Source organism: Acipenser ruthenus, chromosome 1 (genome assembly GCF_902713425.1).
Source record: "Acipenser ruthenus chromosome 1, fAciRut3.2 maternal haplotype, whole genome shotgun sequence".
NCBI classification, from domain to species: domain Eukaryota; kingdom Metazoa; phylum Chordata; class Actinopteri; order Acipenseriformes; family Acipenseridae; genus Acipenser; species Acipenser ruthenus.
In genome coordinates this window covers 59,585,218-59,703,452 of record NC_081189.1, presented here as the reverse complement: position 1 = coordinate 59,703,452, position 118,235 = coordinate 59,585,218, and the positions used below count along the sequence as shown (strand labels likewise).

Sequence of the window (118,235 nt, the reverse complement as noted above, 5' to 3'; positions counted from 1 at the left end):
CGTGCGTTTAAAACTTGAGGTGTAAAAGTGAAAGAGATGAAATAACACATGGGTAAAAATAGATACATTTTTAAGAACCTACTGACCTTATCTTTAATACCACCAACTTTGATTATTGTGTCGTTTGAAATTCAAGAAAAACGGGGGGGAAAACGCAGCAGTGTGGAGTAGTGGTTAGGGCTCTGGACTCTTGACCGGAAGGTCGTGGATTCAATCCCAGGTGGGGTACACTGCTGCTGTACCCTTGAGCAAGGTACTTTACCTAGATCGCTCCAGTAAAAACCCAACTGTATAAATGGGTAATTGTATGTAAAAAAAGGATAAAAGTGATATCTGTATAATGTGAAATAGTGTATAATGTGGTATCTTGTAACAATTGTAAGTCGCCCTGGATAAGGACGTCTGCTAAGAAATAAATAATAATGAATGTGAAACCACATTCCTGGGTCACAGCGACCCACGTCAGGATGTGGGTTGACACACTTGACCCGGGTTGAGTGAGACAAAATGCATTACGGCCGTTCATAAGATGACAAAATAATTAACAGCCACACGTGTGAAGGTTTCAAAAAATGTTATCAAGGCAAGTAATACACACATGCAAGATTTACTTTACTGTCATATATTATCAGCTGAGAAAAGTTTATAAAAGAAAGTTAGGTTTAGCATAATACGGCATACCTACAAAAATGTTACCCATGATAAAGCACAGTGAATTCATAATATAAGTATGGGAAACAGCAAACTTATTTTCTGGGCAGCAGTATCCAGGTTTATTATCCCTCACTGTAGTTCATATTTCACACTTTAGTTTCACTTAAAGAGAAACAAAGTCTTTACATATATCATAACACTTACTCAATTGTAATGAAACTTGGTCTGTATGTGCATACAGTGGATATAGGTGATGGTCTCTCCAGAAACAGCTGAATTACTCTCATGTTCTAATCACAAACTCAAAAATGGTTTTATTTCTATCTGGTGTACATATGTTCTGTGAAAAAAAGTGTGGGATGACTCAGTGATAAAAGCCAACACGTACATTTTGTAATCTTTCCCTGATTGCACAGATGCTTTCTTGCACGTTTAATGTTTCAGCACAAACCATTACTTTAATCCTAACCTTAAAGTCACTATTAGACGATTTAAATAATACTCTGTTGAACAGATGCTATTCAAAGTGTGGATGCTTCTGGAGGATTAAGTACTAGACAGAGAAATCTAGAGAATCATACATCTATTTCATTAAATAAAAAAATAAATTAACAATTGAACACAATTATTGGAGTTCGATAAGGGATATTAGCCCTGTATAAAAACCCAGTCTTAAATGCAATTTCACTCCTACATACCTATCCAACTTCAGAAACCAGAGTTGAGTTACAGCAAACCAACAATTTCACAAGGGTCAGTTGCCTCAGTAAAGTCTGCAATCCCGATGCAATGCATTCTAAGACATTATATAAATACTTATATTGCTCAGATTACAATCAATAGTTTATAACCTAGTAATTGTACACTGCAGGAGGGCTCTGGATCACAGCTAAATTCTATTTTGTACAAGATTACCTTGATTATTATCCCCCCCACCATAGGAGCAGTTAAATGTTGCCCTTGTTGAGAATCAAATTCCTGGAATTGTTTACACACTTCATGTCACTGGCACATTCCCATATAATGAGATCTCATTATTACCCCAAGGCACTTTAGAGCTTTAGTTCAATGTTTGGAGACATGAAGAGGTTTGGGACAGAATGCAGAATGCAGTTGTTCTTACAATACTATCCTTATGTTGCTTATGTTAAAGTTGGCCCCCAGAGTGGTCTTTAGCTCTTGTTTCAAATGTAACTACCAATAAGATTCTTGAGACTAAGTGCACATCTGTGACATAGGCTATTATGACATCATTGCTGTTTATTTTCATATGTAATCTGGATTTATATATAAACACTTCATCACCAAGAGACAGTCGCACAGAATTTATTGTATTGATATTTTTATTTATTGTTAAATTATTTATATTTTGTTGACCAGACCATTCTCATCAGAAGAAATGCAGGTAAATACATTTGTAATATATGATGTGTATTCTAGGAATTTCTGCAACCAGTTTTAACAACTGTTAACTCAATTTAAAGGAAAAGGTGTGTATTTTCAAAATTAACATAGATTATGTTGAATCTCACTGCTATTTGCTTTCACTGGGATTCCAAATCCAGCTGCAAAAACTGATACGGTCTAATTTATTATACTTTTCTTGGTAATACTATATAACATGGGGGCAAACATTCTTAATCTACAAGGATAAATGACAGGAGTAATTGTCAAATAATCTCCTGATAGCGCTTAAACTTAAAAATTTAAACTGTATACAGAAACAAAACATTTACTGAGAAAATGTTCAGCATATGATGGTATTTTTTTATTATGATTTTTATTTAATAAATAACTTAAGTAGATTTTTTCCCCTTCTGTTTCTTTATCAACCTTCATTGGAGAAAGAAAGAAATAGGTCTTCCATTTGAAAAAAAGCTTTTGGCTTTGCTGGGGGTGATCTATTCACACATCCAAAGTGGATATAGAGGCTGTTGAGGTTCTTGCTAACTAGTTGTTATTTCACATGTTTAAACATTAAAATAACTTGAAACAACAGCCTGAGGCAAGACAAAGCATAACACATAAGATTAAAGATAATTCATGCACAAGTAATTTTGTCATAAATCACTTCATGTTCTTAAAACAATACATATCTGCAAAACAAGCGAAGTTAAACATGAAAAAAAAAATCTATATTCAACAGACACAGAAAGACATTTATTTAAGATAATTTAATGTATTGTAAATAGACATGTCCAGCAAAGATTACGGGAAGTCCATTTTGGTAGTCACCCTGATATACATGGATATATTGCTGACAAAATTGATCTTTGTAGGTGCTATCATTAGAACCAAATGAGAAACAAAATGCATGCTCTTTCCATATGCACAATATTAGAATAGATAGAAAGAGTTCTGTTTATTAAGGTTAAAGCTTTATTCGGCAGGATTTCCAAATCATATCAATACACTTTTCTTATTGTATTGTACTCTTCCTTTATATTGTTTCTTTCAGTTTCTATACAACACTTTCTTTCAAGTTGAAAGCTAAACCTTCCTCTGACAGCTTTGTCATTAATTCACCCCTAGTTCAGTACTATTACTTTGTGTAATTCACTAGTCTGTTTTCAATACAGGTATTTATTATTATTATTATTATTATTATTATTATTATTATTATTATTATTATTTATTTATTTATTTATTTTATCCTGTGCTGCTGGTGCATGAAGCCCATTGAATATGATTAATATGTGTTATTAATTTACATTGTGTAACCTATTTGCAGTACAATTTAAGCAATATCTGACAGTCACTACAAAGTGTACAATAATAAAGAAATTCCAAAAGGCTGAAAAAAAACCTTTCTTTTTGTTTATTAACTGTTAATAACTTGCTTACTATCATGTTAATAAGGTATAAGGTATAAGTCAAGCAGACAAAGCTGCATGCCGTCATTACTGCAAGGATCAAGCACTAGCTGAAACTCACTTGAACCTCTGTCTAAGATAGTCATCACAGAATATTCTTGGAGATTTACAAGACATTAACACCAGGAAACATGCCCACTGTCCATGTGTGAAGTGTTTCCTTGAATTTGGCGACACATTTTGCAGAAATATCCTTAAGTTACTTTAATCAAGATGTTTCTACATCGGCAAAGGTACTGTGCTGTTATCTGGTAACAACCCCCTTGGTTAGGGTTTAATGAGAGCTACTGTACTGTAGTAATCTGCCAAGGCACCTGCAGAGCACATTCCTATTCCTGACACTTGACATTTTAACACTTCACAGGACCCAAACGAAGACACTGAGTGGAATGATGCTTTGCGCAGGTTTGGGATCCTTCCAGCTAAAGAAGAGCCCGTAGATAAAACTGAAGAACTGGTTTTGAGGCTGCAAAAAGAACAAGAAGGTACGTCTGTAATACTTTCCTCAATGAACACTGTCATTTGCATAGTCATTGTCCTGTTTTGGAATGATTCACAAAATCAGTTGAAAACAAATACTTTATTGCCTTTTAGTGATGAAAGACAAGGGCCTGGATTAAGTCAAACATATGACCGTGTTGAAGCTTTTGCAAGCTATAACAATGGCAGCACCCTAAACTTTTATTTACTTCATGCCACATTTTTTTTTTTTGCCAGTTTATACCATATGATCTGTTATGAATGATGAATACACTCTGACATCATACATTAAAAAAAAAAATACAGCACTCGTCCAGCCATATGTAATATATGTGTTTTAAATCTGAAACAAAACACATTGGAAATGTGAGAAAAAAAACGGCAAGTTATCAAAAGTGCCCAGCCATTTAAAGTGGAGATATCAAAAACGTATCCTGTACGATAAATGATGTGCATAAATGCAATGGAAATACTTTCTGAACACATTTTATGAGATAGCGCATACTATATTATTTGTTATTTTCCATTTGCACCCGACCACTTAATTTAAGCATAACTGTGCAATATTACTGAACACTGCAGTACTATGCTTTATCAATGGTAAAATAATAAATTAAAATATTTAAATTACAGTCAAACCGTATGAAAATATGAACCTTGATGAACTGAAGGAAGCTGAAGATGATTTTGATGAAGAAGATGAAAGAGCTATAGAAACTCACAGGTCAGTTTCCATGTGACATTGTGATATACATTTTGTTTTTTATAAAATGAAAGAAATGTGATTTCCTTTTAAAACAGGGGTCTCCAATCATAAAGCATTAGCAGAATGCAAATACGATTAAGACTCATTGGGTGGCGCACTCAATGGCAAAATCAAACTTAATGTCTCCCTCCAGTGGATAGTGGGAAGGTTTAAGGATTTTTTTTTTTACCTTCAGTAAGAAGAATCAGGGAGTTTATTATTCTAACAAATTCCTCTCAGAAATGTACAAATTAAACTGGAAACAAAAATGTTGCCACGTTGTAACTGACATATTTCATATATCCAGTTCTCAAATATAATTTTTCAAATACAATAATTTTATAAACAGTCTATCCCTTGACAATCCTCAAAAATGAACAGCAATAAAATATCTTTAATTCATAACAGCAATAACATATCTTTCCAAATGCAATAAGTAAGCAAGAAAGCAACAACGCCAGAAATGCAGACATTTTTATAATTGTATTTTGTATGTATTTAGTTAGTTAGTTAGTTATTTAGTTAGTTATTTATAGTGATAGTGATATATTCCAGACTTTTGAAACACCCTGTATAATATGCTGTATAAACCTACCGGTTAAAATCCAGGGTAAGTGTCCGAGTAATCTTTGGTAGGTGCCAACGTCTTGCAGAATGGAAGGCAAAACAAAGAAACATAGGATTTGGAGAGTTGACCGAGATTTCCGGTGACCAGTATGTGAAGGAAGTAACAGAGACTGGAGAACATGTGTGGGTTGTCCTTCATCTCTATAGGCCAGGGTAAGCAGCTGAGGCAGAGGGTATGTGTTTAAACACTTTTAGAGACACAGCAATACACACACTTTGAAGACTGCCCTGTAAAACCAAACAAATTAAACATAAATCAGCAATAGATTTTAATCACCTCTTATTGTTTATTGTAATTGTTGAGAATATATAGTTTATTTGACACTGGTACTGTACTGCAATGGATTATCATCAATAATCTCTTCAGAGATGTGGAATATCAAAATATGAACATGTTAGAATTTAAGAATTGGCTCCGTTCTACATATGACCCATAGCATTGCTACCATTGCCCATCTGTATAGAAACATTACATTGCCATTGTATTGTCAATGCATTGACATTGCAGATCATTTGTTAAGAGTTTTTAGTCACAATTCTAATCATGATACAGAGCTTTTTTGTGGTCTTTTATTAATGAATTAGTACTCTGTGTATTATAATAACATATAACAACACTCTTATGTATTGTATCTTTTATTTCTTCAAAACCGCAGTTCAGTTGTAGCATAATCAATATGTGGAATCTTGATGCATAGTGCCATCTTGAGGATATTATGTAAACTGTGTTATGGATTGATGAAAATTACTGTGAATGATATTTTAACATTTATTGTTTAAATGCAGGTCTGATGTGCTACCATCTTATATTTGATGTTAAAATGTCATATGCAACCAGTTTTAAAGTATATAGAGACCCCCCCCCCGGAAAACGTTAAGTAATTAAGAGCTGATTTGGAATGAAAACCTGTGTCACCTGTTTGACAATGTGGGCATAAGTGGGCATCACTGATAGTGTGGGCATCACTATCAGTGCACTAGAGCGGACATTTTGAAAAGAGCTTTGAAACAGGCTTTAAAGTTAAAAGTGTAAAAAGTTGTCAGGATGTTAACAATGAAAAGAAAAATTACAGGTACATTATTTAAACAGTTGTAGCAACACCTGGGGACGTGTAACACTGTATTTTTCAGAACCTTGCTACTTACTCTTTAAGGGCTTACAAGTGCATTTTTTTTTGCTTGCTTTAAAAAATAAAAAGAAAATGCACATTTGTAAAAGTGGACTATTTGTGTCAGTTCCCTCTGACTGCATAGCTAGCGCCTGGCATTACATCAGGCCCTAGGTTTCCAATGCACAACCTTTAAAAATCTAGACAGTCTAGACAGTTAACAATAATAAGCTGCCTTTCCTTTCAGAATACCAATGTGCACTCTCCTCAATCACCTCTTGAGCCTCTTATCCCAGAAATTCCCAGAAACTAAGTTCCTGAAAGCCATTGCCAACAGTTGCATTCCAAATTACCCTGACAGACACTTGCCAACCATCTTTGTGTACAAGAACGCTCAGATTCATGGGAACTTCATTGGTGAAGCCCAGTGTGGAGGGAAGAATTTAAAGAAGGAAGGTAATTTGTTTAGGATATTCACAAGTAAAGAGCACACAACTTATAGTTTATTAGGTATACTATTTATCATTAACTTTTTATACTTTTAAAAATGAGACTGTTCATGTCCTTTCTGTAAAACATACAGTGGAACACAATATGCTGCATGAAGAGAATCTTATACCACATACAAGTTTGTATCATTGGTACTAAATATTATTATTATTTATTTCTTAGCAGACGCCCCTATCCAGGGCGACTTACAATTGTTACAAGATATCACGTTATACATTATTTCACATTATACAGATATCACATTATTTTTACATACAATTACTCATTTATACAGTTGGGTTTTTACTGGAGCAGTCTAGGTAAAGGACCTTGCTCAAGGGTACAACAGCAGTGTCCCCCACTGGGGATTGAACCCACGACCCTCCGGTCAAAAGTCCAGAGCCCTAACCACTACTCCACACTGCTGCCCTTACTTATATAAGGCATTACAATTGGATTTTTATTTTCCTGTACACACATTTAAAAGTGTGAATGTTTGTTACCTCATAAAAATGTCTGGATCATGATGATGATGAAGATGATGATGATGATGATTTAATATTATAATAATAATAATAATAATAATAATAATAATAATAATAATAATAATAATAATAATTTCTCCATAATTCCAAGATTAATTTGATGTCAGCACATGACATGCCTTTGTTGAAAAGTGAAATCCCACTCATATGCCTGATTAACTTCCAATGGTTCAATACAACAAAACCTACCCTGCCCCTTTCATGTAGTACAAAAGACTAAATGAATACTAGCCCTCTACTAATACATGTCTCCTAATTCCTTCTCTGTCTTGTTTTCATAAATTATAGATAAACGACAGGCCTATGCTCTTGTTGTTGAGTTTATGCTTGTTTTTCTGCCTTTTATACTGTGCCATCTGGTTTCAACAGTAATGTTAGGTGTGATAGTGGGTTCAAGACAATGGTTTGAGTTGAAAGGTTTCTTTTTTCTTTTAATGACTAAAAGCTAGTTACCAAACTAGAAATAAACCACTCAGATATTTAGGTTCCTGGCTCCAGTTGTTTCTTAATATTGTACTTTTAGATTTGTAAGTGGTGGTAAAAGAGATTTGAAAGAAAAATGTCCACTTTAATTTTCTCTTGGATTACATCAACAATTTAATGGGCAGCGCTTGAAAGGCATTTCAGCAAAGATTGTAATAGCCTGCACACCATCATTCTATTCAAAAGGTTAAATGTTTCTGAAAGGATGCATGTAATTTGTGGAACCCAATCCATCTGATCCAGTGTGTGTTTGAGGGGGGTGTAAGGGGTGTGTTTGAGGGGGGTGTAAGGGGTGGTATATAATTAACCTTTAAACACTTACAACTAGTTTCACAGACCCTGATAAACAATGGTCTTGAACTTACCTAATCAGGGTCTGCGAAACCAGCTATTTGCAGAAGAAAAAATCTTCTCAATGACAGAAACAGCATCCACTAGGTGGCAGTCCTGATCTTCATTGAGTGAGACAAATACACAGTTTTCATTTAATTTCATTTACATGACTTCATTGGCTGTATCTACTGTGTTTACCCTGGAAATGGAAGTTTTCGGATCACCTCAATTATTACTTTTGCATTATTTTGCAAAGTGAGCCATGTTAACAAAGCTTTACACCATAAGTTATTTAAAGATTAAAACATTCTTTAAATAACTCAGTCAAAAGCTTTGTGCAGTCTTCAGTACAAAAAAATGATATTCTGAAAATGACCAGTAACTTCTATGTAATTTGGGCACAATGACAGTTTTGCAAGTTCATTTTAGTAGTCAGTGATAACAAAATTATAACTTTAGAAGGTCTATTATGTTAACGTTTCCAATATTTACTACTGGGCAGCAGTGTGGAGCAGTGGTTAGGGCTCTGGACTCTTGACCGGAGGGTTGTGGGTGACACTGCTGCTGTACCCTTGAGCAAGGTACTTTACCTAGATTGCTTCAGTAAAAACCCAACTGTATGAATGGGTAAATGTATGTAAAAATAATGTGTAAAAAATACTGTAATTGTATGTAAAAATAATGTGATATCTTGTAACAAATGTAAGTTGCCCTGGATAAGGGCGTCTGCTAATAAATAAATAATAATAATAATATATGAGCCAATCAGAGTGCTCTTTTTAGCCATGACATTGTTTCAATACAGTTTTCATTTTTAAATAATCAGAAATAGATTTTGTTTTTCATTTGTAGTGCATTGGAAATGATGAATTCCTTCCTTCCTTTCATCCATGTTATATTTAAGACAAAAACATCTCCAAATAATGTATTAACAATTAAAATACTTAAGTGCAGTCATTATTATATATTTTTCTCTTTTCTGTCTTCCACAGCGTGTTTCTTATTAATTCTTATTTACTGTTTTAGAACTGGAGTGGATGCTTGCCAGTGTTGGGGCTGTCAATACTGACCTTGAAGAAAACCCAAGAAAAGCTACAGTAGACATGATGACATCATTAATAAGAAACTGCTGCATTCAGTATCCAGATTGCAGTGACAGTGACACTTCCAAAAGCGACAATGATGGTGATTGAAGAAAGAAGCCCGCTAGAAACTGTATAGCTCATCATAATCAAGAAAGGTTTCGCAATATTAAAAGAAGAGCCATGATGTTGCTAAAGCATTTTAGAAATGGTCTTTTTCTTTTATTTCCTCATTCCAAAAACGTCCACTTTTAAAAGCTGATCATGTCTATCCATCTGTCTGTCACATTGCACCAGCGCTTCCCAACCCTGGTCCTGGGGATCCCAATGTGTCTTCTGGTTTTCATTCCAACTGAGCTCTCAATTACTGCACTGGACCCTTAATTGAAATAATAATTTGTTTAATTAGACCTTTTTAATTTTTCTCAGGTCCTAAAAAGTTGCAGAGTTCAAGTTACTTATAAAATGTTATAGCCAACTTGAAATCTTTAACTATTTAAGATCTTAAAACAAGTAAAAAGGTCTAATTAAGCAAATTATTAGTTCAATTAAGGGTTCAGTTAAGTAACTGAGAGCTCAGCTGGAATGAAACCCAGAAGACACAGGGGTCCCCAGGACCAGGGTTGGGAAGCGCTGGTCTACATGGTGAGCATGATAACTGTCTTGATTTTGCACCACTCTTCAACAAACCTTTCTGAAACACTCCTAACTTTCTATGGAAGTTTCAGATTGCACTGGCTATCATCTGATAAACTTCCAATTTTATACGTGTAGCTTTCAGACACAAAATCGCTTTCAGACACTGCGATTATGAGGACCCTCTGAATGTGCCTGCTCTGGTTTTAAACCCACCTCCAAATGTATTGGTCCTAACTATGTTTTCTTTGCATTAATGTCTAAAGATCTGTTTGCGCAGAGACTCATTGAAATCATCACTGTAGGCTGGTTTTGAGTCACAACTTAACACTTCCTTGCTTAGTTAAGCATGTGGTGAGGTGATACTGAGCATGTTTAATAACTGGTAAGGTAAGATATAAAGTCCAGTGGGAGAAAATCTTTTTAAAGAGGTTTGAAAGAGCATAATTTGTGGCAAATAAAAAAATAGTTACAAAAAATTAAATACATGCCATATATGGCAAAAACATGTATGTGAAATTATATACAGTTCAAAAGTTTACATACCCCAATGGAAATTTATAATTTCTAGAAATTTCTCGAAAACAAAGAATTTTAGGAAAAATCTTTTGTAGCAAAAGTTTTGCTTTTGTGGATGAGGAGAAAAAAGTTACAAGAAATAGATGTCTACAAATATTTATTTCAACATTTATTTTTGCAAAACTCCAAAAATGCTAATTCAAGATGCTAGAAATTTCAATTTGATAATGCAGAACCTAATTCAAGAAAAGTCTAGAATATGCTGGATTGTAGGTGAACATTCTTATCGAGCATAAAAGGGTTAGGCATAGGATGATTGCTGTCATTACCAATAAGTCAATATGGAAAAAAAGTAAAGAGCAATCTGAAAATTATTTATTGTCATAAAGCTGGAGAAGGATACAAGAAGATTTTCAAGCATTTGAATATCCCAATTTCAACTATTGTTTCTATTATCAAGAAGTACAAGACCCATGGTACTGTCACAACGCTCCCTCAGTCTGAAAGAAAGAAGGTTCTTTCACCAAGAACAAGTAGAAGAATTGTAAGGAATGTTAATAACAATCCGAGATTGACTGCCAAAGATATTCAAAGTGAATTGGCTGCAGGTCTCAATGGTCATGGGTCAAGGAAAAAGCCACTCTTAGGAAAACGTCACAAGGACAGTCACTTAAAGTTTGTAAAGCGGCATTTGAATGATAGATATGAGTTCTGGTGAAAGGTTTTGTGGAGTGATGAAACAAAAATCGAGCTATTTGGTCACGCTGATAGTCGTTATGTTTGGAGAAAATCTGGTGAGGCGTACAAAGAAAAGAACACCATACCTACTGTCAAGCATGGAGGTGGTAATATCCATCTATGGGGCTGTTTTTCCTCTAATGGCACAGGAAATGTAGTTCCAATACATGGTAAAATGGATTCCATAGCATACCAGATGATATTGGCCAATCATCTGAAACCCTCCGCTACATAACTTGGTTTAAAGCGCAACTGGACGTTCCAACATAACAACGATCCAAAGCACACATCAAAATCTACTTCAGAATGGTTAAAGAAGAATAAAATCAAGGTTCTGGAATGGCCTAGTCAAAGTCCTGATCTAAATGTGATTGAGAATCTTTGGTATGAGTTGAAGAAGGCTGTGCACAAGAGAAGTCCTCTGAATTTGAATGAACTGGAACAATTTTGCGTTGAAGAATGGTCAAAAATCACGAAAGAATCATGCAAAAAGCTCATTGACAAATATCGTAATCGTTAAAGGTTATTATTGCTAAAGGTGCCTCAACTAGCTATTCATTTAATTTTCCGTGTCAGGGTATAAATACATTTGAATTTGCATTTTTTGAGTTTTGCAAAAAAATTACTGAAATAAATAATTGTAGACATCTATTTCATATTTTTTTTTTCTCATCCACAAAAGCAAAACTTTTGCACCAAAAGATTTTTCCTAAAATTCTTTGTTATCAAGAAATTTCTAGAAATTATACATTTCCATTGGAGTATTATTATTAGTTTATTTAGCAGACACCTTTATCCAAGGCGACTTACAGAGACTAGGGTGTGTGAACTATGCATCAGTTGCAGAGTCACTTACAACTACGTCTCACCCTTTAAAGTTCTGACTACAACTGTATACTGTATGTAATATATACTGTATAAAGGCTGCATCCCCCTATATCAGGTAAGTTTCAGTCACTGTGGACAAGGTACAGGTAGTACTGTAGCTCTAAAAGCGATGCTAGCAGGTGTCCTGGTTTTAACAGCGTCTGTATGCTAGACAGCATTTAATAATCCCCTAGAATGGACCAGTTGAACAATGTTTTTCAAGTCTAAGTGAGTGTTGCAGATTGAACACCCTGAGTATATAAATCAAATAAAAAACTTGAGCTTATTGCTTTTGAATGCAAATTAGATTGGAGCTTAACCCCAACCCTTAAGCGTTGCTCGAAAAGCCCTGAGTTATTAACTACTACAGCTTGTGTACTTGATAGTATTTTGAAAAATGTTTTTTTTTTTTTAAAGCAGAATTTGAATGAAAAAAGTATACTACAGAGAAAAAACAGCTAGCTGAGGTTTGTTTAGCATAAAAAACAGTTTAGTTAGGTTGTAGTTTCACATAATATAATGCTGAGTACCCCAACAAATGGTTTGCATCCCATGTATGTATCTCATTAATATTTAACATAAATTTAAAAAATAAATAAAACCAACAACCATGTGGTTAACATTTTTTATACAGTCTTGATATATTATAAACCTCCTATCCACAGTCACTTATTTAGCGATTTTCAAGGAGCTCAATATCAGATGCAGTAAACTGTATACAGTAATGTGTGCAATTATTTAGCAATTAAATGTAGACCACAAAATGTGCATTTGTTTCATTTCATTACATCGTTTTATGACATACTAGCTAATTCAGAAGACTTGGTTTTGTTCTTTTATACAATACAGACACATCTTTGCCACAGTATTTCACATTCTAGTCACCCCACTTGCGTCCAAGTTTCACTCATTCCAGTGTTCCCAGCGTACCTGAGAAGGTGATGATTGTATTCTTCCACTGGCAAGCCAAACTTTCTGAAACGGTCCAGTTAATTGGGGTGAATAAATGATTACATTCATGAGACAGAAGTCCTTACCTTCTGGGAAGGCTAGATACCTACTGCTGAAAAAGGGGATAGTGGTATCATTGCAATACAGTAGTGTTGTGTGGTCCAGTGGTTAAAGAAAAGGGCTTGTAACCAGGAGGTCCCCAGTTCAAATCCCACCTCAGCCACTGACTCATTGTGTGACCCTGAGCAAGTCACTTAACCTCCTTGTGCTCCGTCTTTCGGGTGAGACGTAATTGTAAGTGACTCTGCAGCTGATGCATAGTTCACACACCCTAGTCTCTGAAAGTCGCCTTGGATAAAGGCATCTGCTAAATAATGTAATAATGTAGTAATTACAGCAATGTCTAGCTCTTGTTGTTAAGCTGTTTTCACCTGTTTAAGACATACTTTCAGTTATGAGGAAGTAATTAAAAAAAGGAAAAACCAAAATCAACCACATTGATTTCAAATACCATAAAATGCATATCCTTATTTATTTATTTATTTATTTATTTATTTAACAAACAGTAAAAATATATAAAATGCAATTAATATTGTAGGCTGAGGGGCCTTTGTGATTTTTCAACTTTTCATGGTGCTTTTACAGGGAAATCACAATGCACAAAAGAAAAAAAAATACAACTACAAATTGTTCAAATACGCTAAAGAAATGTAAACAAACTGGCCCATCAAAATGGCTACAGAATGCAGAGTAGGCACCAAGAAGTTGTATTTTAAAAACATTTGGAAAAAGTTCTTTCTTACGTTTTGATTTGCATCAACATATATAAAATAAAATAAGAAAACTAGAACTTAAGTCTAATTTCTATTTAGCTTGAATATGTATGCGCCGTATATGTAACCCCCTGAAGCATATACGTTTTAAATTAAATTGTAGGGTCACGACAAAATAAATAAATAAATAAACAAACAACAAACAACTCCTTTGTGTGAATCAAAGTAAACTGTGCAGCCTTCTGGAATGATGCTAAAATTCAGTTAGATTTAGTGTAAAACTGAACATGCTTGTGGGGCACTGCAGCTTTAAACTTGCGTCCATTTTAGTTTATTGCAGAAATTCGGTTACATTTATGGTCAATTTATACAATGTGCCTATCTTATTCAAGAGTACATGAACAAACCGTTACCATCATTAAATAGTATGTTATCATAAGGGAGAAAATGACAAGAATCAGGTGTACAACCTTTTAACAACCTTCATAATTATGTGGTACGAAGTAAATGACCAAGGATTGATGTACTGCAGTTCTTTCTGTGTCAGAGGGTTGAACTCTGTATTGAATACAAAAGTACAGTAGGTGAACGCCTGATAAACTGATAGGACGAAGCTGCTTTCAATCAGATATTGTGCTAAGCACAGACAGCGCTATCTATGTAAGTACATCAATTCATGTTTGATTGCAGCGCGCATTTGACCTGATTGGCTCTGTGCCAGCCGAGTGAGTGACAGATACGGGCCAAAAGTGGGAACGCTTGTGTAACAACGTGCATTTCAAAGAACATACACTACCGAAATAAACCTTAAAACACAACAGGGAAAATAGTTTGCAAATCACTATGCTGTGTAAAAGGTAGGTTTAGTATTTATATTTTTGTAATTCATAATGATATAATCGTATTATATGTAAGCAGTTGTTTTAATTATTGTTATTATATTTTTGCGTTCCGAATGAATTTTGGTACATAATATTTTCGTCACTCGAGTTTTTAAAGTAAACCCCAGTATGGGTTGGATTCGGTTGGGTCCCCATATTATAGGTTTTTTGCCTAAAGGTAAAGTTGAGACTTGGAAACATAAAGATTGGTCTAGCGTTCATATACTGTAAGTATACATAAATCATACTGTGATATTTCAAAATGTTACTGGTAACCTTAATTATTATTGTCATGGGTCCTGGCTGTTTGCTGTTAACACGTTGATGACAAAATCGCTGGTAATGGCTATACTTTTGGGGGGCTGTTATGTACTCTATTTTAATACCATATATTTTAAATTAATAATATGGGATTTTGAAGATACACATACGGTGTTTTAGTGTTCCGGATTCATACTACTATCTAATGTACTAATTCCTTCCTACCTACGCAGAAATATTGAGTTGTATTTATTTATACTCGTTAAGAATATTACTATATTATCTCAGTTAACCTGTTGCATGTCAATAGATAAAAAACCTATCTGCCTCGCTGGATCTTCATCACAGCTAGACTGTATTGCCAGTGTGTGATTGTTATTCCATTGCGCATGCCTAGTGCTTGCGGAGCCCAAGGTAGGACTGCTGTTTTTGTAACTCCAGTTAACTCAACGCAGCCATCTACACCAAAACAATAATGACGAAAAGCCGGAGAATGGGGGATTCTGCAAGGTAATTGTTTACTTTGGCATCCACGGGGGTTGTCCAAATACCTCTGAGTGTGGTGTATGTGTATGCGCACAGGGCATAGACAGTGCGAAGCGATGAAGGGGGTGTTTTCAGTGTTGGGGGAGTCTTAGGCCTTGTGACCCACATTACCTTCGAGAAGGAGGGGAGTGTTTACTACTGTGTACGAGTGCATTGCAAGGTTGGTGATCATTGGTATTCTGTATGGGTTCAGCGGAAAGGTCTTATTCTTGTGACTTTTTTCAGTAATATTCTCGGTAATGTACCTTAGTTAATAAAAATAACAGCAACTTCAACAAGCATATGTTTAGTTTCGTTTACGGTTGTATCTTTACAACAAACTTGATTTATTGAATTACCTTGCACTTGTACGTGTTTTTTTGGCGGGGGGCGGTTCAAAATATGTGTCTTAAAGTTTGATCACTTATATGTGTAGAGAGGAACGGTTAACATTTATTAACATTTTGAATGTGTTTTTGGTGTGGATCAGCATGTGAAACCCTGACATTGTTCTGTCATTCTCGATTAATCTAAGTTTTCTATTCGCCTTTGTTGGGTGTGAGTGTCGTGTTTGTGGGCTGCTGTTGCAGCTCGGTGTTAAACAAAAGAGAGGTTCAAGAGCTGCTAGCAGGATACTAGTTTGCAAGTGCCTCGCGGTCTCTATAAATATCATCATCAAACGGTCAGCTGGTTTTATGAATTGCATCTGACTGCTTTGCATTAAAAAAAATCTCGCGGCCAATCATAAGGCACAGATTATTTGTTAAACTAGTATTTAAAAAAAAAAAAAAACTTTATAGAATATTTTTCACATTTTAATATAATGTGAAATGTGCATATAATGTAATGTTAGGGAAATAAAATGACCATTTATATTGGACATTGTTTCCATTTTTACAGATTCCCTTGACATTTGATTTAGTTAATGAGAATATATGAATCTGGGGATGTCAATTCAATTCAACTCAAAGTGCTTTATTGGCATGACTTATTTTCCACAGTGTTGCCAAAGCAAATGTCTTTAAAAAAGGAATTTGCCAGTTTCTAGACTGTGTGGTACAGTTTTTGTGAATGAGGTGGTTGTAAGTCATGATACTGCTCGCTCAAATTTTTGCATTTACTGCAGTTATGGGGTGTTTGTCTGTTACTGTACTTGTTTACACATGTCCAGAAAAACAAACCTCATCAGATTGCCATGTCACCCTAGTACCCTCATATCACCGTAGAGTAAATATGTTAACTTTGAGATGCGCCTTTCTTATTATTAAAAATGCCTAATTTGTACATAAAAATAATTAAAAGGTATAAAAAAACATATTCATTCTTTCAAGATGACACAAGCATCAAAATGGTTGTTCTTGTAATGGCTTTCTGCAGTTTTCCAGTTTCCAGCCCATGGCGGTCAGGACTGAGCAAAATGACATGAAATGTCTCCGAGACACAAATCCAGTAAAACTGCAGAGTGATCTTGCTGGTGAGTCAGCAGTTGGCCAATTGGAATATTTTCACTTACTATTATTTCTTGAATTTACACATATCTCTGGCACACGCAACCTTTGCTGTCTGTTTGTTTCTGAGGTTTCAATATACATTAACTCTTTATGTGCTTCATCCTAATTAATTCGTCTTTTACCGGCTGCTGTGAAATTTACATATCTATTTCTCATTGTCGTTAATGAATGATAATTAAGCATCCCTGCAGTGGAACTTGTATCAGTTTGCAAAACCACCACTGCACCTACTGCTGTTCATATAAGTGCAATATTTGTTTATCCTTTGACCATATTATTGATGCATTACCACTTGCTTTCAGATAGTCTTTACAAGCTGTATTCTGTGATTATCAAATAAGTCACATCGCAGGTGGTTTCCAGTAGAAATTAACCTTTTCACTGCCATATTGTTTTTAACGTCTGGACACTTAAACGATACATTCTTTTTCTAATTTATATTTTACTTAAGGTTTACAAACTATTGAAAATATGAATAACTAGGATTGGGGCAATACAAGAACTCTAATTATCAGAGCAAATATTGTGATAATTATTATAGTATATTTTCTATATTGGATATTGAAAAATACATTTTTAAATTTTGGGTTTTAATCTTGACATTTTCTGTTGATTGATTTATCATCCAATCTATTAATTGATTTATCACACCTGTTTACAGGTAACACAAAGTATTAACATAATGCTATTGTAGCCAGCCGATCTGAAAGAATACCACTTCCAGACAGATGTTTGTGAGTCCAGGTAAGGTTTATTCTTGTGTCTTCCGGATGTACAGCAACTTAAATACCTTTTATGATTATGTAAACAGCAATATGAACATATTCTTGCAAGATTGAAGCTGCCAAAGTAACACACTGACTACACGCTTGTACTACAACAAGGACTTCCCCATAACTCCCCCACTGTCCCTGCAAGCACTATGGCACACACCACTCTCTTAAAGCTACAGCAGCTCAATTATTAATCAGTAATACAACTATAACACAAACTGTATTTTGTTGACTGCATTTTGAATTTAGCCTTTAGATTATATGTAACTTAAACTATTTACTGCAAATGTTTCGTAATGCAAACCAGCGTTCCAGATAAGGTTTTGTGTCATTGAATAATTTACTCTCCAATTTAGACACTAGGGCCCTGAATGTAAAAAAGTGCTGTTTTCCGACAGGTGGAATGGGTGCAATTTACATAAGTGGCGGAAAACTATTCAGTATTTAAATCAGAAACCTATATGTTAATGATCAGGATTTCAGGACAGGTGGGATTGAAAGGTAGTAAAGGCGGAGAAAAACAAAACAGGCGTGTGTTTCAGGAGAGATGGAGAAAGAAGAGAATATACAGTTAATAAAACACAATAATAAAGCAGTACATCAGAACAAACAGAAAAAATGTAGTTAGAGAGCTCCTATTTTAATGTAGCCAAATGTTTTAAATGTATACTGTATTCAATTATAGTTTCGGTTATGGAGGATATTTTATGCAAACATGAAATACATTAATAAATTAATGAATGCATAAATATAGAAATAAATAAATGTTGAAAAATAAATAGACATTTATGAAAAATATACAAATACGTAAATGACTAAATAAGTAAATGTATAAATATATTTATTTAGTCATTTTATGTATTCGTTTATTTACTTATTTTTCATTTTGGCATAGCAGCTACATTAGCCCTTTCATCTAAAATTGCAGCAATCTCTAGCAGCACATCGGGCTCCATTGCCAAAGTAGTCAGAGTCACTGCACCCAAGTTCACATCTCCATTAGGACTTTTTGAAACAGGCAGAACCACTTTAGATGGGAAAATAACAATTCCCACCACATCAAACCTTTTCATTTTTGCAAGGGGGGTATGTTAATTAGGTACCCACTTAATTTGCATAACATTCCTCATACTGTCGGAATTGGGGTTTTGTGACTGTTTTCATCCTTCCTTTGATTTTTGCTTGAAACATGAAAAACAATCAAAATTAAAACCTGCCACAAAAGCCCTCACCGGCGGTTGGAAAAGCTTTGATATTCAGGGCAAATGTAAGTACAATATATTTTGGGTGAGTAAAATACAGAATTAACTTAGTCATGACTTAGACAGGACTTTTTGGCCATGTTTTTCTGGCAGTTCCCAGGCAGGCTACAATTAGCTGCCCCTGCATTTCGATGAGCCATTATTTAGCTACCACATTCACAATTGACCATTGAGAGGCCGGGAACCAACGAAGTACAAGAAGCTTGATAACATGCAAACTCAAGCTATACAGCAAAATTACTAGTGTATTCTTTACGCATTACATTTAAATACATATGTAATTCATATTTTTTCAATACTTAAAACACCCAGTACGCAGCGTATCTGGTGCCAACCAATGTTTAACATACATATATTTACATACATGTGATTTGACAGTTTGACAATATTTTTTTAGTTTTCCTCTACAAGAGATGTCTTCAGCTTCAGAAAATGTTGCGTGTTACTTCTGTGCAAGTGATTCAGAATTTTCTGCACTGTACAAGGCCAAAAAAAGACATTACTGTTAAGAAAAATCATTGACTCATTGAGACTGAGTCATGCAGCACTTGTTTTCTTTATGTAAGCTGTAGCATATGCTTACCTTAAAGAGGAGACAGACTCTAAAAAAGAGGAGACGGACTCTAAAAATCTTGATATTGTGGAGGGAGAATTTCACATTTTTTGTAGAATCTTGGCAGTGTAAAATAAAGAATAGGCTTACATTGTATTTAGTAGTTTAATAGATAGACCAGACCGAGCATAGCTGGAAGTATGAAGTTGTCTCATTTTAAATTAGCAGACCAGATTATGTCAAATGTATTTCTGCTTAGCTCATTGTGTATTTTAAGATTTGTTTTATTTAACTTCTGATGCATCTCAACTAACATTGTGTACGGTAGCACAAAGAAAAAGGGGGAACAGAAAAGAAGTATATAGTCTACGGGAGTGCAAATTACTGAGGGTTCTTTCTCAAGTTTTGTGCCTTTTTCCAGGCTGCACTACAGGTTGTTGCCTCCTGATGTGGTTCCTCGCATACAAGTCTTAGCAATACTTTGCTTCTGTAATGTAAAGGTTCAAAACCTTACTGTAAGTAAAGGTCAAGCAAAGTTCAGTTGAGAGGTTGCCAGAACATGCAAATCTTTTCAGGACACCAGTCCTTGACAGTATACTGTAGCAGTCATTTGTAATAGTGGATTATTAGACTCTCCCATATGTCTGTAAATAGGACAGCAGTGTAACACTGGCATCGCTCGCATAATTATGAGCTACAGTTTTAATTTCTCGACTTTGCTATTTTATATGGTTTGTTGAACATTTATTATTATTATTATTATTATTATTATTATTATTATTATTATTATTATTATTATTTATTTTTTAGCAGACGCCCTTATCCAGGGCGACTTACAATTGTTTCAAGATATCACATTATTTTTACATATAATTACTCATTTATACAGTTGGGTTTTTACTGGAGCAATCTAGGTAAAGTACCATGCTCAAGGGTACAGCAGCAGTGTCCTCCAACTGGGATTGAACCCACAACCCTCTGGTCAAGAGTCCAAAGCCCTAACCACTACTCCACACTGCTGCCCAATTTAGTGCTGAAACAGTTAATTCTATAATTGCACATTTTAGTTTCATTTATTTTGAAAGAAAAAAAATGTAAACCCATCTCAGGAATAGCAACAAACTGGGAAAAAAAATAAAACTAAAAAAAATAATAATGAAAAGCCTGCCTTAGAGGTTCTATGTTAAGTATCCAGATAACCAATTTTAATAAGAGCAATGAACGTACACACATCTTTGGATTAACATAAAGACAGTATTTAGCCTTTAACCTCAATAACACACTGTGAATACAGTATATATTTAGTTTTGCCTTTTACAGTGCATGATTTCATAAAAACAAACATTGGAAAATATGTTAACTGGGAATTTCTGTTGTAATGGGATCTCAGCAAACTGACAACCTGTGTGCATTTTGTAACTGGATGTAGTTCAAGCTACACTGCAGATATCTCTAGCATTGTAAATTACTTGGTAATAAAATTGGTCAATATCTTTAGATATTATACTGTGATAAGAATGCTGTGATATTTTTTGTTAATTACTGTAGCAGATCAGCATAGGCTAGCACCTGATTCACTGCTGCTGGTTAGAGCAACAAGCAGCTCAGACTCTTACTGTACAAGTTGCTTGAAAAGTTTCAATTCAGTGAGAATGCCCAGATAAACTAAAAGCAGATATGACAAGTAAAAAGCAACTTTTAAAATAGTTTGTTTTCTAATAGTGACAATGCAGTCTCGATAAAGGCTCTACTGTCAGGTACTGCAGTTCACCTTGCTCTGGATGCATAACACTAGACAGTCGAGCCTTCATATGTGGGAATGCTTAATTTAAAGTAGCTATACTTTTTGTTCTGAAAAGTATAAGATTCACAGTGGTTTTAAATGTTTAATATATTACAAATAAATTGCATTATTAAAGTGTTTTGAATTTGAAGAGTTTAAAAAGCAATTCTCACAATTTGGATTTGCTCTTCTATCACATAGGGTCAGTCATTTCCTAAATGCTGTGCTATTGGTGCCTAATGAGACTCTATGCTTTTATGTTGAGTAAGAGAATGAATAGCATCAAAACCAACCTGGCTGAGTTTTGAGTTGTACTGTAGCACATTGACATTGGTCTGCTCCTGTACAGTACATGATGTGTCTCTGTTATTAACCTAGGTTCCTACAGTAGATAGAAGCAAGGAAGTGCCATAGTACCTGCCCAAACAGGAGAAAATAATTATTGCAGAGAGGAGTGTGAAAGAAGGTACAGTATTGAGGATACCACAGACTATTCAGAAACCACAAGAGGATGTACATAATGAAACCACAGCTTAGCCTATATGGGTGAATGCACATAGGGTTTCCTCTCATGTCTTACTGAGGTATTGAGAGTAATTTATTAAAAAGATGTATTATATTTGACTAGTTGTTTCATATGTGTCTGTGTATAGTCCTGTCCATTTGAGGATGTGAGGTTTCTTGGATGCTGCAGGGCCTCCTAACCTGCTCTTTTCTGAGCCTTCATATGACTTGGCATTACTCCAGATTACAGAAATCTGATGGATAAGAGGCATGAGAAGTGGGGGATGTGCCTGACATGTGACAAGCAAAATGGCAACTTGACAACTGTTCATCTGTGTTAATAAAGATATGCAATACTGCATAATAGAAAACACATACAGACTTAAATTGCTCCACATCACTGGAAAAGCTTTTTGCAAAAGCAAAAAATATTTCTGCTTGATAAATGTCAACGCTTTAGTGCAATTTATTGATGCGTAAACAAACATACTGTAAGGGGTTGTGATCATCAGTAAATTCTAACAGGAGGTAAATGACCAGTCAGGATTTCAAGACCAACTCATTACCCAACTCATTACCCACTCATTGTTTTAGCATTTAAAAGCCCTCGTAAATGAGCTGAGAGAGAGGGTTTGTGAGAGAGAGGCCCTGCTGTATTTGGAGTTTAATACATGCCTGATTTTAATTTTCTGGGAATCACTTTAGCAACCAATCTGTGAAACCACATCTCTTCATTCATGTAAAAGGCAACTTGAGAACAGAAGGCAAGCTTATCGAATGTACTTTACTGAAGCCTCTTGAAAACACTGTCTATACTTCCATCATGACCACAGGGGAACAAGAGTTTACAATTTGTGAACTTCTATCTTTAGATCATGCAGTAGTCTGGGTGAGCTGAATATAATGGGTACCGGTCATACTTGTCTATATTTTTGTTAATATTTATTTGGCCTATATTAACAGAAATGTAGTTAATAAGGGGTAGGTGTAGTAAGGTGGGCCAGTCGCAGCGCAAACATACCACAATTTGCATTTTTGTTTTCGTGACACTTAAAGTGAAAATTGTCATATGTACTAAGAGAAAATATGTTAATGAAGACAGACACAATATAGCCTACTAAGACACAATATAGCCTACTAATATTTATTGCATCTGCTTAGCGAGATTTCTGTACATTGTGAGAGTTGTGCGACATTCTTCAAATAATTAGCGGGAGATGAGTTGTGATTTGCTGCAGCAGAGGGTGCCTGAAGGATAACATCTATACACCAGGGGTAGAAAATTCCCCAAAGCTCTACATTTTACATGCCCAACAGAACATTTTACACGCCCAAGTGTGAAACCGAAAAACAGTTTTCTGCTGCTGGTGATTCCACGCCGATAGAGGACTTCTGGACTGCATGCCCTGCTGTGTGTCAGCAGTGGGGGGGGGGGGGCAAAATAGTTTAACAATGATGTACTCAATGACACAAAATACAATTATTTAAAAATAAACTTTAAAGAATGCTCCAAATTTGCTGAATCTGATTTAAACGCTTTTTGTTATTTCCCTCCAGTTTCAGTAATCCATTGCAAATACAATTCGTTATCACTCCGACACCAGAATAGCTTAACCAATAGCAGCTCAAAACACTCGGGCATCACATGTTCTGCTGTTCGCGCAGGTGCACAGGGACGCAATACTAGAACACATGAGATGCTGGCTGGAAGTGATGTAGGTAAAAAAAAGAAAAAGTGATGTGGGAGCAAGTATGGAAGTTTAAAGTCCATATGTCACCTATTTCACATTACAATCTGATTATATTTTATTAAACTACACTATAATAGTGTTGTAAAATATATATATCATTTATACTTTTGCGCTGTTTTGAGAGCTTCTGACAAAAAGCCCTGATTTCGAATCTTGATTTTTTATTTTTCTTAAAAGTATTTCCCAACATAAAACCAATGTCACCTTACAATAATTGATTTTGAGTTTGTGTTTTAAAATAAAATATCAAACAGAACGAAATTTCAATGTACAATTTGTAATTGTAATTGAAGTCTGAATACTTTTGCAAGGCACTGAGATATATATATATATATATATATATATATATATATATATATATATATATATATATTATAAATGCATTAATGCTGTGTACCAAAATGATCAAAAAGAAAAAAGAGAAAAGGATATTTCAGGTACTTCAAAAGGTAGAATAATTGATTCCAAATCAATTATCAGGATGTTTTGGACTTCATCGTCTGAATACAAAAAAACAGTGCTTTCAGAAGTTGATAAAAAACAAACAAGTAGTTTTTTAAACAAAATTCCAGAATGTTGATGATGTTGATGATGATGATGAAGAAGATGATGATGATGATGACCTCAGAGTAGAATGTTCATTCCAAATGGCTCCAAAGTGCCAAATTTGAAAATAAGTTCAATGTCATACAGAAGAGACAAAAATCTAAGAGAGCATCTGGTAACAGTAACCATGGGCAGTAACATTCAGCCCAATCTGGACAGTCTTAAGGATACGTTTCCATGCAATAGGTCACGCTGTGTTACTTGTAAATACATTCACAGCAACGCAGTAGTTAAGGGAGCAAAATACTCATTTACTATCCATGATACTTTTACTTGCATTAGTAAAGGAATAGTATATTGCATTGGCTGCATCAAATGTAACAAGCTATATATTGGTGAAACAAAACGACGCTTGGCTGATCGCTTCATGGAACATCTGAGAAGTGTACGAATTAACACCTCTACCTTTCCTGTCACCAGACATTTTAACAGAAATGACCACACTATAGAAGACATCACAATTTGTGGGATGGTTCAATGCTATGGAATGCTGTCAGGAAACAAAAGGAATGTGAACTTATTTTCAGACTAGGCACTTTGGAGCCATTTGGAATGAACATTCTATTCTGAGGTCATCATCATCATCATTCTGGAATTTTGTTTAAAAGACTACTTGTTTGTTTTTTATCAACTTCTTAAAGCACAGTTTTTTTGTATTCAGCCGATGAAGGACTTGTAGTCCGAAACATCCTGATAATTGATTTGTAATCAATTATTCTACCTTTTTAAGTACCTGAAATATCCTTTTCTCTTTATATATATATATATATATATATATATATATATATATATATATCGATTGATAATCCAACACACATACAGACGTGCTCAAATTTGTTGGTACCCCTCCACAAAAAACTAAGAATGCACAATTTTCTCTGAGACTGACAAAAGTAATTGGCATCCACCATTGTTTATTCCATATAGAAATCAGACTTTGCTTTTGATTTTTTATTCAACATAATATTGTAAATAATAAAACAAATGAAAATGGCATGGACAAAAATGATGGGACCGCTAACCTAATATTTTGTTGCACAACCTTTAGAGGCAATCACTGCAATCAAACGTTTTCTGTAGCTCTCAATGAGACTTCTGCACCTGTTAACAGGTAGTTTGGCCCACTCTTCCTGAGCAAACTGCTCCAGCTGTCTCAGGTTTGATGGGTGCCATCTCCAGACTGCAAGTTTCAGCTCTTTCCATAGATGTTCGATAGGATTCAGATCAGGACTCATAGAAGGCCACTACAGAATAGTCCAATGTTTTGTTCTTATCCATTCTTGGGTGCTTTTAGCTGTGTGTTTTGGGTCATTATCCTGTTGGAGGACCCATGACCCGCGACTGAGACAGAGCTTTCTGACACTGGGCAGTACGTTTCGCTCCAGAATGCCTTGATAGTCTTGAGATTTCATTGTGCCCTGCATAGATTCAAGGCACCCTGTGCCAGGCGCAGCAAAGCAGCCCCAAAACATAACCGAGCCTCCTCCATGTTTCACTGTAGGTATGGTGTTCTTTTCTTTGAAAGCTTCATTTTTTCGTCTGTGAACATAGAGCTGATGTGACTTGCCAAAAAGCTCCAGTTTTGACTCATCTGTCCAAAGGACATTCTCCCAGAAGGATTGTGGCTTGTCAATATGCATTTTAGCAAATTCCAGTCTGGCTTTTTTATGTTTTTCTTTCAAAAGTGGAGTCCTCCTGGGTCTTCTTCCATGGAGCCCACTTTCGCTCAAAAAGCGACGGATGGTGCGATCAGAAACTGACGTACCTTCACCTTGGAGTTCGGCTTGTATCTCCATTGGCAGTTATCCTTGGTTCTTTTTCTACCATTCGCACTATCCTTCTGTTCAATCTGGGGTCGATTTTCCTCTTGCGGCCGCGCCCAGGGAGGTTGGCTACAGTTCCATGGACCTTAAACTTCTTAATAATATTTGCAACTGTTGTCACAGGAACATCAAGCTGCTTGGAGATGGTCTTGTAGCCTTTACCTTTACCATGCTTGTCTATTATTTTCTTTCTGATCTCCTCAGACAACTCTCTCCTTTGCTTTCTCTGGTCCATGTTCAGTGTGGTGCACACAATGATACCAAACAGCACAGTGACTACTTTTCTCCATTTAAATAGGCTGAGTGACTGATTACAAGATTGGAGACGTGTGATACTAATTAAAGAAACTAATTAGTTTGAAATATCACTATATTCCAATTATTTATTATCTTTTCTAAGGGGTACCAACAAATGTGTCCAGGCCATTTTAGAATATCTTTGTAGAATAAGCAATAATTCATCTCTTTTCACAGCTTCTTTGCTTTATTCTATGACATACCAAAGGCATGCAAGTATACATGATAAAATAGCTTTTAATTTCATCACTTTTCAGGAGGAATTAAACATTATTTCAATGAGCTGTAAGGGTACCAACAAATTTGAGCACGTCTGTAATAGCTGAAATAGCAGAAAAAACAACTTAGGTTGCACGTTGAGAAATTACCAAGCTATGTTAAGGATACAACACAATTTTTAAAAAGACTTGAATCACTAAAACACAACCTTCCAGAGAATACAATTTTATTTTGCATGGATGTAAAATCCTTGTACCCAAGTGTCCCTCGTAAAGAAACTTTAGAAGCTTGTCAAAAAGCACTAGATAATAGACTAGTTAAAACAATACCAACAGTAGAGGTGCTGAACATGATCAATGTCGTTTTAGAAGTTATTTTACATTTGTTAATAAGAATTACAAACAAAACGATGGTACAGCAATAGGATCTAAATTAGGAATGCATTTTGCCAGTACATACATGGGGAAATGGGAAGAACAATTACTTAGAAAATCGGAAAGAGAACCTTAGAATTTTTAGATACCATAGTAAAACTTGAAGGTGGTTCAATTGAGACTGACCTCTTCTGTAAACCTACTGACATGCACCAGTATTTGCACATGTCCTCTGCACATCCAATACACACTAAAAGGGCAATCCCAAAGGGTCTAGGAAGAATATGCTCAAAAGAAAGTGACTATGTAAAACAAAGAAATGTATTAAAAACAAATCTTAGAGGATACAAAGAAAGAATTATAGAGACAGAGTTAAGAAAGGTGGATAAACTAAAAATAGATGATCTTAGATTATAAAAATAGAGATAAAAAGGTCAAGAGAGTCCCATTAGTAATGACTTACTCTAAACCTTTGCCCAATATTTCTAAGATAGTTTGGAAACACTTGCGGATTCTACATAATTCAGTATTTCTTAAGGCCCCAGTTGTAGCATTCAAAAGAGAAGCTAATTTAGGTGATATTTTAGTTCATAGTAAACATAATAGAATAATTGACAAAATAGGTTATACGAATACGTGCACTAGTACATGTAAAGTGTGTAAATACATGGACAAAAGTAAAAATATAATTAAACATAAGAACACCACATATCCACTAAAAACTAATACCTACTGTAAAAATAGCAATGTTGTTTATGGAATAGCCTGTGAAAAATGTGATGAAATCAAATATGTTGGAGAGACTGGAACAACTTTATATAAAAGAATACAGAACCACCTTTCACTAATTAGAAATAAAAAAAATGAATGAACCAACAGTACAGCACTTCACCAGTCAAGGACATGACATAAATGATGTAAAGTTTGTAGTATTAGAACAGGTCAAATTAGACAATGCAACATATAGAAGAATAAAAGAAAGTAAATGGATAAATAGACTGAACACGATTATGCCAGCGGGACTCAACAGAAAAGAATGAACTAATTAACTTCAATAAATATATCACATTTAAATAAATAAACAAAATTCATTCAAAAGTTGTGCATACTGATGCGCTGGGGAGGCCAAATCAAGACTGATCCTCAGAGCCAGCATTGCATAATATAATAAAAATATAAGTTTATATAAAGTAGTGTTAATTAGAATTAATACAGATTCAAAGATAGAAGTAAAAATGATGTCACAATATATAGAACACCATTACATCATGTAAGAATAAATCATGGATTTGAATATAAACAATAAAAGTAGTTGTCATGCCGTCAAACACCTATAAACACCTCCAATGTTTTGATTCAAACACAGGCTCCCTTGAGAAAGATATGTACAACATATCGAAACGTTGGGCAGCTGGCTCTTTGAGCTAATATATATATATATATATTATATATATATATATATATATATATATATATATTTCTATCACAACCAGTTGTAGTCAAAAGTTTACATACCCCAATGGAAATGTATAATTTCTAGATATTTCTCAAAAACAAATTTTAGGAAAAATCTTTTGTAGCAGAAGTTTTGTTTTTGTGGATGAGGAAGAAAAGTTACAAGAAATTTATGTCTACCATTATTTTTTTTGAAAAATAATAAAATTTTAACTGGGGAAGACCTGTCTGTCCAGCTCAAAATGAAGTACAAAAAAAAGAGTATTGTCCAAATATAATACCCAGATCCGAAGTAGGTTTTAAGGTCAAGTATCCGTTACAGTACGAATAGGTCACCTGGATATACAGTGCCTTGCATAAGTATTCACCCCCCTTGGACTTTTCCACATGTTGTAGTGTTACAACCTGGAATTAAAATGGATTTAATTGGGATTTTTACCATTTGATTTACACAACATACTTAACACTTTGAAGGTGCAAAATATTTTTTATTGTGACACAAAAGTTAGTTAAACAAAAAAAAAGACATTTGTTGGTTACATACGTATTCACCCCCCTGAGTCAATACTTGGTAGAAGCACCTTTGGCAGCAATTACAGCTGTGAGTCTTTTTGGGTAAGTCTCTACCAGCTTTGCACATCTGGATCCTGCCATTATTGCCCATTCTTGGCAAAATTGCTCAAGCTCTGTCAAGTTGGATGGGGACCGTTGGTGAACAGCAATTTTTAAGTCTTGCCACAGATTCTCAGTCGGATTGAGGTCTGGGCTTTGACTGGGCCATTCTAAGACATTCAGGTTCTTGTTTTTAAACCACTCCAGTGTAGCTTTGGCTGTGTGTTTAGGGTCATTATCCTGCCGGAAGGTGAACCTCTGCCCCAGTCCCAGGTCTCTTGCAGACTGAAACAGGTTTTCCTCTAGAATTTCCCTGTATTTGGCTCCATCCATCTTGCCCTCAATCCTGACCAGTTTCCCAGTCCCTGCCGATGAAAAGCATCCCCATAACATGATGCTGCCACCACCATGCTTCACCGTGGGGATGGTGTTCTCAGGGTGATGAGCAGTGTTGGCTTTGCGCCACACATAGCGTTTTGCGCTAAGGCCAGAAAGTTCAATTTTGGTCTCATCAGACCAGAGAACCTTTTCCCACATGTTTGCTGTGTCTCCCACATGCCTTTTGGCAAAATCCAAACGGGATTTGATATGGGTGTTTTTCAGCAATGGCTTTCTTCTCGCCACTCTTCCATAAAGCCGAGCTTTGTGGAGCGTCCGGGTTATAGTTGTCCCATGGACGGTTTCTCCCATCTCAGCTGTGGATCTCTCCAGCTCCTTCAGAGTTACCATTGGCCTCTTGGTTGCTTCTCTGACTAATGCCCTCCTTACCTGAGATTTGGTGGACGGCCTTCTCTAGGCAGAGTCGCGGTTGTGCCATATTCTTTCCATTTTTTAATAACAGATTTAACGGTGCTCCGGGGGATGTTCAAAGTTTGGGATATTTTTTTATAACCCAACCCTGATTGGTGCTTCTCCAGAACTTTATCCCTGACTTGTTTTGATAGCTCCTTGGTCTTCATGATGCTGTTTGTTTAGATATGCTCTCTAACAAACTCTGGGGCCTTCCAGAAACAGGTGTATTTAGTCTGAGATCATGTGACACTTTAATTGCACACAGGTGGACTCCATTCAACTAATTATGTGACTTCTGAAGGCAATTGGTTGCACCAGAGCTTATTTAGGGGTGTCACAGCAAAGGGGGTGAATACTTATATGCAATCAAGACACTTCCGTTTTTTATTTGTAAATAATGTTGAAAAATATGTAGATTTTTTTCCCCACGTCGACATTATGGACTATTTTGTGTAGATCAGTGACAAAAAATCCTAATTAATTCCATTTTAATTCCAGGTTGTAACACTACAAAATGTGGAAAAGTCCAAGGGGGGTGAATACTTATGCAAGGCACTATGATTCAGTTTTCACATATTTTCCTGTGCTGTGCTTAGATTTCATGAACATGTAGGTGGTCATTATATAATTGATTAAAACATCGGGGAGGGACCTATTTTATTGATTTAATTGTACTGTTTTGTATTTTTATTGCTGTTTTTATATAATAGTAAATATGGACTGGAGAGGAGTCTAATAGTGGGAAACTATGGCCCCCGAGGGAAGAACTATTGTTATCAACAGGGGACTATAATGCCCCATAGAGGTAATTATAGTTCTTCCCTAGAGGCCTTTAGTTTCCAACTATGAGCCGAGGTCATATTTATTTTATGAAGTGGTCAAGAAAGTAATGTTTTTGAAGTCCATAGTGCAGTTATTAAAGTTTTTTTTTTTGGCATAGAACTGTCCGTCCTCACTTTCTCACGATGGCATACAATTCTCAGAGGAGTCTGAGTTTGTGAACGTTGTATTTATTTACATCGTCGAGTTGGATTTGTTTGAATTTTAGGAAGTCAGAAAACACTGAAAGCAATGTTTTTATGAAGATTTTAGTGTTTGCACAATCTTTCTTTTTTGTCTGCCGTTTTGCTTTGTTGTGTGACGAGAGGACACTCGGCGTGATGATGTAATTTGAGGGAATTAAAAAAAATAAAAATAACAAAAATTATTGACCATAAGCAGCATAATTATTTGTGGTCATGTGATGAGGTTTTAACCAATCACATGCCAGAATTTCTAAGGACATACAAATACTGTACACTTTGCAATCAAGTGATCTGTGGTAAATGCTGTATGTACACATCATGTGGAGACATTTTGAAGGTATCAAAAGCCTCCTAAAAGAAAACAGATGGACGAAGACCAATTATCTAAAATCAGAGAAAAATTAAAAGGGTTTGCAAGTTAAACGAAAAGTGGAGAATTGATCAGGAATGGCTCATTTTCGACAATACCAACCAGAACATGTACTGCTCGGAATGCCGGTTGTAGCAGGAACAAGTAACTGGAAGTTGGAGAGTGTCAAAGTGCCATAAACATTGCATGGGGATTTCTGCAGCGCAGGCAGCACCCATAGTCTCAACACAAGCAGAGAAGGCTTTAGCTTCACTGAAAGCAGCTCATTTTGAAAAGCTGGAAATAATGTTTGGGACTGTCCTTGCAGTTAGAAAGAATGGGTGGTCTGCATGTGTGAGTAAGTATGTACAATGCGTTTTTAATACATAATTTGATACAGTAAACACCCTTATACTATGCTTATCAACACTGAGTTTGTCCCACTAAAAATTAAAAATAAAATAGCATCCCTTCTACAAAAAAATAAATATGGAATTCTGTGTTGGAAAGGGGGATTCGGTATTTTACTTCCTATTGTCATTTTATTCTAACTTTGGATCCAAAGAATAAGTCACATCTTTAAAGCTAAGCTGACCTACATTTAGGGGAAAAAGTCAATAGATGCCCCTCTCTTGGGTGTTACTAACAGCATACTGATAGCATATACTGTTGCATTCATTCTCTGCAGTACAAATATAATATTGCATGATTTCCCATTCTTTTTCTGTTGTATTATATGCTGCCACAAGGTATACCAAGGCTGCTAACAATGATTAGTAAGCAGTGTAATTTTGCTGGTTTATTATTTGGTTGAATTTACACTTTGGTAGTAACGCTTTTTTTTGGTGTTATTTAAAAACAATATTGCAATGTTTTAACAATTGTTTGTAATTTGTTGTAATTGATTGATTTAACTTTAGAAAACCAGAGGCAAAGCATACATTATGTCTGTATAATGTGAACTTTGTTGGGAATCTTCATCAATCTGATTTTAAAACAGCTAATTGTGAAGAAAACGCGCTAAACTGTGCAGGGTGAATGGTGAGTCTCTTTAGAATTGGATCTGATATATGGTCCTTTCCTTGACATTTCTCGATTATTCTGGTAACCATAAAGAGAGGAGTCAATCAATGAAACAAAAAGAGTTCATCTCATATGAAAATGTAATAAACTGAGTGACCATTTTACAAAGACAAGCTTTTTGGTGACCGAGTTTTAGTATTAGCATTAATGTAGTACTATATTGTGTAATAATATGGATAATTATTTGAAAAAGCCTGCTTCAAAGATGGCAAGTGAAGAATGTGAGCATGGAAGTCATGTTTCAAAAGCAAAAAGTCAGAAATAATGATGAAAAATATATTGAGCTGGGGTTTACATATGTTGGATCCATGACTAACCTGCAACCGCAGTGTGTTCTTTGTGGTGAAATACTTGCTCATGATAGTATGAAGCCTTCGAAAATGCGCCGTCATTTAAAAACCAAGCACCTTTCCCTGAAGGACAAACCAATTGATTTTTTCCAGAGGAAGTCAGCGAATCTGAAAAAAAAAACAGGATGTCATTTTTCAAGCAAGTTGTGTAAATACTAAAGCTCCAAGTCCTACATGGTGGCTTTAAAGATAGAAAAAAGCAGTAAGCCCCACACCATTGCTGAATCACTATAGCACCATGTGCTGCTGGCATGGCAGTCATTATGCTGGGTCCTGATTCCAAAAGTGAATTAAAAGGAATACCTTTTCAAATGATTTGGTTGCACGGCACATTCATGAAGTGGCTTCTGACATTTATAAACAGCTTTACAGAGAGTGAAAAACAGTGACTTCATTGCTATGCAACTCAATGAATCGACTGATGTGTCGGGGGGGCTGCACAGATCTTAGCTTTTGGAAGATACATTTGTGACAGATCCATGCAGGAGGGTGTATTGTTTTGTTGTCCACTTTCAGGTCAAGTTACTGTGGAAAGCATTCATGACTCTTTTTCTGAGGCAGTTAAAGATGCTGGGCTGGACTGGGAGCGGTGTATTGGTGTATGTACAGATGGTGACTTGAATTCAGCATCTTAAATGCAATGCTACTTGGACTAAGAAACCCATTTGAAGAAGATGCTGTTAAAAATGCAGCCTTGCCCCCAGCAGTACAGAACAAGCTTGTGGATTTAGCTTGCGCTAATACCCTGAAGCTCACTTTTCTTAAACAGTTACTTTGTGATTTTTGGTTATCTCTGTACATGGAATGCTGCACATGGAATACTATATGCGAAGCCATGAAAGTGCTTGTGCCTTTTGCATCGACATACTTTTGTGAGTCAGCATTTTCGAATCTGGTTGCAATCAAAAGCAAATACCTTAACCGTCTCAATGTTGAAGATGATCTGTGAATGTGTATTACCAGCATAGAGCCTTGTCTGAAAAGCAGGTGCATCCATCACTTTAAAAATGTAGGATATATTGTGTTTTTGCATTTTAATGTTTTTTGCTTTTTTGAAGTTGAAAATGTGTAGGTTACTAAATTAGTCTTTGACTGCCAATGCACATTTTAAAGTGTGTGATTTAAATGTTTTGAAATCATAAATTTGTTTAAAAATATTACATTAAATTTTACTTGCATGGAACTTGGGGGTCATGAGTTGTTCACGCTACGGTATTTCATTTCAAGATGGCATTGTTGACAGAAATACATGGCGTTGGGCCACTATGGTATCCCACTTTGTGGAGTTCTCGGCGGCCCGTTTTTGATGAAACTGGCTGCTCGTGCTCCAGGTTGAAATTTGCAGCCAATTGATCTGCAGTTGCTCGCCTGTTTTGCCTTGCACTTTGAATTAATGCACGGATATCACGATCCTGGAGTATGCGCTTCCGCCCAATGTTACCCTTTGCTGATGATGTCTTTCCCTCGGAGTTCCATGCCGACATCACCTTAGACACCGTTGCTCGTGAAACATCAGCAAGTTGAGCTGTCTTGGTCACTGAAGCTCCTGCCAAACATGCCCCAACAATCACCCCTCTTTCAAAGTCACTGAGGTCTCCTCTTGCAGCCATGCTCGCCATAATTATAGGCAACCAGGCCTGTCCAGCATTTTTATACATGACCCTAAGCATGCTGGGATGTTATTTGCTTAATTAACGCATGAGCCACACCTGTGTGGAAGCCCTTGCTTTCAATATACTTGGTGTCCCTCATTTACCCAGGTATTTCCATTTTTTTGTTCACTACCTGTAGGTGTACTTAGTATTTATTTTTAAAATAATGTTCAGTTCTAAACCATGTTGTGTTTTTTTTTTTTTTTTTTTTTTTTTTTTTTTTTTTATAACAAAAGGCTCAACATTCATAAAATCAGCTTGTATTTTGCCCATATTTCACAATTTTTCAACAAAACTTTCGGGAAGTGTTGTTTTTGTACCTGTAGCTCTTTGAAAACCCCAAATAATTTGTTTTTAAAAACATACGTTTAGAAGAATATCTTTTTTTTTTTTTTTTTGTAAATTATATATAGTTTTCTGAAGTGTTGTATAATATTCTCTAGAGCAGGGTTTCCCAATCCTGGTCCTGTGTCTGCTGGTTTTCATTCCAGCTGAGCCCTCAATTACTTAATTTGCTTTAATTAGACATTTTTAATTGTTTTCAGCTCTTAAACAGTTGCAGAGTTCAAGTTACTTATAAAATGATATAGCTAACTTAAAAACTGCAACTGTTTAAGAGCTGTTTAAGGATAAGTAAAAATATCTAATTAAGCAAATTATCAGTTTAATTAAGAAATTAATTAAGTAATTGAGAACTCAGTGAAAATCAGCAGACACAGTTGGTCCCATGGACCAGGATTGGGATACCCTGCTATAGAGTGTGCTGAACCAAAACATTTTAATGTCAAGTCTCTACTACTAAAAATAGATTTTTTTGATGAATTTCAAAGATAGAAAGGCAACGTCAGGTAAAGATGTGTAAAAAAAAAAAAATAATAATAATAAAGAAATAAAAATGTATTTTTATGGAGCTGTCTAAATAGCAAAGTGTGAGGGTGGTGTTTAAAAGTAAAACAAATTTGATGATGATGATAGGGCAGCAGTGTGGAGTAGTGGTTAGGGCTCTGGACTCTTGACCGGAGGATCGTGGGTTCAATCCTAGGTGAGGGACACTTGTTGTACCCTTGAGTAAGGTACTTTACCTAGATTGCTCCAGTAAAAACCCAACTTTATAATGGGTATGTAAAAAATAATGTGATATCTTGTAACAATTGTAAGTCGTCCTGGATAAGGGCGCCTGCTAAGAAATTAATAATAATAATACAAACCCTCATTGGAGTAGCTGCTTCCAAGTATTGCATTTTTTAGATCCAGACAAGACAAGTCATTTAGGGTATAATGATTAAATAAGTGGGATTTAAATCTGATCACATGGCAAAAGGCTGGTTATATAAAATGTAGATTTTGTTAAATCTAGGGAAGCTGTATTTTGTTTTTAAACCATAGCTTACATGTTTCAGCTGTTTACAAAAATAAAATTCACATTGTACAGCATACCAGAAATATTAGCCTACAGTAATAGTTTGACTAGTGGCACTTTTCTTGTGCCAGCTGAGCAGAAAGCTACAGTGTTAGCCACAGCCAGCTATTTAAATGTTGCAATACTTTTGCAGTGCAACGACTCAAATTTTTCAGCTTTGCAATCCTGTTTTTTCGGACTAAGTTAAATCAGCTGCACTTCATTAGTCCTGCCACCAGGTGGAAAATTGGAGCAGAAAATGCATTAAACAAACAAGCCTTGCAAACCAGCAGGAGGTGCAGAGGCCAAGAACGCACATGGTTTGGAGTTCTGCTGCTAGTCAATTGATTGTTCACGCTCGTTCAGTTTGGAGGAGGTATCGTTTATTGAACTAAAATCTAAGTGTTCAGGAGATGATCAATCCAGCAAGAATCTCAAATGATCTGCAGTGTCTTTATTATAATGCGTACAAAGGGATGTGGGATATGGTGAGCTCGGGAGAAGATTTTCTATTAACAGTCAATGGAGTGGTGTCGGATTGAGCTGCATTTGAGCTTATTATATCGATGTTTAAAAATATAAAACACTTGTGAAGTCTGTTTTCCTCTTGCCCAGGGTGTCTTGATGAAAAACACCTGTGGTAATGATGACATACCGTAATCTATACGAAAAATGCACTTTTCTGAAGGCAGTACCAGTGATGGCGCATGCGCAGAAAACAGTTGAGTGTTTCACACAGTACAGTAGACGGGTGCAATTATATAACTTGGATTTATTAGTGTTAGCTGTCAGTTTTTATATGTTTTTACTACTGTAACTTCTGTAAAGATACAAAAACAAAACATTTATTAAACAAGTGTGACGGAAGTCATTAAACCCCCTTGAAATTTGTGGTGGGACTTGAAAGTTTTTCACAGAATTTGGAAGACTGGTTCCTAAGGGTCTTACAGCAATACTTTTAGGACCCACAACCCCTACAGGGTAAAGGGTTAGGCTGAAGTTCAAATACAACTCGTCAGTTACCACTCGTCTTGCAATTTGCCAGAAGTGAGTAGGGTGTTCCTAGTATTTTTTTTCTGAAAAGCCCTATTCAATACGAGTAGAACGAGGTGCTACACATGAATGGTAGTGTCTAAATTGCAACCAGGGTGATTTTTCTGGTCAAGGTCCCTTTCTCACTTTAGTTTATATTTAAAAAAATAAAATCATTTCTGAACTCGGCGTATCTGAAAACCCCCAGGTGAATATTTCTAGGAAAGGAGACGGACGGGTAACGGCACTGGTTGAGTTGGCATGGAATGACCCAAATATTTTTTTATAGTAGTATGAGACCATAGACATTGGAAATGGAAACCAGTTCTTTATTACGGGTGTCGGGTTGCGCTGGATCAGTTGATTTCCACTGGGTCCTAGTGATGTCTGTACTGACTAGTGATTATACGAATACATTATTTAGAAGTAACAATTTTAGTACTGCTGCAGTGTCATTGAAAAAGTGAGGGGACGTGTCCCCTGAGCATTTTGCATTTTTGCTAAGTCTTATTCCCCTGTATTGAAAATGACTATTTCTATAAGTTTACTGTTTACCCACAACCCTGCAATCTACTAAAAATAACTATTTTAAACAACTGACCGAAGAAATCTAAAGAAAGCACATTTCTCCAAAATATAGATAATTTTTTTTTTTTTTTTTGATGGCCTCGCTGCTGTAAATATGGGCTTAAAGCAACATTAATTTAAATATGTAAAAAAATATTTTGATAAACCACATAGGGCTGTATAAGTTAATGGAAAATATATACTGTGTGTTTGATTGTCAGGGTTGTATTTCATTGAAAATAAACTGCTTATTTCACGGCATCTCACGATCTAAAAACAGATATTTAAATTTATTAAAGTACAAAAAATAACATTGTCACATTAAACATTTTTCTTTTTTCTAGTTATTACACAACAAATGTTCCTACATATTTAAATGCTTACCTGCAAAACAGTAAATTCTAATTTGTAGACTATTTAGTTTTTTATGCCCAACTTTTAAAGGTTCAACATCAGTGAATTACCAAACATAAAAACATAAATAAATGTAGAAATAACAACACACGAAATGTCTCCTTGTACCAGATATTTCTGACCTGGTTTCTTTTTCATTGAAGACATTTTAAAAGATATTGTGCCTCTATTGATTTCTTTTTAATAATAATAATAATAATAATAATAATAATAATAATAATAATAATAATAATAATAATAATAATAATAAAACACAGGGCAGTACCTTCTCTTTTATTTAACACAATAGATAGGAAAAGATTAAACCACCTTCACATGCTTGCCATGAAACAGTCTATTGTATATTGTATTATATTTCCTGAAACAATTTAGATGAGGAAACCTGCAGTCTATGTGCTGATTCAGTACCCTACAAAAATAATTCTAGGTACAGTACATTTTATAATTTTTTAATAGGGGGATGGGGATGCTAGTTTTGTGTAACCATCTAAACGAATTTCATACCATAGTTTAAACAAGATAAACAAAATACATAACATATATAATGAATTACTGCTGTACATTGTCGACTTTTGTCACCCTTGGGAAATGCTTTGTTGACAACTGCATCTCCCAGAATACAGTGTCTTCAGTTACTAGGAAACTGTACACAAGAAAAAACAACCCAATAAGCATTATCCTATTTCTGGTTAGCCTTGATGTCTTTGCAGCCAATCACAGTAAGAATAAGAACATTTCGAAGCTGCACAGGTGAAGGGTAAACACCCCAGTCCAGCTACAAATCCAACTGGAACCATCGTCCGAGGCAACCGCTAAAAAAAATGGTGCCTATAATATTAAACAAACCTGTTTTATAACTTATTAATGCCTTTCGTTGTTTTATTTATCTGTATGGATTTATATTGAAGTTTTAACATGTTCACTGAGTTTAAGAATGTAATGTTAAAATATAAGTAATGTAATTAATTTGCAGTCAGTGTGATACTTCGAAAAAAAATGTTCTGAGCCGATAAAGAATCAGTAGTTCATGGTAACATTGCAGTTCAAATGTGATTTTCTTTTAATGCCTACCCCTACAATATATATCAAGATTACTCAGGACTTCAAGGTAATGTTGCATTTTACCCCCTGAAAATAAATGTTACTCTCTGTGTTAAAATTAGAGGGTATGTTATTCCCAGACCCAAAACCTTATCTGGAGCGCTGCATATAGGCAATCTTTGACTTTTGTTACTGTTTAGTTACTGATCGGATTGTCCACCATAGGAATCCCTAGTTTGATGTTAACAAGGTGAGGTTCAGTTTTACAGACACTTTTAATAGTGCAGGAAGAAAATGTGTCCAAATCTGTTCCCTGCTGTTTGATTGTCACTCTTTTCTACAGTAATAAGACTTTGTTGTCTGTTCACTATAGCGTTTCAGCAGAAATGATCACAAAATGCTTGACTGCTGTTCGTGAGCCGATGCAATAACAAACAGCCACACCTGCGTGAAGGTTTCATTTCCGCAAGGAACAGTTCTGTTTAGCAATATTTTTGTTGAGATGCGCCATGAGGCAGATTGCAGCAGGGATGATGAAACGTTTGCTCTAATCAACATTTGGGCCGACGGTTCAATCTAGAGAAGCTTGGATGGAAGCGTCTGTAACAAGCTGCTTCCGGGGCATTGATACGCATATTGTTTACTTGCGTCTGTCACCCAGGTCAACCCTGCTTTATCAAAAGCAGTGTGAAATCGCGTACCCAACCCGCATGACACCGGGTCCATGCCCGGGTAGGTTCTGACCTGGGTAGATCATGCCAGTGTGAAAGGGGCTTAACATTGTCAGTTTTTATAAGACAAGTTTGTGGTACAATAAAAGTACTGCCGCTGGTTCTGCATGTAGTTCCATGTCTATTCAGATTAGTTTTAAGTCCACTGATTTTTGCAACAGTTTAAAATATTTTTGTAGGTCTAGACATGTATAAAGCTTGATGGGCTTTTATTTCTTGTCCAATTTGATGATTGCTAAAAAAAAAATGAAGAATTTCAATGCAGCAGAAATACACCTTTTTAAATGGTGATATAAGTGTTAGGCTGTGGGGAAAGTAGGTCAATGGACCAGCAGGTTACTGGGACAGGGAATACTGCTGATGACTTCATGGTTATACAACCACTGCCTGCTGTCTAGGGAACACAATGAGGTTTCATTGTTTCCGTTCTACACTTCTCTTGTTTTTGTGATTTAGGTCAGTGGGCTGCTTTAAGAATAGGAACACTGAGACCCAAATGAAAGCTTGCTTGAGTCAGGGAGTGAAAAATAAATGTTTATGTTGTTGATATTCTAGAATTAGAATAGAAATCTATTTTTTAAAATGTCTGCTTGATCAGCCATTTAATTGCAGGCACAGATAAAGGTTTCTATTCTTTTTTTTTTGGTGAATAAATGCAAGTTAAAGTAATGGCTGTGTTTTTAAGTGGTCATTTTCTGAGAGGAATTAAACCATTTAAAATGTATTCTTACAGTAGTTGCCCCCTTACATTTGTTGTACTGTACATTGTACAAAGTTTACATTTCTTTTACTTTCCATATGTCTCAAATACAGGTGTTTTCTATGTTTTTTCATTACCAGTATTGTCTAGTAAAAATAAATAGTCAATAGTCATATTGTTTTAACCATCTACTGACCATATCAGTGATAAATATCTTTTATATATCCATTTTACTTTGTTTACAAGCCATTCTAGCAGCCAATGAAGCATATATCCTGGGAATACAAATCCGACAAAGCTTTGGACATTTGTTTAAGTGCTTGGATTCTGTTGAATTTCCTGAACATTTTAAGATTAAATATTTAAACTTCAACATATTTGGAATGTGGTAACCACTGAAATAACGGATTACAAGAAGCACTTTAATAGAGTTTAACTGCACGTGTACTATACCGTCTAGTGTTGCTGCACCTTTTAAATGAAATAAATAACATTACACTGTATTTCATAAGCATCTTTCTGATAATGTTTAGACAAAATTATAAATGTTTAATGTATCGAAAATGTTTAAACTCTGTACTAGATTAAAAAGAAAAAAGAATCTAGGGCTATACAGCGATCAATAATATGGCAACCATAACCATATAAAATAGAAAGCAAACATACACAAGTAGTACACAAAATATTAAGGTAACAGTATAGTTTTCCGAAATAGGTTATAACCCTAGATACACCACCCTGAAAACAAATGTAGTTGCCTTTGTGTGTGTAAAAGTCATTTTACCAAAAATTACTGGTACTGATAAAATTAATTTAGTGAGTCACAATCCGCTCGTTAAATAAACTGGACAGCAGTAACAGTAAGCAGTATACAGAGGAACCTCCTTAAAAACATAACTTATTGCTGTTAAATGTAATTCAGAAAATAATACCTGAAAATCAGTTCTTCCCGATGTTTGTTTCATGCAAAAGTATTTTTCATCCAATCAGTGACTACTGCCTACTGTCTTCTAATACATAAATCAAAAATGGTCCCTTCCTTTAAATTTTTTGCTTCTTGCATTAGGTTGTTGGACAGGGAATATATAAATAAAGAATGGGGAGCCTTTAAGACTGTTGCACCTTGACATGCACTGGTAAGATCTGCATTAATTATCAAAGTTCAGAAATACTTTTGTGTGAAACACACTTGAATGTATTGAGCTTTAATTACTTTAACTGGGAATATGTAGGCTATACTTATGAATATAATTAATTCACCCTGGCTGTCACCTGAGCTCTATAATCATACTGAAAATTACTGCATTTTTTAAACTACCCTATACAGTAAGCCTGATGTCTTATTTCCGCTGCAGTGTTTATCCACATGAACAGTTGCTCTGTCCTAGCAATGTGTCTGTTGTTCTTAAAAGGATGCACGAAAGAAGTTTAGTTATGTAGAAGTGCTGCACAAAGTTGATGTTTGATGCAATAGCTTTTATTTACGTGTTTATTTTACTGATGATTATAGTTCCCTTTGGGAAAGTGCCTAATGAGTACAAGAGTGTATAACTGCAGGCCAGAGTCCTGTACTGTCAGCAGCTGTTCTGTGAGCGGCTGTTCTGTGGGAGGTCGTGCGCACGCAGCTTTAAAATAGATCATCACTGAAGGCGTTACACCCCTATCACGTGACAATATAGTACCACCCTGCTGCAAATGATTATTTATTTATTAATGCCTTTTGTAGGGCTGTAACGTTAAGTGCTTACCATGCTTTTTATTCTTAATTTTTTTTTATTATTGAAAAGCACTTTGTGATTCATTTGAAAGGCGCTCTATATGTTTAATACAATATTATTATTAAAACAGATTTTTTTCATTTTTCATTTACAATTAGAAAATTGAAATGTTTACATTTTGGTGAAAATAACCATAACATACCTTGATTTTCAATGTATACCCTGAAAAATAGAAAACTAAACAATTGTGTAACTTAAATACATGCTATTTGTGTAATGAAAGGGTCATAATCAGCCTGCACCACAATGACTGGGGAGAATACTGCAAACCTGTGACACAGAGGAAACGAATAAAATAAATCTATATAAAAAACATTATTATTATTATTATTATTATTATTATTATTATTATTATTATTATTATTATTATTAATAGTAATAATAATAATTTATTAACCACAATCCCTGCCATCAGAATATTGAATCCTAGATACGGGCAGTTGCTTCAGCGTTAAATAAAATACATTTTAAAGAACTGCAAGCAGCTGACTGTATTCAGGATTGAACATTCATGCCCCAGGGATTGTTGTACAGCAATGTTTAGCTGATCATGAAGAATGTGCAGTGGAATAACAGGTATGAGCTGCTAGATACAGGCTGCAGGAAAGAAATGTAAGAAGGGCTTTATCAGACACCACACCTTTACACAGTGTCGAAGAGAGAGCACTGCAAAGAGAACACGTTATTATTATTATTTTTTACCATACTTGCAGAACATACCGGGCATATACTTCACATGGACCAAAATGAAAAACTGATTGATTTTGGAGTCACAGAGATCGTGGCATCAGATGGATGCAGTAAAAAGCTCTGGTTTTCAATAATTTAGACAAAAAATAACCTCACTATTTAGGCTTTATCCAGGAGCCCTTATCATACCTTCCACCATAAACAGGACCACTTACTGCAATTGCCCTGGGCCAGTAAGGGCTAAAGTAAGTCATATGCTGAATCAACACAAAACAGGGCACAAAACTAGAGCGCTTTTTATAATTAAAATGCTCCATAAGCAAGAAAAAAACTTGCCAAAGGGGACACAAGTAGACCCCAAATTGCCATTGGCATGTGGTGCTGAAAGAACAGCTTTCCCTAATATCCACAGCTGTGGTCAAATAGAATGGTCTACCAGAATTCTGAACTGTTCTGAAGCAGAGGAAGTACTTTGCAATCATTCTGAACTCGCATGCAAAACAAATACTAAATCTACATGCAGTGTTCTCTACTGGCAGTACTGCTGCATCAACAGGACATTCCTTTCAGCTTCTAGTCCTACCTTAACTATGTGTGTACTGTGTGAATCTAAATTGGAGTTAACTGCAGGGTAAATTTGAAATGGTGTACTTGCTTTGTTTCTGCGGTTTCTGCGGCAGACCTGAAACAATGTATCGGTTGGATTGCCTGAGAACGCTAGTTTGAAACATTGTAACAAATTTGAAATACAGCACTAAACTTAATAGATTGCAGAACGAGCTAAAGAAAAGTACTTGCCCTTGTTTCTGAAACCAATTATTATTTTAAAACTGTAATGCCCCCAAAAAAGCAATGAGGGAAGCTACTTTATATAACTATATTCTGTGCCTTGAACAAATTAATTGTTTCCTAATCGTTTCAATTATTTAAAAAGTATGGTCCATGAATGCATAACGTCTGGGTTGCTTGAATAAGACCTTCCAATTAGTTTCAAGACATTGCAATTTATTTTAACAATATTAATCAGTTTGTTCAAAATACATTCGTATTTTAAAGCTGCGCGCGCACGCCCTCTCACAGAACAGCCACTGATGGTACAGGACTCCGGCCTGCAGTTATACCTGACTCATGAGTTCTGGCGCGCTAAATATCTTCTCTTTTATTTGCACAAATATCACAGGTTCAAGGTTATACAATGTTTTACTGACCTAATTAATATTAAAATGAAGGCGGGTATATTTAAATTTGGCCTTCTGCGACAACTGATACGATGCAGCTTTCTTAAACTTGGTTTCCACAGTCTTTAGCTTGTGTTGAAGAAGCGCTAGTGCAACCTGCCTCATTTGGCCACCAAAAAAATATCATAAAAAAGCAAGGGAAACAAAACAAAATCCCAGACATTAGCGTTAAACAAATACAAAAATCTTTCCATAAGAAAGTGTGGTGTACTATTCATGTGTTATTTGCTAAACATTTTTATATATATATTTATTATAAACCTATTATACATGTACATATATAATATATACAACTTTTCCTACAGAACCTCAGCTTCAGCAATTCTGATCCTTTTAGTTCGTTATGAACTGAGCTAAAATCCAGCACTTTACAGTAGGTTAATATAAAGATTATCCAGTCCAAATGCAAGGCTCTTGCCAGTAGATGTGGTTATATTTGGTTACAGAATGTCTCCAGACAACTTTTACAAGAATTGAATAAAAAAAATGCACAAGTAAAGACATTGATACAGTAGATTTGAATGTTGAAATTTGTGCACTAGTGAATGTAGTATGTCATTGCTAATGTGCCTTTGTCTTGGTGGGATTGCTTACTGGTAAAAGTAGTATATACTGTAGGTTATGCAATACAGAAATACTTTGTTTCATTACTGTATCTCAAATCTGTCAAATATTCCTAACTTTCTGAAACAATACTGTAAGTGGAACGGTGTCGTACTTAGAAATCTACTAAGCATGAAGTGTGATTTTATGATTTATTGTTATTTTTTTCTTATTTTTTTTAATTTATTTATTATTTTTTTATTGTGAGTTAGTGGTGGATTACTTATGTCAGTTGTTTACTGTATACAAATACATTGAAGTGGTCAAAAGGACCTTTACAATACACTTATAAAATATATTATGGAAACAAATGTATTAAAAAAATGATAATAATAAACTGGGGAAACCGTTAAAAACAAAACAAAACAAAAAAACCTGATACCTATAATTCAATCAAATGGAGCAGCTGGCAATACTTGGTTCTGGCTCTGTACATGATATCGAGTCACCGATGTCTACACTAATGTGACTGGACTTTAGATCTTATAAATAGCTAATGTAATTTTCCTTACCTACTAGGTAATGCACAGTGAAGTAAAATTACAGAACCTCGACAAACTACTGTAGATGGAGCCTACATCTGTACCATAAAAGTGACAGTTTTAGAGTTGCATATAAAACTAAACAAGTACAACACAAATTGAAAACCCTGCATGGTAAAACTATATACAACTGCTTTTCATATGATCCAACTTTTTAGTCTTGATCTGTTAGATGTCTGTGGGCAGACTGTCCCTAAACTGAGTGATCCTGATTTTGGAACATTGTGGTGATGAATGTTATAACTTCTTCCATGACTGTGAAAACTAACAGATTGTTCTCTGTTTTCTAGATGTAAAATAAAATAACATTAAATCAGAAAACGAGGGCCAGAGTACAAAAAGACACTTTGCAGATTTGAAACACTGTTTTTGCCATTGTAAGTATGTTTTTATTACTCGAATATTAAGACGTGGGGTAGAAAACCCACTGTATATATGTGTTATATGTTAGTGTGATTCTGAATTTTAGCAAGAGTTGACATTAAACGGGATCCTTTCTGTAGCAAGGTTTTGAAAATCAAGCATCTAACTTTCCTTAGTTTTTAATTTTTTTTTGTTTTACTGTAAAACGCCAGGGAGGGTCCTGTGTTATTTATTTATACCTGCATTTTAGATCAAATTGTTGTTTGCTGTGGTTGGAGTAGGTGTATTCCATGCTGGCAGTTGATTAAAATACAGCATTAATTTAACCTTTGAGATAGCAGTCTGGAGCAAGCTGTCACTTGAAACTGACAGCTAATAGGAACACATGTATACAGTATAGTACTTAGCCAAAAAATAAATACAAAACACATAGATGGTGCCAGTGTTTTATAGTTATGTTTTTTTAAATACCAGGTACTTTTTTTCACATTTGCAAAGCTTCATATCATTAAAGGGAAACCTGTAATGCAAATGAATATATAACCATTTTAATAGAAAACATGTTAACTAAAGCTTTTGACGCATTTCTGCCTCTCCTTGAGCAGTATATCATATAAAAACAAATTAACATTGAATGTATTGGAGCTCTCTTCCGTTGTGCTTTGTGTGACGTCATGTCGTTGACTCGCTCGATAGTCACACATAGTATTTTGTTGACCGTATGTCCTGTTCCTATATTATGTAGCCATTGTTTTGTCCTGGCCGCTCTTTGTTGGTTTAAAGGCTTAGGCACACAAAGTTTTTCCTTTTGTTATTTTTGCACCCGAACGCTTTCCATTCCAACATAATTCACCCTACCGGCGTTCACTGGTGTGAGTGGCTGTCAACGATATGATGTAACAGCAGCGCCAGAAAGGTTCCAATATGGCGGCGGCCTGCCTTTCCAGCTGACCCAGAAAGCCAAACGCTTGACTTTTTAACAAATTGCCACAGCGAGATGCATTTGTTATGTATACAGAGCATTTAGGGCAGCAGTGTGGAGTAGTGGTTAGGGCTCTGGACTCTTGACCAGAGGGTTGTAGGTTCAATCCCAGGTGGGGGACACTGCTTCTGTACCCTTGAGCAAGGTACTGTATAAATGGGTAATTGTATGTAAAAAAAAAAAATAATAATAATGTGATGTCTTGTAACAATTGTAAGTCGCCCTGGATAAGGGTGTCTGCTAATAAATAAATAATAAAATTTAGAGAGCCTTGTTATTTTGAGTACAGTTCCCCTTTAAACACATTGTTAAACACTAAATAAAATGCGTTGCTGATGTTGCATTAGTGCACACAGAAAATGTTTTGTATACTGCATATCTTTTATACTGTTTTGGAATGTGTCCCGTAATGATGATGTCATTGCATCTATTAGAAACTGATCATCAGGGATCAGTAGACATGTATTTAGGTTTGCAAAATGTGATCTGGAACTGAAACCAGACAAAACACTGCCAAACATTACTTCACTTACTGTACAAGTACAGGCGAACAAAGTCAAATAGAATTTTCAGTATGACCTAAGTTAATGTTTTTTAGACGTTTCAGAGAATTTGATTTTAATGGGGTCTGTTTCTTTTCAGGTACAGCTACAAATGTCTACCTCACGATTAAAGTGTGATTTGCTATATTTACTACGGTGAACAAGGATATAAAATGAGCTCCAGCGTAGACAGGTATGTACTATAGCTACTCTAGTTCAAAAGCTGTATTATCTGTGGCATCCATTTAAGGCATTTTATAGGGACGATGACAAGAAATACATGTATATATCTGCTATGAAGAAAACATTGTTGGGGTAATAGGTTTTCATCTTTGTATTTATCCAAGTGTTCTGTTATTTGCCCTGTACTCACAGACAGTTGATTCAAAATAGTGTTACCATTTCAAAAAAGTGTTACCTTTGTGTTAATACAGTATAGTTTCACGAGACATGAAGTAAATTACAATAAAACATAAAATCAGCACAGAAAGGGTTAATAATAATTAAGAGTACAATAAAATGTGCACTTACATGAATGTTTACTGGTTTTGTTGCTTGTTTTTGAAAGTCAGTAAAAGGACAATTTGATTACTGGACAAGCGTATGACTTGCTATATATGTATATCCATTTCATTACTGACTTGTTTTGTTTTTTGTGTTTTTTTCTGTGTTTGTGTGTTTTTTTTTTTTTTTTTTTTTCATTTGTGCAAATTAAGTTAAGGTGATAAAGTGAAGAAAATCTTCAGTTATATTGTGTTTTGACTACAGTACTTGTAGCATATTTTAATGCACATTTGTTTAGCCTTGCAATCCCAGGTGTCTGTTTTTAATTGTACATATTCATATTTTGTATTTGTAAACTGAAATGTCTATTCTGCAGCCCAGCAGCTCGTGCAAAGCACATGCTACTGTTCTGCTAATGCTATGCGCACTATTTGTAGTCTCTTGTTTGCAAGATTATTATTATTATTATTATTATTATTATTATTATTATTATTTGTTTATTTAGCAGACGCCTTTATCCAAGGCGACTTACAGAGACTAGGTTGTGTGAACTATGTATCAGCTGCAGAGTCACTTACAACTACATTTCACCCGAAAGACGGAGCACAAGGAGGTGAAGTGACTTGCTCAGGGTCACACAATGAGTCAGTGGCTGAGGTGGGATTTGAACCGTAGACCTCCTGGTTACAAGCCCTTTTCTTTAACCACTGGACCACACAGCCTCCTTAAGATGGCCTGCATAGGTGTTTACTGCCAATTGTGCTGAATTGTGTAGCTCCCCACAGTAAACTTTAGCTTATGAGATTCTCAGAGGTTGGGAAGGTTTGAACTGTCTGCTTTTTAATAAGACAAGCAGATGAGCTGAATATAGAAAAGTACTTCTGTAGTTGTGGTATTGAAATACCAGCAGTCCAAAAGTCTAACTTTGTATTTATGTATACTATAACACTAGCACCATCTGTTGGATATTTTTTTGTATACAGGATGGTTAAATAAGTGAGAGTGTATGCTCCTACCCAAATTATATGGAACTCCTAGAAGATGCATTGATATGTTTTATTCTGGCTAATTACAGTAATTACAGTAATTGCAGTAAATCTGACTAAATCTGCACTGTTTTCAGTGACACTGTATGCTTCATGATTTCCATTACAAGAGAGTAGATGTTAAAACTTCATGCTGATTTGAACTCGGCTCTCACCAAGATATGCACCAACTAAGACGTAGCTTTACAGTAAACTAATGTGATCCATCTGTCTTTCCATCCATTTGCACTTCCTTCCATATGATGATGTAGATATCCTTCTGTCTGGTGTTGATGGCTAAACTGTAAGTGTAATGCTGGCTCCAGGGATCAGCTTATTGCCTCCCTAGCACATCAGCAGAATACTGTGTACAACTAAAATGGGGGGGGGGGGGGGGGAAGTTGCCATGGAAACAAAAAAATATATGTCCTTATTATAGTCTTCATGTATATACATGCAAAAATGTGCAAAAAATATATTCCTATAATATTCATGTGACTACCTCATGGCACTGCCTGGTTGGCAGCTTCATTTCAAAGCAAACCGATGCCATTATCACTCTCGCTACAGTACAACTGACAATAAATAATATATTCAGAATAAAGACATGGGACATTCAACCAAACAGTGACGAGAACTCAAACAGTACGGTTCAAACCAACAACAGAAAAATGTCAGGAGACATTGTTAAAAGAGCAAGAAAATGAAAACACAAGGAAAAACACTTGCTGATATAAACCTTACAAAGTATTTACATTGTGGAAGAAACAAAATAAAAACACAATGCAAAATACCCACTATACATGTTTATCTGAGAGTTTTAGTAGAACACCCCTCATCACTAATGTTCTGTATGATAATTTCACTCAGTATAGGTAATATCACACTGTGGCAGGATAGCGGCAGAGGGAAGACTCAGAGACAGAAAGTGCAGTGAAACCAAAATATTTTAATTAACAAAACACAAAATAAAAAGGCACGATGGCCAACCAAAAAGACAAACACAAAACAGGCTTTAAACAAACCCAAAAAAACCCACTCACTCTCTCTCTAACACACGTCTTCTCTCAGTTACAAACACTCTCCTCCTAACATACCCAACCACTCCCTTTTATACAGGTGCCTGGGCTAATTGGGCAATTCGCACCTCATTAGCCCAGGCACATTCCACACATTCCTCACACATAAATTCACTGAACCACACCCTAAACTCACTCACATCCACTCTAAACAATACAAAAAACACAAAATAGGCTGCACCCCATCACACACCTCCCCTCCTTGTGTGCAGCACAACATGGCCTAAATGGCCACCTCCCCCCTCAGTCTCAAAGTCCCGGAAGAGGGGGAAGCACAGTGTCCATGGGGGTGGCCATGGTGGGAGGTCCGGCACCCCCCAACTCTTCGTGGCCGGCAGCTCCCTCTTCCGGGGCTCCCGCCACACACTATCCTGCCGCAAACGTGCGGCTGGGGGAGCTGGTCTCCTGACCTCCCCCCCCCCCTTCTTCATGGCCGGCATTTCCCCTCCGTGGGGCTCCGACCACACGATCTCTGGCAGCGAAACTGCTGCGAGGGGAACTGGTCTCCTGATCTCCCCCCCTTTCTTCATGGCCGGCAGCTCCCCTCCGTGGGGCTCCGGCCACAGTGTAGCGACCCCAGGCGAAGCAGGACCCTCAACGACCCCAGGCGAAGCAGGATCCCTGGCGACCCCAGGCGAAGCAGGATCCCTGGCGACCCCAGGCGAAGCAGGATCCCTGGCGACCCCAGACGAAGCAGGATCCCTGGCGACCCCAGGCGACGGCAGCAGCAGCGGACCCTCGGGAGGCGACGGCAGCAGCAGCGGACCCTCGGGAGGCGACGGCAGCAGCAGCGGACCCTCGGGAGGCGACGGCAGCAGCAGCGGACCCTCGGGAGGCGACGGCAGCAGCAGCGGACCCTCGGGAGGCGACGGCAGCAGCAGCGGACCCTCGGGAGGCGACCGTGGAGGCAGAGGCAGCTCCTGCTCCTCTCCCTCAGGTGGTGGAGGCAGAGGCAGCTCCTGCTCCTCTCCCTCGGGTGGTGGTGGTGGAGGCAGAGGCAGCTCCTGCTCCTCTCCCTCGGGTGGTGGAGGCAGAGGCAGCTCGTCTCCCTCCGGTGGCGCTGCTGGCTCCTCCGACAGCGGGGTTAGAGCTGTTGGCGCTGCCGGCTCCTCCGACAGCGGGGGTAGGGCTGGTGGCGCTGCCGGCTCCTCCGACAGCGGGGGTAGGGCTGGTGGCGCTGCCGGCTCCTCCGACAGCGGGGGTAGGGCTGGTGGCGCTGCCGGCTCCTCCGACAGCGGGGGTAGGGCTGGTGGCGCTGCCGGCTCCTCCGACAGCGGGGGTAGAGCTGGTGGCGGGCGTCTCCGCTGGGCTCCCTTCAGCAGCAAAAACAGCGGCTGCTGTGGAGCCTGAGCTTCACGCCCTCGTCCCTCCCAAAAAAAAATAGGGGTTTGGGCCTTCAGCTCCTCCCCTCCGGACACAGGACGCACCGGCTCCTCCCCTCCGGACCTAGGACGCACCGGCTCCTCCCCTCCGGACCTAGGACGCACCGACTCCTCCCTCTCGGGCCGTGGACGCACCGACTCCTCCCTCTCGGGCCGTGGACGCACCGACTCCTCCCTCTCGGGCCGTGGACGCACCGACTCCTCCCTCTCGGGCCGTGGACGCACCGACTCCTCCCTCTCGGGCCGTGGACGCACCGACTCCTCCCTCTCGGGCCGTGGACGCACCGACTCCTCCCTCTCGGGCCGTGGATGTTCGGGCTCCTCCCACTCGGGCTGTGGACGTTCGGGCTCCTCCCACTCGGGCTGTGGACGTTCGGGCTCCTCCCACTCGGGCTGTGGACGTTCGGGCGCCTCCCACTTGGGCTGTTGCAGCGGCAGCTCCTCCTCCTCATACTGGGTGGGGCAGATGGCCACTGTGTGTCCATATGCCCCACAGCCGGGGCACAACTCTGCCGCGAGCCCTTTTAAAAATAGCTCCCAGCTGTCATCTGCCTCCTCCTGGGCCAGCTCCATTTTCCTCCACCTCATCCTCTCTTCCTTTTTTTTTTTTTTAAACAAAACAAAAAAACTGCACTTCCGCTCTGAGTCTCCAGGGGGCACTATCCCACTTCTGACACCAACCTGTGGCAGGATAGCGGCAGAGGGAAGACTCAGAGACAGAAAGTGCAGTGAAACCAAAATATTTTAATTAACAAAACACAAAATAAAAAGGCACAATGGCCAACCAAAAAGACAAACACAAAACAGGCTTTAAACAAACCCAAAAAAACCCACTCACTCTCTCTCTAACACACGTCTTCTCTCAGTTACAAACACTCTCCTCCTAACAAACACCTCCTAACATACCCAACCACTCCCTTTTATACAGGTGCCTGGGCTAATTGGGCAATTCGCACCCATTAGCCCAGGCACATTCCACACATTCCTCACACATAAATTCACTGAACCACACCCTAAACTCACTCACATCCACTCTAAACAATACAAAAAACACAGAACCACCACAAAATAGGCTACACCCCATCACACACACATATTGAAAATTTCAGCAGTTCATGAATAAAAACAATATAAATAAAACAATTTATTCTACAATCTAAGATTTGCAACAGGTGAAAAATTGACAAAATATAGTAATGTTTTATTCACTTGCTATGATTTAAGAAACAGAATATATAAAATAACGTATTGGTTCGAATATATTATTATCACACAATAATATGACTGGTGCATTACTGCCCAAAAACAACTGGAGACATATATTACAATGTGATAATATATTCTGACCCTTACATTATTCTATTTGAATTATAATATTAGGACCAAGTTGAGTCCATGGGACGCATGGACATATATGTGTTTGGCATTTTACTGATAAATGACTGATTTTTGTTCACATCTGCTCTGTTTCAGAGATGACAGCAGCATTTTTGATGGGTTGATGGAAGATGATGACAAGGACAAAGCTAAAAGGTATGCTTTAATTTTACATGATAAAAATATTGTATAGGTTATAAAACCTATTGAAAGAAAAAAAAAAGGCAAGATGTAATTGGGCCCTTTTTGAGTAACCTAAACCAGGGGTACAACTAGCTAAGTGACGCATTTCCATTTTTTATACTGCGTATATGTGGGCTTCTTTGGGGATTTGTTCACTAAATTTATTGTTTGTTTCCTTTCAGGGTTTCCAGAAACAAATCTGAGAAGAAACGCAGAGATCAGTTCAATGTCCTCATCAAAGAGCTTGGCTCCATGCTCCCGGGTAACACCCGGAAGATGGACAAATCAACAATATTACAGAAGAGCATTGACTTTCTACGCAAGCACAAAGGTACCTGTAGCAGTCTTATTTACTGATGAATTTGCAAGAAAGTGAATGTTCAGAGACATTATTTTAGTGTATTATTTGTTTTTTAGTTTAAACCTTCATGTGAATATATGCACTGTACTACATGTACCAAAATGTCTGGTTATATCGTAAATGTTCTAAAAAATAGTACATTTTATGCAACCATAACTGAATCTTTTTTTTTTTTGTTTGTATTTGTATTTTAATTTTTAGAAATTGCTGCACAGTCAGAATCAAGTGAAATACGAAAAGACTGGAAGCCTCCATTCCTTAGTAATGAGGAGTTTACACAGTTAATGCTGGAGGTGAGTGTATCACGGGGAAGCTATGAAGTCTACAAGAAGTGCTTTTAGCAGTGCCAAAAATACAAAGTGGTTTATACTTTAGGATTGAGCTCATCACAGCTTACAGTTGTTTTTTTTGTTTTTTTTTAATTTAGAGTGAATACACATTCATTGAATATATACAGAGTACAGCACTGTTATTGTGTGATATGCATGTAGAGGGAGGGGGATTGTGGTGCTGCGTGGTGAGGAGGAGAAGGAGGAGGAGTAGGAGGAGGAGGAGGGGGGGGGCATTGCAGAGCTTTGCATCTCTGCTTAGTGAAAAACTGAGATTTGCATTGCAACTGAAAATAAGTAAGCCACTGATGCTTAAATGCAGTGGTAGTCTTGACAGTAAAATACTGTACTGTAATGTCATTTTAATTCAAAGCCCTTTACACATAACGCCGCACGGCAGATAAACTAGGCACCCTCACGAGACGATCGCTTCTCAAGTATACTGTAGTAAAATAGGATTCTGCACCCTTGAGTAAACGTAATCGTGATCATATAACAAGTTGCTTACCCACGAAGACTTGTTTTGATGTATTGAGCACCATTCACATTACTGTATTTAAACTGATGATGCATGGAGGAGTTTTTGCTAATTGTAATATGACGTGGCCGAGGGCAGTGTAAATGATCAGGCTGGAGTCTTGATTTACAGTTTAAAACCAGTGTTGGTTTTATTTTTTATGCTGTGTGGAAACACTGCTAATAAAACAAAACAAACAGAATAAACCTAGCTCCCAGTTGGAGCCCTAACTAAACAATGCTTCATGTAGTCCCTGTCTGACGTCAGGACGGATGAGACGTTTGTTTGCCCAGCTACACAAATACAAATCAAACCAGTTCATACGTCCATCCGTCCACCCCCGAACTACACATATACTGTGACTGCTTTACTTATTTGCACAATATCGTACTGGAACATACAGATATCTTACTCGCTCTTTGGTTTTGGTTTCTTTCTCTTACTTCTGCAATGCACGCACGCTTCTACTTCCTTACTCCTCTATACCCCCAGCAAAAAGCTATCGGCTAAGTTCTTTTTATCGAGGTGTCATTAACTTTAATAAGCAGTTAACCAATTGACCATTATCCTTAATTCGTTTAGGAAACAACTGTGGGTTTTCCGGAGGCATGCATTCATGTGGGAACTCGTGACATGTAGTGGTCAACCTATTACACTGCAGGGAACAATATTATTCTCAAACTAGCATACTGATTCTGCAGCACTTCACCACAGTAATCATATCGGTCCACTTTTTAAGAATCAACCGCTTATAAGAATCAAATCATCTGGGACGGATGTGATTCTTATAAACAGAGTGCACTTATTAGATTAATGTCATCTAGGCCTACATGTATGATTAGTCATTATTTAGTGCCCAAAGCCCAGTGTGCAGGATAGTATAATGCGATATTCCTACCAAGCTTTGAGACACAAATGAATTAGAAACATACCTGCGTGACATGTAAAATCTTTCATTAACTACATGTTTGTTTGTTTTTTGCATTATCTGCAGGCACTTGATGGATTCTTTCTAGCAATAATGACGGATGGAAATATAATATATGTTTCAGAAAGTGTTACCTCCTTACTTGAACATTTACCTGTAAGTATGAAAATGACAAATTCTTATGTTCGGTCGTAATAATATGGATGGTTGCAAATTAGTTATCGTAAATTTACTGTGTTTAAAAATGACAAAACTAATTCAGTGTGAATTTATGATTTATATCACAGTTATATTTAAATTGGCACAGAACTATATATAATCTATTTTTATATTGGATCTTGAAAGTACAAACTATATAGTGGTTTCAATTGGCTTTTATTTTTTTCTAATCCATATGCTTAAAGCTGTTCCTGTTTCATCCTTGTTCCACACTTACGGGCATTGCCAGTGTGTTTGTGTAATAGCAAATCATGTAGCTCCTCTATGGATTTGCCTGTAGATCTCAAAGAGAGTTGTAGTCTCTGTAATAAATTGCATGCTTGATATAATTATGGAAAACAATAGGTTTTAATAATTAAATACTTGTATTGCAGTCCGATCTCTTGGATCAGAACCTGTTAAATTTTCTCCCAGTGGGGGAGCATTCAGAGATATATAAGGTTCTCTCTACTCAAATGCTGGAAGGGGAGACTCTGACTCCAGAATACTTAAAGAGTACGTACTTTTTAAATATGGGTTAATTATTATTATTATTATTAATAATAATAATAATAATAATAATAATAATAATAATAATAATAATAATAATAATAATAATAGTTTAATGAATTGCAATCTTTACTGATTTCTAATTACTGTATCCTACATCTTATTTTGGAATACAATGTTATTTTTGTTAATAGTAATTTACTGCCTTTGTTTTTCAGCAAAAAATCAGTTAGAATTTTGTTGCCATATGCTAAGAGGAACAATAGATCCTAAGGAAACTCCTGTATATGAATATGTTAAATTCATAGGATATTTCAAGTCTTTGAATAATGGTAAGTAAATATAGTCTGTTAAGCTATGTTTATATTTGTGGTTTATTTATATTTTAAATATTTAGAACACAAAGAGCCTGATTTCCATGAATGGGCAGAATGGTGGTGCTGACGCTGTTCACGCACTTTAGGACCATACACGGATGTTGGTTGTCCGTGGATCTCGTGTCGATGTTAAAATCTACATTTGTATTTAACAGTTGCAATAGTGCACGTTGCTTTAATCATTTTACCTCTTAATTAACTTTTTGAACAACATGCAGCTTAATTAATTTTGCAATTCACAGTTAGCTAAACAGTATGATATTGTTACATTAGGAAAACAAACATTATCCATTTCTAGAAACGCACAATCAAAAGCTTAAAAAAACAACAACCTTATAGCCATTTAAAAATATTGTATAGTAATAACACCATATCGATATACCCCACCTCGTTGTTGTGATGTATGAAAACAAAACATAGGATATCAGAACAGCTGAGGCTTTAGGAGAGCGGGAACACGTTGGATTGGGCTGCTGTCGATCGTAGTAATGTATCTGTATGTATGCATTTATTATTTATTATTATTATTATTATTATTATTATTATTATTATTATTATTATTATTATTATTATTAATAAATAATAAATATCAAACGTTAAATCTACAAAAAGCCAGTTTAAACAAATTTAAGACGACATTTAAAAATTCCCTAATTTCTTTGGGAAGGACATTCCACAACTTAGGGGCATAAGAACAGAAGGCCCGATCACCCACCGTTTCTAATCTGGTCGTGGGGACACAAGAGTCCAACATCAGTGGACCGCAAATTGCGTCTAGGGCAGTGGGTTAAGGTTATAGGGGACACCGATACCTGACTGGAAAATACTTTTTTCTGACTTCCAGCGATTGTAAAAGCTCTGCGGTAGATGGCAGACTCGGTGGGCCTCCAGGATGATTGACTCAGTCAACTACCCAGGCAGGGATCACGTTTAATCTGACCCAACCCCCTGTTAAATCTGACCAATCCCCATCCACAGAGCTTGTGTTGTTTCAGACCTATTGTAGCTCAGCGACTCTATTGCCCAGCCTTCCTTCATTTGAAAGTGCAGCGGCGGCAGGTTTTAATATCAAGTACATTTTGTTCACAAATAAAAAAAAATTAGATTTAGATACACCTGCAGTTTATAAATAGGAGGGGGAGTCTTTGCTTTTAGTTTAATTTACTGGTTTTACTGCGTGCAGAATGTAGGAAACGGACAAATGAGGGTGCAACATTTCATTAAATAAATCTTTTATGAAGTTATAATAGTTATAATAAAAAATTAAGCTGGACAAACATTACAATTACTATTCGTAATTGCATTCACATTAACAAAGACTAGTCACTTATTAAAATGTTTCACCCTCATTTTCTTGTTCTTTATTCCACTTTTAAATGTGAAAGTATGGACTTGGGGCATTTAAAAGCCTGTTTAGTTGTTTCACAGCAAAATACTGTATTACTATTATTATTGTAGTATTGTTAATACAGTATACCTTTTATTTCACAAACATAAACAAATTGAAATGCGTTTCTACTAGTAAAACCAGACCGTGATATAAATAAAAGGTATACTGTAATAATAATAATAGAACAATCAGTTTAATTTACGGGGTTTGGTTGTGAAACAATTAAATGGACTTTTAAATCCTCCATGTCCTTACTTTCTCATTTAAATGTGAAATGAAGACCGAGAATAAGTGACAATGTATTGATGTTAATACAATTACGAATAGTGATTATAATAAAGTGTATCCATCTTAAAAAACATATAATTATATTAATGATTAGTCGCTTTTTAAAATGTTGCATCTTTGCCGCTGTCCCAGCTGCACTGTATCCTGGTAGAACCTACAGCACACTCAACGCTACAATATTGTAACGACCCGGCGATTTCCATCGTTGCAGGACTTACTGACTGTCCCATTTGTTTGTCTTTTATATGTATTGCATAGTGTTTTGCTGTGCCACACCACTAGCTGGCGGGGGGGTGTTGGTTGCCAGTCTGTCTGGGTTCACCAATCCTGGACATGTATTTGAGCCCCCAGAATACTTGCGGGAGATTGGGGTCCAAATAGCACGCCCAGGATTGGTGATGGAGGGTGCGGTTTAATGCGAAGAGATAAATAGGAGTGTGTGCCAGAGCACAGTTCCTGTTGCTAATAAGTTCGAGCACGAAACTACTGCCTGTGTAGAGCCTGCTTTCGTTTTACACGTGACGTTACAATGTGTTATTTTAGGAAAGTCATATTTTTCTAAATATTGTACTGTTTACTAGAAGGGGGGGCAGCAAAAAGAAAAATCTTTGAAGGAGAGGAGCTTTTATCATGTAGAAACCATAGACAACTACATAGAAATGTCTACAACAATAATAAAACTACGACTAATAATAGATCTTATATTTATCGTGGTGTCAGTCTTGGATGTCACATCTTTGCCACTAGATGAATCCCTGATTTCACAAGCTGTAGAGATGAAATTGAATCTTACAAGCACCATGTCGCTGAAAGTGACAAAAATGTCAATATTGTTGATTTCTGGGTACGGTCTGAAATCAGATTCCCAGACATGGCAAAAATTGAACACTGCTTTTTGTCAATTCGGCCAAACTCCGTGGATGCAGAACGAGCAGTTTCCGCATATGGACAGGTTTTTACACCACAAAGACAAACCATGAGTGTTGAAATTGCAACAAGATGCACGATGCTGGCCTTCAACAAGTAACTAGTTTTCTGCTCACGGGCCAGATAAATATTTTATGTGTGTGTGTGTGTGTGTGTGTGTGTGTGTGTGTGTGTGTGTGTGTGTGTGTGTGTGTGTGTGCACAACACGCTAGATGGATAAAAAGTCACATACGATTTCTTCTTCTTGTTTTTCCTGTTCTTGTTCTTCAGATTATTTTGTATAGGTTGATTTGCTCAAGTAGCACGATGTTATGTGGTTGTAAAACGTCATATATAATTTAGTGTGTGTAAAGAAAAACACAAAGTTTCGGTTTTGTCACTTGCACTTAACCCTGTTTTTAGCATTTTGTTTTTCAAAGTCAGCATAACACTATATAACACAGTCCATTTAATTACTGTATGAACATAGCCTAAGTCTTAAACGTTTACAAAACTTGACAATGTTGCCGAATTTGTCATTCAAACTTGTTTAGTTTTAATCAGTTTTGTCTGCTTGTTACTTTTTTAAGCCAGCACATTTAAATGACCCTTGTTTGTTATATTTTAAAAGATTGTTTAAATGTTACAATGTAAATGTTGACTCAGTAGCTACCATTAAATGTTAAAATGTTTCAACCTTGGTGGTTTTCTTTGATGCGACTTTTGCACAGCAGTGTATGTGTGTGTATATATATCTATTCTTTTTTCATTTAGTGCCTACTTCCACACGAAATGGCTTTGAAGGAGTTATACAAAGATCCTTAAGGCCACAATATGAAGACAGAGTGTGTTTCATAGCAACCGTAAGATTAGCTAAACCCCAGTTTATTAAGGTAAGATACCAATTACAAAAAATGTTGCTTGTTCCTTATGTCAGCTCATTAGAATCCAAAACATATCCTAAATTCTTATCTGCCTACGCCTAAAGTTACTTCATGTGCATGAAGTCGCCTGGATCCAGTTAACGTGGCATTGGAATGCAGACCTACCCATGTTTGAGAGACTTTAACGCAGAGCTAGTCTCTCGCATACATTTTTGGAATATTGAGTCCTTCATTCACAGTAATAGCTTCCAGTTGGATTTATGCAACTTTGACATGAATATCTGGAATTTATCCTGGCAGCTATTCTAGCTGAACTTTGTTAGCCGATGGTAAAACTAATCTTTGCGAATGCATATTTCTTTAGAATAAATAGGATGCAGTAGTGCTATTTTGTTTTTTTTATTTCACATAGGAACTGTGCACTGTGGAAGAACTTAATGAAGAATTCACGTCACGACATAGCTTAGAGTGGAAGTTTTTATTTTTGGATCACAGGTACGTTTTGCACTATTACAGTACTCCTTGGATCTATTTGCAGCATGGCATTTAGCACAATTCCTCACAATGAAGGGCAGAGTACCTTGTACCACTCATACATGATGCCTCTGTTATTCAGTTTAACTGGTGTATGTTTAACTGTCAAATGTAAAATGCAGAGAGCAGAATTTAGTGTTACAAGGTACAGTTCATGTGAAATATTTATTAGCTATTCTACATTTGCAAATGTAGATGTACTGTTTTTTTCATTGTCAAAATCAAGTCACCTCATTTTAATTAATTTTTTTTTTTTTTTTTTTTTACTTATTTCTTGTATTTATCAAGGGCACCTCCATTAATTGGATATTTACCATTTGAAGTTCTTGGCACATCTGGCTACGATTACTACCATGTGGATGACCTGGAAACTTTGGCAAAATGCCACGAACACTGTAAGTTGACACATGGCACAGGCGTGGTGTTGTGTAAGTGATTTAAATATCAGATCACAATGAAGTGTGCCCTGATTTGAACTTGTCTGAAATCCAAAACATTTCTTTCACAGAGCATTACAATCTAAATATTTTTGCTACAGGTACAACAAATGAATAACGAGTCTTGGTGGATAACATCGTGATAGAGTCGAGGGTTTTATACTAGCCAGTGTTATCATATGTATTAGTATATTAGCTAGAGAATGCATCTAGTGTACTTGAAGTACTTTGGACTTCTTTCCTTTTTAAGTTTGTTATAAAAGTCAGTTAAGTGCTGCTTGTTCCAGGAGTCTGACAGCTGGGTCTGCCTTTGTGACGTGTGTCGCCACACTTTGTGTCGTGTTATCATAGGATAACAGGGTTTAGAATCCCAATGAAAGTGAATGACATTGTCAATTAGTCATATAATTCACATTATTTGCAACATCAACTACATTTGTATTTCCCAATAGAGCTAGATCCAAAACCCCACTATATTGGAACTATGAAAGAACACATCTTTCCAGAATTGTTGAAATTGCTTTAGAATTCCACAACATATGTTCAAATGAACCAGTTTCAGAAAGACACCTCCAACATTTGTCATGATCCATTTGTTTACATTTAAATAGTTTTGCCGGAGTGTAATGTTCTATGACTGATCTTGGTATGGCCAAAGCTTTTGCACCACCTAGAATTTTAGGATTGAGACAATTAAAAAAAATATATATATATTAATAATAATAATAATAATAATAATAATAATAATAATAATAATAATAATAATAATAATAACTATATAAACCTAATTTTAGATATTTTATTTAACAACATATAATCAAAGAAACTACAAAATGGTATTGCAAAAGTCTACCTGAAGCCATAATAGTACAGTGTTTTATGTTAGATTTTGAAATGTAACATTTTTCAAGTTTTCTCAGTTTTCCGTTAAGTATATGTAAAACACAAAGTGGTATGTACCGTATTCCTTAAAATTTAAGACGCCCTTGAATTTAAGATGCAGCCCAAATGTCCAACCCTCAATTTGAGGAAAAATGTAATATAAAATAAATCTACATTTACAAAGATACATTCTCAATTACGCATATGGAGGCAGTTTGCGGCCGTCTGCTATCACACAGAGCATTACAGTTATGTGCTGCTTCTCATTACTCACCCCTGTTTTTCTCCCAATTTGTGAACTGTGGTATTGCTCAGCATTTCGAACAATACAGGGGGTCTGATCAGCATTTCCGATCTGTCCAAGCTGCTACTGTTTGTTAGATATGCTGAAATTCTAAAAGTTCTTTGAAAATGGCTGCCTGTGTGTCATAGAAGATTCGAGATCGGGCAGTGACGGCTTAGTTCGTCTTTTCTCAGCAGTGTATTCGGGCAGTGACGTCTTTTGTTGCCGATTTTTAATATACACGTCACTATACTGTGCTCAAATTTAAGATGCAGGCTGTTTCTGAGAAGCAAAAAATGGTTCAAAAAGTGCATCTTAAATTCAAAGGAATATGATAATTAAATATGTTAGCATAACATTATTCAGCAGGTTACATTCGACTTTATGAAGCAAAATTAGTTAATTCTATAGGGCGATGCAAAACTTTGGCCATAGCTGTACATTTATCTGTGTCTAGCATTAAAGGTAGCTACTTTGATATTTCTATAAGTAGCCAATAGTCTTCTGATAATGAATTTCCCATTTATCTCTGTAATTTGTATGTTTGTGACCTTATCTCTAATAAATGAATAAAACATATTTTTGTTGATTCTTTACATTTACCTTTAGAAATATCTCTAGTGGTGACAATACTGGAGATTGTAGTCTGGGACCAGATTAATTGATAAGTGAGTTTATAATTTAAGTATACAATCTGGAATCGCCACTCTGCAATTTATTCTGTTCTATTAGATATAAATGACATCCAAATATTTCTCAAATCCGATTCCTTTATCTTTCCAATATTCATTGATAAAGGGTTTTTGTTTAAATTGTAGTTGCGGGTTTCCCCAAATCAAGTCTGATTCTTTTATTTCACCAAATTAATTGAGGAAACATTCTATTCATTTGCTTGGAGTCGTGAGGAGGAATTTTTAGGGTGGATCACAGAAAGAGGATATGCTATTATAGGACATCTTAGTAACTTCTATCCTACCCTAAAGGGGCATTTTTTAATTTAACCCAATTTTCAAGTTTGATTCCAAGTTTTTGCTAAAATTGATATTTAATATCACCTTTAGGCCAAATAATTATATTTACTGTAAACTTAAGCAAAACAATTGGCAGCCAATGAGAAAGCTTCTGATTTAACTCAGTTGATTCAGTAGCCCAAGTATTTACAATAACTCAATTATTTCATAACTTTTGGAAGGGATGTGGAAGGGTTTTTAATTGTGAGCATAATATCATCAGCATAGAATATAACTTTAAGATGTTGCTCCCTGACCAATTCCTTTGACATTTTCATCTGATCTAATTGTGTTTGCAAGTTTCAAAGCTAATATGAACAGGTGGTGATAGTGGACACCCTTGATAGACTCCCCTTTGTAGGACTATGGGCTTAGAAATAACTGTACCAGTTGCCATCATTGCAGTCAGTTCTAGATATAGTATTTATTCTCCATTCTAAAACTTCTGTCGGTACCATATTGTTTTAATATCTCTTACATATGCCATTCAATACAGTCAAATGCTTTTTTTGCATCAAGAGATAATGCCATAGCAGGATCACTTTACTGATCTACATGTTATCAGAATATGTAATAAGTGTTTTATATGGTCATGAGAAGATCTGCCTTTAATAAATCCAGTTTGCTTAGGATGAATTAGTTTATGTAAGACTCTGGTTGTGTTGCTAGAATTCTATCACCACATTGCATCAAAGAGGTAGGACGATAATTCTGCACATCTAATAGATCTTTTTTGTGTTTGGGGAGCAAAAGTACTTGTGCTTTATACATAGATTTAGCTATTATTTTTCTGTAATAAAGAAGCCTGTAATGTTTCTAATAATAAAGGTCCCAGAATGTCTTTTAAAGTGTTTAAAAAATGCAACTTGATTGATCCATCTCATCTAGCTTGGACATTTGATATCTTATAAAATACGCTGCCTCAGCAAAGTGGGACTTTATGGTAAAGGAATACTGCAGCTACCAGTCTCCGCTCTAACCGAGGAGTTTAAGTGCGTCAAGGTCAGACTGGAAATTACATTAGTAGAGACACGTGACAAATGCGTAAGGGAGGCAGCACCTCTGTTGAAAACTGGAAGAAAGTGCGCAGCAAAGAAAGCTGTGGAGAATGCAAAGGCTGCCTTTCGAATTGGTGATATCATGGGGCAAGGTCAGCATGGAAGAGGGGGTCTTGGTCTCAGTTCAGCTCCTCCTACATGACACAAGGCAGCCCCAGCTCAACGGAGGAAGCTGGTAGTCAACGAGGTGCAAAACCAGGAGGAGAGGATGAGGTGCATAAAGGCCATTTCCCAGGCCAAACAGGGAGAATGGATGAGATGGGAGAGTGTGGAACAACGCAAGATTGGCTGGCAAGACCTATGGTCAATGGAACAGAGCAGGATCAGTTTCCTCATCAGGTCAACATATGATGCTCTCCCATCACCACAGAACCTAAACCTCTGGGTAGGAGAGGATCCCTCATGTCCTTTGTGTTCATCACCTACAACATTAAGGCACATTTTGACAGGATGTAAGGTGGCTCTTAGCCAAGGACGGTTTACTTGGCGCCATGACCAGGTGCTGCGATGTTTGGCCTTAGCATTGGATGACAAGCGTAACATGACCAATAAGTTGCCACCTGTTCCATCAAAACATTACACACATAAGACAACATTCCTCCGCTCAGGAGAGCAACCACCAAGAAAAGGTGCTAAAATCAATCCTCGCCCAGGACAACTGGAAGCTGCTAGAGACTGGAAAATGCTGGCAGATGTTGGTCAACGGCTTATTTTTCCACCTGAGATTGCCACCACTAACCTTCGACCAGATATTGTCTTGTGGTCTGGATCAGCACGCCTTGTTCACCTGGTAGAGTTAACAGTGCCATGGGAGGATGCTGTAGATGAGGCGTATGAGAGGAAGAAACTGCGGTATGATCAACTAGCCACTGAAGCGGAACAGCGAGGATGGAGAGTCCGGGTTTACCCAGTGGAAGTGGGTTGTCGAGGATTTGTGGCACACTGTACAACCCGGTTTCTCAGAGACGTCGGATTCAGTGGCCAAGAGTTGCGTCGCACAGTGAAGAACTTATCTGAAGCAACAGAGAGGAGCAGCAACTGGCTGTGGTTGAGACGGAAAGATTCTGGCTGGGGATCTCAAGCACAATAGAAAGAAAGAAACGCTGATGTATGGGTAAGTAAGCTGGGCTGAGTTGAGGGGGATGGAGGGGGGTGATGCTGGGACGCCAGAATCGCCATCGAGCCCTCTTGAGGTGTCGTGGGCTAGTCGACGAAACACTGAGGATGGAAGGTGCCCACTTGAAGACCCCAGAGATGTACCCTACTTAGCTCAATCCAGACGGTTGTCATGCTAATGCGCAGGTGCTGTATTTCCAAGAGTGTGCTTTTTGTTTATTGTAAACTGTTTCATTTCATAGTTAAGGTCTAATAATCCAATTGGTTCAATTCAGGTACCTGTAGTAAAAATGGATAAAATAGACTGGTGAGAACAATAATAAAAAGTAAATTCCCTTGCAGATGGATGAAGGGTTCTCCAGCAATCCATGAGACCAATCTCTTCACACAATACATTAACAGGATTTATACTGCATCTAATGAAGTGGTTTTTGTACTAAGTACAAGTGGTCAATACGTGCATTAAAGGTAGTATTTAAATCCCCTGCTATGATTACAGGTGTTGTTCCCAGGTTATATATTTCTTTGCAAATAATTTATTATTTATGTTAGTTGCGTAACTATTAGTTAGAATTAAAGTTTTAATTGCTATTAATCACCCCTCTTTATCTTTGAACGTATCAACTAATGTAAATCTTAATATTTTATTAAGATAGCAACTCCCCTAGATTTAGAAATACGGCAAGATGATAATACATGGCCTACCCATCTGTTTTGAAATGTGTCTCTTGCAGAAAGGCAAGGTCAATATACAGAATATATACATATCAAGTTAACACTCCAATAACTAATTAGTGATAATTAAGGCTACGATTTTGTCACAGAGGTCCCAAAAATTGCACTTTTGATTAGGCGTTTCCTTTATTTCCTTTAAAAAAATGCAGTATGTCATGCACTGAAAATGCAAATCTGTGAGTGTCTGTAAATTGTTTGGCTCTGTATGCATGTAAATCGGTGACAGCTAAAATGCGAAAAAAATTGTGAGTGAGCTGTTTTCTGTAAAGATGGAACAATTGCATCGGAGAGCAGAAGTTTATCAACTTAGAGGCTTTCTTTACACATGCAGCCTGTGAAAAACTCTATTAAAGCCTGATTCATACAGTACTTCTGTTTCAGATTATTTATTTCTTAGCAGACGCCCTTATCCAGGGCGACTTACAATTGCTACAAGATATCACTTTATTTTTACATACAATTAAATTATTTTTTACACATTATTTTTACATACAAATACGCATTTATACAGTTGAGTTTTTTTGAAGCAATCTAGGTAAAGTACCTTGCTCAAGGGTACAGCAGCAGTGTCTCCCACCTGGGATTGAACCCACAACCCTCCGGTCAAGAGTCCAGAGTCTAGAGCCCTAACCACTACTCCACACTGCTGCAGATGAATGAGATGTGCCAGGCGCAGACAGCTAAAAGCTGTGCAGCTTCACTATTTGCTGTATGGGACGCATCGTTTCGCAGCCCTTTTGACTGCGCAAAGTGGTTGCAGCTGTTCATATTTTATATACGGACTGCAGTCGCAAAATTGGATACATTTACATTTAAGTAGATGTGCTGAGTTTGTATCTCTATCCAAGAGGATTAAAAAAAAATCAAAAGCGACGTCGTTGGTACACTCGTCCTCTCAACCAACAGAGAACCCGAAAGGTAGAATTTCAAACATTATTCAGAAATGCGGGTATGTGACAGTTAGAGATTTATTGTAGGTATATTGACAGATGAAAGGTTTGATGATCTGTTAAGGCTGTACGCTTTTCTAAAAAAGATGCACGTTGCATTATTATCGTAGATGACGTAATCCCGACTTTTCGCACAGGGTCGCAGACCCTCGACTCCGACCAGAAATGATGTCGAAGTATGTTTTGTATGTCTTTATATTAATGGTTTTTGTGAACTGTTTAAAATCTCTTGTGTATGTTGATGTAGCTAAAACTAAATTATTTTATGACCTTTCCGTGACTTCTTGGTTTTTTGCCGCACCTCTCCTGTGAAATGTACAAAAAATTATTGTGCCAAAATCATAGCCTTAGTTATAATTAGAATTAGTAACCTGTGCTAAGCATTACCATGTTTACATTATTCATCTTTCTTGAGATGAATAACCTTTCTGTCAGTCAACTCTTTCATCTCCACACTCTCTGACGTAAATGTGTCCCGAATAAACTTTTCAGCTTCCTGGACCGTTTTGAGGAGATAACCGTTACTGACACGGAGCCAAGCTGGGTAAATCATGCCGTATCTCACATTTTTGTCCTTTTTAGTATTTTCTTTCACCTGGTTAAACTCCATTCTTTTGCGCTGAACTTCAGCTGAAAAGTCTCCACAGAATGAAATTTGGCGCTCCTTGTATTTCAGTGTTGATGTTTGTTGAGCCAATCATAGTATTTTCTGTTTGTCCTTGTATCAAAGTAAAGTTGGCAGTTATTGGTCTTGGGGACTCAAAGCCTCCCTTCTTCCCTGTTCCAGTTCTGTGCACTCATTCCACTTTGAATGAAATTCCGTTAACGACTCTTTTCCAAAAATGTCAGTCAGGAGTTGTTAAATAAATTCTGTACAGATAGTACCTTCGCTTCCCTCAGCAAGACAACAAATTGTATATTATTTTTGTCTAGCTCTGTTCTGAAAATCTTCAAGTTTCTCTTTTGATTAATACTTGTTGGGTTAGGTTTATACCGACCTGAGTCCTGTTTCCTTATCACATCTTCTGCATAGGATATTCAAGATTCAGCTTCTTCTATTTGTGTAGACTTATTGTTGATTTTTATTTCCATATTATTAATTAAGTTCTCCAACATCGTTCAGAGGTTTTTCAGTTCATCAGATATTGCCTCATTGACTATTTTATTTCTTTTTTTTTCTCTCAGGGTTGTTTTCGCCCTGGCTTTGCTTAAGAGGTGATATCGGCAGCGATAGATCTGTATTTTGACACTTTTTGGCAGCACCTGGCTTTTCTGAGTCTTTATATTGAGACACTTTATTCCCACCACTTTTATCAATAGTTAGTAAATGTTTCTGATTGAAATTTGGTAAAATGTCCCGTAATAACATTTTAAAAACTACCTCATTACACAGAGCTCTCTATCCCTGCCTCTGTCCTCCTTTGAAGCATCATGCGATACCATCAATCTTTTTAATGTTTGTTATTTCTCTGTGACATACAATATTCTAAATTAATACCTGAATTATTGTGTATCTGCATGTTAATTACTTTAAAATATAATGATTGTTTTAATTTTCTTGTGACATCCATTGCCTTGGTATCCATTGTCATGTGTGACTGAGTATACTGTAGGACCTAGCAATGCCCATGGCATAAGAGATGTTGAGACACTCGTGTACAATAAGAATGATCTTTCAGGACAATTGGTTCCCAGCAATAATGTCTAGACAGTGTATCAGATTGACTGTGGTCATTCTTTTTGTTTTCTAGTAATGCAGTATGGGAAGGGAAAATCATGTTATTACAGATTCTTGACCAAAGGACAGCAGTGGATTTGGCTTCAGACCCACTACTATATCACTTACCACCAGTGGAACTCTAGACCTGAGTTCATTGTCTGTACACACACTGTAGTAAGGTAAAGTGAACCATATAATATAATTGTAATTGTACCTTGTACACTTTTTCAGAATTCAGAAATACCATTTAATACTTTTTTAATCATTCTTTGTCAATAGACAATGTGAGCATGGTTGAACTTCTCTATTTTTGTTGCCAATGTTTTAGAGAATATATACGTGATGAGTTACAATTTTATGTCCTGAAGTATTTTAAGCAAGTATTGCTTCCAACAGATTTTACGGCTGATTAAGGAACTGATGTGGGGAGGCATACTGTACTACCCCTGCACAGGATCCAGTCTCTGATGCTTGTCCTAAGTCCTTCAGTGGACAGCTAATACTTTCACCACCTCACTTCCTTGCAACCAGCCTTGAGGAATCTTTCCCAAATAATGATCTAAACCACATTTTATGTGTTGTACAGCTATGATGAGGTAAGAGCAGAACGAAGAAGAGAGCTTGGGGTTGAAGAGACTCCACAGGAGGTGGCTGCAGATAAGGTGACCCCATTTTAGACTGGCATTTTGACTTGCATTTCAATGCACTCTTCATCTCAGAACAGCAGTATGTGTTGTATTGCTCTGGTGAACTCCCTGTTACAACCACATAAGAGTAAAATGTCCTCATATAGAGAGATAGTTGAAGGAAATACAGAGACTGCGAGAAAAATTGTTTTTCTTAGTGAGTTGGTCTTCATTGACCTGGTCACAAGTACTTGCTGTAGTTATTCATAAATCTTACTGGTATAGCTCTTTATAACTATTACAGTTGTAGAATACTGTAAAGCTAAAGACCTAGTGTATGCAAAGGTAAAGACATTTCAGAGAGTACAATAATATTAATGTGCTAAGCAATACAGTACTAAATAACAGTACTGCAACTATTGTAAGTGATTTCTTGCTAGTTTTATACTGTTTTATTCTTCAAATAAAGCTCCTTCATTTACAGTTGCTTGAATATTTAAGACACAGACACTTCTAAAGCAATGATTGTATGTGTGCACAGAATCAAGACTCTGGGTCGGATTCCCAGCTGAACACTGTCAGTCTAAAGGAGACTCTGGAAAGATTTGATCGGACTCCTTCAGCCTCCTCGAGGAGTTCACGGAAGTCCTCATCCCACACTGCAGTGTCTGACCCGACTTGTAAGTATTGTAGACTTGCTGCATGAATGTTCATGAACGGTTCTGTTTTAATTTGATTTAATGGATATGTAAAAGTATACATGTAGGTTACTCTTAATAAAATAATGTGTTGTGTATAATTTTTCCGGCTTAATAACCTTCTTATCATAAGCATTTCATAATATACAGTTGTATTTTGCATTGACAAGAAAATATATATATATAAATATATATTTTATATATATATATTATATATATACTTTTCTTTATTTTTTTTATAAATAGCAACCCCCACAAAGCTACAAACAGAAACCAGCACACCCTCACGACAGTCTATGGCTTCAGCAATTGAAATGACTTCGCAGAGGAGATCATCAATAAGCAGCCAGGTGAGGATCAAAACTGTAAAACTTTGCATATCATCTTTATAAGAACATATAAGAAATGTTATATATAAATCTTAATAATAATGTGTATATTTCTTGAATTATTACTGCAGAATATAAGAAGTTAGTTTAGTATACATTTGCAAATGTAATACTTTCACAATACAGATATAGTGGGGTTTAAAGCATGCAATACATTCACACTACAGATGTGTTTAAAGAATGCTGATAAATCTGTAGCATATTTCCTTTTTTAATTACTGTATCTTCTAATATGGCTTTGTCATCAAAGAATATCACTAGGAAGACGAATATTTAAGTAGACAAGTCTACTTCTTTTGTCAAAATCTGTTCCTTTTTTTTCTTTGACTAGCAATCAATGAGTTCTCAAAACACTGGCCAAGCTGTGGCCACACCCATGATCACCCAGCAGCCTGCGACTCTGCAGATTCCATCCAGCATGTCGCAGGTGAGAACATGGCATGTGTTTATACACTGGTCAACACAATAGTGGGTTTCGTACAAATGGAGTTCACTAAAAAAGAAAGACTTTAATTTTATGTCACTGGCCTTCAAACTTGCAATAGAATATTTGTGTATTAATGGGGCGTTTGCCGGGGCTGTAAGGATAGAGCAGAGGAAGCAGAAACAAGCTGTTAGTAAGACAGTAGCGAGCGGAGAGAGCCTGGACTAACATAGAGGGAATTAGTAGCAGGCTTAGTGAGGCCCAGGCTTGAAATTAGGATAGGAAAGAGATCCTGATCGAGGAGCTGTCCTTTGCACGAGGACCGAGCTTGGTCGAAGGTCACGTTTGAGGATCTGAAAACATATAAAAGGGCTCTGCTCGGCAGAGGCGCCTCTCGGGGTGATAGGAATAGTCCAGTTGCATTAGGACCTGAAAGGAGAGATATTAAAGGGTTCCCTGACTGGTCTGGTGCTGCCCTCGAATGGGGTGAGGCACAGGCCTCCGAAGCCGGGAGCGGGAAAGTGTCCCGCAGGGAACCTGGGACAGAGAGATGGGTTAGTTTGGGAATCAGGCACTGAAAGCGTAGGGCAGGCCACGCACCGAGCGAAAGAAGAACAACACCTCACGAGGTGAGGTAAATAGGCACATGAGCTGTGCAAGGATATTGTGGCCGGAGGTCCCCTCTGACTCACTCGGGGAAAACCCTCCTAGTGCGAGGACGAGATAGCTTGGCTGACCTGAAGTCGGAGGATTGAATCCGCACTTAGCCCACCAAAGGATGGACCCCCGGCTCCCCGCAGAAACCCTCACCGTGAAGCAAACAATAGCGTCGCACCGGTGTATAACATAAAAACAAGACAGCTAGAAAGAAGACGGGAAAGGAAGGGACGAGAGGGAGGGTTAGGATAGAGTTAGTGTGGGATGTGATTACCTGCTGATCAGTGGAGAGGAAAAAATCCCTTTTCTATAGGGGAAAACATCTGGTTGCCATATGGCTAGCATGCCCCATTCCAGGCATGCTAGCCATTTTGTTGATGGGCTGCTGCTATGTCGGTAGGGGATGAACGGATGTATTGCTGCAGAGGTCCATCTTCCCATTTTCTTGATTAGCTGGAGATTGATGTTGGCTTTCGCTGCGGATGTAGCTGCCCCGATTCTAAATGAATGAGGGGTATAGAATTGGGGCAGAAGGCCAGTTCTGGAAAGGGTAGTGAGATGGGATTCAAACCAATAACGGGATATAATTGTGCTGGAGGAATCAATGAATAGTGGGTCTGAGGGAAGGTAAGGTTCTTTAAGGGAGAGGTACTTTGTCATGGAGGAGTAGTGGCATATTGGAGAATCCATTTTTGATAGTTGGATGAAATGACCTTGATAGAGTTTGTTGGTGTTGGGGGTCCGGAGCCAGATGAGCAGATGCGAGTCAGGGCATCAGCAGCATTATTATGGGTACCAGAAAGGTAGCGGGCTTGAAGTTGCAAGAGACTGAGATCCAAATTAGACGTTGAAGTAGTTTCATGATGAGGGGGGGAGGAAGAGCGTCCTTTGTTGATAATGTGGACTGTGGGTTTGTTGTCGTTATAAAAAATAATTGATTTTCTTGACCATTGGTGGGCGGCTGTAATGATGGGGTAGATTTCAAGGAGAGCTGTAGATTTAAGGTGGGTGGATAGACTCCGGATTTCGGGGGGGCCAATTGCTGGAGAACCAATGAAGCGTCTGTAAAGAGAGCGAGATCATGGGATGCTGAGATGTAGTTGTCCTAGAACAAGGAGAGGCCGTTCCATTCGGAGATTAATGTGGCCCATGTTTTTATGTCTTTCCTAGCCTTGGAGGATATACTGATATAGGAGTTTAGGTTCTTGTCTGTTGTGGAGAGAGACAAGAAATGAATGTTCTGCCCTGGGGGATAATGCATAAAGCGAAGTTGAAATGGCCAAGTAGAGATAGAAAGTCTTGTTTCTTGATGTAGAAGGAAAGCTGAAATTGATGAGGGAGCGAATGCGTTCTAGCTTGGCAGAAGGCTGGCTTCGAATTTTATTGTATCAAGCATTATCCCTAGGAATTCCAGAGAATGGAGCGGACTGATGGTTTTGTCTTCGGAAAGTGGAAAACCAAGTGAGGTGAACAGTGTTTTCAGTTGATTAATTGCTTGTGCTGGAGGATGTGATGGAGGAGAGATGAGGAGAAAGTCATCCATCAAATGGAGGAGGAATGGAACATGGCGGGAGTTGAGAAGGATCCAGTAAAGTGCTTCTGAGAGTGTCAAATATTTTGGGGCTGCTACGGCAGCCGAAAGTGAGCTGAGTGGAGAAATAATATTTATCGTTCCAGCAAATTCCGAACAGGTGGCCTAGGGAGGGGTGAATAGGCATCACCTTGAAAGCGTATAAAATATCTGCTTTGGCTAGCCATGAAACTTGGCCTTCTATTTTGATAAATTTGATAGCGTCTGATATCATAATACAATGCAAGGAGAACTGATCATGAGAAATGAGAGAGTTTATGCTGCTTGTAAGGCTTCCTCGAAGGGCTGATAGATTGATGATGATGCGCTTTTTGCCTGAGTATTTACAGGTAGCGATGCCTATGGAATTGATGTGATAAATGGGAAATGGAGGAGCAGAAAACGGTCCAACCATATAACCTTTGTCTATTTCTGCTTGAATGAGAGAGCTGACGATTTGAGGTTTGGTTAGAGAGGAGTGCAGATTTTTGCAGATGTAGGAAGATGATGGGATTTTGTAGAGGCCAGTGGAGAATCTATATGAGAGGCCATTGATGAGATAGGAGGTGATTTGTCTGAGTGGTAATGAAGCTCTTCTGATAAGGCTGGAATGTTGATAGGATTGGAAACCACTAACAGCTTTGATTGTCATTTCGGACGGGGTGGACAGATAGATTTGGAGTGGGCATCGCCACAGAAGCTGCAGATATGAAGGAATTTGCAGGAAGGAAGGTAAAAGACTGAGGAATTGAAGTTATTACAGATCTGTTTGGAATCAGAGAACTTAATATTGTGGTCGTATCTATCGCGGATTGAAGATCTGTCGGGTGGAGCTGATGCATGGATAGGGTTTGGAGCAGATAATCTTGAACTGAAGCATGGAGGGGTGGAGCGAAAACCTGTTTTGAATGATGTTGAAGCTGCTTTTGGACAGAGGTGGGTAGAGCGGACTGTGGAGGAGCAGACTCTGCAGGCATTGGCTCGCAGGCTGCTGAAAATGCGGTTGAAGAGATCCAAATCAGGAGAGGACCAGTCCGCGATATGATTGTCAGCTGATAAAATGGAAGCGTCTTTAGCTGAAAAAGCCTAGTGGTACAAGTGATACAAGTGATAAAACATAGTAGCCCCATAGCGAACAGAGAGCGCCACTATGTAAAATAAATATTGATCCAATTCTTGGTGGTGGTGAGGATAAACTGTGGAGAGAACGTCATGGTAGATTGAGAGTGCGATAAAAAAGTCTCCAAGGGTTAAATTTTTTAGAAGGCATGGGTCTTGGGATTTGAGGGTGACTGACAGGTTCCCACAGTCCAGAACGCGGTGGTCCAAAAAAATCAGATGTAGCGATAAGAATGGAGACTAAATTGATATCCTTACCTTCTATTATTTGCTTTAGAATATTTGGAGAGAGAGAGTGGCACCTGATGGTAGAAGCTGAATGAGAACCAGATGCAATTGTTGATGCTAAATTGTATTCAGGGATTCCAATGGTAGGGACTGGAGGTACCGGAGGAGGAAGCTGCTGCGGGATAGGAGATTGAAGACAGGGTGGGAATGGCTGCTGTTGCTGAAGGGGTGCCGCGGCTTTGGAGGTTGTCGAGTCGGGCATTAATAGTTGAAATGGAGTTGGCGATTGGCTGTATGAGGTCTTTCAAATCGTTAAAGATGGTTTGGTGAAGATGAGAAAGAGGATTTTGTATTGAAGCGCAGAGCTGAGCGGGCTCTGTGGGGGCGGATGCAGTGCGTGGAACGGTGGATGGGTGTCTGCTTGTGGTTGCTTGCAGGTGAGGAGCGAAGACAGGCTCGGCAGACCTTGTTTTGCAGTACTGATTGAAGAGAGAGAGCCGGTTGCCGCCAATGGGAATGTTGATTCCTTTGTTGAATAATGCTTTTAACCCTTTGCGGTCCATTTATTAATCGCGCGTCAGGCACGCCAGGTCTAATTAATTTTCACATGCGCAGTTAATTTTATACGCGCTGTTTAAAAGTATTTTTTTTCACAGTCAAACGGGTTTAAATGGCCCTGCATATCAACAAAGCACACACTAGGCATCTCCAGCCCCTCCCCAGCCTTTTGTTTGCTATAGCGTTCAGCTGTGTAAGAAATAAATAATAATAATAATAATAGTCGTACATACCGATCGATCATCTCCAGATCACTCGTTTTATCACCAAACTCTTCAATAATGCGATCCAAGTCATTATTTTATTACTATAACATCTGAAAAAAGCTCTGCAAATGTCCATGATAGTCTCAGTGCGCTGACGCACTTAGCCAGCTTGTTTATTATGGACGCCCATTATCTGATACCTGATACCATGTATGACTATTCATGAAATACGCCTTTTTTTTTTTTTTTTTTTTTTTTTCCGACTTGTCTCGGCTCCTGTCGCTACCACTCGGCAATTGAATGGTTTTCTCGGCTTTTTCCGGAGAAAAAACGACTAAACACCCGTTTATTGCGTTGCTATAATGATGTCGGACCCAGTCCGACAAAGGACCTGTGAGGAATAATTGCAATGTCGGACCCAGTCCGACAATGGACCGCAAAGGGTTAAAAGTTTGGCAATGGGCCAATCTTTGTAATGAAGCTGCAAAGGGAGCTGAGGCGTTTTGAGTGCTGCGGGCGCTGGGCTGAAGACCTGATATTCAGAGAGGCAACTGGTAATGGAGCCGCTGAAGCAAGCGAGAGAGAGGCTGCAGGATGGAGCAGGTAGGAAATCTTGTTTTGTGATCAGAGTCGTCCAAATCGGACGAGAGAACAAAGTGGTGTGGATTAGCCATGTTTCAAAGTGAAGCACAATTAAGGAGTTTACACATTCGCTAGAAAACAAAACACTAGTCAGAGAAGGAGCATGAGATCGGAGTTTAAATAGGAGATTAATAATGATAGACATTAATTAAGCAGCCCCTGCTTCCGCCCCCCCCCCAAATTTTGCACAATGGCTAACATTTCTTCCAAATTAAGTATTTAAAAAAAAAAATAATTTGGATTTTACAAAATGTTGGTTTTAAGATACAGATGCATTTCTGGTGTGTGTGTGTGTGTGTGTGTGTGTATATATATATATATATATATATATATATATATATACATACTTGTGTTTAGCCCATGTTGCAGTTCTCCGCCCAGCTTGGAGCAATGCAGCATCTCAAAGATCAACTGGAACAGAGGACACGGATGATCGAGGCAAACATCCAGAGACAGCAAGACGAGTTACGAAAGATTCAGGAGCAGCTCCAAATGGTTCAGGGACAAGGACTGCAGGTGTGCCACACTATATTGACTGTTGCCCAGTTTTGGTATAGTTTATAAAGTGATTGTCTCAGGTTTTCATTTAGTTGATATTCTAATTACTGGCTGCATTGATTCAAATGATATTTTCTGAGATTAAGGTCCTTTCTTTATTCTGTGCCTTTCTATTGGTGGTCCCAGAGATTTTACATGAGAAGGAGACTCAATTTTAAACGGGAACATTGATTTATTCCCATGTAAACATATAAAAATAATAAGTAACAAACTAAAGCCGAACACATTCATTGGAACCATGTTTAAAAAATCTCAATAGCTATCACAGTATCTGATGCACTGTAGAGTTGCCATGCATGTGGGGTAAAATAGTTCTTCAAATACTCTGATTGGTAAGCATTATATTGATCTGGATGACTTTACAAACTTCCTCACTTGTTGAACATGTAGCTTAGTTAAAAATGGTTTGACTTTTCTTTTAAGATGTTTCTGCAGCAGCCTGCTGGTGGACTAAACTTTGGTTCTGTGCAGCTTTCCAGTGGAAATCTACCTACAATGCAGCAGGCCACCTCAATCACAATGCAGGGACAAGTCATTCCATCAAGTCCAATCCAAGGAGGCATGAGCACGGGTCATATCAGCATACAACAGCAGCAGCAGCAGCTTTTACTGAGAGAGCAAAACACCACATTAACACAAGTGAGTTTCCAGGACCATGCTTAATGACCATCACTCAAATAAAACTTAATTAGGGCACTTGTGAAGTTTCTTGACAGTTGGTTTACAAGTTTAGTTTATTATATATATATATATATATATATATATATATATATATATATATATATATATATATATATATATATATATATATATATATATATATTCATTCCTTTCTCTTTGGCATTCCTGAAGGACATGTTAAAATATAACTATTCAAACCACAGTTGCTAAACATACTTTGATACATCCCCCAGCCAAGGCTGGGCTGGTGCCTTTTAAATAGGTGACCCAGACACAGAAACTGTCGTTTAGGGCTATATAAAAAATAAACAAAACAAAAGCCTAACTCCAATTGGGAGCACTAACTAAACTTGTGTTTCCCTAACTAAAGGGTTGGGACGGCTAAGCCACTCCTTTAATCTACCAGGCTGGGCAAAGCCTTCACTGGTTTTCTTTAACTAAACCGGACAGCTAAGCTGCTTACCAGTCACAAAACATATACTCTTTAAGTTTAAATACACAGTACTTTCCCTGGCAGTCCTCTCTCTTATAGAGCTTCAAGCTCCCTTTTTATATCCTGTGGTTGTTACCAATTAGCACCAGTTACCTAATTTGGGAACAGCCACATTCTCACATGTACCTGGCAGGGATAGTAATTAACCCCATCCCCGCCAACCACCACCAAAACACTTAACCCTAACACTTTATTTACAGGCAGGGCTCTCTCAATACATTTAAGGTGTTTATTTTTGACTGCCAAGCAGAGATAGCACTGCTTGTACTGCTTGTTTTCCTTTACATGTATAAACTTAAAATAATTTGGCAGCCCTACAAAAGATTCTCCATGATTTAGTATTTGAGGTTTCTGAACGCTTTCTTGTTTAGGGACTAAAAAGCTTTTTTCTTTTCTCTATATAGCAACAGTCTCATCAGTCTCTGCAAACAGCACATAGCCAGCAGACTTCCCTGCACAGCCAACCTCAAAACACATTCCCCCCCTCACTGTATAACACTATGATGATCTCTCAGCCGGGATCTGCAAACATGGTACAGATTGCATCCAGTTTACCCCAAAACACCAACCAAAGTGGGGCAGTGGCCACTTTCACTCAGGACAGACCGATACGGTAAGTAAGTGACACAAGATGCTGGATTTGAAGCAAATCAATTATTAATCATGTTGTCATGTAGTCCTGCAGTACCAATAATCGGAATTTAACTCCACTACTCACAGACAAAAGTATTGGCACCCAACAATTTAATATAAGATAATTAAAGTAAACATGTTAAATACAAGTACTTGGTGAACATTAGCCACTAACTAATGTAACAAAGACCAAAATGCACAATTTCTGGTAGTGTAACCAACAGTCTTTATAATATTTGTTCATGACAAAAGAATTGGCACCTTTACATTATAAGTCTGTAAAAATGTAATATAACTAATTTGACAATATATTAATTGATTTGATAATATATTGTCTAATTTCTGGTGCTTATGTATCTGTAAAAATGACACTGAAGGTAACTAGATGTTGATTGCATGTTGATTTCATTGTTCTCTTCCTTCACAGGTTTCCTCAAGGACAGCAGCTTGTTACCAAGTTGGTGACGGCCCCAATGGCCTGTGGGACAGTCATGGTACCCACTACCATGTTTATGAGTCAGGTGGTGACAGCATATCCTACCTTTGCATCTCAGCAGCAGCAGCCTCAGACAGTATCAATAACACAGCACCAACAAAGCCAGCAAGAACAGCAACAGCAACAAAGCACAGTTCAGCAAACATCCCAATCACAGCGGTTCTTGCAGGTAAGGGCTTTAAATCTTTTTTTGTAGCTTATTCCACAGCATGGTCTGTGCGATCCCTGATGCAACGTTGTAGATTGTTGGGGGGACGAGGGGACGACTGTAATGTATTTCACCTAACCACCACCATTCTGTTCAACTTCATGTGGATATAGTTAATTGTGACAAACTTATTCATGCTTCATAAGTGTTTTCATTTGTTTTTTATATTGATATTTATATTGCCTATATTGAGTTTTTTTTTTTTTTTTTTTAATAAATATACAGGGCCCTCGATTGCTTCATGGCAACCAGTCCACTCAGCTTATCCTGTCAGCTGCTTTTCCATTACAGCAACAGAGCACTTTTACAGAAGCACACCACCAGCAACAACAACAACAACAGCAACAGTCACAAATGCGACTTTCTCGGCATAGAACTGACAGCATGTCTGACTCTTCCAGTGTGCAGCCTCAGTGACCTGGGCAGAGTTCATAAAGACAAGCATTGGTGCTTTCCAATAAAGTAATTGCACTGAACAAAACAGTAGTGCAGGAAGCTGAAAAGGCAGTATTCTGTCTGTACTTTAGAAGTATTTTAAGTTAAAAGAAAAAAATAATATAACACATCACTACAAGGTGCATTGGGTTTCTAACACAAGACGCTCCAAGAGGCAACAAGACCCCAGTAAGGTAAGCTGTGTGTCCTGCCCCCTTCTCAGTGGAATGCTCTGCCAAGCATCTCAAGTTCAGATATACTAATTATGGCAACAGGAAAGCAGCACTAAGGTATTCCTTCTCCTCATTTGCAATTTCAAGCAGTAGTTTTAATTTATGCAGAGTGTTTAAGCAGAAGTGCTGCTGCCTTTTTTTATTTATTTTTTTGTTGCTGATAATGCTTTAGAAAAGTCCAAAGGACATTTTTGTTCATGTCAAATTATTATGGGTCAGGAAATATTTTTCTGAATGTCATGTGGATTCAAATGTACTATACAGACACCTGTAAAATAATATGTAAATATCTGGATAAAAGGAAAGATACAACATATTTTATATGATGCATGAAAGTGTAATCTGTTTGTAGGATTGAATATATATTTTTTCTAGTATTCTGACAAGATGCTAAAGCTAACATTTTCATCAACTTTCAATTAAGATATATTGCATATGCTTAACTTTAGCACCTTTGTTTGTGCTTCAAGTATGTGGTGTCATAGTTTAATAAGGTTTTTTTTTTATTAAGTATCCTGTTTTGTGAATTTGAGAGAAATTATTTTAAAGAAAGTATTTCTGTAAAATTGTGTTCCAAAGACGCACACTAAGACAAATTATATCTTACATTTTAAATTTAAGGTAATGTGACAAAGTCATATTCTAATATGTAAATAATGAGATTGTAAAGCTTTGCATGCAGTTTTAGAGTTTATTAATCAGTGCCAAGAAGTAAATATTGTCATTATACGTTTCATTAGTTTTATAAGAACTATCCAGAGGTTTTATGTAAGAAAGTCTTAATATTTTCAGAATTTATCCTGGTAACTGTAAAAAAGACATATAATATAGTATATTTTAATTAATTTTAAATTGTAAAAACCTGAAAGTACAAAAACAATATTATCCCTTATAGAGCTATCTTTCTGCACACAATTACACATTTGCGAACTACAATTATATTATAATATATATTTAATTATTGTCTGAAATGCAAATTACAGACCACCGTGGCTTATGAAAGTGACAGAGCTGTTGGGTACTTTAAGGCATATACTGTACTTACTGTAGATGAACATACCGGTTTTTACCCCCACCCCTGTAAAACAAGAACCTGGAAAGCACACAAACAATCTGCATGAATGTTACTTTTAAAACTCTTGGCAATGTTGCTCTGATTTTAATTGTGTTTATTTAATGTGATCTGTGTTTCAAATAACCCTAATAGGTGAAGCAAGATTAGATGATTGCTGATTAGATCGCCAGGTATCAGACGTGGATATGATTCATTCTCCTGACTAGCCCTACTCCTTGGTGTTTTGAGGCATGGAAAGTTGGTATTTATTGATACCGAGTACAGATCTCCCAAAAACATTTAGGAAAATTTAGCTGGTGTTGCTCTGATGCAGAGGGTGTACATTTTAATGAAGATTTTTTCCTTCAAAGGGGAATAGGAATTGTCAAGATGTGAATGTTGAAACAAAATACAATGACCTGACCCAATTCCACACACACTGTGATACCTGCTGCTATTTAGCTGGATTAGGCCTCAACTCCTAGAGCACATTCAACCTGTCCAGTTCCTCTAGATGTAAACTTTTTTTTTTTTCTGAAAGAAATGTTGAACTTTAACCTAACAGTGCATGGTTGATATGTTGTAAAAAAAATACTGTTTTCCTTAACCACTGCTGTGCGCTGTCCAAGTGTTTAAAACTCTAAAACAAACAAAAAAAAAAGGAAAATATGATAATTATAAAATACATCATGTATATAATAAATAAGGGTCTAAATAAAAAAAAAAAGTATTTATGCATCAACTCTGTGGAATGTATAGATTATTGTCTGAAATGCATGCGGTCCCACCCTCAGATTTGTTACCTGTGTGGCTGGATTTATATATAGATATCAGTATGCATACTTGTCAGAGTATTATTTAGTGTATACGTTAAATGCAGATGACATTATATTCCTAGTATTAGTGAAAGTTTATGATTTATGAAATCGTTTCTTACCTAGTCAGATTAACTCCACACACCGAGTGAACTCCCAGTCTCCATGTTGCTTGGGTCAGGAGAACAAATCTATCCCAGAGATCCTTAAAATAATCCTTGTTGGCACCAGAATATAGTCCCTCCTCCTTAAAACCCAGCCCCTGTTTAGTAACATTGTCCAATTTTCTCCTGCATAGCTTGGGTACAGTCTCATTGTATAGTTTCACTCTTGCGCTATTTTCATTAAATCCCTTTATTTTGTTGTTTTTGTCTAGAAGTGCAAGAAAAAAAAGGATACACTCTGATTTTCACTTTCTAACATTAGCTAGTTATTCACTTTTGTTTTTCGTGTTTATTGCACACATGGCCTCTTTCTGTTCTCAGTGTGGGTGACTCTGCCCCGTGGTATAAAAGACCCAGCAGTTCTAGACCCCGGAACGACAGCACGTCTCCTCCGAGAAAAAGGTCTAGCAAATCCTCTCATTCTTACGACAGTAGAGAGAAATAGGCACCAACCAAAACACCGGCAACCATTGCTCAAACTTCCACGGTGACCGCGCAGCCGACTCTTGCACAGGTGATGATGCCCTCTGTCATCAAGGATATTTTTGTCAATGGATGCAGGAATTCGAAAGGTCAAGACAGGCTATGAATCCACAGCGGGCCCCGGCCGAAGCGTCCAGTACTACAATACAAGAAGGTTTTTATCCTCCAGAAACACAGACTTTTGAAGACAATGACATCATTGGCGGAGTCTGATGATGACGTTCCAGTGGTTAGTAAAGGTATTGCACCAGTTTATACTAATGAAGGAATTCATCCTCTCAATGTAATTACCCAGACTTCTAAGGATGATGATTTCTTGAGCATCATCGATGCCAAGGATAATAAAGCCTTTGAAGGGTTCCCCTTCCATGAGGCAGTCTGCAGGCCCGTTGAGGCTTAATACTGCACCACGTCTCCTAAGGGCTGATCAATTTTACAGAGTTCCTTTTTTAAGCAGCCTAAATTGGATACCATCATGGCTGTTCCAGCTGCTGGTACATCCTCTAAAGTTTCTGTTCATGATCAGGCAGACAAAAAGATTTTTAAAGGACTATTCTGCCTACTTGCAGCATGCATATTAATATTTACCAAATATATGCATCAGAATACCAACACAAGCTGTGGAGCCAGGTGTCTGATTCCCTGCAGTCCCTTACACCTGAAAGTGTACAACTAGCCATGCAGATTGCAGAAGGTGGTAAGAATGCGGCAAAGATCCAGCTACAAGCATCATGTGACATCATTGACACTAATGCTAGGGCTGTGGCTAATGTCATTTCAGCAAGAAGGTGCCTACAGTTAACCCTTTGCGGTCCTATGTCGGACCAGGTCCGACATTACAATTTTCCCTTTCCGGTCCGATGTCGGACCCTGTCTGACATCATCAAAAAGACGTAAAACACAGGTCCCTAGTCGTTTTTGCTCCGGAAAAAAGCAGAGAAAACCAATGGCTGAGTGAGACCGATAGCAGCCGAGAGAAGCCGAAAAAAGGGGCGGATCTGAGCAATACACATAGCCCCGGCACCACAGAGATAACACAGACATAAACAAACAAGTTGGCTGCTTCTGCATCCAGCGCTCAAAGAATATCACGGACATTTGCAGGGCTTTTTGAGATGTTATAGTAATAAAATAATGACTTGGATCGCATTATTGAGGTTTGGTGATAAAACAAGTGATCAGGAGATGATTTATCAGTATGCACAACTATGAAGAGGTATGTGAAAAATACATCTAACAAGGGGTGGGGTGGGGCGGGGCTGGAGATGCAGTACTAAGTGTAATGCAGTGCCTTTTAAACCTGTTTTACTGTGGAAAAAAATACTTTAAAACAGCGCGTCTAAAATAAACTGTGTGTGTGAAAATAAATTGGACCTGACGCGCTGAATAAATGGACCGCAAAGGGTTAAGGGCATCACCTTTAACTCCTGATACAGACAAAAATAACAGAGTTACCCTTCCAGGGTGACTTGCTATTTGGCTCTGCTTTTTGGCTCTTTCACACATGAAAGAGGCAAGACAGGAAGAAGAGGTGCTTTCCCTGGTAGAGGTTACTTTAATAGACAGATGTTGGCCAGACGTCAGCCATTCCAGTCATCCTATGGAGGGCAGGGCCGTTTCTAACGAGGTCAAAGCTTCAAATCACATGGACTTTCCTGGTGTTAGAGGGGTAGAGGTAAACCACCTACTTCTTCTTGACTGTGTCTTCCCACTTCCTCACCTTTGCCAGTAGGGGAAGAGTCTTCCAATTTTTTAGAAAACTGGCAGCAGATAACATAAAATCCCTGGGTCCTAGGGGTAATACAACAGGGCTACAAATACCTTTCCGACATCTACCACCATCAACAAGTGTCGTTTGGACTTCACTGGACTGGTCAGGCCCACGGGGTCTTTCTACAGGAGGAGATAAAATCAAAGCTGATTCAAGATGGTGTCTCTGCCCAACGTCATCAAGGCAGTTCAACCAGGAGATTGGAGATTGGTGTCTATACAAAACAGAGAACAGTCACTTTCAGTGTGGTGTGTTTTTTTATTTACAGACTGCACTTATTATTATTATTATTATTATTTATTTTTATTTATTTATTTTAATTTGACTGTATCTTCAACAAGGGCATTAAGGACTAAACCTCAGATGAGCACAAGAGAATAATCTATTTCTTCACAGGCAGTGTGAGCACAGGGTTATTTGAATTCATGTTTTGAAGGTACTGTATTTTTGTTTAAGTCAAAAAGACCAGTCACATTGTAGCTTCCACAGGCCACACCCAACCACCTCCAATGAATGAATCAAACAGCCTTACAGAGACTATTTGGAATTGAAATAAAGCAACTACAAAGTGAGAGGCTTGACTTCTATTTTTCCTACAATTTTGAAGACCTTTCAGTGATCTGTAGACAAAGAATTGAAATTGCATTGGGATAGCTATAAGAATAATACTGACCAGTAAGCTAAAAGTGGTGATGTCATTCCCTTTAACATTTGCTTGGAGACTTTCAGAACCTTTTTATTTCACCCGTAATCCATCTGATATTAAACAAGAAGTTGCTTCTATCCATGTCTGGACCAACTAAATGTACAGGCTATAATGTGCTACATCATTTCTTCAAGGACAACATTACATGTAGTACACTGTTTTTAGGGTTTTGCATTGAGTTTAAGTGGTTCTGTTGCTCATGTTCCTCTAAATCTGTCTTTACCTGGCTTTGATCTTACTTCAAATTTGTCTGAAGAATCTCTAGTGCTAGCAGTGATAAATAAGACTTCTTTACATATTTATTTAATGTTCTTTAAAAAATTCAGTCCTGTCACTTAGAATTCTCCAGAGAAGCTCAGTCAAATTTAGAGAAACCGATATTCGAGAATGCATATACAGCTCTGGAAAAAATTAAGAGACCACTTCAAAATTATCAGCTTCTCTGGTTTTACTATTTATAGGTATGTGTTTGGGTAAAATGAACATTTTTGTTTTATTCTATAAACTACTGACAACATTTCTCCCAAATTCCAAATAAAAATATTGTCATTTAGAGCATTTATTTGCAGAAAATGACAACTGGTCAAAAGAACAAAAAAGATGCAGTGTTGTCAGACCTCGAATAATGCAAAGAAAATAAGTTCATATTCATTTTTAAACAACACAATACTAATGTTTTAACTTAGGAAGAGTTCAGAAATCAATATTTGGTGGAATAACCCTGATTTTCAAGCACAGCTTTCATGCGTCTTGGCATGCTCTCCACCAGTCTTTCACATTGATGTTGGGTGACTTTATGCCACTCCTAAATTTTTTCCAGAGCTGTATATATGTAGATGAGGCGTATGAGAGGAAGAAACTGTGGTATGCTCAACTAGCCACTGAAGCGGAACAGCGAGAATGGAAAGTCCGGGTTTACCCAGTGGAGGTGGGTTGTCGAGGATTTGTGGCACACTCTACAACCCAGTTTCTCAAAGACGTCGGATTCAGTGGCCAAGAGTTGCGTCGCACAGTGAAGAACTTATCTGAAGCAACAGAGAGGAGCAGCAACTGGCTGTGGTTGAGACGGAAAGATTCTGGCTGGGGATCTCAAGCACAATAGAAAGAAAGAAACGCTGATGTACAGGTAAGTAAGCTGGGCTGAGTTGAGTGGGGGGCGGAGGGGGTTGATTCTGGGACGCCAGAATCACCGTCGAGCCCTCTTGAGGTGTCGTGGGCTAGTCAACGAAACACTGAGGATGGAAGGTGCCCACTTGAAGACCCCAGAGCTGGGGAGACCGCACTGTGGTTTATCCCCGGCGCCAGCATCGCAGCCGTTGTGTGTGCTGATGCACTAGGGAGGCAAAATAAGCTGATCCCTGGAGCCAGCATTACACTTCAGCCATCAACACCAGACAGAAGGATATCTACATCATCATATGGAAGGAAGCGCAAATGGATGGAGACACATATGGATCACATTAGTTTACTGTAAAGCAGCGTCTTAGTTGGTGCTTATCTTGGAGAGAGCCGAGTTCAAATCAGCATGAAGTTTTAACATCTACTCTTGTGTAATGGAAATCATTTTATATATATATATATATATATATATATATATATATATATATATATATATATATATATATATATATATATATATATATATATATGCCATTTCTGGACTTTCAAGTCTCCTGAAGGGCATTGTCATTATTTTTTAATTGGCAGGAATAGAGGCCACTGCAACCTTGATTACCCTTATTTGCAGAATAAAATAAAATGCAGGCATATTCACATATATCTAGACTTAGAACGTTCTCTGTTCCAATGAAAACAGTACGAAGAGAGTTTATCGGGTCCTTTGAATGGTCCCTTACTAAATATTAAAATTGTTACGTGTACCCTGAGCAAAATGTAAATGCTTTATCTGTCTTAAGTATACACGTTCTGTATTGCTGTTATTATTATTATTATTATTATTATTATTTATCCAGAGCGACTTACAATTGTTACAAGATATCACATTACTTTTACATACAATTACATTATTTTAGTTGATTCACATATACTGTACCTAATTTACTTTGGAATCGACAAGGACAAAAGTCTGGTTTATTAAAAACATCTTTGGCTTGCCAGTAGTCTGACGTTAAAAAAAATAAAGAAATGTATATACTTTTTAATGGTACCTCAAGCATAATTTATTGCAAATGATTTAATTCAAGAATCACTGCTATTGCAGAGATGCCCTGAATATGAGCACCAAAACACCTCAACACTAACCCATCAGTACTTGACAGAAAGAATTGTGTTTCTACTTAACTTTTTCACCTTTAAAAGTACTGTGTACCCACCTTTCAGCATAAAAAAGAAAGTGAATATAGCTAGATATCAGTTGATCTCATCTAGGATGAAGTGAACAGAAATATAAATCAGTACATTCTGGACCAAGTCTGGAAGCATCTATAGAATGCTGTAAGGGTAACTACAGAGTAAATGTTGGGTATTACAGAATACTTTGTACCTTCCAGGTAGTGATCAATGACAAAGGAAAATACAAGTAGCCCCTGGAAGGTCCGGTATTTCCCAATACCGCCCACCCTGGAGGGTCTTATTGCGCTTAGAAATTGGGCAAGTGTTACGGAAAAAAAAAATAGAAACAAGTTTTGTGGTTTAAACAGAGAAGTTTTATTTATTTTTAATCCTGATGAGTAGGTGGCTCAAGGATATCTGTTACATTTTCTATTAAAAGTTAATGTACCCCCCACCAAGGGTACTAGCTGATGAGTGAGATGCCAGGAAATAAAAAGCCAATTTTCAAACTATATATATATTCCACCTACTCCCAAAATGCAAGTTTGCATTTATTTAAAAAAAAAAAATTACAAAACATGAGGTACTTTGATTAAAAAAAAAAAAAAAAAAAAAAATGCAAATTGGTGTTTCTTTGGTTGTTTTAAATTGTTGCTGATATTACAGTAAGTTAAAATGTTCTAATGTGAAACAAAAAAATAAATAGGGGTATAATTACAATAAAAATATATTGTTCTTTTGAAACTGTTTATTGGAGACCAGAGAAAATGAAATTGTTAGATCATATTATATGTTCTGTCGTTTTTTAATGTTAACAAAGCCCTGAATCTTTATTGGTGTTCTTTATGTGTCGTGTATTGTATACATACTGTTTATTGCACAACACTTTGTGCTTAGCTTATGAAATAACTGGGTTTTGCATGCATTAACAATTGGATTTATTCTCATTACATTTTAATGGTAAACTTTCAATTTGGGTCAAGATTCATGTATAAAGAATGAGCTCCTTCACAGTCAGTACATAACATATGTTTATAGTGCTTTAAATATGTGCAATGCAAAATAAAATAAAAAACATTTAATGAGCTACACAGTTCTCACATTAACATACTCAATGCATCCCTTCCTCCTCTTCAGTAAATAAACACATAATAAAATACAATATATAATAAAGTATTTTTTTAAAACATGTTGTCTCTAATGATAAATATTACTACTGATTATGATATTTCTGCTATTTTACTCCATCTGGTGTGCTGTGGTGGTTTTCACTTGCCACATGATGAGAGACTGTCCGGTATTTCTATGGAAACAGATTCAGAATTGTGAAAGGGCTAAGTATATTTGGCACTGCAAAAATTGCAAGAAATATTATGAAATGAGGTCCGCAAAGGAATAGGTTTATACATTTTAGAGCAGCACTTTTAGGATCCATCACTACTTAAAGCATAAAAATAGACCTGTCTCATGATGGTCTTATGGAGCTCTGGTAGAGGTAAAAATGTAGTAAACCAATTCTCTCCGTACTCGCAAACGGAGAATGTATTGTTTGTACAATGTACAACTTGAAGCTCACAAAGTTGGTTCATTACGGTAACTTTGCAGGTATTCAAGAGTATAGCATGTTCCGAGATAAAAAAACCTGCAGTGATGTAGTTTGTTTTCATTTTTGAAAAAGTCTCCTACTGTTCAATTTATATGGCTTGTACCACACTGGGTTGCATGTTGTATTTGCACATGTACAGATGTAGGAGCTGTACCGTATTCCTTTGAATTTAAGATGTAGCCCAAATTTTCCACCCTCAATTTGAGGAAAAAATAAATATGCATTTACAAATATACCTCAATTACGCATATGTAGGCAGTTGGCGACCGTGTGCCATCACATGAAGCATTACAGTTATGTGCTGCTTCTCATTTGAAGTTGTGATGAGACACACCTGTTTTTCTCCCAATTTGTGAACTGTAGTATTGCTTGGCATGTCGAAAACTACGGGGGTCTGATCAGCATTTCCGATCTGTCCAAGCTGGTACTGTTTGTTAGAAACGCTGAAATTGTAAAAGCTTCTCTTCGAATTCCTCAGGAAGCTAATGACGCTTCTTTGAAAATTGTTGCTTGTGTGTCATGGATGATTCGAGATTGGGCAGGAACGTTTTGGTTTGTCTTTAATTGGCGTTAAGTCACGTTGCTGTTTGTGTACTTGGGTAGTCACATCTTTTGTTGGCGATTTTAATACATGCATCACTATACTGTACTCAAATTTAAGATGCAGGATATTTTTGAGAAGAGCGTCTTAAATTCAGTAAGGAATACAGTAACACACTATGCATATTTAAAACAGCCTTGTAAATACCATAAATTCAAACACATCACCTTTATTGTGGCAGTTGGCTTTTAAACATTTTTTACATGTGTACAAGCAGATGTTTTCTGCAAGATTACAATAAGTCAATTTTTTCTTTTCAGTTTGCTGCAGTTTATCAAATATTGACAATGTAGTTACTGTACCTTGTAAGTTTTCAACCCAGCGATGTAAAAATTCCCTGACGTGTAATACTTAGTCTTAAAAAAAATCATAATATAAGTTGTTTAAAAAAAAGAAAAAAATCTCTTTACACTGGTTTGAATATTTTAAACAAATAAAAATACATTGATGGAAAACATCTGGAAGTTATATTGTATTCAGGGTTTAAGAATTCAAGTGTTGGTGGCTAATAATTTATTTTGCTACTTTTTTTCAGATGGCTGAAAATAGCACACTGATTCAGTGAGTGGGTTGCAAACTCACAAAAACACATTGGAACTGTAACCGTGCTATATACATTCAGACCTTTAACAGGATGTATAGCCTGCTGTTTCTAGAGTAGAACCATTCTACATATATGCAGGAGAAAATCTTCTGTTTTCACCCATGACCTTGGGGATGAAACTTCAAGATTAAAATCCAGCATCCGGTTTGATGAAAAGTGCAGAGAATGCAAATGCCAAGAACACAATGCCACCTATAATTGTAACTGAAAAAGAAAAGAAATAAACATTAAATTAGTTGCATACCCACTAAAGGTGAAGTTAGGGTGTTAAGCACATCAACCCATTAAGTACCAAATACATTTTTCTTTGAAAAAGCAGAACACAAGCTGTATTTATGTAACTTGATTAAACTAATTTCTTGGAAATACCAATAAAGGATAACATAGTAAGTTAAATGTAGACATTACATTTATACAAAGAAAATTGCACTAAATGTATACAAGTTTTGAATGTTCAGATTAACCATATATAAATATGCATTTGTAAATGATTTCCCCAATTGATAATTATGCCTAGTGGTTTATTCTAGATGAAAAGGTGTGGCCCCAGCCACCCAGGAAAAAATAAAAATTATATATATATTTTTTGTTTTTAAAACACCAGTAGCCCAATGACATTAAGTTTTCTGCGGTTTTGTTTTTGACTATTTTTTATCTCCTGGACTTTTCACTTGTTGGATTAATTTGGATCATTGACAGTTTACAATTTATTAGGGGGTTGTTTTAACACACACACACACACACATATATAAAATAATTGTTTCTGCCATTATCCTGCAGCGATTTGTTCTTTCCCTTTTGTCCTTCAGATTGTTTATGTTCATGTATCCCCACTCTGTCTCATTTTTCTTTCGTTTGTATAGTTTCACTGTTGTCAGTCAGTCACACGAAACACTTGGTAAGGCACATGTCACTCTTGATTTCCATGGGCGGTTCTGGTCATTCAACATCTTTCTCATGGCTGACCATCTGGCATTTCCTCTACTCTTAGGGTTAGACTTTCTGGAGAGAACCCAACCGAGATTTCAAGCAGAGGCGTTATGGAGTGAAACATCAAGAACAATATCACTTTCGTATTAATTTCCTATTTTCTATGATCCCCATTTCATTACCACAAAAGTACCTTGAACAAATAAATTCTATTATAACTGGTTTTATTTGGAAGGATAGGCGGCCAAGGATTCGGTTGACTACTTTGCAGCGCCCTAAAACATTGGGCGGCCTGGCAGTACCCAATTTTAAATATTACTACTGGGCTTTTCAGCTAAGGGTATTTAAAACGTGGCTAGATTCAGGGTCTACAGCTTCTTGGCGACCAATTGAGGAAGCCTCAATTAAGCCAATCAGACTCCAGGATCTTCTGTTTTCCACCCCTAAGGACAGGGCTATTTCTCTTCGAATGGGTCCAATCATTGCAAACTCATTAGATATTTGGAAGAAAGTTAACCGATTTCTTGGCAGCCCCCCCAAAACTTCATAAGCTTTCACCTATATGGAACAATCCCTTTTTACTGACAGGCTCTCAGCCTTTTACTTATCCACCCTGGTCCTCCAGACATATTCATATTCTTAGTGATATCTTTGATGATAATGGCCTTCGCACGTTCCAGGACCTTAAGGATAATCACTCGCTCCCTGGTTTTACCTATTACATGTACTTCAGATTCCGCTCAGCCCTTCGCACCTATGGAGTGTCATTGGACTCTATGTTACCTAGCCACCCTGTGACTAATATATTTGCTTCAACAGTCACTTCAAGAGGCTTAGTTTCTTCTTTATATCACTTTTTTCTTTCTTTTAAAAATAGCTCCCTTCCAGTTACCTTAATATGGGATAGAGAGCTTGAAAAACTGGGCGGTAGTCCTGACTGGGAAGCAGTATGGGACAATGTCTTTTCGTCCTCAAAAAATCTAGCACACCAACTAATTCACTTTAAACTAGCACATAGAATATATGCTACACCATACAGACGATTCCAGATGAAGATCGTTTCAGATCCTCTCTGCCATAAATGCACTCAGGGTGTGGCCGGAACGTATCTACATATGTTCTGGGAATGTCCTGAAATTGAATGCTTATGGAAATATGTGGCCACTGTGCTTTCTGACGTGATTGGTGTGAAAGTGCCACTGAGTCCCCGACTGCTCCTTCTCAGCGATGACTCCCAAATGAATATTAGCCTTCAGACACAACGGCTCTTGTTGGCTGGACTAACAGCAGCTAAAAAGTCAATCCTACGAGGTTGGGTGGAGACAGAGGTACCCTTAGATCGTGTCTGGTTGCACTCATTTGCAGATGTTGTGTTGGTGGAGAGAAGTACAGCTAGATTACATCATGCCAGTGCAAAAACTGTAACGGCATGGAAAGATGCCTTTTCTTATCTAAGAAGTTTATTTTAATTAGGCCCTAGGCCCTAACCCCTCCCTCCCCCTTTTTTTATTATTTATTTATTTATTTATTTATTTAGAGCTCCCAATTGTTAGTTTGTATTCATGTGTACTATGCCTAACTATTTTACTTTTTTGTTATGGAAAACAAATAAAAAACAATTGTTCAAAAAAAAAAAAAAAGAATAATATCACTTTTATCCCTTTGTAGAGAGAGCTGAGTGGGTCATCATGGTGTGTAGGAGATACCAGAGGTCATGGCGTGAATTTGTATTTTGCAATCCAATCCCAGCCCTGTGTGAAACCTGTACCACCAAAGAGGGGAAAAAACAATAACCAGAGAGGTCTCAGAAAGGTGGTCCTGAGTCACTGCCCTCACCTTCATCCCATCAGTCGGATGAGTTGAAAAAAAAATTATGAACCAGAGGCCCACTGTCTATAACACAGACCTTGGAGTGACCAGTGTCACCCGCCACTCCATCTATATCATCGACGAAGTACCAGAGGAGTCAGGCTACAGAGCGTCACCCCCTGAAGCGCACCATTATACAACATCTAGAGCAGATGATTAAAGATGGAGTGATTAAGCAGTCATTTTCAGCTCCTGTGGTCTTGGTGGAAAAGAAAGGAGGATTATATCGATTTTGTGTCGATTACCGATGACTCAATAGCAAGACACACTGATGCCTACCCAATGCCTCGGGTCCATGAGATCTTGGGAGTTCCTCCAGGGGGCGTCTGTGTTCAGCATTCTTGACTTAAGGTCAGGATATTGATATGTGGCTATGGAGCCATACAGCAATGAGAAGACCACTTTCATTACTCCCTTTGGTTTTTACCACTTTAAAGTGGATGCCTTTTAGGTTGAAGAATGCTACAGTGACCTTCCATCGCCTGATGGAGCAAGTGCTTGGTGACCTGAAGGGCCAGTGCTGTTTTGTCTACATTGACGATATCATCATCTACTCTCCCAATGAAGCCAAACATTAGACCTTCATCGTGTCTTCGACCATCTTCACCGTCAACTTCACTCTTAATCTGGACAAATGCCACTTCTTCAAAGTCTCTCCCTTAAGGAGGACCAGCGGTTTTTGGGTCTGGCAGGTTGATATTAGAAATTCATACCTAGCTTTGCTGATCTTTCTCTTCCCTTGAACAACCTTAAGAAGAAAGGTGTACTGTGGAAATGGACTGGTGTTTGCCCTAGCCACCCAGGTGTTTTAATTTTTTTAATTTTTTTTAAACACCAATAGCCAAATAATGATAATTTACATGCCTGGCCAGGCAACATACAAGGCAGCGCTGTATGAATTTTTAATTGGAGCTATACCTCTAAGAAACAGCAATCCCACAATCCCTTGCTATAAAGGCAGAAAGAGGGAACAAGGAAGGGGAATTCAAAACCACATTGTGTGAGTGTTTGTTGTGCGTACCAGGTGTAGAATAAGTGGATAAAGGACTACATCCCCTCAGGGTTGGAATTAGAGCTAGGATGGGAAACACCTGTCTCTAATAGAATGAGAGACACCTGCCTGTTGTTAAGCAGGCAGGTATATAAAAGCAGGTAAAAATGTTAGAGGGCTGTCTGTTTGAAGGCTAAGGCCTGTGAAGAGACCCGAGTGAAACTGTGTAACAAAGGTATTGTAAAGTGTGTACTGTGTGCAACTTGTATACTGTGTGTAAGCCACCTAGTTCAGTAATTCTAGTTAAGGACTGGGAAAAAGTTTAATTTGGACGCCCAACTTGGAGTTAGGCTTTTGGTTTGTTTGTGATCTGTGTGAATAAAAGTGCAAAACTACAGTTTGTGTGCCAACTATTTCAAAAGGCACAGACCAGCACCCTGCAGTTATGTTATTTCCCTTTTGTCCCTCAGATTGTTTATATTCATGTATTCACACCATGTCTAATTTTTCTTTTGATCATTTGTATATAGTTTCACTGGCGTGTGGTAATAAATTAGTTAAGGTTGAACCTGTATGTTTTTTTTTTATTATTTTATTTCGCTGTTGGCTGGTTCCCAAAGTGTGAATCTGTCCATTACAAAGGGAACTGTAAATATCACAGAAAATGGTTTCCCTTTTCCAGAACACTAAGGCTTTATCGAGGTAATGTAATGCTTTACTTATGCTCAACTACAGGTTTTAATGTATTCCCATTAAAATAATAATAGCCTACCAGTTCTGACAGATATTTTCTGTGCGATCATTCTTCCTCCAATTACTGCAAGTCCTGTACATAAGCAATGCCCAAGAGTTCCACCAACTGCTACTCCAAATGGATCCTAAAACAAATGCAATGTAAAGGTTTTAACAAAACATTTTATTTATAATATTAATCTGTTTTAGCTTTATAATAGCTATGATATAATAAACTGTGGATTAACAGGCTATGGCAAAGCCAACAGTACAGGTAACAAACTCCAGATTTATCAAATAGTTAAGCTAACCTATCAACTCTACTTTTGAGCATGGACTGTAGAAAATTGCATAGTGGACTGCTTTCTGCAAGGAACCAAGCAACATAAATGTTTGCAATTTCTCAGCGTGGTTGTTATTGTAATTACTAAAATAGATTTAAAGGTGCTATGCCTAGGAGTTCAGGAGTGTCTCTTAACAGATGGCTATGTCAGGCAAGTAGAACTAATGTGGGCTACATCAGCCAAAGCACCTGCACAGCAGCACTGCCAGCAAAACAAAAGGAAGCTTAACCCAAAGAGGCAGAGCCCTAGATGGTGCTCACAGTTACTTCTACAAAGACACTTTGACTGATTCGTGTTACATGTATCTGTGACAGGCAAATAAAACTGAAAAGCAGCTCAACAGACTAATAATAATAATAATAATAATAATAATAATAATACAGAACCTGAGTAATTGCAATAAGAACTTAAAATTATTGCAAACATTATAAAAGGTAAGGGAACAGTCAACAAATGAAAACAAAAATTTGAAGCTACTTATTTTAGTATTTTCCAGACAAAACCAAAACTATTATTAGAAAACTATTTAATTCCGCACCATCACCAAATTAGCTTGTACATAGCAGGCTCTAGCTGGTGCCTGTACTGTTCTTGGTTAGCTAACTACAGGCATGCAATCAAATAGAAGACTCCACATACCTCCCTTGCTGCCAGGACAATCGTCGTTAGCTGAGACCGGTCTCCCCATTCTGCAAGGAACGTGAGTGTAAATGCCTGAACGAAGATTGGAGAAATTATACTGTGCCAGCTCTTCTGTGGCATCATGCTTCCTGTCCCAGCTTCAAGATCTGGGCTGCCGTTCACCAACTTGGATCTCTGGAGCTGCAATATATCAAATATGTTATCACCACATAATGTTATTTAAATCCTTGTAATGTTCTAGTTGTAATCTAGGGTTAATCTTATCTACTCTATATTGTATGTATGATGCAAGTTCCTTATTCCATATGCATACAATTCAAAATAAAAAAACACGGTTAAGTGAAAGACATTCAAAATTCTAAACAGGTATTTCGATGTATAAATTTAAAGTCATTATGCAGTTTCCAATTTTTAATCTTGCTTGAAGTCTACTCATTAATCTGGTACTGTTGTTCCAAACATGTTGTGAATGTTTTTTTTTTTTTTAGTGTTGGACAAGTAGAATGTTTACCAAAAGTAAATCTGATTGTTGGAGGATTTTCAGTGGTTTATCAAAACTGCTGCCTCCTGAACAGCCTGCTGGTAACTGCAAAACTGCTTTCCAGTCTACCCACAATATATCGTGTATCAAAGCAAAGGATGCCACGATTAGAACCTTAAACAACAAATTTGCCTGAATTCTCAAATTACCCTTCAATAAGCTAAATCTGCTTTTATAACTAAGTACACATTGGTATATTTGGGAACAAAGCAACCTGAGACGAAAGTGATATCAGAACCCTAGCCTTGACGCACGCACTTCTTCATCTTTTTTCTTAATCTCTGCTTGAACTTCCTCCAGCTCTTCCTGGCCCTCGTCAGGACTCATTTTCAACCCCTCTCGAAGCATTCGGATGCCAAATATGGCAAACAATGCTGTCGACACATAGTAGGTATATATTCTGGGGATGATAGTCGTGGCATACCCAAACAGAACTGTAAAAGATATAATTTTTAAAACATTAATCCATTCACAGATGCTGGTGTCTTCCTCTCCTTATGCTTTGATCAAAAACATTTACATTTCATTATTTTCTTGATTGAGGAAAAGTCTTCTACATCAAATGAAAGCTGTCCTCAATATTATATCAATGTATTTAACACATTACACTTTAATAATAAAACTACAGTACTGTATCAGCTTAATTTTCAAACTTTTGTAAACGTTTCTGAAAAAGCACTCTTCATATGATAACGGAATCTAAACTACCAGTACTTAAAATACAGATACTTTCAAATAAAATAAGTAGGCACACCCAAAATGACTGCAGCATGGTAACAAGGTGACATTACAGAAGTAGTTGTATAACCAGAAATAACATATAAAATAAACGCTATATTTTCATGTGATAATCAGGACTGGGCTGTATAATTATGCAATACAGATACATTAGGTGTTCCAATTAAAACCATTTTTGGTCTGACCTGTTGAAAAGCCTTTATATAGTTAAGCTGCATACCGGTAAAACTGATTTGACTAGAACACCACTCCCCTTAAAACTTTACTAACCTGATAAACAAGTCATCACCCCTAGTGCAAGCATTGCTCCTGCCAGCACAGTCAAACGATTGTAGCGCATGGCCATAATAGCTGCAATAAAGAAGGTCTTATCACCCAGCTCAGAGACGATGATAACAGATATTGCAGCCACAAAGGCATGTATAAACCCCAGGTTCCCTTTGATGGCAACATCATCACCAACTGCAGGGCCTATAAGATGCTGGGTAGGCAACTTCTGCAAAGAAACAAACACAGACATATATAACAGTTCAGTGCAAAACACAACTCGAACCAAGCCAACTGTATAGTAAAGACTTTTCTTTTTGCTAATCAATAGTTCTGAATTATAAATGGAAACTTGGTTGAACAGTACCATTCAACAGTTAGCAATAAAAAATATTCCCAATGTATATGAAATTATCAGCATTATACAAGACGTTAACAGGCCAACCAGTGATGTTGCTTTTATTTCATATTTTTGTTTAATGGATTGTTAACATGTCATCAGCACTAGAATTAGTACTTTTGGGATCGAATATACATTATAGTAAACAGAATAATAACAAACATGTATAATTTTTGCAAAAAAAAGAAAGAAAAACCAAGAGAGCTCATTGATTGAAATCCACAACAGGTGGATGATCTGAATCCCTTGTAGATATGGTCTTATTATTATTATTATTATTATTATTATTATTATTATTAAGAGTTGCACCGATTGAGATTTTTTTGTGATATCAATAATTGACAGATACTGATGAATACCATTTCTCTTCATGATTAATAATACAACTGTAAACCAGGATTTCTGTGCACTTGAAAATGTACTTAAGCTTTAACAAAACACAAGCCACAAACATTTTATTTGCTGTTTGTATTTTGACAGGTCATCTTTCTGTCAGAAGTGAATTTAGTAACAAATTGCACGTGACATGTTTATTGAACTTAATATTTATACATGCATTGATGGGTGGACTTACTAAATGAGTGATATTCAGAGGTCACGCTAAACTGAAACCTGCATTTAATATAAACGCATACATTTAAATCTACGCTAAGCTTAAGCTTGTGTTTTATAAATTGTATTCATAGTGCACCGTTTAACACTGCAAACATGAAATATAACATTGTTAACTACTAGAAATAATACAAATTAAGATAAGCTAACCTTGAAAAGTGGTTTTATTTTGAAATATTGTATGACTGTGTTCAAAGAGAAGGTAAATCAAACGTGTTTGTTTCAGACACATAGCCTAACAGAAAATACAACCACAAGTGTTAAATAATGTATTTCCTAGATCATTACGTAGATTTGTGTTACAACTGCAGTTGAAAGCTTGTATGGCTACACTATACTGCATGTATACCTGCCAATGTCTTATTTACTACTGGTACCTGATACAAAAGGTCCATGAAACACAGATGTTGAACTGCGTGCAAATGACTGGAAAGCGCAACCACACAAACAGTGGTTGTGCATAAACACTGAACATATACTCGTATAGCGTTAACAACAGGAGGACTAAAAGTTTGCAAGTCCCCCATGATTACTGGAACGTATCACTCCACTCATGGTTCTTGGATTCAGTTTAGTTTTCACTGATAGTAGGGGCATAGATCACACCACTACAACACAAAGCCACAATATGCGTTCAATAAGACAGTAGAATCATCAGTTTTTAAATGTCTGGATACATAGTGTGGTGTGGCACTTATACTTATGTTTCATCATAGTACAGTAAAATTACAGTCACCGGCGTAGATTTAGCTAGGGACGGTAGGTACATGTCCCTACCAATGTCAAGGGACCGTTGAATTGTCCCTACCAATAATTTTGATAAATCTGAAACGTCTTTTGTCATGTTATTTTATCCGCTCCACAAAGGGTTAACTCTCTCAAGATCCCCTCGTTGCTACTCCTTCCTCCAAAAAAAAAACCAAACCAACGATACGTGCCAAACGATACTCCCGATTTCGCCCTTTGAGTGCAGCGAGTTATTAAAGAGAGAAAAAGAGATAGCTTTAAAAAGAATGGCACCCTGGGATTTGTAGGTGTTTCATTGAGGCGCGAAAGTGAACAAGGACTCGGGAGTTAAAGGTGATTCTCTGGGTTTAAAATAAGGAACATTCTAGTCAATCTTAAACGGTGTATATTGTGGCACATTTTTCACATTTATTTTAAAAAATAAGAACACATGTAATCAGTTAAATTCGATATTTATTTTGTGTTTGTTGGTTAATGCGTTGTCACATTATTTCAATCCTTCTCCTTCCTCCCTTTGTAACTAACTTACTCCTTGCTTGATATTTTTGTATCGTGTGTGTAAAAAGCGAACACGAACATATATTTGATTGAATGGACAGTGTGACTATCCAGGCGGCTAAATAAACGCTCTATATTATATAGGTAGTCATAAAAAATATATATTAAAAAGTCAAATTAACCGGGGGGGGGGGGGTATAAAAAAAAATTTCAGTGGGGCGTGAGTAAAAAAAGGTTGAGACCCGCTGGCTTAGGCTGGACTCTGGAAAGACGCTCATCTGAAGCTGCCGCTTGCCGGTCAGTCTGATATGAGTGTGAGCCACTGACTGAATGAAAGCCACGTACCGCGGCTGAAGGTATTGTCAGCTCGTTAGCAACATAGTTTGAGAGAATAAACCTACCTACCTACCTAATGGGTACGTAAGTAGGTTTATTACGTTAGCGACCCATTGCTAGCTGCTAACCCCACGTCCTTGGTGGCTAGCTAGCTTGTTTCACAGCTAATCATTATGTGTGTGTGTGTGTGTGTGTGTGTGAGAGAGAGAGAGAGAGAGAGAGAGAGAGGGAGACAGACAGAGTCAGTGTGCGTGAGCATGTTTTGATATCGTCAACCAACTAACGTTAGCTAATTACTTCAATTTGGCTTTAGGTGTAAAGCATAATGGCAGCCAAAAAAATAAAGGTGGACATAAGGAAGTTTTTTTTTTACAAAAAGTCAAAGTGTAAGTAGGAAGATGTTGTTAAAGTAATAAACACAATTGATAATGATTCTCATAGCAAATGAAAAAATAATTTACTAATGAAGTTAGCAGAGTCATACTTTCTCTCTAAACAGCATGCATCAATTTATCATTTTATCAGGTGAAAGAAGCAGTGCAACCTGGTAAAAGCAGTACAGAGGCAGGTGGAGCAACAGAGTCGCAGGTGAGGTCTGTAATGGCTTAGTGATAATAAAAGTGAAAGTGTTAGACTCAGTTTTGAGATATATTATTGTTTGAGGCACATTGTGATATGATAGTAGGCTAATGCTGTATAGTAATACTCAGTGAATAAAGTTAGCATATCCATATATTTTCTCTCTATATGGCATTCATCAATTTATTATTTTATCAGGTGAATGAAGCAATGCACCCAGGTACACAGGAGAGGTAGGCAGAGCACGTGAGCGTGCATGTGCTCATGCTTGTAGTGGTAGGGGTAATGGTAGCTTCAGTAAGGCTGGGATAGGTTATAATTCAGGTTATTAGTAATTCTATAGCAGGGATGTCAAACCAGCTTCCAGGAGGGCCACTTTATCATAGTGTTTTAAGTGTATACCAGCCAACTTTATGTCAATCAGATTATCCTCAATTCATTCATTTCAAGCCACCAGAAGTGACCATTTAACAGCTGTCTCCTAAAAAATGTCTTCCCGGGGGGCACGCCCCTGAACCCCCCTAGCGATGTGACTCCACCCCCCTAAAAATTGTGTCCCCACCAATGTTCAAACCAAACCTACGCCCTTGATTACAGTCAAACATTCTTCTAGTTCTGTGACTATTTTACTGAGAAGGATATATACAATTTGAGAAGATGCATGGATACAGGTGGTCCCAGTTCTAGGGGTCTTCCAAGCTTGACTATCTTACTTACTAACTTTAAAAGAACCAATAAAATAAAAGACGATACAAACCGTTATAAACCGTCCTCTTTAGCTTCGATCTTTTTCTGACAAAATCCCTCTCTAAGACGCAACATAAATATTTTTAAGGGACTTAATAATAAAGAATGTTGTTTTAAACGGCACGTGCGTCTTTATCGAGAGGAAAGTTGTAACAATTTCTGCATTACAATAACGATGTGCCGCAATTAGATTAGTGACTTGCATGTTTTATTAAAGGCGTCTTTGTGCTGTAGTCTGCTCTTACCTCTTGTTGAGGCTGCTCTGGAATATGTTCTTCCTGAATACCGCGGACTCCGGCCGACGACATAAAGATAACCAGCAGGGCAAAGGCGAAATTACCTCCATACCTACCAGTTTTATATAACATTTTTTACAATTAAAATAATGTCCTAAAATCAGAAAACAGTGCTACAGTAAAGTAGGAATGAAAAACTATATTTTACTCTACATACACATTATTGTTTAACCCCGTCTCAGTTGTCTGCTGAAAACTAACCGGGCAGGTTGTGCTTGAGAAAATGCTGCTTACGCCAAACGGCGATCCGCAATCTGTTGCCACCCCCTTTTAGTTTTTTCAGCCATAGACTTGCAGGCAAAAGCACGACAGTATAATGCACTGTACTGCGATTAGTTAGAGTGTTGTCAATCACATTGCGTCACACTCCGGTTTTTTAAGTTAGGTTGATGCTTAAGGAAGTAAACGAGAAGTTATTGAAACCACAAATCTGATCGGCTACACTAAGGCTAAGGGATATATTTGCCTAGTTTCAGCACTTCCTGGTGCTAAAAGAGCTGTGAACCGCAGCGTTTCCAGGTTCATACAGAACACCACACTTTAAGGAGTCTGCATAGTTCAAGCTTTGTCGACGTTTCTTATGTGGCAGCCAGGTACAGATGGATTTTTAAAAAAGGCAATATGCTACTACTGTATCTCTATTTAACGGGGGAAGCTGACCTTTTTGGACTTAATTCCCATAGTAGTGTATAATTGGTTGATAGAAAATTAAACACCTCCCATCTGAAGCGCATTCTGTCTAAATAGACTTTCCCAAACATAACCTTTTTTGTAAGACGGTTTTATTTACAATGGGCAACGTGGCATATTTGACACAACGGAAACGTCTGATAGTAGGATCTCAGTTGGCAGGTTGTTTAAGTTTCCTCAATAACCATAAACACCTTGAACATTTGGAGTCGTCTTTTTTATTTATAGAAGGTAGACATTCTAAAAGGTTTGTCAGATTAGGAATATGTTTTTATTTATTTATTTTTTGTATTTATTTGTTTCCTGTTTATACAGACTGGATCTGGTCCTTTTCTAATGGTTAAGCTTGGGGACTGTGACAGTTCACGCATACTTTAGCAGCCAGCTTTACAAAGTACAATTTTAAAAATACAGATCTCCACATGCTCATCTATTTAAAGCAAATTAACAAACATTATACACAAGTAATACATCTTTAATTTCTGATTGAGGAAAAAAAAACTACAATACAAATGGTATGAAAGCCTTACGTTTCTTTGGATAAGATTTAAACTTTTTAAAGTAAAACTCATGGCACAGAAAGGCAGCCAATGCCTGGTTGAAGAGCACATATAGCACCACCAGCCACCAGGTCAGTTTACAGCCACTGAATGTAACACTGAATGAAATGTAAATTAGGAGCTCTGCAAAATAGTGCGGGCATGAAACCAACTCAAACCAGTCCCCACGAGGAATACTGTGACCCAGGTTTACCACTTTACCTGAAAACAACAGAAAAAGGAAATGTCTGCACTGTTCTTTCATGTTACAATTGAAGCCTTGCATGCAAGGTGATCCCATTTAAATGCCTGATTTGCTACAATTATCACTCTGTGTTTCACAATAACATAGTAGCAAGAAGGGAAGAAGTTTTTGAGCTAAAACTACATCTGGAGAATAAATACAAATTATAGGTTATTATTTATGATAGTGCACAATGACATATTACAAAAGACTGTATAAATGAGACACTAAGGAATTACATTTAGACGTACAAGAGAACATGCTTGTGGGACACTGTAGATTTAAGTTTTCCCAGCAATAAATGCTGAATGTGTTTTTGAGTATCTCTTTTGAAGAGCAAATAATTGGACTCACCTGAATCTCCTTTTCTAAGATTGGCAAGAATAACATGACACATGTGTTGATGAATGGAGGCCCATATAAATATCATAATTCCAACAAGGTGGTTCCACTGTATTTGTGAAAACAATTCTTCTATAGAAAACCCTGTTAAAAATAACAGTTAAAAAATAATATGAAAACTTACACAATCAATAAAAGTTTCATCTGTCACCCCCATTTGGCAAGACTGTTTTCCAGCCCTCCTCAGTAAGATGGGTTAGTCCAACAAGCTTGGGATGATCTCAAAAAGGCAGCAGTAACAAAATAAATGAGCAGTTATTCATGCTTTTGACAACCTTAATTTATGTTAAAGATGCAAAGATGTATTTCAGCACCACTGTCAAAACTTGTATGTATTAAATACAATATTCAGGGGCATTTCCAAACACCATGGATATAATATACAAAGACAGTGAAAAATACTTATAATCAACATTTGACATGGAATTGATTACATTACTTTCAGTATTTCTAAAATTAAAATTAACAAACCTTTGTATTCAATTGGGAATGATGTGCAGAGTACTGTTAAACCAAGTAAGATGTAATAACTAAGACCAAAAAAGTATTGCACTACGTGTATGACTCCATCAGAAAACACACTGATGAACATGCATTCTAAGAGCCGTCTGAAGGAATGCAGCCACAGCAGCATCTGGACTAGTAAAACTGACAATTGGTCACCTAAAAAGGAACAGAACATATACAGTGTGAATCATTTTAAATGTAGAGTACTGCATGTTTTCTTCACAAGGGTCAGATAACATTTTCAGGATAACCCAACGTGCTTACAAAACATAATTTATCATCACTTATGTTTTTTTTTTGTATTTTTGTTTCAACTTCTAGGTTTTAAGTGAAATAATCATTGAAACGGTTGATATAGAATGCTTTGTGAATATCAGCTAGGGTTACAAGGCTATTATATGAAACATACTGATCCAACACCAGGTTGACTTTGTAGGTAGGTTTTGGTTAAAAGATCCAAAAGCTTTCCGTTTGATTAATTCCATTTTTATTTATTTATTTATTTATTTATTTATTTATTAGTATTTGAAAGACCTATGAATTGAGCTTTTGTCCTGTTCTCTTGTAAGCAATGGATATTATGTCTATGGAGAGTGAAAAATGAGTATGTTTCAAGCCTACCCTGCAGGCATCAACTTTTTCCCTTCAAATTACTTGCAAAAAGTGTTACTGCTGTGCATGGTGGGCTAAGCTAAGCACCAAATTAATTTTAGTAAGCTAGGCCAGGTAAAGAAAAGGTGTAACAGCCAAAGAAACTTGCCATTCCTCAGCTGCATGTAACCTCCACTGAATGTTCTCATAAGGCCAGTTAACCATTCTGGAAAATGCTGACCCAGCAGCACTGCTTGAAGAAGGAAAACCATTAGCAGACCATTCCAAATTACGGAAACTGTGTAAAAGTGGATGAACCATCTGTAAAAACAAAATATAACATAATCAAACTGTCTGACCTGTCTCTTGGGATTAAATGTATCCTTACCTTTTTATGAAGTTGCTTTTTTTTTTCTGAGTGGTTTTATTGCAAGTGTTTTTTTTTACTACTAGTAGTGACCCTCTGCTGCAACACCTCCAACTGCAGACAACATTCACTTAATTATATGACTATGCTGTCACTTAATATGGAGTTATAAATATTATAATTACAACAGGAAGCACTGAATTAATGCAAGTTACTTAAAAATGGATGGGGGCAGTAAAACAAGTGTGAAAATGTAATTTAAAGCTACGTAGTCTTGAACTAGTTTGCTACAACGTGGGAAGAATATGAATAATTCATGACAGGATTAAACATAATGTTCATTCAGTGATTACAAGAAATGTGACCTAAATCTCCACCACTGCAAAAACTAAACTATCTTGGCCTGCAGCATCAATATGCACATTAAAAATGTACGTTTTACATACACATATGCTTCCAGGTATCCTCAGATTCTGATTCAATAACTTCGGATAACATAAGTCCATAACAAGTTTAAAAAAAGCCTACACATTTTAATACACATGAATAAATACTGTATAACCACTTGTTTTCTGAATTAGATGGGAGGGGTGGAGTTTAAATGTATAATATTGGACACAATTGCAAGTTATGGTATAACGATAAATACACTTCACGTCACTGCTTCTGTCATCAATTATTAGCCAGTCTGGAAAGCGGTACCTTTTTGGAACATCAAAAGCATGCAGAAATGCTGGTCGCTGTAAATTGGTCTTAGTTTTCCCGTACCGGATAAGATCTTGAAATAAATTATAAATCTGAGACTGACTAAATCTATCGGCTTTGGCAGCGAAATTGTGAACACAAAGCGCAAGAAAAAAGCAAACAGATAAAACGAACCAAACCGCATCAATAACTTCCATTCCTAAGACCTAAACAGAAACATAGAGAGCCTTGAGTGTTCAGCGTTAGGCGTCCGACAGCAATCGCACAGCTGAGCATAAGAGTTCCCCCTTATACACTGATTTGAAGTTCTCTCAGAAATGACGTTTTCACAATGCTTTCTTTAAATAAATAAATAGAACACAGGATCAAGAGGAAATTGCAACAGAAGGTAATCAAGTTAATATCTAAATGCATGTATACATCTATAATAAGGGACCGTATAAAGTAAAATCTAATTCATGTTTTCTGAACTGTGCAATACCAAATTTTCACTAAACGGTATATTATTTATTTATTTATTTATTTATTTATTTATTAGCAGACGCCCTTATCCAGGGCAATTTACAGTTATTACAAAATATCACAGTACAAAGTATCACCTTAAAAAATACCACATTGAATACAGAATATCACATTACAGTTAGGAAGTTATACAGTACAATAAAATCAGTAGAAAATAAGATCAAATTCAAATAAGAGCAATGTAAAGAATATAGTAAATAATTACATTTAAGAGCAAGTTCGACTAAGAGCAGTTAACTTATGGTGAAAAATATTTTCTTATATGAGTAAAGTCCATTAAGAGCACATAGTAAGTACGACAAATGGATAAGAACAATTTCAAATAAGAGCATTTACCAAAAAAGTGAATATGGATATCTAAGAGTAAAACAAAGTGCAAGATACAGTGAATAGTTATAATTAAGAGCAGTGGTAGAATACGGAAAGGTATGCTGTCTGAACAGGTGTGTCTTGAGGAGGCGCCAGAAGGTGGTCAGGGACTGAGCAGTCTTGATATCCGTGGGTAGGTCGTTCCACCACTGAGGGACATGGGTGGAGAAGGAGCGGGCTCTGAAAGCGATGGTGCTGAGGGGTGGTACAGCTAATCTGCTGGTGACGGAAGAGCAGAGGGGTCGAGAGGGGATGTAGGGAGAAATAGTAGTCTAGAGATAGGAGGGAACAGAAAGGTCGTGATAGGGAGCAGGTTGAAGGAGTGGAGCAGCAGTGTAGCATGGAAGAAACGAGGAAGGTGGGCAACAGAGCTTTGGATAAGCTGGAGTGGAAGGATAGCAGAGGCAAGGAGGGAGTTGCAGTAATCAAGGTGGGACAGTACCAGGGCCTGAACTAGGAGTTGTGTGGAGTAGTCGGTGAGGAAGGGGCAAATTCTGTGTATGTTGCTCAGGAAGAAGCGACAGGAGCGTGACAGAGTAGAGATGTGCTGTAGGAGGGGGAGGGGTCGAGGGTGACACCGAGGTTCTTGTGGATGAGCAGGGAGAGAGGGTGGCGGATTAGAGACAGAGAGATCAGCAGTAGGGGAGGAAGAGGAGGGAAGAAAAGGAGATCTGATTTAGAGAAGTTGAGTTTAAGATGATGCAAGTGCATTCAGGAGGAGGTGGCCACGAGGAAGGTAGAGATACAGGAGGAAATGTCAGAGGGGGGAAAAGATAGGAAGATCTGGGCATCATCAGCATAGAAATGATACGAAAAGCCATGAGAGGAGATGTGGGGACCCAGGGAACAGGTGTAGAGGGAAAACAGGAGGGGTCCCAGGTCTGAGCCTTGGGGGACACCTGTCAAAAGAGAACTAGAGGCACAGGGTGAGTCATGCCAGGGCACTGTCAGATTTTTCTCACATACTCTTTTTATTTATATATATGCTCTGAGCACACTAGTAAACTCAGGGGAGACCTTCAAGGAGGACAGAGCTGTTTTAAACTCCTGTAGTGGTTTTGTTCGTGCACTGGGCGGGCTATATGTCCAGACAACTTTTTAATATTCAAGAAAATCACACAGACTCATTTAATTTAAAGTTTTAATGAATCAGAGCACTAGTAGTTTATTAAATGCTTTAAAAATTTGATTGGTTGGTTGCGCAGACCACCATAAATCCCAAGTAAAAATCAGTCTGGGCGATCCAGTGTTTTACAGTTTTAACAGCATTAGTACTTCAACACAGTAATACAGATATGGTTATTATATATTTAACCTTCAGGCTAGCCATGCATAAAGCTAAAAAAACACCCACCGCTAAATTCTAGAACATTCAATATATATAACTCTCTTAAGACTAAAACATAATTTCTATACCTTATAGCAATGCATCAATATAAAAGAGATATTACATTCAAATATATGCTTACCTTCCAGTATATGGAAGTGTAGTGTAGGATATATTGAAAAATAAGAATTGTCTTTAAAAGGCAGAGACTTGTGAATATGACCAAACAGCAATCCGTTTTTCAGAGATCTTCAGAGCATGGACCACGTCAGCTTGCAAGATCAAGTTGAATGGTATCGAATGGGGTCTTGCTCTGGGCTTATATAGGATTTTCCCTCCATTGAATACATCAGAAGTCCCAAGTAAATCTAATCATCACTTGGCCTTGACATTTCTTATCTTTAAGTTAATTATACATTCTAGAAGAATCTGGTCAACAACTTTTTTAAAACTGATTGGATATAACTTCTTGCCCAAAAATATTGGAACATGATTTCATCGCTGTCTTTTTCCAACTCCTCCTTTTTCTAAAAAGTCAGGTGGACCAAAGTTCACAGAATCCTTTCTATAATATAATACAAGTATATGTGTATATATGAGAGATGTTTTTAATATGTATCACCAGCTCTATTTGATTATATTAAGGTGGGTCAAAAATATATGTCCCTCCTAGCCGCATATTATGTTACCTTTTCAGTGTGTTGTCAGTGGGCCAGTTTAACTTCATATACAAATGTGTGTTAACAAAGTATGGGACAAAGACTGCCTTTGAATAAGCATACAGTGGTTAGCTCAGTTATTTTCATTTAAATTTAAGCTATGATAAACATATTAAGTATAACAACCTTATTTAACTGTGTCTTTCTCTGACTATACCTGACCTCTCTCTGTTTCTAAAAGTTGCCTGCTCAAGCAGGACTCAGACACCCTGTTTTCTTGCCAAGACTATTATTTTGATTAATGTGAAACACCATTGTAAGCACTTCTCCAAATTCACTGCATGAAGTCAGTTTTCTCCCAAAGAAAGTGCGCTACTAATTTGATAAGAACTGATACTGGATACAACTCCCCTAATTCATAAATGCTCACTACGACTGCCAGGTTTTCTTATCATAGAAAGACCTTGGATTCAAAACTACAGACTACAAGCAAATCTCACTTTGACTGCCAAAAAGAACCTTCCATATCTAGCACCGCTCTGCTTGCAAGCAGATAAGGGCAAGGCTATTTTTCTGTAGATTTATTGTGTACTAAAATTATTGAATACAGTTTACACTTTATTTGTCTAATATTCCAACCTAACAGTTCCTGTTTTGTATTACAGTAAAACCTTTATATAAACTAAACATTTATATTCTTTAATTTAATGGATATTGTAAGGTCTAAAAGATTTTTTGTTTAGTTGGAGAAAGAAACTGAACTAATTCTTAAATTGATTAAATTAAATGTTCGCTCCTGCTTTTACAGTCTATTTCTATTACAGTAGAGCCTTAAACAAGCAAAAACATATCTTAGTTTAAATATTATGTTTCTTATTAGATCAAAATACTTAAAACATATTATTTCTCTTCAGAGAGTTTTGTCACTCTATTATTAGATCAGAATACCTTTTTAAAACCTCTATGCTTAGTAACAACACAATCAAATAAAATCAAATAGGTTTTTTAGTTTCAAATATCATTCTGTCTAAAAAGGGTTACCCTTTTGTTTTTGCTAATTTGCAATACCTAGCCTCCGTGTTTAGTTCCCACAGATGCCTGCTGCTTCTTTCAAGGTTACAGACTTCCACACGCAATAGTCTGAGTGTATGTGCACTAATGACACAAGCTTTTTTTTCTTACATTAACACTTGTTCAGTTTTCTTAGTTCAAATCATTGCAACCTGTTCATAATTTGCTGCAATATTATTTATGCTGGATTTATATTCTTTAAAACACAGTACAATTATTACAATATTCTGACAGTGTCATTTAGTACTGAACTTATTTTGTTTTTAACTGTAATATGTTCTTTCAACAATAATAATGTTATTTGTATAACAGTTTAACTTTAAATGGTTTATCAGAGTATATCATATTATTTCAATCAATACAGGTTAGTTTAAATCATCCAATTCATGTCTAATAACTCAGCACGTTCCCAACAGGATTTGAACTCTGCGCCAGGCTCAGCTCGGACTGGTTATGCGAACACCACGACAGGCCTGTACATCCAGCGTTTTACATCAGAGGCGTGGGCAACCAGGTTCCTTTACTTGATACCTGCAAAAACCTAAATCTTGTTAGCTGGGCTCCCATCTCTACATTCCCATTCCCATCATTAGTGGGAAGACTTCAAATAAATTAAACTGTTTCTATAAAAGAGTCAGACATCTCGGCCACATATACCTTTCACTCAAAAAAGGTGCTCCCACCTTGTACAAGGGACTGGTTTTAGGGTCACTCCATGACAACACCCTGTACGTGTGATCGGAGCGGTAGGAGAAGAACCAGGCCAGGCCAGACTGCCGGACAGTCCCAGGTCAGCGAGGGAGGAAAGGAAAATAGAGTGGTCGACTGTGTCAAAGGCAGCAGAGAGATCGAGGAGAATTAGGACAGAGGAGAGGGAGGTGGCACAGGCAGAGAGTAGAGAGTTGGTGGCTGAGAGAAGAGCAGTTTCAGTGGAGTGTGCCGAACGAAAACCAGATTGGAGGGGGTCAAGCAGGAAAACAGAGAGCTGGCGATGTACCTCTCACTCAAGGGTTTTAGAGAGAAAAGGAGAAGGGAGACAGGACAGTAGTTTTGGATGGATGAGGGATCAAGGGAGGGTTTGATGGGGGTGATGCAGGCCTGTTTAGTGTTGAGAAGAGAGGAAATGAAAGGGAGTAGAGCAGAGGAAGCAGCCTGGAAGAGGCGAGTGGGGAGGGGGTCCAGAGCACATGTGGTGGGTTTATGGCCCTGGAGCAGGGAGCAAAGAACAGAGTCCGAGAGGGGCGAGAAGGAGGAGAAGGAGGGTAGATTAGTAGGGGTTGCAGAGGGTGATGGGGAGGGAGTGAGCAAAGGACGGGGGGTGGATGGGGTAGGAGGCGAGGTATTAAAGAGTGCGGATGTCAGTAATTTTGGAGGAGAAGAAGGAGGCAAAGTCATCAGCTGAGATAGAGGAAGGTGGAAGAGGGGGGCTAAGGAGGGAGGAGAAGGTATAGAGAAAAGTTTACAGAGATTGTTAGAAGACTGAATGATGGAGTAGAAGTAGGAGTGTTTGACAGAGGTTAGTTTAAAGGAGAAGGAAGAGAGGAGTGAGTGATAGAGATCCAAGGCAGCAGGGAGGTTTTCTTCCATTTCTTTTCAGCAGAGCGCAGTTTGGTATGAGCCAAGCGGAGCACGGAGGAGAGCCAAGGCTGGTGCGGGGAGGGGCGAGGTCGAGAGGTGAGGGGGCAAAGGGAGTCGAGGTAGGAGGTGAGGGAGGAGAAGAGGGTGAAGGTAGCCGAGTCTACAGAGAGTTGGGAGAAGGAGTCGATAGAGGGGAGGTGTGAGAGAGCAGCAGAGGAGAAGACAGAGGGGGAGAGGGAACGGACGTTTCGACGGAAGGTGACAGAGGGGGCGGCAGAGCAGGAAGGGATGGGAGCGACAGAGAGAAGGAGATAAAGTAGTGGTCAGAGATATCGAGTGACTGAGAGGGTGGGCGGAAAGCAGTCTGTGGTAAAGCCCAGCAAATGTATGGTATGTATGAGCATGGGAAAAATATGGCGAACTGAACATTTACAGTGCAATTTTAGCATGATAAGCCTTTTATGACCCATGTTTCAAAGTATGTGATTGTGCATATGTGCAAAAGGTATTCTCTGAAGAAGTTGCAGTTTCTTCCTGCTACGTACAGATGGGGAAGGTTTTTCAGCATTTCAGAAACTAGAATGATATATATTAGCTGCAACATTTGTCTACTTGACTTAGTTTCTTTTGATGTTTCTTTTTTTTTTGGTAAGTTGTCTTACAACTTACTGACTGAAAAAATCCCTGAGTGTCAAACAACAGATTGGGGTCTATTTTAACAATCTAACAGCAGTTCATTCTAGAAACCCCACCGGTGTTTCATCCAGGAGAGATTAATTTATTGACCCCCTAAGAAAAACACAGTGAAGGTTTATGAATATAATGGAGATATGCTATGTCAACTTTAAGCAAATGAAATACATGACATGCATATCTCATGGAGAATAATGCAGGTGCTCTTGCTTCCAATGTTAAAAGTGCAGGCATCGTTTTAGCAGCGCTTAAAGTTATGTAGGTAACTTTCTCAATGATATTGATATGTTTTTGTCTGCTTTCTTGTAAAGTTATTTTTTTTCCTATTTGTTTTCTTGATTTTTCGTCCCTTTGGACAACATGTAGTGCACTTCCAAACATGAACAGAAGATGGCACTAAAAGTCTATGTGTGGAATGCGTTGACTTTTGTACTAAGCTTCCACGTTTTTTTTTTTTCGTTTTTTTTTTCTTTAAAACTTATTGTTGGTATAATGTGCAAGTACAGAATTAGCAGCATTACAACTTAAAATAATATAATAATATAGAGGCTTTGCTCTCACCTGTATAAAATACAAAGATATATATATATATATATATATATATATATATATATATATATATATATATATATATATATATATTCAGAAACAGGGTCAGATTAAAGCAGTTTTAGAACATCTGTCTGGCGCGTGGATGTCAGTATAGCTCCATTTTTACCACTTAAGGCTCAGCGAGTCATCCAGATAATTATTTTTATCATTATTATTGAGAGATGTCTTGGTTCTTGTGTATGGTTCAAGGTTGGGTAGAAATAAGGGTGCAATAAGAGTGCTAGTGAGGGGAGAATGTCTTGAATTGCAGAATCTTGACTTAAGAATTAACTTAAGAATCTTTACCGATTTTTTATGAAAATGCTTATATGGCGCACGACAAGTCGAATTTCGAATTCCAATGTCCGATATGGTATGTAGGGAAATGGTATGTCCGATTTCCCTACATACCAGTTTTGATGGTACTCTCTGATAAGCGGCGCATATTTTAAATGTCTGATTCAGTCAGTCGTCCTTGTGATGCAATGAAGAGAACATTAGGGGCTTCTGTTACAAAGTACAGTACAACTTTAAGAAGGCTAATAATTTGTTTTGTAAAAATGCTGACGAAGAAGACGGCAAAAGTGCATCCTATGACTGTGGCCATAAACATGTGTTTAAAGCTGCTTTATATATTGTTCAGAGTAGAGACCAGGGCATTGGAATGAAGTTTCAGTAAGGTATTTCTATGTCTGGGTAACGTAGACGATCTTCAGCCTGTCGGCTTATGGCGTTGCAGCAGCCCTGAGGTGAAAAAATGGGACGTTTTTATACCTAATGCCCTGCTGGAACACACCTACCTGCTGATTAGATCTCCACAGCTTGCAATCACACACAGCAGGCAGGCTGTCCCAGGAGTGTCAGGTACTTCTTTAATTAATTACAATACACACATTTTTACACAATACTATTTACAATATATACACACAAAACCCAGTCTTTATGTGCATGGCTCCTGCCCTGCCACAACGGTGCACCTATACAACACACAGCTCATATACAGCACACATCAATTCTCCAAAAATGTGTAAAATAGTGTGTGTTATACTGTTAAAATGGTTGCATCATATACTTTGTCTGTTTGTGTCTGCATCACAAAAGCTCTTCAAATTGCTCTCTCAATTTGTGTAATCTCTCAAGGAGTCCCAGGTTAAGTCCAGTACTCCAGTATTCCAGGTCCAGTCAATCACAAGCGCTGCACAGTTTGTAGTGAAATAGATGTATTGCAAACAATGACCAAAAGAACCAGTCAAAGGGTTCTGGTTTGGATAATCTTCCAAGATATCAATTTTACTCAAGATCACACAGTGACCTTTTCTTGAGGTCTGAGGTCTGGTGTAGGCCTCAGCTTGGACACAGTTGATGCTTTCCTCTGATCAGCAGCCAACAGTATTGAGCACACCAAAGGACCTGCCTTGGGTTCACATTATTTGTGTTCCCACTAAGTACTGTGCATCCTCAGACCTGCCAACTCTCCTAAAGTAGAGTTTGATCTCCCGTCTCCTGGTGAGACTCATGAAACTCCCAGTAATTTAGATTGCCAATTGTAATGCATTATTACCTTAAGTTTAATTTTCATTGTCATATATATATGTGTGTGTCTGTCTTACTGTATGGGGCTCACGCACTGCATCACCCTCCCCTCCCACATATGACGCAGAGTTGTGTAGATGCCTGCAAAAACTTACCTTGGGTTGCAGCATCTTTTTAGTGTGAATGAGAAGCAGTACTGTAAAAACCTGTTAAGTAAAAACTACCTACTATGCACTGAATCTCGCAGCGAACTTAGGCTGCCACACACCACGCTCTACAGGGTAAACAGTAAAAAAGGTTTGAATATATCATAATGAATCACTATCTGTCTGTCAGATGCTGTAGCATGCGACTAATATGCTTTAAAAAGTCCAATGGTAATCCTCCTCCCACCCCCCCGCCTTTCACTTTCTGCATCTCACAAACTAAGTGGGTCAGTAAGGTCATTATCACACATGTAAAATAAGTGATATACAAGGATTGTGGGAAACCTTTGACCTCCAGGTCAAGATCACAGAATACCTGGCCAATCCTCAACATTCTCACGGTAGGAGTAGAACTCATGGATTTAAGCTTCCAATGTGTCAATTAGTTGCTTAGTTGGTTAGTTGGTGCTTATCTTGGTGAGAGCCGAGTTCAAATCAGCATGAAGTTTTAACATTTACTCTTATGTAATGGAAATCATTTAGATGGCTTATGGTATTTTTTTTTCTTTTTAACCAAAAAAAGATTTCAAAATGCACATTAAAAGAGTTGTATATAGTAAGCTGTGGCAAAATATCCCCCCAAAAGAGGGTAAGTTGGGTTTCATTTTCATTTATTTATTATTTTTAATCCGTGCCTTCTGATTTTTACCCACACGCCAGGTAATCATAAATCAGCATTTTATTATTATTATTATTTTTATTATTATTTATTTCTTAGCAGACGCCCTTATCCAGGGCGACTTACAATCGCAAGCAAATACAAATACATTCAAGTGTTACAATATAAGTCATACAATAAGAACAAGAAATACAATAATTCTCAAGTGTGACAAACCACAATTCAATAATACAGCAGATAATAGTGAAAGTTACATCAGGATATGATTAAGTAGTGATAGTTACATCAGGATATGATTAAGTACAAAATACTACAGATTAAACACTTGGGAGATTACAATATTCTGAGGTACAGGATTAAATGCAGTAAAATAGGGGGCAGATAAGAGCAAAATAAAGCATATTTAAATGAAGGGTGATAGTGTCCCAGGATACAACAGAGGAGTTCTACAGGTGCTGTTTGAAGAGGTGAGTCTTAAGGAGGCGCCGGAATGTGGTCAGGGACTGGGCAGTCCTGACATCTGTAGGAAGGTCGTTCCACCACTGCGGAGCAAGGGTGGAGAAGGAGCGGGCTCGGGAGGCAGGGGAGCGTAGCGGAGGTAGAGCCAGTCTTCTAGTGCAGGCGGAGCGGAGAGGTCGAGTGGGGGTGTAGGGAGAGATGAGGGTCTGGAGGTAGCTGGGTGCAGTCTGATCAAGGCATCTGTAGGCTAGTACAAGAGTCTTGAACTGGATGCGAGCGGTGATCGGGAGCCAGTGGAGCGAGCGGAGTAGTGGAGTAGCGTGGGCGAAGCGAGGTAGAGAGAACACCAGGCGAGCAGCAGAGTTCTGGATGAGCTGGAGCGGACGGGTGGCGGACGCAGGGAGGCCAGCCAGGAGGGAGTTGCAGTAGTCTAGGCGGGAGAGTACCAGGGCCTGGACCAGGAGCTGGGTAGCATAGTTGGTGAGGAAGGGTCGGATTCTTCGGATGTTGCTCAGGAAGAATCTGCAAGTGCGTGCCAGAGTGGAGATGTGCTGGGAATAAGAGAGGCAGGGGTCCAGGGTGACTCCAAGGTTTTTAGCTGAGGAAGAGGGAGAGAGTGTGGTAGATTCCAGAGGAACAGAGATAGAGAGATCAGAGGAGGGGGAGGAGGAGGAGGGAAAGAAAAGGAGGTCAGATTTAGAGAGGTTGAGTTTGAGGTGATGCGAGTGCATCCAGGAGGAAATAGCAGACAGACAGGTAGAGATACGGGAGGAGATGGTGGAGTCAGAGGTGGGGAAGGAGAGGAAAATCTGAGCATCATCAGCATAGAAATGGTATGAGAAACCATAGGATGCGATGAGGGGGCCCAGGGAGCGGGTGTAGAGAGAGAACAGGAGAGGACCCAAGACTGACCCTTGGGGGACTCCAGTCAAGAGAGGGTGAGGTGTGGAGGTTGCTCCACGCCAGGTTACCTGGTAAGTGCGGTTGGAGAGGTAGGAGGAGAACCAGGCCAGAGCAGTGCCAGAGATCCCCAGGTCAGCAAGAGATGATAGTAGAATAGAGTGATCAACAGTGTCAAAGGCAGCAGAGAGGTCGAGGAGAATTAGGACAGAGGAGAGAGAGGCAGCTCGGGCACACTTAAGTGAGTTGGTGACAGAGAGAAGGGCGGTTTCAGTGGAGTGAGCAGAGCGGAAGCCAGATTGGAGAGGGTCAAGCAGAGAGTGGTTGGACAGGAAAGCAGAGAGCTGGCGGTGTACAGTCCGCTCGAGGGTTTTGGAGAGGAAGGGTAGGAGGGAGACAGGACGGTAGCTCTGGAGGGAGGTGGGGTCGAGGGTAGGTTTTTTGAGGAGGGGAGTGATAGAGGCTTTTTTGAAGGCAGAGGGGAAGATGCCAGAAAGTAGAGAGGTGTTGAGGAGGGAGGAGATGAAGGGGAGTAGAGCAGGAGCAGCAGCTTGAAAGAGGTGAGTGGGGAGGGGGTCCAAGGCACACGTGGTGGGTTTGTGACCCTGGAGCAGGGAGGAGAGGTCAGAGTCTGAGAGGGGCAAGAAGGTGGAGAGGGAGGGCGAGTTAGTAGGGGATGTAGTGGGTGTAGGGGTTGGAGCAGGAGGGGGTGCGGGGGAGGGAGAGGTGTTAAAGAGTTTGCGGATATCTGAGATTTTAGAAGAGAAGAAGGAGGCAAAGTCGTCAGGGGAGATAGAGGAGGGAGGAGGAGGGGGGGAGGGTTTAGGAGGGAGGAGAAGGTAGAGAATAGTTTACGTGGGTTGTTAGTGGAGGCTTGGATTACAGATTGGAAATAAGCACATTTAGCAGAGGAGAGAGTAGAGGAGAAGGAGGAGAGAAGAGTGCGGTAAAGGTCTAGGGCAGCAGGGAGTTTGGTTCTCTTCCATTTCTTTTCAGCAGATCGCAGTGTGATTCTAGCCGAGCGGAGCACAGAGGAGAGCCAGGGATGGGGAGGGGAGGGGCGAGCGGGTCGGGAGGTGAGGGGACAGAGGGAGTCGAGGGAGGAGGTGAGTGAGGAGAAGAGGGTGGAGGTAGCAGAGTCTACGGAGAGTTGTGAAAAGGAGTCGATAGGAGGGAGGTGAGAGAGAGCCGTGGAGGCAAGGACAGAGGGGGAGAGAGAGCGGAGGTTACGGCGAGAGGCGACAGTGGGGGTAGGAGGAGCAGGGAGAGGGGGGAGAGACAGAGAAAAAGAGATGAAATAGTGATCAGAGAGGTCCAGGGGGGTGACAGAGAGGTTGGAGGGGCAGCAGGCCCTGGAGAAGGTGAGGTCCAGTTGACGGCCAGCTTTGTGGGTAGGAGGGGACGGAGAGAGACAGAAGTCGAAGGAGTGAAGGAGAGGGAGGAATCCAGCAGAGTGGCTGGGGTTGGAGAGATGGATGTTGAAGTCACCCAACAGGACAGTCGGGGTAGACAGAGAGGGGAGGGAGGAGAGTAGATAGTCGAGTTCATCCAGAAAGTGAGTGAGAGGCCCAGGGGGGCGGTACAAAACAATGAGCAGGAGTTGACAGGGAGAGGTTAGTTGGACTGCATGAAATTCAAAGGTAGTGACAGAGAGGGAGGTGAGATCAGAGGGGACAGAAAAGAGTAAGGAGGGAGAGAGGAGAAGACCCGTCCCACCTCCCCGTCCGGTGAGACGCGGGGTATGGGACAGGACGTAGAGAGAGGACAGGGCAGCAGGAGTAACAGTGTTATCAGGGGACAGCCAGGTTTCAGTGAGAGCAAGGAAATCGAGCGAGAGGTGGGAGGCAAAGGCAGAGATGAAATCAGCTTTGTTAGCAGAAGAGTGACAGTTCCAGAGTGCACCAGAGAGAGTGCGGGAGGGGGGGAGAGGCAGAGAAATGAGGTTAGAGGGGTTGGAGGAGCAACAGCGGAGGGAGGGCAGAGGACGAGGACGGGAGGACAGAACAGGGATGTGAGAGACAGTCATAGCAGGACAAGCAAGACAAAAGGCACAGTAGGAGCAGTGGGGTGGAGGATACAGACCTGACTAGTAGATGGCTTCTTCCAGAGCGCTGGGAGGTTCGGATCTATTGGAACAGCGTCTCAGCGCAGGCCTCCCCTCGCTGGACTCCCACAGCTAGACTCCCGGCTCTTTTGTTGAGGCTCTTCTGTTGGCTGGCGCTTCGTGCTGGCGCTAAAATAAGCTGCTTGAATAAATGTTGTTACCCCTGCTTGGCAAAAGAACCAACTAAACTGTGTGGAAACCAATCAAATAGCAAAATCAACTGCTAATCAATTTAGCCACTCACCTGGTACTAATCACACACAAACTCAGCCAATTCAAACACCACCTTACAATGTCACCAAATGTAGTAGTTACAATTACAAAAAGCAGGAACTTATCTATATGTGAAGTGTTCTAAATACAGTGCCTTGCGAAAGTATTCGGCCCCCTTGAACTTTGCGACCTTTTGCCACATTTCAGGCTTCAAACATAAAGATATGAAACTGTAATTTTTTGTGAAGAATCAACAACAAGTGGGACACAATCATGAAGTGGAACGAAATTTATTGGATATTTCAAACTTTTTTAACAAATAAAAAACTGAAAAATTGGGCGTGCAAAATTATTCAGCCCCTTTACTTTCAGTGCAGCAAACTCTCTCCAGAAGTTCAGTGAGGATCTCTGAATGATCCAATGTTGACCTAAATGACTAATGATGATAAATAGAATCCACCTGTGTGTAATCAAGTCTCTGTATAAATGCACCTGCACTGTGATAGTCTCAGAGGTCCGTTTAAAGCGCAGAGAGCATCATGAAGAACAAGGAACACACCAGGCAGGTCCGAGATACTGTTGTGGAGAAGTTTAAAGCCGGATTTGGATACAAAGAGATTTCCCAAGCTTTAAACATCCCAAGGAGCACTGTGCAAGCGATAATATTGAAATGGAAGGAGTATCAGACCACTGCAAATCTACCAAGACCTGGCCGTCCCTCTAAACTTTCAGCTCATACAAGGAGAAGACTGATCAGAGATGCAGCCAAGAGGCCCATGATCACTCTGGATGAACTGCAGAGATCTACAGCTGAGGTGGGAGACTCTGTCCATAGGACAACAATCAGTCGTATACTGCACAAATCTGGCCTTTATGGAAGAGTGGCAAGAAGAAAGCCATTTCTTAAAGATATCCATAAAAAGTGTCGTTTACAGTTTGCCACAAGCCACCTGGGAGACACACCAAACATGTGGAAGAAGGTGCTCTGGTCAGATGAAACCAAAATCGAACTTTTTGGCAACAATGCAAAACGTTATGTTTGGCGTAAAAGCAACACAGCTCATCACCCTGAACACACCATCCCCACTGTCAAACATGGTGGTGGCAGCATCATGGTTTGGGCCTGCTTTTCTTCAGCAGGGACAGGGAAGATGGTTAAAATTGATGGGAAGATGGATGGAGCCAAATACAGGACCA

At 37.9% G+C, this 118,235-nt stretch overlaps 4 protein-coding genes across 15 annotated transcripts; 2 read left to right on the top strand and 2 right to left on the bottom strand.

The window, feature by feature from the left end:
* The first annotated feature begins 1,964 nt into the window (after nucleotides 1-1,964).
* LOC131737498 (phosducin-like protein 2) lies at nucleotides 1,965-9,534 on the top strand. Its single transcript, XM_059026790.1, has 6 exons — nucleotides 1,965-2,059; nucleotides 3,892-4,012; nucleotides 4,641-4,731; nucleotides 5,389-5,532; nucleotides 6,736-6,944; nucleotides 9,365-9,534. The coding sequence occupies exons 1-6, from the start codon at nucleotides 2,054-2,056 to the stop codon at nucleotides 9,529-9,531; spliced, it is 738 nt and encodes a 245-aa protein (XP_058882773.1). The 5' UTR covers nucleotides 1,965-2,053; the 3' UTR covers nucleotides 9,532-9,534.
* A 5,078-nt stretch (nucleotides 9,535-14,612) lies between these two features.
* LOC117421158 (circadian locomoter output cycles protein kaput-like) lies at nucleotides 14,613-79,934 on the top strand. 11 transcript variants are annotated; one of them, XM_059026712.1, is made up of 25 exons: nucleotides 14,888-15,556; nucleotides 16,949-17,045; nucleotides 17,744-17,826; nucleotides 21,832-21,919; nucleotides 45,371-45,457; nucleotides 47,068-47,160; nucleotides 52,431-52,490; nucleotides 52,700-52,848; nucleotides 53,080-53,171; nucleotides 54,719-54,808; nucleotides 55,246-55,366; nucleotides 55,579-55,692; nucleotides 59,096-59,214; nucleotides 59,618-59,700; nucleotides 60,028-60,134; nucleotides 67,962-68,109; nucleotides 68,517-68,592; nucleotides 69,098-69,236; nucleotides 69,501-69,604; nucleotides 69,975-70,070; nucleotides 75,405-75,563; nucleotides 76,029-76,244; nucleotides 77,184-77,392; nucleotides 77,840-78,077; nucleotides 78,342-79,934. In XM_059026712.1, exons 6-25 carry the CDS (start codon nucleotides 47,141-47,143, stop codon nucleotides 78,531-78,533), a joined length of 2,532 nt encoding a protein of 843 aa, XP_058882695.1. In that variant the 5' UTR covers nucleotides 14,888-15,556; nucleotides 16,949-17,045; nucleotides 17,744-17,826; nucleotides 21,832-21,919; nucleotides 45,371-45,457; nucleotides 47,068-47,140; the 3' UTR covers nucleotides 78,534-79,934. The 11 variants fall into 11 exon arrangements, with proteins under 11 accessions (XP_058882697.1, XP_033891051.2, XP_033891053.2 ...); XM_059026714.1 differs by lacking the exons at nucleotides 14,888-15,556; nucleotides 21,832-21,919 and adding an exon at nucleotides 14,613-14,761; XM_059026706.1 differs by lacking the exon at nucleotides 21,832-21,919.
* Nucleotides 79,935-88,425: 8,491 nt separating this feature from the next.
* Nucleotides 88,426-100,408, bottom strand: tmem165 (transmembrane protein 165). Its single transcript, XM_034034373.2, has 6 exons — nucleotides 100,099-100,408; nucleotides 95,938-96,163; nucleotides 95,188-95,363; nucleotides 94,386-94,568; nucleotides 93,443-93,548; nucleotides 88,426-89,084 (listed from the first exon to the last, which is right to left on the bottom strand). Exons 1-6 carry the CDS (start codon nucleotides 100,219-100,221, stop codon nucleotides 89,008-89,010), a joined length of 891 nt encoding a protein of 296 aa, XP_033890264.1. The 5' UTR covers nucleotides 100,222-100,408; the 3' UTR covers nucleotides 88,426-89,007.
* A 243-nt stretch (nucleotides 100,409-100,651) lies between these two features.
* On the bottom strand, nucleotides 100,652-104,472 carry srd5a3 (steroid 5 alpha-reductase 3). Of its 2 annotated transcripts, XM_034036010.3 has the most exons (5): nucleotides 104,192-104,472; nucleotides 103,292-103,443; nucleotides 102,496-102,687; nucleotides 101,977-102,108; nucleotides 100,662-101,600 (listed from the first exon to the last, which is right to left on the bottom strand). In XM_034036010.3, the coding sequence occupies exons 1-5, from the start codon at nucleotides 104,389-104,391 to the stop codon at nucleotides 101,341-101,343; spliced, it is 936 nt and encodes a 311-aa protein (XP_033891901.1). In that variant the 5' UTR covers nucleotides 104,392-104,472; the 3' UTR covers nucleotides 100,662-101,340. The 2 variants fall into 2 exon arrangements, with proteins under 2 accessions (XP_058882758.1, XP_033891901.1); XM_059026775.1 differs by lacking the exon at nucleotides 102,496-102,687 and having other exon boundaries at nucleotides 100,652-101,600.
* Between the last annotated feature and the right edge of the window lie 13,763 nt (nucleotides 104,473-118,235).

What these genes read in the sequence shown, in the direction of transcription:
- tmem165 (XM_034034373.2), bottom strand. Translation starts at nt 100,221, where the DNA reads ATGTTATATAAAACTGGTAGGTATGGAGGTAATTTCGCCTTTGCCCTG. An exon ending in GGTGATGACTTGTTTATCAG is followed by an intron (nt 95,364 to 95,937) that starts GTTAGTAAAGTT and finishes TATCTTTTACAG; the next exon opens with TTCTGTTTGGGTATGCCACG. An exon ending in TTAAGAAAAAAGATGAAGAA is followed by an intron (nt 94,569 to 95,187) that starts GTGCGTGCGTCA and finishes GATATATTGCAG; the next exon opens with CTCCAGAGATCCAAGTTGGT.
- LOC131737498 (XM_059026790.1), top strand. An exon ending in AGAGCTATAGAAACTCACAG is followed by an intron (nt 4,732 to 5,388) that starts GTCAGTTTCCAT and finishes AATCTTTGGTAG; the next exon opens with GTGCCAACGTCTTGCAGAAT. An exon ending in CTTCATCTCTATAGGCCAGG is followed by an intron (nt 5,533 to 6,735) that starts GTAAGCAGCTGA and finishes CTTTCCTTTCAG; the next exon opens with AATACCAATGTGCACTCTCC.
- LOC117421158 (XM_059026704.1), top strand. Translation starts at nt 15,522, where the DNA reads ATGACGAAAAGCCGGAGAATGGGGGATTCTGCAAG. An exon ending in GACAAGGACAAAGCTAAAAG is followed by an intron (nt 52,491 to 52,699) that starts GTATGCTTTAAT and finishes GTTTCCTTTCAG; the next exon opens with GGTTTCCAGAAACAAATCTG. An exon ending in CTTTCTACGCAAGCACAAAG is followed by an intron (nt 52,849 to 53,079) that starts GTACCTGTAGCA and finishes TTTAATTTTTAG; the next exon opens with AAATTGCTGCACAGTCAGAA.
- srd5a3 (XM_034036010.3), bottom strand. Translation starts at nt 104,391, where the DNA reads ATGGAAGTTATTGATGCGGTTTGGTTCGTTTTATCTGTTTGCTTTTTT. An exon ending in GCTTTTGATGTTCCAAAAAG is followed by an intron (nt 103,444 to 104,191) that starts GTACCGCTTTCC and finishes TTGTTTTTACAG; the next exon opens with ATGGTTCATCCACTTTTACA. An exon ending in TCTTAGAAAAGGAGATTCAG is followed by an intron (nt 101,601 to 101,976) that starts GTGAGTCCAATT and finishes TGTTGTTTTCAG; the next exon opens with GTAAAGTGGTAAACCTGGGT.